Below are 118,577 nucleotides of genomic sequence, written 5' to 3'. Positions count from 1 at the left end.
GGTTATATGGGCAGATAAATAGATTTTATGTGTGAGCTTATGCTGACCAGTGTGTTAAAAATGGAGCACTAGAACAGCAATTTGTCAGGTGAAGTGGCATATTAACCTGCCCCTTTACACATATGCACACAGTTATACATGCACACACACACACACATATGTAATGTCTCCGTGTGCGTCCTGCTATTTAGTGGTTGAGTAAATGAACATGATATTTAAGTGACTGCTATTTCCTGAGTGCAGGCTTTTCTTTCCTCCTCCTCCTCCCGGCTTTTCTCTAAATTTCCCCGGGGAGCTTCAGCCCCCTGGGTTTGGCTCGGTGTCAGAGTCCCAGCAGCCATAATACTTCATCAGGCTTTTGCACCATTATTGGCAAGAGCACTCCATATCCTCTTAGCAGTTATAGCTTTTCAATTTTCCTTTGAAATGCTGAGCCCAGCAGAACATATGGCAATATCTCGGGCTTTAAGTCTTGGATGAGAGTGAAAGCCTGTAAAACGGCCTTGCATCCTGAACATGCAGCTACAGGCTACACACTCTTTGACCTTTTAGGAGTTTCAGAGCGCTGCTTTTGGCGCTGCTGCAACCACTGTTAAAGACATTTATAATAGGCACAATTACAAGTCGCTGTTGGACGGTTTGACACAGTAATGTTATGGTGTGAGCTGTCCTATAAAGCTTTATTCCATCACCAGCCCCCTCCTCCACCTGTCTCTGGGGAGCTGTTCAGCATGATGGCTGATCAAACCTCTGTCAGATTATTCTGTCACAAAGTCTCCCCCCTTTAACACACACTCTTGCGAGCTCAGGTACTAACAGTTGTACAATTGCACAGTGCACAGAAGCCCACACACACATCCGTGGAAGCTGTGTTTCCTCACCCAGCTCCCACTCCATCCTCAGACAAAGAGAGGCTGTGGCAGGTTGAATCCCCTTCCACCCACACCTGCTTTCCCTTAAAACAAAGGCAGCAAATCAGCAGCACCTTTATGCTGCTTAAAGACTTCACGACTTAACTGGAAATGCCTGAAGCTCTCTCCTCTGGAAGCAAAGCACACAGTCTGTGCTTCTGGGAAAGAGAGAGAGAGAGAACTATCAAATATGTTCAGCAGCTATTGTATCATTTTCATCTCCTCAACAGACTATGGATTTTTAGTCCATTCCATTACTAATTCATGCTGGTGGAGGGGCTGGATATGGGGACAGAGGGGGGCAGGAGGAGGGTCGGCCCTCCTGGAAACCTAATCTGGATCGATAGGGTTGACCTTGGGCAGGGCTCTGACTAATCACTGAGGGGTGCGGGCAGGACCTTTCTTCATATAATCATATGATGTAGTGTGGTTTAAAGGAATAGTTTGACATTTTGGGAAATAAGCTTATTCACTTTATTGCCAAGGGTGAGGTAAGAAGATTGATGCTTCTCATGTCTGTGTGTTAAATGTAAGGCAGACGCTTAGCTTAGCTTAGCTTAGCATGAAGAGTTAAAACAAAGGAAACCACAACCTGTTGTGTTGTGTGGACATAACCAAGCTAGCTGTTTTGCCCTGTTTCTAATATTTCTAGTTTCCTTCCTGAATAAGTCTATGTCCAAAAATGCAGTTTCTTTACATATTAGTTTCAGATTTTTGAGTGCAGGCATTAACTTATAATATTACATGATTCTTTTTTTCCCAACTCTCAATAACAGTATCATCACAAACCCAGCAGCTTGTAATTGATGTATTTTATTGTGAGATGGGGAGTCATAAAAAACAAAACAAAAAAAAAGAAAACAAACAAAAACAATCACTATAAAAAAAAGATGAGGGTGTTAAAGGAGGGGAGGGGGGGAGGCATATAAAAGTGGGCGTGGTCTTGACACTGACATATAAAGTAACAAATTGGCACAAATAAAAACATAAGAACATACATCAATATTATTTTGGCTTGGCAAAAAGGACAGTTTGTGTGGTTAAGGATCATCCTTCAATAAACAGCACACTCATGCTATTAGACATACAATTATTTTTCAAAAAGTTCAGTAGCTTCATATTAGAGAGGGGGAAAGAAAACTAAACTAACATGAGAATGGATGCAGAGAGGTCACAGGTTCCAATTTTTCAGGCTTGCAGGGTGCGAATTTTTTCCCCCCAGGAGGAAAAACTTCATTTATTTGTTCGAAAAACATACTTCAGTACGCCGGAGTCTCATTTTTCCAGGCTTGTAGTTATTTGCCTTTGAATCGTTTTTTTTTCCATACTAAAATATATTATCGTATTAATACAAACTACAGTATTGTACACTACATAGTGTAATAAATAACCATAAAGAAATATAAAAAATAAGACACATAAATATAAAAGTTCTCTATGACTAAACAGACATACCCATCTCATTGGGGGAGGGGATAATACTGCAACTGTTGAAAACATACAGTACACACACTGAAACAGAACATAAAACAACAGAAGAGACAAAAAACAAAAAAATAATACTGACAGGTAAAAACATTGTTGAATTAAAACTCATGGGATTCATATTTACCTACATTTTGTTACCTGAAGAGACATCTGAGCGTTTCGTGGTGTGTTAAACAAGTGCACAGAATAAGCGTTTGAAAAAAAAAAAAAGGCAGGACACAGTTAACGATTAGAAATCCATCATCATCATCATCATCTTCATCATCATCATCTGTTTGAAAACGTTTGCATTGTAAAATTGTTTTAGTCGCTCAGATTTAGAAATAAAAAGCAACTTATATCTAAACTCTATGATACATGAACTATGCGGTAGGCTAGATTCTACTCTCTCAGGTGTTGTGGCGAGCCAAAGTCAACAGTATTTCCGGCTTATTGGTTTGATCTGGGACCCGGCAATACCTGATCATAGCTGCTAAGCTTCAACAGCAGTATTCAATGGCACTTTTGATATGCATGTCTCTCTTTATGTTTGATTTTTTTTTTTTGCATAAGGCTCGGAGTGGGGGTGGGGGGTAGGGAAGGGATAGGGTTGGGTATAGTGTGGGTCAAAATGTTTTCTACATCCCCTTTCTGCTCGCTCTGAACATAGATTTAAAAACAGTTTGACATTTTGTGGAAATATGTTGAGTCACCCACTTCTCATCTTACTCTCTTATTTCTCAAAATGTCAAACTGTTCCTTTAATAACACTGATTTGTAAAGGAAACACTGACAAAAAAAAAAAAAAAAAAGAATCTCAAAAGAAAGTCAATGGCTGAAAAGACCCGTCCGCTCTCTGTTGTTTTTCTTCTTAAGGCTCACAATCCATGGAAACAACAGCAAAAACAAAACTAATGTGATGGCGTGGTATCTCTAGTGCGGGTAATACTGAAGGGTAGACAACACAACTCAACTGCTCGATCCATAGGTAAACCAAGCCACTTGTAGTGCACAGGATTTTTTTTCTTATTTTCCTTCCAACTTAATAAAATACTGACTTTTTTTTTTGTTCATTGGCAATAAAAAGGTATAGAAATATCTCCCAACTGTACAGCTTTTAAAGGTTAAAATATGAGTGATAAAATTAGTAACACTGATAAAAAGAAATGACCCAAGGTGTTTTAGTAATAAAACATTATCTAAAACGTGTCGGCTCTAGCTTCCAAAGTCTGTATAATGCATTTCCTTCGTTTGTTAAAATTCATGTTCGTCTTCATCTTTTTTTCTTTACAAATGGATTTTTCTAACAGTGAGAAATGGTTCTCCTGTAGGGAAAAGTCACTAGTATTTTTTTTTCAGGCACACCTGGATTTCTACACAGTAGTGAACTGAAACAAACTGTCAAAAGGAAGCAGACGTCGTCTCCAGCGTTCGTCCTCTGTGCGGGGAGAGAGAGGAGGAATCTGATTGCGGTGGAGGAGTCTGATTCCTCTGTTAGTCAGTATCTCCTTTCTCCTGCTGCGTCTGCTTCTCGTCTTCAGAGACCGTGTTCCTGTTTGTTTCGCCTCCGCTCTCCTCCGTGACCTCCTCCTCCTCCTCCTCTGCTCTTCCCTCTTCTGTCAACCCTTCTTCTGTAGCCATCGCCTCTTCACCTTCCACCTTGACTTCCTCCTCCTCCCCCTCCTCCTCTTTATCACCCCCGTGCACCACCTGCTCCTCCTCCTCCGCCTCCTGCCTTGTGTCAGCCTCCTCTTCCTCCTCTATCTCTGTCTTCTCCGCCGCTACAGTCTCCATCTCTTCCTCATTCCTCTCTTCCTCCTCCTCCTCATCCCCTCCTTCATCTCCTATCTGCACCACCTGGATGTCATCCATGTCAATTGCGCCCTCTTCCTCCTCCTCCTCGTACTCCTCGCTCTCCTCATCCTCTCTGGTGCTGCTCCCTCGCTCGTCCGAGTCCAGCTGGGACGGAGCCAGGCGCAGAGGCAGCGTCTGGCTCAAGGCCTCCAGCTCGGCCCGGGCCTCGCCGTCCACCTCGGGGCTCTCGCTGCCCTCTCCTTGGCTCTGCGTCTCCTTCTTGCAGTAGGAGTAGCGGTGGTTCATGTGCTGGGAGTAGGAGCCCGAATGGGAGAAGCGCTTGCCGCACTTGTCGCACTGGTACGGCTTCTCCCCCGAGTGGAGTCGCATGTGTTCGATCAAGTGGTGTTTGTGTTTGAAGGCCTTGGTGCAGATGCCGCACTCGTGAGGTCTCTTCCCTGCGGAGGAAAAAAAAGAAAAACAAATATGCGTCAGCACACTTCAGAAAAATGAAAATGACGTAGAGTAAAAAAGAGCAGGAAAACAATAAACACGTGAACAATCCCACTGAATCTCCCACATTGTGCCAAAGCTCGAGAAGGCAGAACATTATCTATCATCAATGTATCCAAGGAGTTTTGAAACAAAACAACAAAATCTAAAACAATTGAGCTTGAAAAAAAAAACCTTCAAGGAAACTTTATCCAGGCAGGGAATAGCTAGTTTCACCTAGGATGAGGTCATTTGGAGCTGAGAACGATGGTTGCTAGCCAGGTATCAGAGTAATAAAGAAAAAACTGAAACGCCTCTGAGAGAGTTGACCTGCGCTTGGCCGCGGCATCATCATCTCTGAGCGATCCAAATCATTACCAGAGCTCGCCTGTTGTTGCAACATTTGGTGCTTCACATGAGAAGCTGGCAGTGCAGAGGTGGGGAGTTGGCGGAAAGAAATTCTCAGACCTCTTCTGTGCATGTTGAGTAATACCTGCTGGAATGGAGGTGTCCACCCTTCTTTACACTATAGCTCAAAATCCCCCTTTACTCTCAGTCTGACTCATCTTTCCCAGGACCCAACAGTGACTGATGGTGAGACATGTTCCGGTTCTGCTCTTTTTTGAGTCCATCTGTGATTATTGGCTGGGTTCTGCGTGTGTGTAAGTCTGGGAAACACATGAGAATGTGAATTTACCTGTGTGTTCGTATTTGTGTCTGAGCAGCGAGCTGCTCTTCTGGAAGATCTTGTCGCACAGGTCGCAGGCGTACATGCCGCTGTCCGTCTTCTTCATCTTCTTCCTTGCGGGGCCCGAGTCGGAGTCGTTGTGCTCCTCTAAAGTGGACACACCTTCTGAGCCTGTGTCAAGCTTCTCCTCCTGGAGAATATGACAAATCATGTATTAACACACTGGTGGGAGTTAAAAACGAAAATGTTCTGTTTGTCTTTCACCAAGAAGACAATGAATGAGTGGGAAATGATACGATTAGCCAAACAGTGTCATTTCCTACTCACAGCTCTCTATGGACAATTAAAGAAAAAAAATTTGACTAATCTTTTCCATGATTTCCCAGATAACCACACTGTGTACTTATGAGCATACCTACAGCTTTCATATGTCCCTGAGTCACTCAAATTCATCCACTGATGCAGTGGAAGAGGATGTGAAGCATTATTAAGGAGCAGATATATACACACGGCTCTTTTTTACAAGGCAGGTCTATGCCAATCCACTTAACACGAAAGTATAATACAACAACAATAAATCAATGCGGCAGGCAGAGGTGCGGCGTTTAAACAGATTCCAGCAGATCAATATGGGTCTCTGCAGTAAAGTGCAGCCTCATGTCCTCTGGGTGACAGCCCAGGAAGATCACTCACATACCCACAGAGATCTACATCCATCATTACGGCCCCATTAGGTGTCTGCACAATGAAGAACTATTAAGGGCTATCATTTTTACAAAGAGCTGAATTCTGACATTTCTATATATGACTTATTGATTAGATTTTTGGATGGTTCCACACTATCTATCATGTTCTAGTGCTTTTGAACAATAAGGAGCAATAATCTCGACTGGGGCGTTTTGACTGATCACTTCAAAAAGAGAAAAGTCAACTTGATTCTGATGCACTTTCTTTTCAAAATGACTACTAGGCTGAACGACTGAGTTCTTTCTTTCTCTATCTGTAAATCAGTTGCTTTACACAGAATGGCTTTAACTTTTACCTGGAGGCTGACCCCCAGAATAAAAAACTGAGGAAAAGTAGAGAAAGCTAACAGAGCTGTGAGAAATTAAAGTATCTAAGGGGAACCAACGTTTAATTAAATAATGGTTTAACATTTTAGGAATTGTGCTCATTATCTTTCTAGCCCAGAGTTACATTAAAAGATTGATACCACACTCATATCTGTAGAGGAAAGATAAAGCTACTGCCAGCAGCCACTTAGCTTAGCTTAGCTAAGCACAAAGACTGTAAACAGTGGGAAACAGCTAGCCTGGGTCTCAGTTTGTTGCCTGGCAAACTCACAGTGACAACTATTGAACATCATTGTCTAAACTGCAAAATTATACCAGGACTCTTAGATTTTAAAACAAGCAAAGATATTATATAATACTTTCAGGCCAAAACAAGGCCAACTACTATTTCCCTGTTTACAGTGTTTCTACTAAGCTAAACAAAGCAGCTCCTGCACTGAGTGGCATCAATCATCTCATTATTCTCTCTACAGGAAAATGATGGGAAATGGGAATTTCACAAAATGATTCTAACAAAGGCAGGAAAGCTCAACTGCTGCTAAACTGAAAGCCTGAACATTGCGCACCTTGATGCCGTTGAGGTGGATGGTTTCGTGTGTCTCTGTCCCAGCAGGGCTGTTAGCTGTAGTGGTATAAGTGTAAGCCAGCTGAGGGATCAGGATAGTCTGTTTGTTGTTGGTGGTTAGGGCCCTTAGGCATTGCATGTGGCCCTGTTCGCCGATAGTCACCAGAGTGGGGAGCTGAGTGGTCACTATGTTGAGGGGGTTGGCACTTGGCTGGCTGGCGTACATTGCAATATGGCGGCTGCTCATGGCTGAGAGTGGCGATGCCTCTTTCTTTGTGCAAGTTAGATTGAGAGGTTCATCCTGATTGGTAGAGCCAGAGGAAGGGGAGGGGTAAACACAGGCTTTAGTCAACGCTCTCTCTGTTTCTTCTCTGTCGGGCTTTGGCAGCGACAAGTCTAGGGGTCCCTCAGTGCTCTGGGGGGGCTGGGCTGGGACGGGACCGTCAGCTGTCAGGTTTAGTGGCGAGGGGGAGGCGGGGGAGCTGTGGGAGCCGTTAACCTCGGCTGGGGTTGCTTCTGTAGGGCTGTCCTGGGTCACAGAAGGACCCATAGTGGCCATGTCCTTCCCTGGGACCAGAGACACCACACTGTTAGCATCACAGGTATCCTCTTCCTCTGAAGGAGGGGTTGGGGCACCTAGTGATATCTGACCTTCCTGCATTTTGTCAAACCACTTCTTGACCACATGGATTGGCAGGCTGACAGAGTCTGAGATCTTGGCCAGCTCATCCTTGGTGGGCTCAGCGTTCAAGGCAAAGTAAGCCTTGAGCAGGGACAAGAGGTTCTTGGGCTGGTTGCAAAGTCCTCCCTCTGACAGCAGAGCAGCAACAGCAGACTCAGACTTATCCAGGCCTGCTCCGTTCAGCTTGAGACCATCCTTCTTGCAGTGCTTGAGGGCATGCAGTGCTTCCAGCCCCCCGGGACAGTTATCACACAGGAGACAAGTTTTAGTGGTCATTTCCTCTTCTTTAGTCTCAGTGGGCCTGGTGCCCTTGATGGTAAGATCTTCTGGGAGTTTCTGGGACTTGTAGGTCTCAGTGAGCTGAGCTGCTGATATCGGCTCAGGCTCTTTCTTCAGGTTTTGGGCTGTGAGCTGGCCCTGGTTGGGGTCCAAGCTGTAGTTTATAATGATTTTTGCATTTCCATCCTGACCCACAATAGGCAGACTGATGGCTGAGATGAGTTGCTGCTGCGTTGGGTGGAGCGTTCCAGTGGTTAACCCAGAGTTCATCTGCCCCTGGCCTTTGGCGTTGCTTTCCAGCACCTGGCGAATGACGTTACCGTCCACAGCCACTTTGAGAGCGTTCTGCAGGTCTGCTAGGTTGATGCTGATTGGCGACACCAGACCCACAGTGGGCAGGACCACGGCCTGCACTGTGCCATGCAGGGGAGCTGCGGCGCCTCCGTTGAAAACCCCGCCGTTCATGCCAGCCACAGTCGGAGACGTCATCACCGTCGGCTTGTACTCGAAGTCCACAGGCTCGCTCTTGATCTGGTTGAGGGGCAGCTGCTCCTGTAGGGGCTTGCTGTGCTCCAGCTTCTCCCTGATCTGGGTGCGGAGGACAGAGGGTGACGTGGGGAGGATTGGTGTTGGACCCTGGGTCTGGGTTTTGCTGTTGGCCAAGCGTGGTTTGCCGTTGACTGAGATGAGGCTGATGCACTTCTTACTGCTGATGTGGGAGCTGTACGAGCCCGAGTGGGAGAACCGCTTCTTGCAGTTGGAACACTCGTAGGGTTTCTCTCCTGGATAAAAACACAGTGTGTACAACAGGGAGAGAAAGAAAAAGGTGGTGGGAGAGAGAGAGAGAGAAACAAGATTTCCATTAGTGAATGAAGCTAAATGAGCGAGCCACGCTATGAGCAGTAAGGCAGGAAAAAGCTCTAATGCATTTCAATGATGCTTAAATGCTGATGTAATGACACCACTGGGAAATGCCCCTCTCTAATTCCTGTCCCATAATGCCAAAAGAAACACAATTAGGGCACATTAAGGAAGAGCACACAATGGACTGAAACACGATCAAGGATATCTAAATACAGGGAATTGGCTTAAATATAAATAAAACACAAACATCTGTGGCCAACAGAGATTGATGGCACAGACATATACCCTCGACCTGCATATACACACACACACACACACACACACACACACACACACACACACACATATATACACACACATAGATTGCTGCCATGGTGACAGGGGTTGACCACTCACCGCTGTGGATGCGTAGGTGCTCCTTCAGATGGTGCTTGTATTTAAATGCTTTGCCACATTCAGTGCACTTGAATTTGCGATTGCCTCCCGACTGTGTGATGTGTCTCTGTCGGATGAGGGGAGAGGGGTCATTTAGTGAGACGCACAATGAAAACACCACCTTTGAACTGCTACTAATTCATGTCACAATGTCATTAATCAATGGGGGGCAAAAGTTCATGTTTATTTATCGTGTTTGGAGGTGAGTTTGCTAAACAAACAGCCGAGCTGTAAGGGTTGTGTTATTTAAAATCACTTTGTCAGTACGTACAGTATTACAGCATTACACAAGTAGAATGCTACTGAAACAGCTGCACTGAGTATTTGAAAATGAAAATGACATACAGTATAAATGTTAGAACTATAAACTAAAGCAGAGAATATATTTAATAAGATATAAAAATATATACATGCTGATTGACTGATCTCTACTACACTGAATATATTTCATGACTATAGATGACTAATGATAGTATTATGTTCTTAAAATACGATTTAAGGATTCACAAAGCATCCAGCTGCATTAAGTATTTCAATCCAATAAAGAGATGTTTATTAAAAGTGTTCACTAACTAAAACACATGTATAAATCATTAGAACATTAAGACATATTAGACTTTTCTGACTATGCTGTTTGTCACTTCTTACCTGATCCCGTCCGGGTTTGTGGGCCGTCATGTGTCTCTCCAGTTGAGAGCGGTGTGCAAAGGTGTAGCTGCACTCGGGGCAGCTGAAGCATTCCTCGGTCTTCTCGTGCCGATATTTGATGTGTTCCTTCAGGGAGCTGTAACGCTTGTAGCCGCGCGCGCAGTACGGACAGGTGAGCAGCTGAGAGAAGGAGTCTGGAGTTCCTGGATGGGAAAAAAGAGAGAGAGAGAGAAGAGAGTGTTGTAATGACATATGTGAGAGTGGAGGGGAGGGTTAAAAACACATGGTCAACAGAGAGAGCTCTTTGATGTTACACATGGTCTGCCACAGTAACACTCCTCTGCTATTTCACCAATCACTGATAAATCCTCCCCCACAGGTAACAGCACCCAGGTAACCAAATGGATAAAAGCTGATTACTGAACCGTAGTAACACCTCCCTGTCTCTGGGTTGCCATGAAAGGCCTGGATTTTATTTCTGCTTTTGTCCTTCTTGTTGAAACAAAAGCCCGGCGATTACAGCTTTCACAAGCCATTTTAATTGCCTATTATGCATTAGAAGCATTTCAAAAAACGCCCACGCACGTAAGGTAAAGTGAGCTCGATAAACAAAAGCCGCCTGCCACGATCCAGCCTGCTTAACAGAGGGAATCGGTCGTCCAGCTCCCACACAGGTAAAGCATTACCTTGTTAACAGGTGATGTATTAAGTTCCCCTGCGGGACAGGTGAGGGCCTTGGGATGGGAATGCACACACATTATCGTGCAGGTAGGTGTGAGTCAGAGCTCCCACAGACGTGACAAATTTACTCAGGTGTTGCTGTTTCTCTTCTTCCCCTCCCTCCCTCTCTTTTTTCCCCTCTGTGGTAGCAGGTAAAAGCCAAAAGCCCAGGAGCCATAAAAGCCCCAGTGTGCTGCACTTAACAAATAGCGATGTGTGTAATGATGTTGGAGAGTGGCGTTAATGGGGTGGAGTTAACACCTGAGGTGAGACAGGGAGCAGGTAAAACCCATCCCAGGGGGGCGAGTAATTACTGGGTAGGTGCAGTAATAGTGTGAAAGAGAGCTCTCGGCTAGAAATACTGGTGGGTGTTTTAGTGTGTGTGTGTGTGTGTGTGTGTGTGTGTGTGTGTGTGTGTGTGTGTGTGTGAGCCTACACCTTGCTTTATATGATATGAATAAACTTTGAAATGGACATGTGTTAATAGGTTGAGGGTGTTCTGTACCGTTCTCGTCATGGATGCTGGCGTCTGGGGTGCCGTGGCGTTGGGGCTCGTCCTCCGGGGCTTCTGGGTAGATGACTGCCGTGTCTCCTTGCTGGAGCATCTCCTCCACCAAGGCGTCTGTGCTGTCATCCTCGCCGTCTGACGCACAGTCCTCCTTCACTGTGAGGAGACACACACACACACGCGCACTGATTATTGGATTTGAACATGAAAATAAAACCATATAAATAAAGACAACAAGTGATTCATGCCTGCTCAAGGTGCTATTGATTATCCTGTATTTCAAGACTTGCAGGTTTTTATTATTGATGTACGCTGTGCATATGAAACCATAACCTTTGTATATGAAATGTGATAATCCAATAATGCCACAGTGAGTGTCATTATAGTTAAACCAGATCTTACAGCCCGAGCCCTTGATCATGACATGTTCACCAGCATGGAATGAGGTGCGCGGCGCCGGAGGGGAAAAAAAAAACAAACATCCTGAATGCTTTTGTTCGCAATAGGATGAGAAAACTAATTAGCATCAAAGGCCACAGGCTACTGTATGAGCATCAAGCTCTTTGTAAGAACTGAATGGCGAGCCTCTATTCACAGTGTTAGGTAAGGTACTTGATGAGACTGAGACTGATAATTAGGTGATGAATCTCGTCCTGATGTATTGCGGTGGATGGATACCGTGCTGGATGAACACACACAAAAACTCACACACACACACACACACACACACACACTCACATATCACGGTGTGTTCTCTAGAGAGGCTTGGCCTTCAGACTGTGCTTAATATCCCAGCAAATGAGAATCTGCATGTGGGAGCCAAGCGCATTCTTCCTCCACATCACATGAGCCCCGGCTAGGCTAACCTAACAAGCACTAATTACCAAGCTGTGGCTTATAGGAAGTGTAACCTGAGGATGGAGTTTAAGATGCACCAAAGCTTCCTTCCTTTTTTCCATCTCTGCTCTCTCACAGCTTCCTGAAGCGGATACCGGAACCAAGTATAGAGTGTCCACGATTAAACCTGGCATCATTCCTCTATGGATATGTCAGTGAGCTTATGTGTTTCACTGCAGAGTAATAACAAGGCTGAGCTATTAGCTAAAAGAAAAGTTACTGTAGACAGCGTGGCGGTGTTCGCGGGGCAGATGTTTCGAGGAGAGATTTAAGCACTCCCCTGCTTAGTGGAGATTTGAGTATTGTGTTTTGTGAATTGTGTGCTCGCTGAAAGACGGGGCCAGCTGTGTTCTCCTCGGAGACGGGAACAGGTGTAGCGCTTCATGACTCACCGACGCACAGTGAATACCAGTACTCTTACACGCAGCGGCGCTTCCTCTGGTGCACCTTAACAAAGCCGTGAAACAATACGAGCGCAGACATTTGTTGCTATGGTTATTAAAGACCCCTCCCCGGGCCCGTAACAAAAACCCATGAGACACGATCCAGAGAAGAGAGAGCTTGTCTGTTGGTGAACATGTGTGTGGGTATGTAAAGCAGGAGCCAACAGCAGGTGCTGAGAAAGCCGAGTCAAGGAATTCTCATCCCACAGTGGAGGTTCATGAACACATCATAGAACACAGCTTTTCTCCCATGACCTCATCAGCATTAATAACACTATTAGACATGTTTTTGGGTATTTTTTACATTATGGGAAAAACGCTTATTCATTTTCTTTTCATGACTCAGATGAGAATGTGAAAGCATTCTTTTAAACTGATTTCAACCTGAAAATGAATCTGCATCAATTTTGACCATTTCCAATTCATTGTTTCAATACTTGAGGATTTGCTGCTTGTTCCAATCATATGTGGCAGTAAATTTAAAAAAAAAGATTTGGACTTGTTGGACTGTGAATGCCAAGTTTGAAACACTTTACACACTCACCAATTACTTGATTATTTAAAAAATACTTAACAGATTGATCTATAATAAAAATAATAGTTTGTTGCAGCTCTGAATAAGTTCTTCTGTGTTTTCAAAGTTGTGCAGGCTGTTGATAAGACAGTGAAAACCATGTGCTGCATGTGTGTGTAAAGTGCTGATGTGACACTGTTTAGCTCCCATCCCCTGCTCAAAGGCAGCATGCAAACATTCAAACACACCTCTGGGCTACTAAATTTTGAGCATGTGTGTGAAATACAGTCCCAGCTGGGGGTCTGTGGTGCAAAGGTATGACAAGCTGTTGTTTTCATTCCTTGTGTGTGTGTGTGTGTGTGTGTGTGTGTGTGTGTGTGTGAGAGAGGCCAGAAGGGTTCACAGCCAGGCTGAGGCGGCTCCGTGTTATCAGGCTGCTCCCCTGACATGAAACATCACACAGGCCATTTATGTGCTGACGCAGGGATGTGAACGCACCGCTGCACAAGTGGAAAATCACTTTAAAAAAAAAAAGCCCCAGAACACACACGTAAACACACACACACACCCTATGAGGTTGTAGCTGGAAGTTGTGTTGCTGTCGCGATCTAAAGCAGTAGTCTGTTCTGTATTTATTTCAACATAACTGTCTTAAAACAAAATCCCCCAGACCACCCACTCTCTTCTCTTCCCTTTTTTCCCTCGCTCTTCTCATCCTTCTCTGCCCACATCTCTGCAACATGATACAATGGTATCCCGTGATGCACTTCCTGGATGACCTTTGCCCCCGCAGCTTCCTGTGGTCGTGCATCCCGAGCCATTTTGCAGATTTATATCGTCTACTCTGTGATAAGGATTTGCACAAACAGCTCAAAATATTCCACCATCACTCATAAGGACGTTCCGCTTTATCTCTCATCAGCGGGAGGTAAATCAGAGTACAACTATAGCATACATTTCCAAATCGAGGATAGTTTGCTTATCCTTGGCTTGGCGCTATCAAACTGTTGCTCTGTGTGTCTTCCCAGCTCTCTGGAGATTCTTCCTTTCCTGTGCAGAAGGGTGGCTCGGTTTTTAACATCGCATCATGACATCATGCATGCAGGAATGTAGGTGTTCCTGTGTGTCCGCACAGTCCCTGCTGCACAAAGGAGCCAAACGGATTTGAGACCAATTCTGAGGAACATCACATATCATCACTGCATGTCAAGCCAGCAGTGAAGAAACACTGTGTGTGTACGATGAGTGTTATTGTAGTGCTTATCAAACACACACGTCATACAACCAGCTCATCTTCTTAAGGTCTCAGGTCTTATATTTCCATGCAGTTAAACCCAGACTTTTGCTGTCATGAAGTGCCTTTGCAGCCTCACGATATCAAAGCTCTCCAGCTCCACCCTGCCCCATTCTCTGAGATGTAATCATACTCTACAACTCATCAAACAGAAAGCAGAGAGTCCTCCCAGGTCAACACTCACTCTACCTTTTTCCTGCCCTGGTGTTAGTCAGCCTGTTCTTAAGAGGAGAGCAGGCTGCAGTTTGCTGCACAGACACTGGGCTGCTCCACCACTACATAATCATTTAGGAGTGTGCATGAGTAATGACAGCGAGCAGGGAGCCCATGATACCATATAATCAAGAGGAATGATTCAGAACAAGAGAAACAGTGAGTGTAAAAAAAAAAAAAAATAGGGAAGGAGAGATGGCAATGTGCTGAAAAACCCGCCTCTCGGTTTTGGAGCGCGGCAGTCCCAGGAGAAGGGGTGTCAAGGCTTTAATTTGAAGCAAACTGGGCTAGGTTGAAGAGAAGATTAGTAGGTGGTGGTCACTTTTCAAGGCTGCACCGGAGACTTCTCTGTTCTCAGGAGTAAAAGCAACACAAGGAAGGATGGAGGGATGAGAGACGAGAGAGAGAGAGAGAGAGAGAGAGAGGGAGAGAGAGAGAGAGAGAGAGAGAGAGGTGTGTGTGTTTGTTTAAAGAGCTGCAGCTTTCCCCGTGTTTCATCAGTCCGATCCAGAGCGACAGAGAAAGATGCTGCTTGATGTATGAGACGAGGCTGCAGAGAGTGAGAGAGTAAGAAACAGAGGTGTGCGTGTATGTGTGTGTGTGTGTGTGTGTGTGCGCACATGAGTGAAAGCCAAAGAAAATATGCCTGATCAGGCATAACTGTGGAGCGCAGCCAGCTCGCTGAGCTGTTTCAGTCTAACTCATGCTTTTGAAGTATTTAATGTTCACGGGTCCTGGCCAAAACCGATGACATTATTCTTCCTCCAACTTTCCCCTTTTATGCAAGGAGGTACAGCTGGAGTGTGGTGATGAAAATGACAGCATGGTCTGGGGAATAGGTGGCTACACTGTTAGTAAAAGCTCTGTGGTGTGAGCGTATACATGTATGAGTGCATGTGCGACCGAAAACTGACTGAACTGAAACTAAGGTCAACTCACTGGAGAGGATTTTTGAAAAATTCCTCCCTAAACTGAAAGTGATAGGTCACTGGACATTCTCACATGTGCTAACTTGACCTGTTGCTAAATAAAAGCCCCATCCCTCCTCCTCCTCCTCCTCCTCCTCCTCCCCCTCCCTTAGTCTCACACATCTCTCACTACGGAAAAATCTAGCCAAAATCTGCTCGGAGCAACACCCTAAAATAAATACTCACATGGCTCAATATCAAATCAAAGTGTCTAATTACAGAACATACAGGCTTGTCACAGTGTTACACGTTCTGCATTTGGCCCAAACCCAGATCCAAAAACATCACAAATACACACACATAGATGTATATGTGCGTGTAGCGTGAGGTCAGGAGCGCAGCATCGAGAGGTCTTAAGGGCTCAGGTTGAAACAGCAACATCCTTCAGCACCTGCAATTGTTGTTTTGAAAAGAGGGGAGGGAGGAGGCGTGACGTCAGCCCTTCCTGTGGGGACGGGGGCTGCCTCTGATGTCACTTCCACACGGTTCGAGGTAAAGAGAAGTTCACGGCGGCCCCCATCCAATGCCCACCAGTGCTGTAAACCTCTCGGCTGGCTCGTTTGGGTTTGCGAGGCTATTTTCTGTGCTTGAAGGTCTCTCTCTCTCTCTGTTGGCATTGTCTTTGTTTAATATCGTGCTTCCTGCCTTAGTTGGAAAGCCACGGTGTGTAGTACCTGTTTCCTTGCCCTCTGTTTCACAATGAGACAAAGCCTGGTACTTAACTGTGCGCAGATGTCGAGCAAGTCTTTTCTTTACTTAGCCTGCATTATGTCAGCTGAGGTCAAAAAGAGACAGCAGCAGTCCAACAATTGATGTCATAACAAAAAATAGAGACTGCGTGACACTTGGGCAGGTAAGAATAAGTTTCATGTTTAGAGACAATTGGCTGTTTGGAGTCTGGCCAGCTATGGCAGAACTGAAAGTGAAAGAGACACACGCTGTAAAAACATATATATCTTAAGCGGTCGGATTCTTGGGCAACAAAACTTGCTGTTTTTTAAATAAGTAAAAATTTTCCAGTGTAATTCTGATGATGGCATGAAAGACCTCGCTCTGCCTTGTTTCAAGATGCTGGCACTTGTCTAAAGACAATTCTGGCACGCAGTGAATAAAAGAGCTGTTATCCCCACCGGCAATATTTTTCACATTTTAGGTAAATAAGATTTTAAAGCAGAAAATGAGATTAAACAAGATCCTGTGCTCAACTTTGATTTTTTTTCTGCGGCACACAGAAAGTGGAACATGTCACAAAACACTCCGAGGTAGGACGACGAGGTGTGTGTGTGTGTGTGTGTGTGTGTGTGTGTTTTTGCTTTTGTATGATTCACTGCTGATAATAATAATAACGCGCGTCTGTGTCTCACCTCGGTCCCAGCAGCGCTCCCTGGGGTGCTCCTCGTCTGGCAGGGTGCTGTCGCAGTCGGCCCCGTCCGCCAGGCTGCCTTCCTCCTCCACGATGTGCAGCTTGTCCTCGTCATCTGACTCCGAGCCGGCCTCCACCACATTGTTGTAGTTGGTCACTGTGTTGAGGACACAAAAGATAAGAATAATCAGATTGAGTATTTTTATCCTTTATAAAGATAACGGGAGGAAGCTGTTCAGTATGCGCCTCTTGATCATGAGCACTAAATGTGAGAGGCCATGAGTCAGAGAGGTTAAATATATGTACTGTCATTTAAATGTCAAAACTATTAAAGGGGATAGTTGATGGAGGAAGAGGAGGAGGAGGAGGAGGGTGGTGGTGGGGGGGGGATATGGAGCTGGAAACACCAATTAACAGACCGTAGCCTAACTTCAATAGATTAGATGAAACTTTTAAATGATCCCCATGGGGGGAAAGTGGGTTGTTAAAGCAGTAGAGAATAAAACCACTGGGGCACTTAGAACAGAGTGGATGAGAGCTATTAAAAACAATACAACTCATTTTAAAACCTCAATGTAGTAAAAGTAAGAATGGAAATTTGAAAAAAAAAAAGAAAAAGAGAGAGAGATTTGAATCAGTGAAAACAAACAGGCTCCATGTTGAGAAAAATAGAGAAAAATCACACTTGCACACACACACACAAACACACAGATAGAGTACCGGTGTGTGTGAGATCATTATATTGCTACGGCTGAAGTGGCGTGTGTGTGTGGGAGTCAGTGTGACCTGGTTGGTTGTGTTATGGGCTGAAGGAGCCAGGAGATGCAGAGACAGCCGGCCTACAGAGAGGGTTATTAAGGGGAGTAAATTTTCCTGACCGGCTGTCTGCTTCGGATGTGAATGTGTGTGTGTGTGTGTGTGTGTGTGTGTTCGTGTGTGTGTTCCTGTGTCTTCTTTTCATTTCCACCTTGTTCCTCCATCTCTCAATTCCACCTGTGTTACTTCCACCCACTCTCCTTCCATTTCTGCCCCCCCCCACCTGCCCCTCCCTCTCTCCCTCCTCCATTCCTGTGTTTTCCACTGAGAGAGCTACAGATCCTCTCGGAGGCCAAATCAATTCTCCAGTGAGAGCAGCTCAGTCAGCAGAGGGCCCAGGCTGCAGCACTGAAACTACCTCTCCGGCTACTTTATCTCACATCACTCACACACACACACACACACACACACACACACACACACACACACACACACACACACACACACACACACACACACACACACATCACCTGCATTCACTTGCTGAATATGCACTGCCGCTACAAAGCACCTGAACATTTTTTTTCCCTCTCTCTATATCTTCACTCTCCCCAACCCCACTCGCCCACCTCTTTCTGAAGTGGCTGCTAATGTTTTTTTTTTTTTTTCATATCTGGGAGAATCATGATCCACGGTTTCAATCAATGAGAATTGTTTCGACGAGTTCTCTCTCTTCTTCTTCTTCTTCTTTTCTCTTTCAGCATCGCGCGGGTCATTACAACCCCGGTTGGCTTATCTGCGCAGGCTCGGTTAGACGTGCAAGGGTTCAGGCTGAGGGAGGAGGTGGGAGGACGGACGGAGGCTGTGGGGGCGGAGGGATGAAAAGGTGGCGGAGGAAGAGGAGGAGGAGGAGGGGAGAGGAGAGGAGAAGCAGGCGCTGTTATTTGGCGAGTTGTTCGCGGGGTCAACACTGCTGCGCCGCAGCTGCGAAATCCTATCGGGGGGGTTCATCAGGAGAGCTATTTCATTTTCAACCTCTTTCCTCTCTTTCACTCCTCAATACTATCTGTTTTTTCTTCTTCTTTACCGTGATGTGATTGCAAGCACGTTGTAGTTTTCAAGAGATACATTCAGTTCAGTCTTTGTACCTGGATTGCTATACAGGCTCCATACTATCGCTGAGCTTCCATTCAAATAAACTGATAATTAATGACATTTATATAGCATCATGTGACTATATTAAGTAGTTTTCTATTAACGAGCCTCTTCTGTTCCCTTGTCTGCCTCCACCACCTCCCACACCCTTTCCCTCCCTCTCTACTCTGTGTCAGAGTGACTCTACCAGGTGATGTATTGTCCGTTCAGCGGCCCAAACAGGGAGCAACACTTCATGCTGAAACAGAAGGTACTTTAGGACGAGTCTGAGAGGCTGTTTAGGGCCACAGCCGCTCAGGTGTGGAGCTGAGGTCAGCGATTACAAAGGCAACACTCTCTGTCGGCGCTGTCGAGAGAAAATGATCAACTATAAAGCTGTGTGGGAGAAAAATCAATGTGCTGGTGTGTGTGCAGACGGGAGGTGGCAACAGCAGCCGGACAATAAAAAGAGGGAGCTGCTGCAGGGTAAAGCGAAAGGGGGTGAGAGAGGTAAAGGTTTGGAGGGTGGGTGGTGTTGGGTGTTTGTCTGTGTGTGTGTGGGGGGGTGAACAGAGATGATCTTCCTGTGCCAAATGGTTTGGCGGTGTTGAAACAAAAGTGTGTGTTCCAACAGGAGATGTAACACCTAGCATCAACAAAGGCTGCGGTCCCTTCTGGCTGACCGGCTGAGCGTTTGGACAGCTGGCCTCATTAGTGCTAGCATGCTAGCACACAACAGGAGGACGACTCCTACGCATCTGAGAGACAGAAAGAAAGCTTTGGTAGGTGGAGGAGGTGAAGAACTTACTTCAAAAAAGTTTGCTTTCTTAAATGAGTTGTAGTGTGTTGAACACCTGAGAAAATAATAGCCTGTAACCATGGCTTCAGCTTAAAGTTAGTGAGTAACCCCAGACCATAGATCACACCCTTACAATACCTTCCCACACAGAAACATTATATGGATCTGGGTAATAAGACACAATCAATCTAAGCCTTGTCTTGATTACAGCTATCTTTACCTTGGCAGACGTAAAGCCTCCTGGTCCCAACTGTTTCTATTCCTGACATAGTGAGCAGACAAGCTGCTGCTCTCATTATGTTATTTACTCTTTAACTGACACATGTTTTCACATGGTGTAAATAGCTGGCGATGGTCAGAGTTCCAGAGTTGTTCATTAGGTAAAATGACTGAAGCCAAGGCAGGTTGTATTTCTCCACCTTCACCATCACTCGTCACCCCCCTGCCACCCCCCAAAAAAGTTCCCGGAGTCTACTGAAAGACAGTGCCAGGCTGTCCGTGTCAGCCACACTTAAAAACGCCTGCTGGAGAGAGGCCTGTGTTGTTATGACACCTGCCAGGCGGTATCAATTCCTAGCAAAGGAATGGGCGACTGGGTGGGTAACTCCCAAAACAGCCCCGACATTACCCCTATTGGAGGGGGATCTCCTTGTCAGAGGTATTGTCACTGATCTGAACAGTTGTAGATTCAGTGTTTTTTTGACTTATCTCAATGTAAACAGTAATACAGAGTACTTACTTCCCTGTGGTTTTCCTTGCTGGCACTTCTTTTAGCCTCATGTTATTTGATCTTGGCCTGATTTATGAATAAGAGACCTTTCAGGAACTTCAAATCACTGTAGAGGAGTATTTGTATGACACCAGATTGCTTGCTTTGTGCTTTCATACGCTAACGCCTGCCAGATAGCAATGGCAGTATCTCAACCTTTTGTGGGAGTGAGCTATCTTTGTGCCGTGGGGCCCTCAAGGTGTGACTGACGGAATTAATAACTGAGCTTTAGACGGGGACACACAGAAACATGTATAGCCAATGAACAAACACATTACCGTCTGAAGGAAGCCTTTATCTTGATTGATTACCTATAAGGACATCTGTAAGGAACCCAAAACCTATACGTCTTATGTGAGGGCCAGCAGCCCCATACCAGAACGTGTAGGAGGTATGTCTGGAATGTCCAACCAAAACACTTTTCCCTGAGTTTTTGCTCTTAAAGAGACAGATCAAAGGGTGTGTTCTCTCCCTGCTGCTAATTTGAGTCTAGTGCCTGACACATATTTTGAGGTCTTCTGTTGTTCTGCTTGTGATTAGACAGATTGACTCATCACGGGCAGCAGTGGCAGCAACCTTTTCGTCTGCCCTTCTACCTCTCCTCTGTCTCTATATTTAGCCTTGATACAGGCTCCCTCATCGAGGTAACGCCACTTATCTCATTGGGAGCTCAGGGCCAGGCAGGCTGCGGCGGAGGCTACCACAGGCATCCTCAAAGAGTACAGAGTCTGCCGTCACACAGTCTGCCCTTGCGGCTCTGCGATGCCTTTTTTTTTTTTTCTCAGGAAAGCCAACCACTACAAAAAAAAAAAAGAAAGAAAAAACCCCAGCTCGAACCGAAGTAAAACAAAGCTGTGCCATTCAAAACCTCAAGTATGCCGTCTCAAGGTGAGGCGCCTCATTCAGCGCTGAGGTAAACTCTGCTGGTTTTTGTTAAAACAACAGCCTTCCTCCGACAGAGTCAGGAAGGTCAACTCAAGTGCCGATAACAAAACAAAAGAATTGGGGATTTTTTCACGGTTAGCTCTCTCACAGTTCTTGTAAATTGATTGCTGTTTGGTTCCAGTAGTTGAGAGATGTTACTGTGAATAGAGAACAGTATCCCTCACCAAAGCCAGTAAGCTATACAGGGCACTAGGGGTCCCAAGAGACTGTTTCCTCATGGGTTTAGCAGCTAGAAGCTAATACTAATTCACTTCACCACCAAGTGTCTGCCAACCATTCCACAGGAGGCAAGTCACACCTAGAACCAGTCATATCCTGGGTAGTGTTTCTCTACAGATACGCAGCACGACATTCAGCTCCAAAAAAATCCCCCAAAACAACATCAAATGTCTCTTACTCATTGTTCTTAGTCGGTCTGTGGAGGGCATAAAAAGAGGAAGCACGAGTATGAATTCGAGTTAAAAATAGAACCAAGAAGTTTCGAAAATGAGTCACTTTTTTTTATTTACTTGTGCCACAACTGCTGGAAATGTTCAGTGTTTCCAATGATGGATTCAGACATTTCATTCAGCCCAGGAACAATACAAGACTAACACAGACAATTGCTTTAAGCTTCTTCCATCATAATCCGAAGCCCTGTGACAACCTGTGGAGCGGAGTTGGTCTTGGGAATCACTTCAGAGGTGAACTAGAAGACAATGGGCTCTTGTCTTACTAATGATGCTGATCAAGGTTTTAGCACGTGAGATAATGGGCCTCCGCGGGTCACTCATCTCTCATCTGATGAGCACTTTCCATGATAACGCTAATGCTAATGGACGCTATTGTTCTCTTAATCTGCATGATGACACTTAGAAGTGTAAAGGAAGTCAGTGGGTGTTAATGAGTGTTAGGAAAAGCACAAAAAAAGGAGAAAAAGAAAGACTTAACTGCACCTCAGAGATTGTTGAATGCTTTTCAAAAGACAAAAATAAAAGAGAGAAAATGACTTGGTCTTGCCTATTATGCACTCTGCTTATTGGGCCACATGCTTTTATTACTCAAGGTTAGTCCTAATAGTGTTGCTATGACACCCAGTGTTCACTAAATGACACCCAGGTAATAGACTGTATTTCTACTGAGAGGAGGGGAAGTCACAGGCTGTTCTGGGTACGAGTCATCGTGGCGAGCGCTGGTATTTCTCTCTGAGGCTAATGAGCATGGTGATGAGCCACACACACACACACACACACACACACACACGCACACACACACACACACACTGGGCGTCCTCAGAGAGTTGCTGCTTCTGGCTCCTCTCAGCTCTTCTAAATAAGGCCAGGTGGGCTGGTAGGGACCAGAGGGTGTGATCACACACACACACACACACACACACACACACACACACACACAATCCACAGCAATGCCCTGGCCACCGAGTTTACACTAGACTTGTTTATGTTGGAGGTGAGACAGCCCCATCCACGGTAATAACAGTGGTACACCTAAGTGAGAGTGAAGAGAGTGTGTGTGTGTTCTGTATGTTAAGCCGTTAAAAGGCACGCTTGGCATGTAGGAGGCTTTAGGTCAGTATGGGTGGTCACATGATTGTCGCTGCTAATCCATCATCAAACGCTATAATTAAGTATAAAAATGTGTCAAATTCACACAAAAAGCTCCTGAAAAGCTGATGACGTCCCACAAACTTTGCACCAACACATGAACCTAAACTCTGTGCTACCCACTTACAGTATCTCTGTACCATCCCTCCCTCCCTTTGTCCATCAGTGGAGAGGCCTGCTCCTGTTCTCCAACACTTCAGCAGGTCTGTGGTGAGAGAATGCCCCGACCTGCCTACCAGCCCGGCTATATATACAGCACAAGCAGGTGACTGAGAGAGCAGTGATGTAGAAGGTGGGTGAGCAGGGAGAAGAAGAAGAAAGGACAAAAAAAAAAGAAAAGAGAGAGAGAGAAAGGTGAGGAGAGGAGAGGAAACATCTGCTGTAGATTCTAGTAAGCCCAGAAAAACCTGCAGCCACGCTTCCGGCAACCACCTTCCTTCTGCTCTCTCATCTACCTCTCTCTGCTCATTCTCTACGCCTTTTTCTTTTTTTTTCTTCCTACGGTTGATCTGTCATTGTTCCTTCCCCTTTATCTCAGCATGTCACATAATAGCAAATTGTATTACCTGAGCTACTATATTTTTTTTTCATAGATATTTCTCTCTGATGGCTGCACTGGGATACAGAGAGACAACACCAATAAACAGCAACACAAATATTTAGCCGGTGCAGGAAAGCATCAGCGCACACCTGGGTAAACAGTTGTTTCCCCTCCTGTTAACGGCTGCTTCAAGTTAAGCACAACACCTTCTGTGGCGCCAGGCGGGAAAACCCAACACGAACCTGGCTAATGTTGAGTAAGCCTCCGTCAAAACCTATTGGAGTGTCACAGGCGAAAAAATCAAAGCCCCCCTCCTCTCCCTGTCACCTCTGCTGTCAGGTCCTATTCAGGCTGCAGTTACAGACTGATAGCTTTTGAAAGCTGCGCACTAGTATAATGCTCTTCTTCCCCTTTGATTTTGCCAGTTTGTGTCTAGGCTTGACATTTTGAGCGGAGGCTCTGTGGAGGATATTATTAGAGTTGCCGCCTAAAGGTATTCAGCCCCGTTTTAAATGCAGTCGCTTACATCAGTCGCATCAAACTTCATCACGTAGCTCACTTTTTCTTTTTCATTTCTGCGCTAATGGCCCCGACATGACTTGGTCAGCAAGATAGCGCGTGAGCCCGGGCCGTGTGTGAAAATCATTTACTCGCGCCCCCCATGAAGGCTTTGGACAGCGGTCACGTGTATCGAGAGGTGTGATAATCATTTGTCATCAACAAGTGGCAGGCCAAACTGTTGAGCCTCTTCTATGTGTTGTCGGACAACAGAATCCAATTTCACGGCTTGATCCAAAGCTCTGTCATAGATACTCACGGGTCAGACGGCTCAGCTATGGCCAACATACTAGAAATGCTACCAGTCTGTCTTTGTGCCTGTAAGCTCTGCATTGGTTTAACATTTAGAATGAATGTACCTCTACTCGGGGACTGCAAATACGTTCTCTCCCTCTGCACTCATGCATTTAATCTTTATATTGAAAAGCATACAGTAATCCATCACTTTTTGATTGGAAGTAATCTTAAATCAATCAGAATTGTAAGTTTAGTTTCTACATTGTAGCAGAACAGCTGAGCCAGGGTGTGTTGAGGTGTGTGTTTAAATATATGCAATGAGCAATAACGGTGTTATCCAACCTGCATGTGTGGCGCAGGTCTATATTAGGTTAGTGTAGCACAGGGCTGTTGCATTTTAGGAGCAGGTGACTGGACATTCCTGCCTGTATTAGGCCTGACAGTTTACTGTGGGGGAGTACAGAGCAGGGAGAATTACACTAGACTATGAAGGAGGGTGGGGGAGGTAGAAGGGTGGGGAGGTGGACTGCCAAACAATTCTCCAACTGGAAAGTCTCATTAAATCTTGTTTACCTGTAAGTATACCTTACCCTTCAGATTTATCACGGGGCATCGGTGAATTCAAACCAACACCTCGGTTCATTAAGGAGACTGAGCGCCACCGTCGCCGGCGTTGTCACATATTTACACTCGTCAATTCACTCGCAGGCTGTGTTTTGTTATGTAGATTAATACAAAGATTCCTCACAGTCAGCGCTCAGAGAGGATGTACGCTCGCACACACACATGCTAAAACACAAAAAGAGGGCATAAAAGGTAAACGGAGGGGGGAATGATGGCAAGGTGGGAGGAGAGGAACTGCTAATGGCTTAAAAAGACAAAGCTGGCCTGTCACATACGATGCTCATCTGAACTGATGGCTGCCCCAGGGAGGGAGTGTCACAAAATGTCAAAGAGAGAGAGACGGAGAGGAGGAAAGAAGGACGGGGAGAGAGCGTAGAGGAGAGAGAGACGGAGGCTGGGGAAGGAGACGTAAAAAGGTTGAAACAAGGGGTGGTTTTGAGAGAGGAAGATGAATGAATATTAAGAAAAATGAAGGTAAGAGACAACGAGGGAGTGACAGATGAAGGCAGCAGAGGAGGAGAAGAAAGATAGGAAGTATGAAGGCGATGGACGACACTAATTCTGGTGTGCGTGCGTTTTCTGGTCGTCTGCGCCCTAGTAAAGGTCAGGTGTTGACGACGTGGCTCTGCCTGACAGATGTCTCATTGAAGGGACAGGCCATAGGGCGACAGGCACACACACACACACACACACACACACACACACACATTTATACACGCTCACGCACACATTAGCAGACAGGTGGAAGGTGCAGAAATAACCCAGAAGTGCTTTTTTTGTTTATTGGTTACATCTAATTTTACAACCGTTGTGAGTCGCCCGTTTATAGCGATCAGCAGGTCGGCACACCTCAGCTGAGCCGCGGGCCAATCGAGATCCGCGATGACAACCTACCGCCGCTTCACTAATTCTGACACTGACGCGCAAAAAGTGCAGCGAGAGCTCTTCGTTTTTGTAGAGAATCCTCTCCTTTGTGGCATTTTTGACAACAGCTGACCGCTGCTCTCATTTCTCCAGAATGTCAGCACTGTCACAAGACTCCCGGGGCCAAACATCCTGGACAACCCCTGACACACACGCTCACACACACACACACACACACACAGAGAGAGAGAAAGAGGCCGCATAATCAAACACACTGCCTCAGGCTATTGCTCAGTTGTCACAGTGGTTTCTTGTTATTCGTGTGAAGCGGGGGAGAGAAAGGGGTTAACGCCGTAAACGTACATCTACAAAAGCTCTTTTGTCACCTCAGCAGCGCCCCCCCCCCCTTCCCTTGTAATGTCCTTTCCTTTCTCCCCAGGCAAAGTGGCCTTTCCTTGTGTGATCGGGAAGGTTAGCCCCCCCCTTTCTCCTCCTGACACCAGCCTCCGGGGCGACTACAGCTGAAGAGCAGTCAACCAGTAGCGCTCACACCATTACCCTTCTGTTAAATGACCATGAGGGTGGACTACAGACAGCCTGTCGGATGGACAGTCGCAAGAATCCGTCGTGCTAAACCAGGCGATAAAAGACAACGTACGTGTGTAGACCTCACCGCAAAGCGTCCCGAGTCGACTCTTTCTCGCTGTGACTAACACATGAGCCACAGTTTGTAGAACGGGAGCGGGCGAATGACAGAGTGCCAGCTGAGCGAGCGCTGCCATTGTTAACGCTGTCTTCTCAACGCGGCCTCGAACGGCAAAATGGCTGAGACAGCAGGTGAACGAGGGTCGTCGTGTATTGATGTATTGACGGCATCCCTCTTTTGTCCATTACGCCCGCAGGTGCTGGGAGGGTGCGTGGGCGTGTGTCTGCTTGCCACCGGCTCGGAGAAGCCATTAGTCGGCCGTGTCAAAATTCGAAGGGAGAGTATCGACAGTCCAGCTGGGTCGGTCGATAGGCGCGGATCTCTCACTCCCCTCTGCCATTCGTGGTAATGGGCCTTACAGTGAGTCAAACACTGCTGCTGAGGGACTCTGTTATATCACCTTACTTAGTGGATCCCTGCATTGTAAACAAGAGGGAAAAAATGAACTGAGCTGCTTGTGAGCTTCAAAGGTAGAGCACAAGTGACTCAGCCAGACTCCAAACGTGGAATTGATTAATTATGTTTGAATACTGGGACAAACACTACTACCAAACTGTTTCTGCTTGTATCCAGGTAGCATTTAGCTGTTTTGCTTTAAGCTTAGTCATGATGTTTCCTCTACAGGCCAGACCTCTGCTCTCTACAAGCTGAAAGATGGAGGCCAGATCATATAATAGTTTCTAGTACGGGACAGCCAGCAGGGTGGGTCGCATATTACCCAAGCTCGCTGCAATCATTGGAGTGAACTCTCGGGACTATCCCATGTGATGTCACCCATAATGTGATGTCATTCAACAGGGAACGGCCAGATGTTTTCTGGGATGGAGCCTCCTCCTCTTTTTCATGTCAAGTACCACATGCAGACACACTTGAGAGCCGTATCTGATAGCGGTTTCATCCCGGGGGCAAAAACCTACATCTGTGAACATCGTGGCTATTTATCTTTAATGTGAGGAGAGAAAGAAGCGTTTGATCAGAACAACCTTTCTTCTTCTGTCCAGTGAATCTTTTCTGCTTAACAAGTCACTTCTACTTGTGGTCCCAATTTTAGCATCTTATATTACATCATACTACACCCTGAGTTTCACATGAGGACACCGTGTACCCCTGTTAACAATTTTCCTTACTTGTGTTCCTATATGAACTCATCACAGCTGTACAGTATAAGGGGGTATAATTCTGCTTGAGTGAAGGCAGGGTTTTTTGGAAAGCAAAGCGGAGGTTGCCTTTTTGTTTCTCTGGCGGTATGGTGGCTGAACTGGGTCAAACAGAGCTGTGTTTTGGCCTGTGTGAGCTCCCTGTGGTTCGGAGGGGGAATTCCACTGGGCAGTGCGTGACCCTGAACACTGGCCTTCCTGTATGACTGTGGTGATGTGCTCCGTAGCCCAGAGGAAGAGAAAAGAAAGACAGTTCTGTCCAAGGACTAACTCTTCTAGTCACACCACACAACATGAGTGTGACCTGTAATGATGGTTGCGGCACATATATATCTCTCTGTATCTATCTATCTATGTATATATATATATGTGTATGTGTGTGTGTGTATGTGTGTGTGCAGCTGTTGTCAGACAGATCAGTGATAACACTCTGGCTTTTAATAAACTCAGTAGGTGTGTGTGTGTGTCTATGTGTGTGTGTGTGAGTATGTGCAGCTTGCTGAAAGGTTCTGGGCGTGTGATTGATGGGAGCTTTAGCACAGTAAACATACGCACACACATACATACACACATACACACACACACACACACTGGAGGTGGGTGGAGAGAGAGGGTGGTCATACGCAGCGATGCTCAGCTAACATTATTCATCCTGTGTTCATCTGTTTGAGCTGAGCCCACCGTTCCCCATATTGATGAGCCAGGCGGTGTGTATTAGTCACTTTATTTACATGGCTAACCCCCCCACCCGTCCCTCCACACACGCACATACACACACACACACACACACACACACACACACACACACACACACACACACATTACTTCTGCTCCCTGTGAGACTGAGAGCAGAGAATGGAGACAAATTGCACTTTGGCTCTTTTTTATGTCTTACATTCAGCACTTCTTACTTCTTTTTTTTTTGTTTTGTTATTTGGATGATGGGATGAATCAGAGAAAAGGAGGCTGGGAGAGGGCATCTGAGAGGGAGAGAATGGAAAGAGAGAGAGCAAGCGGGGAGGAGGAGAGGTTATTTTGGAGTCTCTGAACTGTAATCACCACCTACAGCTGCTTCCTCCCAGGTGCTCCAACTGGACATCAACAGAAAGAGAGAGAGAGAGAGAGGGAGGGAGAAGTAAGAACAGAGGGAGAAGCTGCTCCTCCAGAGGAACCACAAATACTTGTGTAGTCGAGCCGCTCGTGTTTGTCTTGCTCATAATCATGCCCGAGTTTCCATTTATCACTACATAACTATAAGCTATCCGCCGCAGACACAGTGTGTTTCCACAACTCTTCTCCTGCTGTGTCCCTGCAGCAGACAGGGGGAAGGGAAGGGGGGGGGGGTTATCTTAGCAGTAGAAGGAAGTCGAGGAGGCTATCAGAGAGCTGACACCGCACTTCCACTACCTGCCAGAAGAGACAGGATGGTGACTATGTTCAGAGGAAGCTAGTCTGGCCTCTTAATTCTGCCAGACAGCTTGTGACTCGCACAAAGACTGCCTCATGACCAACAGGTGAGAGAGCAGCTAAGCAGCTGAGTTTGATCTATGTGGAAACTCTAATGCCTTAGATACATATACAGTGCTTAACATACAGTTCGTTAAATTCTCTACTTAACTCCACAGTGTGCTAATGCTGTGTAGGTGCTTGTCTCGGTTAAGCTGATAACTTAATAGTGTTAACTCATTAGCTGGCTCACTTCATCCCTAAAACCACCTAATGAACTGATGACTTCTTCTGTGTTCAACATTCAGTCTAGTCCTGATAGGGTGGAACTAATACCAGAGCAGCCTGTCCACCCAAGTTTACGCAAGTGTACTGTGTGACACTCCAGTTACACAAGAACTGGGGCTTTTAAAGCATCATTAAGCAGCTGTTGATGGCTCGATGGTTTGTGACAAGTACTTTTGCCATAACCGAGGCTTACAGGGTGTGACTCACAAGCAAGCACGCACACACTCATGCATAAACACACTCGCAAACACACACACACACACACACAATTATGTGCACAAACTCTTAAAACACAACAACAAATGCATTACTGCTTATGTTCCATAGTGTTTCACCTACGAGGTATGTTTCAAAAAAATCTTCCACCATGAGGCACAAATGCAATCAATCATACGCCCGACAGCCGCCGCACCCACACACGCAGTTATAGGTGTTACTGTGTGAAGCCTTGCAGGCCAGGAAATACATCATGTGGCGGTTCACGTGCGCTACAGTGAAAAACCATCCACACTCAAGCATCCTGTGTTCAAATAAAAAAAACCTCCATTTGGAAGATTGCGGGTGCGTCCCTCTAAGTCATCCATGGCAGCCTCCCATTATTGTCCTATAAAAGCGGTTGGCGCCATGTGAGCCATACGTGTCACCACCAACAAGCACCACTGTCTGCTGCGTTTCCAGTCTGCGCACAGTTAAAGCTGGATTTATATTTAAGGGGGTTACACCATACCATCTGCAGCCACATACATATGTTCCGAACATGTGCCCCTCCACAATAATAGTTTCTGCTTTCTAGAGGTTGTTGAGAATGAGGCTTTGTTATACTCTCCTTTTCAGTGACACACACCTCTAGCAACCCAAACCTCTGAAATGACACAACCTATACATGGCGACTGCCCAGGATTTCCTATTATTTAATAATGAAGCAAGCAGGACCTTCCTTTGCAGAAACCTCACATCATGCATATACCAAAAAAAAACAGTGTTGTGCAGAAAAACCACCAAAGGTTAACATTTCAACATGGTTATCCTGTTAAAACCAGCGTTGTGGGCCTTTGATGCGGTGCCATCAAAGCCCTACATATTATAGATGACCATCAAATCAGCCCTTGCGCTTCTGCGGTGGACAGGCACCTGCTACTTTTCTGTAATGGCCCATATCTAATTCTAGGAGCTGACCTATCTGATGGTTCTTTATGTTTATTTTTACAATATTAGTTGTACTATTTGTGCAGAATGTTGGATGACAACAGTATGACTATGAGGCACGCATCAGGATAAGGAAATGGTCACTCACCATGTAATCTTTCCTTCTGTCAACTGTACTACCTGTTTCAGATGTCAACACTGGAGTAAACACCATATCACCAACACCATAGTTCCCTCGGGGCTCATCACAAAGCGTAAGGATATGGGATTAAACACCTAACCCTAACCCAATTCTAACAGGTAGACCCCAGGTGAAGAGGGTAGGTGGACACGCCTCTTCTACCCTCATCCTTAACATCGGCTACGTGTTGGACCCCCTGTTTTACTCCCCATTTCCCAAGACCGTGTAGCCACTTTCGATTCCAATGCAATCATCGAAATGTGCTGACGAACAGCTGTGGTGGGCCTGATAACAATGAAAAGGTCTACCTGAAGGAAACAGAGCATTTGACCCGCTGGTGTCAGGACAATAACCTCCTGAACTCCTAAACTCCTGAACTCCTGAACGTCAGCACGACTAATGAGCTGATAGCAGAGTTTTTGGGAAGAAGCAGAAAAGGAACCACGCCCAGCCTAATATCAACGAGTCTTCGGTGGAGAGGGTGGACAACTTCAAATACTTTGGTGTCCCTTGAGTAAAAATCCAGGTATCTCCTCAAAAACCAAAGAATTTCTACTCTTATAGCCCCTCAAATCATACACGTATATTTATTGAAGCTCTTTTAATGCACAAATTGAAGGAACTGGCAGGATTACATGTGACAAACAGACTTGATTGAATGACTGATTGATTATCCATGGGGATGGAGATCAGGGCAGGAAATGTGTGTGTTTGTGTTGGAGGGATGATCTGGACCTCTACACACAATAACCTTTCATTAGTGAGAGAGGTCTCCATGAAACAATGGGATGGCAGGTGATATCTACACAAGATGGACTGTTTTTTTAAAACCGTGTGCAGTTTGCATGCGTGTGTGTGTGAATGTGTGCCAACATATTTCTGCAGATGCCGGTTTTCGCACACATCAGAGCGTTCATGGCTGAGTGTCCATCTGGTCTGTGCTTAATGTGACTCTGTGTTCAAATCTGAGAAGATATGTATAACATGTAACCTCCTGTCATGCTTACTGATAGTAATTAGTGTCCGATGAGAGAAGAGGAGATCTCTCATGCTAGTGTGACAGTGGCACGATGCCAACCGCGCCCCTCCTCAAAACATACAGTCGCAGTGGTGTAGTTTTCTGCCTCTCTGCCCCCATCACTCTGCTCTGCCAGCAGCAGTGTGAGGATTAAAAAGGAAAATCCTGACCTCCTCATCCACCTCTCTTTAAAGCCTCTGCTCATTTTAAATGGCTTCTCCAAAACTAACTGGCTGGATTACTGCTCAGGTGGCTCACCTCTGCTGAACATAACAGAACATACACACACACACACACACACACATGCACACAATGACAAACACACCCCACACCAGATCTTTGTTCCCAGAGGTTTACGACCCATTTTACCATTTGAGATACTAGACAGAGATGCTGCCTGTGCAGTAAAGAGAGGGTTAAGAGGGAGAAAGAGAGGGACACAGCCAGAGGATGACAGTCAGTGCGATATGCTGATATTCAATTTACCTGCCCTCCCTTCCTCTGAACACACACACACACATTCACACACACACACCTCCCCGCTCTCAAAAAATTCGACCAGCGGGGCAGAAATGCTCACTCCTGTCCATCTCCCAGCCGGAGTCGCTGGCGTAGCACTTTTCTCCATTTTCATCGCCGTTCTTAACCTTTATCTCACTCCTCTCCTCCCTCCTCCCCGTCTGCTGTCCTCTTCTCTTTATCTCTCCTTTTTTTTTTTTTTTTTTTTTTTAAACAGGCTCCTCACAGCGAAACAAGGTTGTAAAGGTGGGAGATGCTGATATTGTTTTGCCGTGTATGTGTGTAAGAGAGTGTGTGTGTGTGTGTACTCTACATAAAGTACTATATAAGAGAGCCCAGGGGCTTCTATCTTAGGGGAGACTTCGGCACTGAGTCTCATACAGTAGATGGCACTGCTGGAGGCATTTGTGTGTACACTCCATGCATACTGCTGTATTTGTGCCTCTGTTTTACAGTATAAATATTTCAAGATGATTGCAAGCTCTCTCCGTCAAAGCTATTTACTGTCTATTTAAACCAATTTGAAAGCAACATGAGGTTAAATTTAATAAACAAGAAAACAATTACTGCAGGACTGAATTCTTACTAATGTTTTGAAGATCTACAGAGCAGATGGAGACATTTAAAAGTACTACTCACCCTGCACTGCATTTGAGTCTTCCTATAGCCTCATATATCTGTCTTGTCATAAACAGGACTGACAGGTATCTGGATATACCCAGCATGTATATTTCATTCACACCCACCCCATTAGTAATGTGCGGAAGACCAGCTATGTACACTCACTCTGCGGCCGTTTGTCTTTCTAATGGAGAGGTGGCGTGGTGGGGGGGGGGGGCAGCAGCGACTACAGGAGGGGGAACAACTCTCATGCTCCTTTAATGGGGATGAATAAAGGATGAGTCGAGGCTCAGACACCGGGTTAAGACGCCGCTTAGCACCTCTGGCTCCACGCCAGGTGTTGGAGGCAAGGGATGGAAGGAGAAGGATGGCAGCAAGGAGGACAAAGAGAGGGATGAGAGGGAGACATCAGCAAAAGCAGGTGTGATATTAAGATGGATTTGATGAGTTGGCGAATGATAGAATGGATATATGGTTTGGAATAATTTAAGAAGAGATGCACCGGTCTTCAGTGACTGCTGTAACTAAATATAGTCTTTAGAAGTTGTAAAGGGATTTTTTTTTTTTTACAATCAACTGTAGCTATGTAGAAAGCAAGAGAAGCAAATGGCCTGCAGAGCTAGAGAAAAGCTACTTGTTGACACTGAGGCTGCTTCCATACGCCTCCACAGACCTTTTTTCTTTGATCCACCTTGGGAGAAAATGAAAGGCACTGGAAGAGAGAGAGAGGGAGAGAGAGAGAGAGAAAAAAAGAAAGAACTGGGACCTTGGAAGAAGGATCTAAAGCAGTGCCTTTGAGAAAGTACTGGTGATGTTGGGAGTGGGGGGAAGGCAAAGGGAGGGTTAGGGGGAGACAGGTGGTAGTGGGGCTTTGCCAGGGTAGCTCAGCTTAGTCAGCTATGTCAATAGTCATCCAGTCGGTAGCCGTTGTGAGCTGGGGGAGCAGGCCGGGAACAGGCTCTCTGATGATGGGTGATGGGCGATGGCTAAACCTTCCATTCTGCTACCTCAGACGGAGCAGTAATGGTTTCCACCTGCCACCCGGCGTTACGGTGACTAGAAAGACCTCGCAGGAGCAGCAGCGGCAGCCGGCAGCACCTGTGCTCAACAGTCAGATCACCACATCAAAACGAGCCTGAAGGATTAGTGCGTGGTGGGGGCGGAGTCGAAAAAGGCGCCTGAAAAAGCCACAGACTGGCTCTTTTAGACACTTTTTCTCCCTGCGCTGAACGAGTGGAAAGAAACCTGTACATTTAAAAAGTTAATTGTCTTCATGACGGCCAAATAAGTGTAGATATATAGCTTCCGAAGTAGAGGCAAGGTTTAACAGGTCATAGGCACCTTACAAGTTTTCAATACTAGTATGAAATTGGAACAGAAAAGTATCTGTACAATTACTGCTCCTATCATAAAATGTCTTATGTACAGAGACCTCACAAAAAAAAATCCAGAACAGAACAGTGCCTCCTGCACTTTGAAGCTTTCAAAGTCCAGTAGGGAGTATTTGAGGAGCTGCGGGTGATTGCTGGTGCCATGTGACATGGTGTGAGTGCATCTTATTTTAGAGTGAGAGGTTGAGATAAGGTGTTAAAAGGAGGGGAGGGAGAGAGGAATGCCGAGCTGTCCTTGTGAGCCTCGATACACGGAGGATGTCGCCTCCCCTCTCCCAGGTTAAATTCTTTGATTACAGCCACTGCCAGCTAATAATTTGTCCTCATACAGAGACGACACTTACTCTCAGATATATATTCCACCTTCAAACTGCTAACACTTACTCTGGGTAATAGTGAGTCCTTTTTCTTTGACTGATCCTGACATGCGCTCTGTCTCTTTCTCTTTCTCTCCTCCCTCTCTGTCTTCTTCTCTGTCTCTCTTTCTGTGTGCCCCACGCAGCAGTTTATTTAGCTGTCATGTTTACATTCCTGTTCAGTCAGCCTCTCCCAGGGGAGGATGACTGGATCTGAGCGCTGTGGTTGAGCCTTTCTCTCTCTCTCTCCCTCTCTCTCTCTCTCTCTCCCTCTCTCTCTCTCTCTCTCTCTCTCTCTCTCTCTTCCTCTCTCTCTCTCAAGGCTCAAGTCAGTTCCACCACATTTACTACAGATACACTTAAGAGCATACACTCAAGAATATGGGTATTTGTGGTGTCCGTCTCTCTGCTATCCTGCGTGGACTGAGTAGCCGTGACAATGGGCGGGGGCCTGGAGGGAGAGGAGGGAGGAGGCTAATTGGATGGAGCTATAGGACGTCCTGATCGCTCAGGACCCTGGCACTTCACTGGCCTCATCATTAGACTGACTGGCTCCTGTGGCCTCCGGCAGAGTGCTGTCTGCACACCCTAATGACCGCTGACTCACTCAGCGCGCAGCACCGTCGCCACATTAGCCCAGCCCAGAATAGCCCCAAATAAAGAGAGATGAGAGTGGAGCTGGGATGTTAGGCGCCCGTGTGCAATCTTATGAGACGTTACTCCAGGCCACAGTATGCAATATGTCTGCGTTCACTTCACTTCTGTTGTACTGCAACCTGTTGTTGAGCTGAGCTGTTTGGATCAATGCTGCTGTATTAGTATAACCTCACTGTTGCAATGGACTTCTTGTGACTTATTAGTGAGTCTTGATATTACTGGTTAATACTGAGAGCACATGTTCGGGTGCATTTAGAGACAGTTGTTTTCTGTTTATTTCAATGCTGTGATGATGCACTGTAGCTAATAGCGTTCAAAACAGGCTAATCGAGGTTGGATGTTAGTGAACTGTGACGAGGACATTTTCCAGCATGAATAAGTGTCGATTTTTCAGTGGCAATTATTCAGAGTTGAAAAGTGTCGACTGGGAGAGTTGTTTACAGAGATGAGTTGATGCCGCTCTGAGTTGGCTGCATAGAATCTGCCTACCGACGCCTCTAAAGCATGCTGATTAACACGTGATTGGCCAAGGCGTCCGGGTCTCGGACTTGTCGCTGTGAGGTTACCAGGCAACCGGCTGAGACACCAGAAGGTCACTGCAACCAACAGGAAAAAGTACTTGTAAAACTACACATTTTTCTACACACATGAGATATAACATGTTCAATTATTGAGCTTTAGAGGTGCTAGTAGACTGATTTTCCAAACTGGCTGCTGACTGTAGCTTCATACCTAGCATACACACATAAGAGAGCCCTTCTCATGTAACTACCAGCAAGTAAGCACATGCACACACTCCCTAAAATGTATGTCAACTATTTATCGAAGTGCGCTGAGAATACTAAGCTCGCAGAATGAAATGCTGTTGGGAACAATATAGAGCCTGGCTCAGCAGATAGCTATGGGTTAACCAGGCTGATAGAGTGACAGAGGGCTGCTCTGTGTTCAGCTGACCACAGGGGGTGGGAGGGAGGGAGAGAAAAAGGGGAGGGAGAGAGAGGGAGGGAGGGACAGAGACAGGGAGAGTTTTGTACTGTTGTCTTTCCAGTAGGAAGATAGATCTCCTTTATCTGTGCAGCTTCCCTACTTCACAAGTGCTGAGTTCATAGGTGGCAGAATAGTTTAGGTGGATGGAAAGATGATGGTAGAACAGGCGAAAATGTAATGTCTTTGAATGTCCACCTGTGTGTGAATGTGTGTGTGTGTGTGCGTGTGTGTGTGTGTGACTAACAGAAAGAAAGAAAGAGAGAGAAAGAGAGAGAGAGAGAAAGAGAGGACGCATCTGCTTGGGATTTGGGAGCGGGGTGATTTCACCTTCTGTCAGGAGAGAGAAAGAAAGAGAAATATAAAGGAAGATAGGAGGGGTGCAAGTGTGAAAGAGACATGGCCCGTCTAAAAAACACAGAGTGCAGTATCAGCCAAAAATACTCCTCCTAACAAGTCAATACAGTGTATTGATTACCTCTGTGCAGGGGCTTATGCAACATCACCACCTCAGTGTACAATTATGGTGAAATCGCTGTGTGCAGGCAGGGGTTTGCACAGCAACCTGCTCTGCCCGGTGGAGACAGGAAAGTAAACTCTTCATGTGTGCCACAGGGTCCTTAAATCAAACTGCACAATGTGAACTAATGGCCTGGAAACACTGAGAGAAACTGTGCTTGCGTACAGCCATATATAGAGACAGATGCAGCTGAGAGGAGCACAAAGAGGAGGCAGGAGGAGACGCAGCCGTGTTAAATGTTTGCAGGCTCCTGAGCCGTGGAAATGACTATTCTGCATACATAAATCTACAAGAGGTTCAGACCAGAGTGGAGCTGGAGCTGTAGAGCCAGTTATGGTGGATGGAGCGGTAGAGTAGAGTCAAAGCGCCTATACCCCACCTGCTCCTCCCTTTTTTTGCTCCTACTCTCTGTACACCTCCTCCTCCACCTACTCCCCTTTCTCCTGGAACCTAACGCAGCACCAGTTCCACCGGGACTGTGATGCGAGCTTGGAGACGGCCGCGCTTAATCGATAGTGCCAGGTTGCCAAGACAACCTTGATTTCCTGTCGCCGTTTTTGCCGAGCGCCGGTGATTGCGCCGGGTGTCCGTTGCACCTGCCGCCCTCTCCTCCTCCTCCTCCTCCTCCTCTTCCACTGTCTCATCAAACGCTCCTTATCCTTCACCTCCCTCCCCTCCCTCCCTTATGCCACCATAGACAAAAGAAGGAGACAGATATACAAAGGCAAAACGGATTAGACCCAAGAGGTTGGGTTTGAACAATCACAACACAGAACTGAATGTGAGGCCACATGTATACACACACACACGCACACACATACACACACACACAAACATACACACACGCACCCTGTCATCCCTAACAAAAGCAAGCTGTGACAGCTATCATATCTACCTTGGAGGGTGATGTCATTGCACCTGGGGAACGTTTACTATCAGGCCCTCTGTCACACACACACGCACACGCCCTCCCCACTCCTGCCCCTCTCTCTCCTCCAGGAGGGGCTGGCACCTCGTGTTTTTTTTTTTTTTTTCATTAATGGAGAGCTCATTAATCGTGGCTGATAACGAGGATGTGGGACAGGGACATGATTAAGGGGCTCTCTCTCCTTTAGCTGGGCGCCCTTGGGGATAAACAGCCTAGGCTGCATCTGTGTGTGAGTGTGTGTGTGTGTGTTCTAGTGTGTGTGTGGGCCCGCATCTTAAAACAGGTAAAAGAACACACACCCGGTGCTATCTCTAGGACATCTGTGGGATAGGATGCTACACGTGTTTTCACTTTTTTTTAACTATTGTAGCTGCGGTTGACTCGGTGGCTCACACACATCGCGCCCTGACTCTGGCCTGTGTATTAAGCCATCTTCTCTTTAAAAAATCTAACTGTCTTTCTCCGAATTCCCTTCAGGCCGTAGTTTAAAGCTAAAGGAGATGGAGCAGAGACTCAGAGAGAGGAAGTTGCAACTTAAAACAAATCTCTGGAGTTTTTCCTCCTGACTCCTGAGCTTCCCAGCCTCCAACAGTTACTCTCTCCTAACTGGGGGAACAAAGAGAGGAACATCTTGAGGGAAATATTTACTTAGATAGAAATGATTAGGAGCCTTATTTGTGTGTGTTATCTTGTAACAGGTCAATTCAATAGTGCGTCAGGATGAAATGGAGTCACGTCAGTCGCCACAGTCAACGATATGTATGCCAGACTGGGCCTAATTTCTCAGTGCCAAGCATGCTGCAGACTATGAAATTGTTGATTGTGAGTTAAGAGACTATTTTCTTTCATTTGTGTGTGTCTGCATCTTTCTGTCATGTTTTCAAAGTGATCAGTTTCAAACTTTAATGCCACATGTTGAAGCTTGATGGTATAGTAAGAGACCAGTGTCATGCTTTCATAAAGACTGTGGACCCTTCTGCTACAAAGGTCAAGGGTCAAATGTGACCCAGTGCAAAAACAGGTAGAGTTCAGGTTCGTGCCATGTGATGAGGCTTGGCAAACACATACTTGCACATTTAGGAACATCACCTGATCACCACCCATCCACAAAATGTGTTTCATGATAAAAATGTGACGCAAATGTGCACTGTGGGTCAAAGCCAACAAATGTTATATAATGCAAAACATTTGTGACGTGCACCAAAAAAATGAGAGTGTTAGCTGAGTAACTGAGTGGGGCGGTAATAACCGAGATGATGACGGTGTCACACGCTGCGTTGCACGTCAAAAGCTGACCCACAAATGTAATGAATGAAAGCGATCCAGAAAGGCGACAGGATGTTATGACGTGTCGGGGAGGGGTGAGGGGGGGTGAGGGAGGGCACGCGGAGAGCAGAGATCAGCCTGTACATACATGAGGGCTTTTGTAGTACAGCAATCGTTTAGTCTTACACACACATTAAATCCAATCTGTCTGGACCAGGACTCTAATCCCCCTTCTCCACGGCCATAGAGACAAGCAGACAGTAATCCTCCATATTTGTATATTAATAGCCGGAGTCTCAGGAGGAGGGGGAGGATAGGTGGTGAGGGGGGGGGGGGTTATGGGGGGGGCCTCTCTATATATCGTGATGTATGTTTTATTAGTTGCTTAATCTGCTTGTCGATCGGAGGAGCTGCTCCATTTAAACCCGGGGGTTTTAATAAAAAAAAAAACATACCAGTCTGCTCTGCCTGAAGGATAAGCTCCCCCAAGGACAAAAGGAAAGAGCATGCCTGGATTCAATAGACTCATCATCAACAATAACCAGCTTTACATCAATGTTATCTGTCACGAGGCAATACAATTATTAGGTGGAATCCAGCTCCAGGCCTCTGCCCTTTCCTAAGAAGAGGGGCTAGATAAAGCCTGACCCAAATATAAACCTGCTACCTTGTTACCATAATGCACGCTTCAATCAACTCTAATGTTATTTCTGAGGATGTGCTTTATGATCATTGTGTGTGTGTGTGTGTGTGTGTGTGTGTGTGTGTGTGTGTGTGTGTGTGTGTGTGTGTATGGCCCCCGAGAAAACTCTTCCTGTCCTCCTTCTTGAGGACTTGACCCCCGGATGCTCAGGTGGAACGGATATGGTTAAAATACTGTTCCACGTCAGTAGAGGAGGAGAGACGTGAGAGGTGAGATTCCTTCACATCTGAATTACGTCGGGGGGGGGGGGTCTCGTCTGCTCGCCTCTCAACCTGGTCTAGACATTGTGTCACTGCCACACACACACACACACACCCCCACACACACTCCCACACACACAGACAGACACACACACCGCCATGCCAGAACATCTATCCTGATTCAATAGATTTATCAGACAGCCATTCGATTAGAAGGGCGCTGCTTTAAATTAGCTGGCATGTCTGGGGGTGGATGGGGTGGTGGTGATGGAGGTACACTGGACTGGACAGGAAGGGCCATTACAGTGTAAGGGGACATTGTCCTTCTTGCTCACTGTTGGTCTTCAGTCGCCAGTGATTACCGTGACGTCTGTAGTCATCTCGACTACAAAGGCTGATGCACTGATGTAATTAAACTGGTAAATTTATACATGATAATCTCTTTAAAATATTTAAACTCTAATACAGAGGCATGTGGCACAAGGGTGCAGGCGCAGTTTTTACGGTAGGCATCAATCAAAGTGACTTCCAGTGGGTAAACAAACAGCTTTTAAACATCTGGCTGGGAGAGATAGAGAGGGAACGAGCTGGGCACCCTGGGGAGGTGTGTGGTTTTTCCTCTGGAGATCTGTAGATTAGGAGGAAGGATGGAGGGAAGGGCAGAATATGAAAAAAAAGAAAAAAAAAAGAAAACGAAAGAATAGGGAAAGGAGAGCCTCCGAAACAGTTCACGCTCAGGTCAGGATTCAGGTGGAGGTCAGGAATGCACTCACACACACACAAAAAACCCCACTCTTACACACACTTAGCCAAACACACACACACACACAGAGAAAGATACAAAAAGCATGGCCTTTAAATGCATTGCAGCCAGACCATGTGACTCTCACGGGGTAATCTCATGGGAGCATCCCCCCCCTCCACCCCTGATCTCCCTGATGGACTATAACAACAGGAAGTCAGCTTGGCCTGCAACTAACACCACGCCACACCTACAGATAACTCACTCTCTCTCTCTCTCTCACACACACACACATATTAACACAGAAACATTCACACACACACGCACATTACGCCACTCCAGCCTTCCTAATCACTCGTACGTTACGTTGACGGCAGCCATTTATCAGTCATCGTGGTTTTTTGAGTCGAACTTTAATCCTTTTTAAAAGTGTGCTTGTGTGTGTGTGTGTGAGGGGGGGGCGTGGGGGGGCAGAAGAATCGATGGCGCTCTGCCCGCCGCTGCTGGCGTCGGTGGCGAGCGAGACGCGCTGCAGCCTGGCACCGAAACAAGGAGAGACCCAGGCTGGCAGGAGAGGGGGAGAGGAGGAGGGAGGGAAAGGGGGGGGGGGTGCTTTTCAGTGGCTGAATAGCCCTTGTTTATCTAGGTCCCTCTGGGAAGTCAGGACACTGCAGTGAATAGGAGCCAGTTAGCAGCGATGGCATAATAAGACCAAGGGGGGGGAGAGAGGATAGAAGAGGAGATGGGGGGTTTGAAAGGGGGGGGGGGGGGGGGGGGGGGGGTCATTGAAATTCAACGCAGGCTACTGTCAAGACAAACCACTCTTTGCCAGCTGTGGCAGCGACTCAAAAAAAAGAAGTGAGTGAGTGCTTTCTAAAGACTGAGGTTTTGGGTTAACAACACAACACTAGGCGACGGAGGCAAGCTTTGATCGGAGCAATGCTTACTCATCAAAAAATCCCAGATGAGACATGGAATCCGATGTTGTTGTTGAAGAGGAGGAGGAGGAGGAAGCTGAGTGAGACAGGCACATATAAATGTGGCTAATTTAAGTCATGAACCCTTTGAGAGTGGCACTGACATGACAGGGCTATTTTCTCTTTAAGCCTGTGTGTGTGTGTGTGTGTGTGTGTGTGTCTGTGTGTGTCATACTGTGGCCAGGTCAGTAAGTAGTGACCGGAGGTACTGGGATTCACTGGGAAGACTTCTTGCTTCCAAGTCTCAGCTGGATAGATAGGTGCTCTTTCATTCCTGGGGCTGACCCTTCCATTTACACAGCCAAATCTTTTTTCTTTTTCTTTTTTTAATGTGTCTGAAAAGAAATGCAGCACAACAACAGTCTTGATTCTTTTTCCAGGCTTTCATTGGTGTTTCTTTTTTTTCTTGCCTGGTTTGTGGTCTGCGCAGCCCCTGGATGAGGAGCCTTAAATAGGCTTGCCACAGGTGCTGGGGGGCTGGGGCGGGTGAAGGAGCAGCAGGAGGAGGAGGAGGAGGGGTGGGGGTGTAGGGGGCCTGGATGGGAGCAGGGCCGCAGGAAGCCTCTTGTTTTCACAGAGATAAAGGGCTTTCAGGTTGCATCCTGGGCCGTAATCTCTCGCACACTTCCTGGTTTTGTTCACGGCGAGGCCGAGAGAAAATGACAACCTAACCTTGGCCCTGAGAGGCTGATCGATAGCTTCTGATGAGACAGGATGTGTATCTGGTGTTGGTGGATTTGAATAGAAAATGACAAAGAGACAACCTAGGTTTGATTTTGAGCGGCGTTCATTAACGACCCCTCGATAAGGAGAAAGGGTCGGGGGGGGTTCTGATTTATGGGTTCATTTATTCCGAGTGCTGGTTCATTACTGGTGATGATTATAAAAGTGTGTGTATAATTCCTTTCCTGACCTCTTCATTTGCTTTTAGAGCCCGATTATCATTGTTCTGAGCTCTTACATGTTAATTACAGGAAAGATAACGCTGCCTTCCTTCAAATTCAAGTTCCTCCTTAACTAGTCACTTAGTGCCAGCCTTGTGTTTTCAAAAAAGATCCATTTAGTAGAAATTTGCATGAAAGGGGTTTATTGAAAAGTTGGCATTGAGGAGAGGCACACAACTTCATAAGAACACTTATAAAAGCTCACATTCCTCCTCTTTCTCTCTCTCTCTATTCTGAACATGTCCTTCTGTAGAAGGCCGGTGTTTGACCGTGAGCCACACCCTGTTCTCCTGCCAGAGGAAACTTTCAATCTCTGCCTCCCTCCCTCACTCTGTAGCTCGGGCTCCCTCATACTTTTTGTCAGGTGTTATTTATGAGCGCTGTATAGCTGACTTGCTGCATGCCTACAAGCACCTGCTGGTGTTGGGAGAATCAGAGCCAAGGCAGCTGCCCCGGAGAGAGAGAGAGAGAGAGAGAGAAAGAAAGAGAGAGAGAGGAATGACAGAAAGAGAGAGAGAGGGGGGGGGGGTACATACTGCAGGATAGTTTAAGAGGGGGGAAAGGAAGCGGAGGCGAGTGGTGCAACAGCGTGTGGTGATGCTAACAGATCATACAGCTAATGATGGGTGCTATGATGGAGACAGTGGGACAAAACAAACAAACAAACAACAGATGAGTGAGCTGTAATTAATAGTGTTGTACAGCTCCATACATGATCAATTAAAGGCCGTGTTTCATTGACTCGGAGGCAAACGTGCCGGCTCCAGCGAAACGGGAGAGAGGGAGGGGGGTTGGGGGGGGTGCTGTCAGTCTGAGTAAGAAGACAGATGTACAATGGCCTGGCCCGCGGAGATTCGAGGGTATCTACTCCTTTTTTCCCCTTTCTCTACCCCCCCCCCCCACACACACACACACACACACCCACCTACGTATTTATGGAACGTGCTCAGGGAGGCCCCCGCTGTGTTTTCACTGTAAACACCTGAACATTGGTAGCGGCGAGCTGAGCTGGGACAGGTGGGCCGAGAAAAGGTCAAGGGTTGCTGGCTGGATTCCAGTTCCCAGAGTTGACAGAGTCATAAAAAAAGAGAAAAAAAGGTATGCACTATGTACTTTGCTTTTTGGAAGGTCTTTGATGGTGTATCACTGGTGCTTGTGGGTTACAGTGCCTGTAAGCCTAACCCTACCTCAAATCCAAAAGCTTAAAAGTAGCATTAACTACAGTATGAGTATGAACAACACTTTGGGAATAGCAGAAAGAACAATGATATCAAGGTAGTTGAAGTGAGAAACTATGGGGTGACGTAACAAGGAAATAAACGTATGAATAATTTAGGTATTATATATATATATATATATATTAGGTAATATGAGAGCAGGAACTTCAGGGCAGACATTACTGTAAAAAACAAAACACTACCATCTTTAATAAATACATTAATTCCCAATAATTTACTAGTATTATCTAGGCTGCATAAAACCTTATTCCTGTGTTGCTTGCCCCTGTTTTTCTCTGTCACTCACAAAGACATACTGTAGCTCCTTTCTTAAGCAGTCAGTGAGTGTGTCCGGGCTTGGCTGCCTCTTTAGGTTAGGTCACACTAGTGGGGTCATGGGGAGCTCAACAAAATGCTCATGGGTTAAATGGGGCGACGCGGATGCTCCGTGCCTCCCTCTATTCCGCCCTCCCTCTGTTTTCAGCCTGGCCATTCTCCTCTCATTAATCCTGTGTGGATGTTTATCCATGTTGACATTCAGCATAGCAGCCAGCCCTCTCTCTGACTAACAAACAGGGTGACTAAGGTTTTTTTTTTTTTTTTTGTGCCTGAGCTGTCACAGTGTTAGCTTAGCCCCGGCTAGTTCCATATACACACACACACACACACACACACACACACACACACGCACACACACACAGGGTTTGGGAGACAGAGGGGCGCTCGATTTGTTAGTCACCGCGGCCCTCGGGACATAACAGCCAGGCTGCTCGACTACAATCAGTGTGTGAATATGAATGCGTACCCCCCACCCTCAGGAGGGCCATTATCAGTTCTGTGTGCTCCGGAGAGGAAAATCAATATGGTCATCATAACGGGCTGGCAAAGAGCCAGCCACTAGGCTTGTGTGTTCAAAGCACAATACATGGCAGCGGATTACTCCTCGTCTGATGTCATCTAATTTCATCCTTGTAGACAGAGACACTGAGGGACTATTATAAGGTCAAGCACATTTGAAAAGGGACTCGCCATCTAACATCTATGTCAAAGAAAAGACAATAAAAGAAGTCAACAAAGTGACAGTCAGGTGGTGTGAAGTGAAGCAGCAGCAGAGGTTTGTCCTGATGAGTTTTCGCCACAAACACAAGCTGGCGTAAGAGCCCCTCGCCGGGCCCGCCTTCTGCCTATTGTGTCAGCCCAATCTTTTTCATTAACCGCTCCACTGAGGACCACAAGGAGGGGAGGGGATGGATGGACAGGCGGGAAGAGAAAAGAAGGAGGTGGTGGTGGTGATGATGATGGGGGGGGGGGGGGACAAGGAGGGGCCTGAAGGGACTCGCTCGCCGTTGGCCTGAAGAGTAGCTACCAAACACATGATTAAAAACACACATCAACAGGCAGCGCCATGCCACACCGTACACAATATTTACTTCTGCTCTGAGGACGGCAATTTAGAGGTAATCGCTCCCTCAAGTATACACACTACTAGAGAATATTACTTCTCACTCCCCCCCCCCCCCCCCCCCCCAACACACACACACCTGTGAGGAGGGGCTGAGGAGGAACAAGGGACTGTTAAGGTGAAAGGAAAGAAGAAAAAACATAGTTGGGAAGTTGATGAGGTTGAAATGATCCTGCAAACACACCTGTCTGCACATGACTCACTGCTCTGGAGTCTGGGAAGTAGAGGAGAGGAGGGCAGAGGAGGCTTTTCTGCTCAGTTAGCTTACATGATACACTTAACTGAGCTCTCCTCCCTACGCTGCACTGCTACAAATACCTGCCTACACCACGTTTCTGTGTCAGTATCAGTGTTTTAGGTTCAAGGCTGTCTACAATGCTGCTTATGCTTGTTTAGGTGATTATTACAATACATAAATGAAGCTCAGGCCTGTTATTCCTGGAGGGGGGGGGGGGGGCATGTTTGTGTGCAGCAACGGTTGTGTTTTTGTACAGTTCACTGAGCTGACGCGTCGCTACAAGCTCGCGCCACCTCATCCTTGTGTTACCCCCCAAGTACCCCCCCCCCCCCTTACCTCCCCTCCCCTACTCAGCAACTCCAGGATGTTTCTGTCCTTTTTGGGGACAGTGTTGCCCGATCTGCGGATGGTTGCGTCACCGTCAGTTAGGGAGCCTCCGAGGCGTGCGTCCCCCCCCCTTCCACCTCCATCATCATATTGTCCTGTCAAGCATGGACCCCCTTGCAGACCACGCTGCAGGATTCAGAGGGGAAACTCCTGCCTGCTGTGCCAAATTAAGCCTTCGCCCTGACATTAAAAAAACACACATCTGCACTTTAAAAATACACACACAGGGATGCGGCGGCGTTAACGTAAAGGCGAGCGAAAGCGAGACGTGGACCCGAGCTACATATTCCGAGACAAAAAATGTCAAACGGAGCGCTGCGACGCAGGCCCTCGAGGACCCGAGGGCCGTGTGAGAGAGTGATTTGATGAATTCTGTGAGCGTTCCACAGATTCCACCCTCGCGGGGACCTTTGGGAAAAGAATGGGTCATATGCAAATGGCATGCACAGTATGGAGGAGAAGTTTCCCACAAGCCGAGTGTGAAAAGGGCTCTCCCTCCCCATGCCGGGGCCCGCTGAATGGGCCTTTTCTTCTGCCACTGAAAGTGTATGAGGTAGAGCAGGCAAACTGCAAAGGTAACTAGGCTCTTTCTCCTCGGGCTTTCTCACTAAAGCCTCGACACACAATGGTTCATTTAAGCATTCAGCCACACAAACCCCAATAAAGCACATCCAAGCGCAGTTAAGGGGGTTACTGAAACTGACTCTGGGTTTAAAACTCCTTCCTTACTGAGAGAGAGAGAGCACCTTTTTATAGGCTAATGCGCTCAGCCTCCATGGGAGCGGCTAATCATTAAGCTGCCTTAACAGAGGTGGGAGTGTGGTCGTACATCACATAATTTTAATTCCACCCCCCCACCCCCCCCCCACCCCTCTTTTGGAATGGTTAGATGAGGACAGGCCTTTTCACATCTTGATGGACATATTGAGGGATGAGGCTAAGCAGGAAGTAAAACTTTTTCTTTCTGGAATTCATTAAACTTTACCTGTATGGGATCAAATAATTATTTTTGGGGTAGGGGGGTGGGTTCTGGTGTATGTCTCGAGCAAGTTTTGGCCCTTACAGTCTATATACGTCCACAAGATAGCTGCCATGTGTGTCATGCTGTTTATCTGCCAGCACCAGTGCTTCAGCTGTCACCTGTTGTAAAAATCTTTGGTCACCTCGGCCACTTCTCACCAACTCTCTCCACCACCGCCACCGCCACCACCCCTCCCTCCTTTCCACTCCGCAGGGAACATATAGTCCACAGTTTAAGGGGTCAGCGAGGGATGGACAGAGAGAAGGAGGGAGTGGAGGAAAAAGCTGAGGGCTCCGACACCCCCCTCCCTCCCCTTCCACCCCTCTCTTCCCCCTTTTCATTGAACAGACTTTAAACACAAACACAATTGGACATGCTGGAAGCCTCACAATGGCACAGGGGGGGGAAAGTGAAGTCATACTCTAGGCACGCATGGGTGCCTAGGTCAGGGGGCAATCAACAGCACCCCTGGCTACTGTGTCTTAACCCACCACCCCCCCCTTTGCAGAATAAAAGACGAGCACTGGAGGGAGGAGTGGGAGAAGAGAAGAAGAGACACAGAGAGAAAGAGAGGGAGAGAGAGAGCGAGAGAGCGGAGGCGGGGCGGGGGTGGTGGTGATGGTAGGGGGGATTTTCTTCTTACTTGGCACTTTCTAATGAAGCTGCTGAGGAAGTTGGTGAAAAGCAGTGAGATAAATGAAAAATTTCCTGCTCTGCTAAACTCTTCACACAACAGGGGTTGGACCTTTTAAATGTAAACAGATGTCTTTTAAAACAGTGAAGTGGCATGAGGAGCTACGGAGCCAATCCCCCACCTCCTCTGAATCCTTTACTATAGCCCCAAACATCGCTTGTTTCACTAGGAGAAATAACTACAACAATGGGGTTTTTTATTGTTCTCCATCAAACTTATAGCATGTTGTTGCATTCAATAGTTTCTGGACGGGGGGAGCGTGAGTTCGGGGACAGTAAGTATAGTTTAAGTATAGTTTTACCAGGCCAATAAACATGGTCTTCAACATCACGAGTCCCTGCCAAGTACCAAGCCCACAACCTCATTTTCCTTATTTGAAGGATGATTCATCAAGGTGCAAGTGTGTGTGTGTGTGTGTGAGTGTCAGAAAAGGAGAGAAGAGGAAAAGAGAGAGAGAGACAGAGTAGGGGGAATGAGACAAATGATCCTGGCGATACTGTCAAATAAATAGAAATCCTAGCTACCTGTGTGAGCGCTCATTTCAAAAGCGTTTTCGTAACACTGTTCTCAAAACATGAGGCGGGCTCTTGAGAGCGGGTACAAAGCTGTCCCAGCACAGCCCCTGTTTATTTTTGCAAAGAATGTTAATACCGGGCGCATTCCTCTATTCCCAAATTGCTGTGTTAAATTACCATCGCGGGGAACGGCTGCTATTCCTGAGGGTGAGCTGACATGGGGAGAAGCGACAAAGGAAGCTGTAGTATCCCACCGATTGCAAACACCTGTCGTCCTGCCGGCTGTTAACACCTCTGTTTACAGCGGGGAATGGAGCTCACCTTGATCTCACCCCCCCCCTCCCTGTTAGCTGGGGACCTGGCAGAGCCGCTGACCATAACAAGCTGGGCAACACTTGATGGCTTGCTTAATTATAAGAGTGCGTACGATGGCTGTTCAAAGTTGTTTCATTATGTGGGGATGCCTATGCACAGAGATAGAGATGGATTTCTGCAGAGATAGAAGCGTGTATAAAAATGCCAAAGTGTTACATGGAAATGTGACAAACCCAAGGCTATGACAACATGCCACACCAGCCTCCTTTTAAAAAAAAAACAGAGATGTTAATTTACATGACAGATCAGAAGCCTTGTCACAAGGTGGGAGGAAGTGAGGACTTAAAAGCAGACCTTGATGCCTTTTTGAAGCAAATGCAAATGAGGCAAAGTAGCAAGCAACACATCTGTTTGGTTACGGGATGTGACTTTAAATACCAATAGGCCTGTGTCATTACTGAGAAATGTTAAATAAAACTCTGTTAAGTAAAAAAAAAAAAAAAAAGAGGGGGGGGGGGGGGGGCACATGACAAGTACACTAAGTAAATGAGCCTCCCTTTCTCACACAGGCAGAAGAAGTATCCACACCTTGAGGGACAGCTATCTAAGGTGTGTCCACATATTTACACACAAGTTCCATGGACGAAATACATAGCTGAACACGCCCCATAACAAACGAGCTGACAGTGGGAAAACATCGATAGCAGCCATAAAAAAAAACAAAAACAAAAAAAACCCCACGCCACTCTTCCTAACACTCATCGGGGTATATCCACAGAAAATTCACAAGATAGCACAGCCGCATAGATAAAATTAAAAAAAAAAAAACACCGTGTGGTTGCATATTTAGCACGACTGTAACTATCGTTGTCTTTCTCCATCCCATATCTGATGATGCAGGTTCGCTCTGACTACATACAATAAGCCTACATTTCCTTCATCACCCTACACTGACTGGCACAATAAAAACACATGTTGACACACCCGCGACTAAAAAGAGAAATCAGCTATAGCTTTCTTAATTAAAAGAATTAAAAAATAATGGTGGAGGAAAAAAAGTCATGTTAAACAGTCGCTCTCCGGTTTTCAATACAGCCCACGACGTAAAAACAAAGAAAATGCAGCAAGCACTCGAAAAAAGTACAATTAAGCCAAACTGACATTTACACTTGTTCTACAAAACAGGAATGATAAATAAAAGTATCCAGAGGAGCACCGTACACGCTACTTTCAGACCGTTTAAACACTATACTCGCACCACAATAATAAGGTGGCTGGAAAACCCGTCGAGTTCAACATACCGAAACTATAAAACGCACATTATGTAGCAGTTCTTCACTTGTATCAGCGCACCGACTGTGTGGAAATAAGCGATAACGGAATAATACAAAAAAACTGTCTGGTTTAAAAGGCTCGCTCGCGACGCGTCCACGGGTCCTGTAGAATCAAGATTCCCAGCGCGCGACTAGGAGAGGATCCGCTGTCCTTATATGGGCTGCTCACACAAACAGCGCGTGAGATATATCCCTCGTTCTCCGGAACCTCAGTTACCCCATCCATGTTTCTACTGACTATGTGTGTGTTACTTCACCATGAAAAGACCGCTATTAAACATGAGCCATGTATGCAGCGTACAAGTACAACAATGTCATAAGTTATAGGAGGATGAGAAGAGGAAAGGAGCTGCTGAAAACATAACCTATAGCTCAACAAGGCGAATTTCTCATATTTTCTTCTTCAAAACAGTATGAATGATTAGTCGGTAACACAAACCTAATATAAAGAATATAGCAGGTAGCATTAAAATAGGTTAAAAATGCGTTTTGTCCGCCCCGTAGTGCAGCAACAGTGTCCTGCCGCTACCTGCTATGAGTCCGCAAAAGAAAGAAAGAACAAACAAAACAGTTGTGTTTTCCTCGTATAAGCAACGAAGACGACGTTAACGACGTTTTCGATAAAACATAGTTATATTTAATGTTTTTTTTTCAGAGAAAATGGTCAAAGACTAGTCTACCGAGGGCTGCAATAACAACCAGGTAGCTTGTTTTCCCACTGAAACAGGTTCAAAACTCGACATAATGTTTCTAAATCAATGAATGGAGAGTCTATAAAGAAGGTTAAAGTATGTTCAAATGAATAAAGAGGTGTAAAGTGGAGACAAAAAGCTGGTCCGCTCATAACAGGGTGAGGTGCGAGTAACGGTGTCCGGTGCAGCGGACCGCTAGGCGGAGGGAGAGACGCTACCCAGGTATAACGGTACACACATAGGGCTGTAATACAACGCTCACTTGCTACTTCCCAACACTTTCTCTTACTGAAAAGCGGACTTCTGCGCTGCCAAAGTTTTCGGCGAAATTACCGGGACACAGAACAACCTTTCTACCCTTTCCCCCGAAAGAATATCCCCGCGTCGGAAGTAGTTTTACTCACCGTTGTTCCTCCTCGGGTTCGCCTGCTTTCTGCGCTTACACCTGGGGCCATCCGCCATGATCCTTTCGTTGTGTCTAAATGCTGCCGGAGAGTCACCTCCTCTCTCACCCCTCTCCCCCCCCCTCCTCCTCCTCCTCTCTCCCTCCCTCCCCTTCACCTCCCCTTACCCGCACCTGGTTTACGACACTCTTTTACGACATCACCTTCCCGCACCTCCCCGACCCACGCTGCCAGCAGCACCATTCATACTAAGTACTGGAAGTGAGAGAGATGACTGTGGATGAGCTGTAGTAGTGTGTACCTGCCCAGTCTGTTACACTGTGGCATATAGTGAGAACATATCAAACAGCCATGTCTTCCTGTCCTAGTAATAATTCAAAGGTAAAGGTGATAGTAGTTTGGGGGTTTTGTCAGGTTTTTTACATTATTTATAACATCTCAAACTACTTATCTCACGCACTATGTTTATCTTAACACAATGCAGGTTGGCAGTTTTACTTTTTTGTATTATTATTTCTTTTGTCCATTTTTTTTTTACTTCATCAGAGCATATTATTATCATATGCCATGCACCTTGAAATATGTATATAATGTCACCTATATTATTGCTTCCCATCTTTAACCTACCGACCTGTTTATGTGTGTGTGTGTGTACATGTGCCTGTGTGTGTGAGGCACAGTGGGGTAGAAATGCAGCAGACAGAGCGTGTGTGTGTTACAGAGAGGAAGAGGTCATGAGACTGTCATCACTGATTCAATCCTCCACCTAAAGAAAGACCCTGCTGTTCTCCTGAGCAGAGCTCACTGCTGCGGTGATGAAGAGGACTCAGACATGCCAGCACAATCAGCAGGTTCAGACTGCGTCCAATCAGACCTAAACCTCAGCGCACAAACACACACAGCGCATATCACACTAGGCTCTCTGTAAATTGAAAAAACAAAAAATCAAGGATCACATGTTGAGGTGAATTCTTTTGGAACCTTGTAGTGACAGGAACGTTGAAGTTTATAAACTCAGCACAGAATGAAATGATGCTTGAGGTCCCATGACATGCAATTATAGGTCAGAGGAGCAGCAGTTGCTGCAAGGCTGTGGCTATTCTTGAAGCAGATGACTATAAGGTTTCTGGAGCCTGGACCTCTGGTATGTGAGATTGTGTCATCATTCAGTCTATTGTGGCAGCTCGACTGTGTAACCCAGTTTAGCCTTATATTGGGTGTCCTGTATTGTCAAGACAGAGTGTTTAATGAGGCTTTGACATTTTGTAATCATTGAAAATGATTTAAGAAGCAAGCAGAAGTTATCACTTTGACTTCTGTCACTCTGCAAGTATATTTGGATTGCACGTCCAAGATTTTACTATATAACCATACACTGATTTTAATATCAAAAGCTTACAGCCTTGATATAAATCTACTTATCAAGTATTTACAGACGCTATGTAACAGTCTCCTCATTATTGGACAGTCAGCTTATCATTCAGCTACATGTGACAGTTTGTATACATAGGATGGCAGATCTCTGGGCTGAATAATTCAGTAGCAGCAGAGCAGTCCAGCTCTGAGGGCAGGCTGCCCAGACAGAGAGTAATAGCTTTAGCATAAACAACACCTCCAAACTTGCTCCAGGTGGCCTCTTCCACCAATAGACAGCCTGGCTGCTGGGTGAGGGGAGGGGAAGGGTGCCCAGACTCTCTGCCTTCCCTGATGAAAAAAGGCCCCAGAAACAGTCTGCATCAGCAAAGATCAATGATGAGACGCTCAACTAACCGTGCGGTCGTAGCGGTGTTCCCTGCACACCGAGCCTGGAAAAATAGGATGCTTGTTATCCAATGGAAAGTCAGATCTTTTCCCATTTTCCTTGGATCGCTCCGCTATTAGCATGAAGTCATTTTTCAGCGTCTGTGGAAAACAAAGAATAACAATTATACGACTACTACTAATACGAAATAGTCTGACACATCTCTGATGTGTTTCAGAGCAACTGGAGTGAAAAAGGGTGATTTATTTTCTCTGGCAAATCTTACACCGGAGCAAATTCATACAGCGGCAAATGGGAAATACACAGAGATGGTTATGTTGTTAGGTACATGGAGGATTCCTGATGACCCCTCTGTGGTTTGGATGAATGCAGGGTCAGAGAAGTCAACTGATTTAATATCCTAAAACCTCACACTTCACATGAGCACTAATACATCTGCTAATAAAGGTCATGCAAATCCCCCCCCTGAAGAGGACATCCAGGTAATATCCACCTGAATAATGACATCAGTGATAAAACCCAGATATTGTCTTAACTAAAGTGGGCCATGAAATAAAATGAAAGGCTGACTCTCACTCTTCCTATGGGGAGTTGAAACTGAGGAGAGGAGGCAGGGAGAGGGAGGGGGGAGTGAGGGATAAGCAGCCATCCTCCACTACATTAAGGGATCATGCTGCTCCCTGAAAATGAGTATTGATCCTCTTAGGTCCAGGATCGTTTAGGAGATTAATGCGAGTAGTGGTTGAGCTCCGTGGTGCTCCATGCAGGACCAGGGGGATCAGCTCAGTGGGACAGCCGAGCCAGAGCAGCCTATCGGTGAGAGGGGACAGAGGGGGCCGATGTGCAGTTGTGTTTAAAAAAAAAAGGGGGGTGGCGAGAGAGGGGGGCAGTTGTGTCCTCCTACATCCAGCCACAGCCCCAGCTAAAGGAGCGCCATCTGGGCTGTCAGCTAAGAGCATCAGCTGGACGTCTGAGGGGTCGGAGGGGTTGGGCCGGTGGAGGTAAGAGAGGAAAAAAGAAAAAGGGAGAGAGGGCAAGCGAAATAGAGACAGTCTCGGGGAAAAGCGAAAGAGAGAGTGTCAGAGACAAGCAGGATGGATGGAAAGAAAGCACGTGAAGGAAGGGACAGAGGAAACGAGAGTAGAAAGAGAGGAACAGAAAGTGCAAAAGGAGGACGACGGAAAAAGGTACACCCTGCCCTGCTCCAAATAGAGAGGAGAAGCAGGAGGCAGTGGCAGTGATAGAGAGAGACACAGCAAAGACTAAACTGCTTAATCTCTCCCAAGAGACAGCAGCTAAATGTGAGGTCCTCCTCCTCCTCCTTCTCCACCCCCCTTTTTTTTTTCTACAGACCACCAACCCCCCACACAACACTATCACCACCATGGCACTCTGCTCAGTTGCAGTCAAGGCTGTTATCCAGCTAAAAGACACACACACACACACACACACACACACATTTAAAGTGCTCAGGTGGAGCCTACTTTGCAATTGATACTGTAGAGAAGAGAAAAGATCAATTTGAGCCTTCAAGTGAAGTGCCACGCTGCGCAAAATGATCTGTGAGAATGAACAGAGTTGGAAGTGAAAAAGTATAAATTCCGCCGCTTTTAACAATCTGTCTCGCAGGCGAATAAACACGTCTTGTTGCGAAGCCTGAGAATGTTCTCGTGTCTCTCTCTCTTGGGGTCGCGCCGGCCCTTGGGGGGAAACTCCTAAAACAAATATCAGCTTGAGTATTCAGCAGCAGTTGAATGCACGCTGTCAGAATCTGAAACCCAACAATACAATGTTTTGAGGCCTAGATGTCAATCTCTAGGTTTTTTTTCCGCCGAGCCGGAGTATTCCCAAGTCACGTCCGCCTCTCTCTATGGATTTCTTCTCAGGACAGGAAGTAGCGGACATGCTGGTTGGTCTAAGCCTCACCCTAAACATCTTAGCGAGGGGGGAAAGGTGAATATATTAATGCTGTTAGAACAATAAAAATCTTCCTTTCTTTCTTCACTTGATGACACAAAAAGCTGCAGGGTTAGATAATAATACTCATGGAGAATTGGCATACGTAACCCCCTTCTGACACCCAGAGTTACAGAAACAAACACCCACCCTCCCACCCCCCCTCACTCCCATAATTCCACAGGGGTGGGTGGCCACGGGGCTGAGAGCTCCTGACCTGCGGGTGAACGTAACGCTGCCTGTCTAAAACGGCAGGCCAAGATATATACTTGTTTTGGCTAGGAGGACGTGTGTGTGAACTTATCCTCGCACATGCACGCACGCACGCACACACACACACGCACGCACACACACACGCTCAACCTCAGTGCCCCAGACGAGGCTTGCCCCAGTCTTCCCCCTCTCTTTTGTGACTGTCAGGAGGAGACAGCCATCCTCTGGAAAGCCCAGTTTAAATTTATACTGTATTTATTGGAGCGCCTGTTGCATTTTACTGTTCATTTGTCCTTGCGGCTGGAACAGCGTTTGTGAGCTCTGCGGAGACGTCAAGCTCAGTCTATCAAGGCGTTATTTTTGGAGGCATCACTTCTCACAGTTGAAACCAGTGTGTGCTGAAATAATACGTGTGAACTGAGGTGTGCTGCAGTGACAAGATGACGTTATTAAGACACGTTTTTCAGACTATTTTCCACTTCTTCCTCTTAATCTTTATCTTAACCTACGACAATGAAAACATTCATCCCATTTGTATGGAATTTATATTACACGTGGGATTCACCCTAAGTTTAAAAATACATATTTTGTCACTCGCCACTGGTATTATCTTTCTATGCAGATCATTTCTCTTTTATGTGGCCAGTGTTTGAGATATCTGTCTCTGAAGTGGAGGTGGATGGAATTTCATGTTTGATGCTGAACACATGATAAATTGACGTCATTGTCAACAAATCACTGGAAGTACTTTCTTCAGAAGAAATCAAAACAGTTCACATCAGGTTCTCTGGATTCTCAAAGTAATGGAAACACTGTTTCTGCAAAAGAGTAAGCACAGCGGGTACATCATAGCTTTTATGCATCAAACAGCTGTCTGCTGCTGCTGGAAATGAGGCGATGAGAGAAGCGTGGAAGTTTACAGCCAGAAAAAATACAAATAATGAACTGAAAGAGATTATAATGCTCGATATAGATAAGGCACAGAGGAAGGTCAGGTGACTTCCTGTGAGGTGATAATTTAGTCATTTGATCAATTGTTAATAAACACATTTTTATTGCTAGAGCTTTAAATTTCAATGCTGTGAACATTAAAAACAAAATTCCATTCACACCTGTTTTATTATGGTGTCAGACCAGCATGTATACCTTCCAATTTAGGCAATTTAAACCAAAACTACGCAAGAGAGCGCAATAGGGTGATAAAATGTGTTTGTGTAATTTGGTTGAAGTGACCCTTTAAAATGCTGTTAATAAGATTTTTATTCAAACAGGAGAGACAATTTAATTTTCCTCCTCTCCACTTGACAAAAATTGGACACGGCAGCTCGCAAAATATGTCGGGGCTCACTTTTCATTTATGAATATTATGTGACCTTTTAATATGCAATTAATACGTGCCTGTCCCCTGCGTGAGGATATGAATCTATACATCAGCCTTTCCATCAGAGGGAAACACATCTGAGGCCGTGTGGTTGTATAGGTACAATGGTGAGGCTCTATGAGTGAACAGTGCGTGGGCGGTTGTGTATGATTGTGTATGTGCTTATGTTTCAATCTTTGATAGGCTGCTGCTGTTTTCACTGGATGAATATGAATACCGCACACCTACTCTTTTCCCACACACACTCGCAGAGCATCAGAACATTTTTCTCTACACATGAATAGAGGCGGAGCACTATAAATGAACATCCAAATGCCAGCCAATTACTATGGTGTCCCTTTACTCAACCTCTCCATATTAAGCTCTGCTTGTCAAACAGATTGTCTCCGGTGCTGCGAGCAGCTTGCGCTGTGAAACAGTTTTTCAATAAGGGAGGATTGCCATGGGCCTTAGGCTGGCGGCTTAATGTAATTTCATAGCTCAGCGTCCGTGCGGCCACTTCAGGGTCCAACCATGGCCACCCACACCTTTACAAGAGCCAGCGAGAGGTGCTGAAAGGGTGACAGGCCGCTAGTAAGTTTTAGGAGCGAAAAGGGAGCCCCAAAATGAAATTCCAGCACAGGAAATGACTGCAATAATAACATAACAGCCAGTTAGGCTTTGGAAATAAACATGTACAGAGATAGTTCTCATTTAGTCTTTGTAATGAAGTGTTCAGCAAGGGGAAACTTACTCAGCAGTGGGTACATTCCATAATCTGATGTGGAAAGGTTTTTAAAAAATCAAGGGGGATTCTTGTATTTATGTTATGGAAATAGTCAGTGATGCTTTGGAAGATTTGGTCCTCTAAAGCTTTTCCTGGCACTATTTAAAAGGATAGTATTATGTATAGAAAATGGCACAAATCCCATACTTGTAGGCCCCAAAATTCTATTTGTGTGCATCTTCGTTGATGAACATGACATTGAGATGATTAGAAAGATGTTTAAGAAGGACAGGACTCTCTCACTGAGTCATACCTAGAAGAGAATAATGTGCTTGTGTGCATGCATAAGAGCGTTTTCTCGTCTGCAGGTGTGCACATGTGTAGAGATTTGTACACGTGTATTGTAACCTAACTATTCAAACCTGATCACCCCTTGAGTATTCACCCCGAAGGTGTAAGCCAAGCATGCACCAAAAGTCCCTATTAGAAACATGTGGAGAGCATCACACATCAAACTCAATGTGACATCTGGACAAAACTGAAAGTGAGATAGAGTAGTGTTTCATTTTCATGTTTTACAACTTTGGAGAGCACAGCCTCATGGCTTGGAAGGGAGAAGAGGTCCGAAGCCAGGCGGAGGTTAGGCTGTTGGAAACCTCAGCTAAATCTTGTTCGTACCTTGCTTCAGCGTGCAGATATTTCAAGCTACTCTCTTTCCATCTTTCTCTGTCTGCACAGAGCAAACCTTTTTGACAAATGATTATTGGATTTCCTTTAGGGAGTGAGATCAGAAGAAGAATATAAATCTCATATCTGTGATTTAAGTATGGAGCTGGATGAGGATGATATTAGCCTAGCCTAGCATGAAGACTGAGTTAACTAGCTCAATGCGCCTGCTAATGAAGCTCACTAATGAACATGTATGCTTTGTTTAACCATACACAAACATAAATGAGAATTGTGATTTTAGGGGCTGTTACATGTTGAAGCTAGTTCTCCACTATAACAGTTTATCCATCTGCCTAGTCGGTCTGTGTAGCATCTTTGGCTATATAGTGTTACCTGAGTGTTAGCTTATTAATGCAGCTGGCTGTTCTCGAGGAGCCAAAACTATTTGCCATTTTTATATTTCTCTGTGTATTTTGTGTTTAAAGAAGATAGTTGTAATTAATGAGTTTGTAGTTTTAGCAGAGTGGTACAGTATCGTTTTTTATTGTTTTCTTCAGTTTGGACAGAGCCCAAATGGAAGCTAGTTTTTGTGCACACTAGGTTAAAAAACATTTCACTTTGGATGGAGCCAAAATGGAAGCTAGTTTTCATGCTAAGCTAGGTTTAAAAACATTTCACTATGAACAGAGCCAAAGCAAAGCAAGTTTTTGTGCAAAGCTATGTTTAAAATAGTCATGAGTCCAGCTCCCCTTTGACAGTTTGGGAAATATGCTTATTCCTTTTCTTTCCAAGAGTTACGTGAGAAGATCTGAAACAATTTCATATTTGTCCTTGCAGTGTCAAGCTGGAGCTATCAGGTATTAGCAAAGCTTAACATAAAGACTGGAAACGGGGCTGCCCTGATTCTGTCCAGAGATAACAAAATGTGCTTACAAGCTCACAAACTAACATAACAAACATCAGATTGTGTTAAGATAACCGACTTCTAACTGTAGCTAGTATTGACTGCACAGACATAACTGGCGTTTACCTCATTCTCTTTTTGGGTATTTCCATCACTCCATTACTTCCATTACATAATTGAAAACACCTCCAGCCTAACTTATCGGACACATCTCCCTTGATTTGACGTGGGAAAGGTGGGTATGTGTGTGTGTGTGTGTGTTGGGGGGGTGGATCAAAGGCCAAGGACTTCTGATGGAGTATACTGGCCGCCTTAACATGACCACAAGACCACACGCACACAGAGATGTGACTTTCATAAAGTCAAGCAAATTACACCTAAGGCTCCTCTACTATCTACTTATATTTCAGAGCACTATCTCATTATGTCACTATTGGAATATGGTTGTAATAAATAAGAGAACAAACAGCGCAGGTATACTCTCTGTCTATATGACAAGAACAAAGTCTCAGCTGAAACAATGGTTGACGCAGTAAATAAGTCAAAAAACGACAATCAGCCTAACCTTCACATTATGAGTCAGGGAACAAGAGACGCTCATGCTTATTCAGTGTGTCCACTGAGGTGTGCAGCCTCTTCATTTAATATTTCCATAAGGTTGCATATGAGTGTGCGCCATGAATCCCTGTAATAAGGAGGTAATGTATTCTGTGCCAATGGCAAAAAGGTACGCTTGAAACATCCCTCACAGGAGCAGCAGTTTTCAACTTGACAGTGGACACATACATAATTAAGCCAACTAAAAAAATGAATATTTCATCTCAAAGCATTTTCATCTCCAAACATCAAAACACCTCAACGTCTCACATAATGAGCAAGGTAAATTACTTTTATTCACAGAGGGAATACGCAAAAAAGGAAGGCTTGCTCAAGGTACATTGCTTAAAAAATATATCAGCATAGGAAAAAAAGGGGACAAGCGGCAACCACATGCACCACAGAATAAAGGCTTACTTTGAAGCCATTGCGAATTCTGCCATAATTCCTTGTGTCCTCAGAGGAACTGGTAGTTTTAACATGCGAAAAGAGCTAATTCTTTCCTATCCTTGTTTGCCTAACCTTTTTTTTATAAACTGTAATTGTGTTATTATGTTATATTATAGTGTCAGCCTTAATGCTTTGTAGCCCGATCTGGCTGTAACTCATACTGACCTGTAATTCATGACATGTCATCCACGAGTCTCCTGAGGACTTTTGGGTTTGCAGATATGTAGGCACATGCCAATGGAGAGGATAAATTATTCCATAACCTTGCAGGAGTTGATTTTAATAGTGTGGTCTATGTGAGTGTCGCTTCTGCCAAATTTTCTCCTTTTCAGTGATGGCATAGAGGCACTCCAGTGTCTTAGTTTCCAAAGAATATATCATAAATTGTATTGCAGTAGCTTCAAATGGCTGTGTGGTAAAGGAGGGGGAGGAAAGTAGATGCTGCGTATAGCTGGAGAGAATTACTTTGACCGTCAAACCTGACTCAGACCGGCTCCCTGTACACCTTCATAGATGGGAATTAACCTGCCACAGCTTGAAACGCTTTACTGAGCGCTGGTCGATACTGTCATTATCCTAAAGCAATTCGTAATTCTATTTGGCCCTGAGCTAAAGATCCCCATATTGATCACAAAGTAGTAGGGATACACAACTACTTTTTTCTATAGTTAAGATCTCTATGTGTTGTTCAAAAAAAGGCTCTTAGCTCATATAGTCCAAAGGCTCAGCCATACACACACCACTGAAGGCTTAGACTAGCAGTTCTAATGTTTAAACATATGTTTCAGTGCGATACCTGAGGATTTAATCAAGTGTTACAGTCATAAGACAGGCATGCTGGTGAGTGGTACCTCAGTGTTTCATCAATGGTTACTGAGAAAGACAGCTCTCTTTCATATCCTGTTTTGGGAGATGAAAAATATTGATATTACTCGCCGAGCACTATCAGCATGAAACAGAGGCTTTCAGAGAAGCAGCAGTGACAACACCTGTACTGAAGTTCCTGATTACACGTCTTTGTTCTCAGGCCTTCTGTCTCTGCCGCTGCTACCGCTCAGTGTGTCCGCGAGCGAGGGTGTTAAAGAGAGAGAGAGAGAGAGAGAGAGAGAGAGAGAGAGAGAGAGAGAGAGAGAGAGAGAGAGAAAGATGGAAAATGACGCACAGAAAAGCAGCAAGTGAATGCATCTTTTTCTGTCTCCATCAGTCTGTCTGTCATCCATGCATGCAAACAAACACATGCAGTCAGAGAGCATCGCCACCTGACACAAACTATACACGGTGGCCTGTGACAGTGGTTAACAGAACAGGACACATGTAGCCCCAGGTGACTCAAATTGCAAAACTAACAACACCATGCTTCATTGCACCAAGAACGCGGTGTGAAACACCAGCAGAAAAGGGCGTGTGTGTTTATCTGTGTCGATTCACATGCATGTCTAAAATGTGTGTTTATGGTTATGTATTTATGTCATAACTAATTCATCCCAAAATGTATTACAATACTTAATATGGACTTCATTAGGATTTACTAAGGCTGCCTAAAGCATAAACAAACACACAAACAGATGCATAAAAGTGCACAAAAATATTATCATTAACTCTGGACGTGGTTTACTTTATACTTCAATTATTTATTTATTATTATTTATTATTTATTTGATTATTGCAGTAGCAAAAGTATATCTGTGGGAGCAGTTGGCTGTAGCCACAATAGCCATTACACCAGTTATAGAAAGTGGTAATAATAGATGTAGTAGCAGTGTGAGTATTGTATAATGTATTATAGTTAGAGTTCTCTACTGCACAGTACAATTCTGAGGTATGTATTTCAATTTTACAATTCTTTATACTTCTAATTCATTGTATTTAATAGAGAAATATTACTTTATAGCTATAGTTAATAGTCACTTGTAGGTTAAGATTCTGAAAACCTCTAATAAGTATATAATACTATTTGTTGTAGTCTACTGGATTAACCCTAAATATGTGGATTGGGGCCCTTCTACTCGCACATTTTAGTATTGCTTTGTAGTATTAGTGAGAGATATATTAAAAATAGTGCTCAAAATTGAAGCTGCAGAGATCACAACCTCTTGTCTTTTAACACTGGATCCTACACTCCCCACAATGCAGCTTCATGTCACATAACCCTGATTGATAAAGCTCCTCTAGAGCCACAGACGACTTTATAAAAATGGTTTCACACTTGGACTCCCCATGATGTGATAATTGATCCTCATGTGTAATGCAGTACATCCAGTGCAACTAATACTCCTATAGTGCTTTTTGTGTTAGGTCATGGTAATTAGATTAAACACATCATTATTCTGGTATTGGTATAGGTATTGAGTATAAATGCTCAAATATAGTATAAACTAAAATACCAAAGCTGTTAAAACTATTTTGACACAGGGAGCCTCTGCAAGAAAAGCCACATATTTATGCAAATACTATATTATTAGTGAACTTATAGTGACCTTTGGGGTGCAAACTGACTTAGTCACAGATGTTACTAATATCAGTAAGCCAAGCCAGTGTGACAGTGAGCAGACATGCACAAAACCAGGACCCTGAAACCTCAGTGCCTAAATAGAACACATTCATTTGATTATCTGCACAGTGCTCACCCCACTGTGACTATGAACTCACTATAAAAAGCTCTACATTGTTCAGCTAAAACATGGTAAAAGCAGCTTCCAACAATTATATACAGTAATATAAACAGCTACTGAATAACATTCTGTTCTGCCATTCTGTCTGTATAATGATTCTTTTTCATTTTAACACTGTTAAACTTTGGATTTTTAATTTTAATGACATGTTTTCGTGTGTGTGTGTGTGTGTGTGTGTGTGTGTGTGTGTGTTACTACTTTTACTGAAATAGAAGTGTGACAGTGTAGTACTGCTACAGGTTACTACACAACTGCTCATTGGCTGTATTTACAGTTGGTCCCACAATTTTACGAGCTGTACCATTTCTACCTCCGCGGGGGTGTTGTAGTAAACATCCCACAACAAAATGCTGCTTTCTCACATGTAGAAACGCTCATTGTCCGATTATAAAAACAAAACAGACAATAATTATACTTACTAAGAATTAAATTCGCCTATATACCCAGAGGGAAGCGATTTATACATACTTTGCTCCTTTTCGCCACCCCCCGCCGGATCAAGTTGAAGGTTTGGCTTAAAATGGCTGGAGAGAAACAGTTATGAGGATCGACGGTTTTGCAAGGCATTTACGAAAAATGAGCGTGTCTGTAGTGTGAAGGCGCTCCCTCCACATAACTGGGGAACCAGGTGAGCCATGTTTAAAGTTAATCCAACATTTCCACTGAGCCCGCCGCTTTTACACGGAGAAAAACGGAGCCAAACAGGAGCCCGGTTGCAGTGTTATCACGGTAGCCTTTCCATGCAGCAGGAAGGATATGTGCCTTTAGTGTGTATTTACAGTCTGAATAACAGCTGCAAAGTCCAAAAACAGTGTTCGTAAAGGCGGGATTTTGCGTGAACATGCACGTGCAACGAGCAGCGGGTTGCTAGTGGTAAACACAGTGTCATACAGTGTGTGTGTGTGGATAATGCAAAGCAGGCCTGTGGCTAACCCTGCAGCTGTGCACGGCTCTAATACGTCATCGTGCTAGGATTCCCCCGCAGTAAGCTTGTGTGTGCACACACTCAGCAACACCTGAGAGGTGTGCACACATACACATACATACACAAACCACTGGCTGTAGCTGCACAGAAACACCCACTTCTATCCTCAGCTCGTGTCCCGGCTGTCAGCTGGGCACCTGTTTCATGCACAGGTGTAGTTGTTGTTGTTGTTGTTGTTGTTTGGATCCCAGAGGAGGGAGTTGGTTAAGTTGGTCGACTGTTGTTTTTAAGAAGGCATTTTTGTTGTTTTGAAATGTTTTTGAGAAATGCTGCTAATTCACTTGTCTTAAGTTGTGTGTGTGTGTGTGTGTGTGTGTGTTTGAATAGAAACCAACTATGAAGGTAGATGCAGTCAAACACCTGTTGCCCTGTTACAGTGGAAATGTAAATGTTGGGGTCCAGTAAGTGTTTGCATTGATGTAATGAAGTGCTTTAATCTTTTTTTAAGTATTTATTTGATAGGATTGGCCAAAACTGTCTTTCCGATGTTATTAGTTTTCTACATATAGTTTTCCTAATTGAAGTTTCAGATTATTTTACTACATCAGATTTTATCAGTATTAAAAAACACTAATATGTCCTCATCACTAGCTTGCTCTGAACAGAATTCATCTTATTCACTGTATGACATCAAAGTGTTTATGTATTATCCTTTTGACAAAATATAGAAAACTGTCTCATCCTCCAGTCCGATGTGTTTGATAAGTCTCAGCATGAACACACAGACCCTATAAAATAGACTTGTTATCACCATGTCACATCTAAGGCTGTGACTAATGATTATTTTCATTAACAATTCATCTGTCGACTATTTTCTTGATAAATTGGTTCACTGATTTGTCCATAAAACTTTAGAAAATGGTGAGAATTGTTGATCAATATTTCATAAAGGTTACATCTTCAAATGTATTGTTTTGTCCACAATCCAAAGATCTTCAGTTTACTGTCAGGTTAGAAATGAACTGATAATAAAAAATAGCTGGCAATTCATTTAACAGTTGGCAACTAATGGATTAGTCATTATCACTTTCTCGCTTTCTGTACTGTTTCTTAGTCACCGTCAATCTGAAATTATACCAATAGTATTTTACAAGTCTTAAAAATAATATAAATGATCACATGGTGTCTTCCCAGGGAGATGCTGCCATGGGTGCTGCATTTAAAAGCAATAAAAACACTAGTATCAGATCAGTGTCAGCTCATACCTTCGGTTTTTAAGTTTCACAAATAGTATCAGTAGAAAAGAGTGAGATCAGTGCACAGGAGTGTTTGTGTTGCTCATTAAAGCATGTTGCATTCATGGCTTATTGACTCTGCCTCAACATGAACAACTGTGGAAGTGTTGATGGAAAAAGCATTGAGTTGTTGGAGCATTGTATTCAGTCTTACTGTACCGTAGAAAAACTCTTCTTATGGCTTTTTAGAATTGGTGGCACTGATCCAGTCTCAGTTGTCAGGTCTCATGACTAGTGTTGCTGGGAAAGCAAACGGTCACAACCCCCCCCCCCCCCCCCCCCCCCGAGGTGTTTTCACCAAAAGATCATAGCGAAGATTTTTCGATGAAGCACGTCTAAGATGTTAAAAATGAAGGATGTGATCAGCTGCAGTGAAGTGCAGGATTCAGGAGTGAAGCGAAGGCAAAAATTCCCCTCCGCTCAGAGCCATCCCAACAAAACTGGAAATAGCTCTCTCTCTCTGTCTCTCTGAGGTACATGTTCCAGAGAGTGTTCTTGCTTTTCCTTTCCAGATACAACAATTTATTATTTTCACTATCGCCGGCAGCCCAGTTTTTTTGTCACATAAAAGATGCCGTAAAGGTCAGCAAACCCCACACGCGTCAGGTTTTTACACGCAGGCAAAGTTGATTGAGAGCAGTATTTTTCTTTTTCCGCACTCCTGGGAGACACCCAGTTCAAACAGGATTCTCTATTTCCCCTGAGCACTAGAAGAGTCAGTGCCTTGCTCAAGAGCAGTATTTTTAAGAGAGGAGCGCCTTACTCCTCTGCTTAACCCCCCCCCCACACACACACACACACACACACACACACACTCATCTCCCTCCCCTGCTAATCTGCTGAGCTTTGTCTGATTCTTCAGCTTTTCCAGCGTCAGATCAGTCCAACTGAGGTCAAATGATGTGTCGAGTCATGTGAAGTCAACATTATCAAGACGTGGAGACAGAATTTTGTCTTCTTTCTGTAGAGAAAGTGCCGTATCACCAAATAATTTTGCGCTGATGCCGAAAAGCAAGTCACGCCACATGAGTCACTCAACACTTAAGTCATCGCAGACACAGATCCTAGGACATAGCCAACAACACCCGCTCCATACCGGTCATTGATTATCACATTAAATAAGGGTTCTACCACCGCCCCCAGCCCCCCCTCTGTCAAGTTTCCTTTTTTTTTTTTTTTTTTAAACTCCTAAGAAGTTCCAGGGTCAGTTCAGCAGCATGTCTTTTCCCCTGGTGTAAAGATATGTGGCATTGAGATTTCAGTCTTTGTGACACATGAAAAATGACATGCAGAATTCAATATTAAAATGTCTTTTAACAGTGTCCAGTCCAAGGCTGTACCTACTATTGAGGTCACTAAGGTCATGTTTTATACATTTTTTTAAAAGTCGGGTATTTTATAAGGAATGTCCCAATCAGGTGTTTTTGGCCTTCAGTCCTATGTCCTTCAGTATTGGGCATCTGCCAATAATGAGTCAAATCTGGTGCTTTCTCTTTCATTTTTGGGGTTTTTTTGTACTCTCCACAAGGATATGGAGTAGTCAGCAAGGGGTGTCCCTGAGCCACCTCACCCAGAGGAACAGTTTTAAAGTTGGTCTCCTCTGACACATTCTAAGGCCACTATTTCATCATATGCACTGATATGAGTTATTGTATATTTTAATCAGTTATTTTTGGGTTTGTATGATTTAAAAATGAACATTCACTTTATTACAAACAAAGCAGGAGAAATGACTGAATGATTTGGGGCATCTGACATTAGTTTGCATAATTGGTCAAAGCCCTTTGAAGTCTGCGTGGTGAATATATGGCCTTTCAGTTGGACTTTTTAACACTTACTGTGCAGTTGTCATGTCGATGCCGTTGGTGTTTTCAGGTGTTTTCCGCAGAAGCCCGTCTGTCTGTGCAATGACTCGGCAGGACTCAACTTCTCAGCTTTCTTACAGAGCATGTGGGGGCGGTACTGAAACTAACAAACAGGCACAATTCCCTATCATGATACTCTCATTGTTTTGAATGTACGGGCATAGCAGAGTATTGATAAATGTAAGGCCACAACTAACAATTATTTAAATTATTGGTTAATCTGCTGAAACTTTTCTGGATTAATTGGCCTGGTCTATAAAACTACTACTACAGAAAACTGTGAAAAATGCCTCAATTTCCTACAGCCTGACCTTATCAAATGTCTTATTTTCTCCCAACAAATGTCTAAATCTCAAAGATATTCAATTTGCTACAATGATAAGCAGTAGACTCTCATTTAAGAAGCTGAAACCATCAAATATTCAATCAGCTCATTTGAGAGAATGTAACCCCTGAAAGTGACACGATAGAGAAGATGTATCACTCTGTTGCAGTTGTTGGAACTAAATAAACAAACCTCCCCTTGTTTTAGCGCAGCAGTGTAGCAGAGTGGAGGTTCCTCCCTCGCAAACCATCTTTGACCAACACAGACAAACAGCCAATTTAAGTTTTGGCCCGTCATCAATTTACTCACAGAAAATTAACATGAATTAACAACAGCTGACTGAAATGAGAAGCCACTAGCCGAATGTTTTTTTTTCTGTTCTTCTCCAATGCTTTTTTTTCTTTTCCAACCTCAGTGTCTTGAACTAAGAGTCAGTCGCCTCTGCGTGCGCCCAAATTACATTTGACATCCACACAATCTAATTTCCACTCGCTTATGCTGAGGTGGACAAACCACAGCAGACTACAGTAAAGAAAGAAAGGGTCGCCGCTGTTGGTTTTTTTTGCCAATTCTGATCCATTAAAATATGCTGCCATCAGGCGCCCGATACATCTCCAATTACAGGTTTAATGCAGTTAAAGTTGACTGCTTTTAATAATTTTTCTCTTAGAATATAGACTTTTGACTCCACTGTCACATGGAGTTCAAAATAAAATACACAATACATGCACAACAGAGCAGTGGCAGCTACGTAAATGATAATAACAAAGGCAGAGGTGTTTTTGAGGTGTATTTTTGGTTTATTAATTTAGGTGAACTGACCCTTTAAAAAAAAAAAAAAAGCAGGCCCACTCTGCTTTCTGCTTGCTGCCTGAGATGTCAGCTCTCAGCAGTGGGGGCGGACAGGTCATTTCAGGTGAAGCAGAGCAGCATTAACAAACCACACAGTTAATTTAAGGTATTTGACAAGCTGATCACACACTCATGAATCAGCTTCCATTTGATTCTGGCTGCGCTTGCGTAACACTCAGATTTGCTGTGTTGTTCAACCCCGTTGCTCACTTCGCCTTACACATTTCGTTAAGTGTTTTTTCTCTCTCTCTCTCTCTCTCTCTCTCTCTCTCTCTCTCTCTCACTCTCTCTCTCTCTCTCTCTCTCTCTCTCTCTCTCTCTCTCTCTCTCTCTCTCTCTCTCTCTCTCTCTCTCTCTGCCCCAAAATGCCGATGAGTCAAGTTTAATGTGAGGAACTCCCTTCCCATGGTTTCCCACCGGCCTCCTTTTTATCTCCCCCTTCTCGCCGTGGGAAACATCTTTTTTAAAAGGTTCGTCACATACAAACCATTACTAGAGAATGGGGAAAGAAAAAAAAAACAATCCCCCCTCCCCCCAACCGATATCATTTATCACCAGAATAGGGAGTTAAGGGGCCTGGCATGCAGAAACCCTGGCATCCAGTGTAAACACATGCCACGCGATGGAGCGCGGCGTTTACTTTGGCCTGGCGAGCAGCTCCAGTGTGGTTTCACATGTGGCTAAGATGAGGAGGGTGGAAGGCAAGGCAGAGGAAACTTAGATGCTTGTCTAACATTTCCGCTCAATCATAACCAAGATCATGTTACCATAACACTCACACACACACACACATACACACCAGATTTTTCTCAGGCGCCACTCATCGCCAGGCTTTGAATTAACAGTCTAAGTAGAAGATAATAACAAAAAAAAACACGGCGACTGCTGAGAAACGTTGTTGTCATTTTAACAGGAGGTGCACGCTTACAGGTTGGACACTTTAAAAACTCAGCCTACTTTTTCAATTACAGCCTCTCTACATTAATGGGCCCCAATATACACACACATGCAAAAGCTAAATTGAAACACAGCTCTACCCCTTAAAAAAACATTAATACATCGGATAATTTAGGGATGCAATCAAATCCTCTTATGCAAAGTTTTGGAAGTTCGGCAAGAAAAATTAGGAAGTCCATCAGCCTGTTTAGCCTAATTGATTAAAACAGTTAAAGTTGCCATTTGAAAGGTGCTTTTTTTTTTCTTCTTCTTCTTCTACCTGAATTATAAGCAGCGTCCTATCTGTTAAAGTGCTGGCCCCGAAGACGTCACGAAGTGGCGAGTCGAAGAACAAGGAAAGTGCATCTCCAGCCTGAATAATGAATGGAGACCATATTGTGGATGGAAAAAAGAAGGGAAGGATGTGGTTCAGTAAATAGTCTGGCGAACGTTAATTCTCTCCGCTTAAATTGTTGGTCTTGCTTAGACTTTTTTTTTTTTTTTTTTCCAAGAACCAGGTTGATGAAAATGACATGTGAAGCCTAATGACTGACTTTTACAGGATTTGCAGGGCTGCGAGGGAGCGAAGGCATATTATTATATTAGGCTGCTCCTTGGAGCATTAGCATAGTTCCTGGCTGTGTTCCACTTCTAACAAAAGTGTTCATGGTAAGAGTTTGTCGTGTGGTGTGGTAACATCATGAGAGGAGACTCGCTCGCTTGCTTTGGAGCCTGTGGTGGTGACCATGTGATTGGCTGCCGGTGTTTTGCATCTGTCACAGCGCTTACTGTAATGATGCACTCATGAAACATCATTCATCTCTTTTTAATGAAGGCAAGTCAGTTTCTCAAATAGAGTTCAGTAAATGATGGCTTTTTATTTAATCCCTAGACCAGCAGGATTCCCCTTCTTCCTCATTACCCTCGCTCAGGAGCCCTTCAGCAAGGCCCTAAACCCCCACCCCCATCCCCACCCCACACACACACACACACACACTCAACTGTTAAAGGGCCGTAAAACTGTGGTATCAAGGATCTGATGGTGTGTGTGCATGTGATGTGGTGTCGCTTTTGACACAAGGAAGTCATCTTGAAAAAAAAAAAGTGGTTGAGCGGCTCCACCCAGCTGCTAGACTCATTTCATCACAGTTTTCTATTTTTATATGGTTTTAAAATGTATTTGTTAAAGTATTTAGAGTGTTTTAGGGCAGGGTATTTCTATAAAATAAGCCTTTAAAAGAGATTCTCAGGTGTAATGCATGCATACTACAAATAGTACAAATAGTTGACTGGTAACAGAAGAAACTTAAGTCGTTTGTCCTGTGTCAACTTTTCAGTAAAAATTTGCTATAAAGTCAGTTTTATGTTTTTTTAAAGGGAAAATGCTCGTCATATGTGAAGATTTGCTGATTCTTTTTCACTATAATGATAGACTGAATGTATTTGAGTTTTCAGCTGCTGCTCAAACTAAATAAGCCAAAATTGAAGAGCATTTTAAACTATTTTATTCTTACCATATAGTAAAACCAGATGATTCATTTTGAAAGTTACTGTCAGATTAATTGAAATAGTAGTTTCAACTACAGATGACACAAGTGTACATTAAATACACAAAGAGGTTGTCCTTTTTTTTTAATATTACATTTGTTTTAGTCAACTTGATAGTTTACCAGAGCCGGATTAACCAGGTAGGAGGCCGAGGGCAAAAATGAATTGCTGGCCCCCCGAGTAATCCCACCTCCCCCCACATACACACACACCACCACACTCCTACAGAATGCTACCTGTCCTAAAAACGAAGGGAATTTTCTCTGTGTGACATTTAAGTTAATTTGACTCATAGCATCGGTGCAGTTGGTGTTGTTAGGTAGCTGACGGTGTCTGTGGGAGTTTGCTTTGGTGTGTTTGTGTCACAAATCAGCTTCTGACTGATCTCAGAACTCATCAGAAACTTTTGTTTTTGCTTCTTTCTGTTGTCCTCCTCCCTCACGTCTTTTTAACACTTACTAAGCAGAATTTGTCGCTCTAGTCTCACATGTTTCAAGTCTCAAATATTTTAATTTGAAATGAACCAACAAAGGCCTTAAAACTAGACTCTGACACTTGACTCATTCATGTTGTGCTTTCATGTTGCATTTTCAGTCAAATTTCAGTCAAATAGCTTAAATCTGTTGACACACAGCAGGCCTGGAGCTGACTTACTCTGCTTCTTTAATAGTCTTACTTTTATTTAACTTTTTACAGCACCCTCGGCTCCGGCATAACCTAGAAACCAAAATAAAAGTGGAATGAAAACAATGCATATAAATACAATGTAGCCTCTAGATGTACAGTGACTCTACTTTATCCTATGGAGCAGGTTAACTCCTGGTTAAATGTTTTGGCCTATGTGGAGATAGGATACATATGTCTACCATCCTAAATTTCTTAATTAACTCTAGACAGCGGGTGGGGGGGTGGGGGGGGTATAGAACTCATTCGGGCCTTGGTGCATGTTTATTCTGTCTGAGACAGGCTGGTGAATTTGAAACCGGAGCCCACGCCTTGTCATTCCTCCGGGGTCCCTAGTGGTGGGTGCGGCACGTGCATGAAAGGCAGAAGCAGCAGAGAGAGAGAGGCGTTCACTTTCATCCCCTGTCATTTGGCCGCTTCCCAAATATACCATCTCACACACCCCACCACCACCACCTTCCCCTTCCCCTGTTGCTCGTATCTCTCCCCGTCCCACCCACTGTCTCCTCAGCCTTCTCATCTCCCCTCGTATCTTTCTTGCAAACACATTTTGCGTGTCTTCCCTCCTCTCCATCCCACAGCTATGATTTAGGCGTCAGGGTTGCTCCCACTCCTTCCCCACCAGCCACCCCTCCTTCCTCCCCCATGGATCATGTTACCCTGCCATTACTCAGTCGTTCCCCCTGCGAGGGTGCTCCATGTCAGGCGTAGTGGAGCCCGCCCTGCATGCATGCCTGCCTTGCCTGCCTCCTTGCCGCCTGCCTGCCTGCCTCTCCGGACCTGTTGACTAGCACAGTTCAACCACAGACGCCCCTGGTCAGTGGAGTCGCTCCAAGCTATGGCACAGACTCTCTGGAAAAATCACACAGGCGAGCGAGCGAGCGAGGGAGCAGGTTTGGAGCCTGCATTTCCAATTTCGAGTATGCTTGGAAGGAAAAGAAAGAGTACAGTCTGCTTTCATGTGGTTGCAGGACCAGCAGAGTGTGTTACAAATCTGTTAAACATCTTGATTTGCCATCGTCACCGTTGTTGTTGTTGTTGACACTCACAAACATTGTTTTTTTTCCCCCCCCCTCACCACCCAGCCCTCCCGTGCGTCACAAGCTGGACCGGTTGATTTGTGGTCCTCATCGTTTTACGGTTATGTAATGTCGGTTCCCTTGATGAGTAAAACGTCTTGTTAAACCCCACGCCGCCCTATTCCTATAAAAGTGAGTGATGCAGGCAGCGGTATGAGGTATGAGGTATGAGACCGTCCCGCCGTCCCGTTAAGGTCGGTCTCCCCTCCCCTACGTTTCGTGTCATAGCAGAGGGGGACGGGATGGGATCCGTCCGGTCCGCTTAGCCAAAAACATGACGCTGCAGAAATTTCACCGGCTCGGGCTTTATCGCTTGATTAATGCACGCTGAGTAAAGCTACTAAATCTACCGAAGAACCAGCGGGGATCCTATAGGTTTAATTTATGAGAGTCAGCGAGGGGGAAGGTATATACCTGTGTCTCCGCCCGTGCCCTTTCATAGGGTGTAAAGTTTTATAGAGGCTACAGCATCCCTCCTGCTATTAAGGCCGTTGTGCACTCTAGCGGAGCCGTAACTCCCTTTCTTGTTCTCTCAGCTCCCCCGTAATTTATTTAAGTTTGACATATGGCTGTCCGGCGCCACGCAAGGTAGCGTATCGCAGGCGCAAGGAAGCCCCCTCCCCTACGCAGACTAAGGCTAATCCTCTCTAATTGGAAGGGAGGCAGCGTCGTGGGCCAGTGGCTTGTACGTCGCTCATCCCTCCGCTTGTTTTACAGTAATGAGACATCTGGGGGGGGGGGGTTTCTGCTGCAGAACAGAACAGAGCTGTTTGCAGAGGGGGAGAAACGGCTGCCCGAGCCAGAGGGCCTGCAGGGCTGTCACACACAAAAACAACAGAGTCCACTGCTTGTTTACATCTGCCTCCATGCGGGCATTTCTGTCTCATTTGCCGTGCTAATGTTAGATTAGATTATGTTATTGGAAAGAACAATAAATGTGCAATATTTAGGACAGGGAGAAGGCTATGTAAGGGTAAAACAGGACTTTTCTTTGCCAAAAAGAGTGAGTCTACTAATATAATACTTACATTCTCTGCATTTTACAGCTTTTTTTTTCTTCTCCTTGATATGACATCATCAGGCCACAAAGACTATTATTATCACAAGTGTTAGACTTAGTGTGTGACTTAAAGTTGTTTGCAGCACTGTTACAATTACAAATGGAGGGTTCGTTTATTTTGGCAGTTAGATTCTCAGTAGTTCCTACATTCTCTGGCCACACTCAGGCCACATTAACACTAATACTGTTTCATTTTAAAAGGCATAGCTTTTACTGTTTAGACCCAGCATCCACACTAACTGCATTGTTCTCAAACCTCTAAAATGGAAACAATGACGCACACGCCAATGTCAACCTCCTGATTGAGTCCAACCGGTCTCATCGTGTCCATCCCTGATTCATCACCCTCCTATCACATGAGAAAACTAACGACATCAGCCTGTCAATCACACCAGTGATTAATTCAGCATGGATAATGGATTACCAGCCGTTGTGCCGTTAAATCTCTGGTCTCCATTTTTGTCATTGTTTTCTGCAACTAGCCAACCAACCGCAGAGTAGACAATCTGCTTCCTGTTTACACCGGCAGATGCATTCCCTGTTTATGTGAACGGTCATGTGATTGTACATGTTAGCATGGATGGAGATAGAATAGAAAGCCTTTATTGTCATTGTACAAGAATATACAACAAGATAAGAAGTGCTCAGAAACAGTGTTTGTTGGTTAACTATAAAAACCAACCAATAAGACAACATAAATGAACATACAATGGAGAAATAAATAAGCAGTGTAAGGAAATGGCATAAACGGCCCACGGGTAAAAGCTGTTTTTTGAGTCAGTAGAGATCTGTAAAAATGTATTACCGTGGATGTAGTTTCAGTGTTAATAGCCATGCAAGTGTAGCGGTCACACACACACACACACACACCGACAGTTTGGGAGTCAGAGGTCAAGAGCTCACACACTCTGTCATATGTCCAGGTCACTGTAAAGCAGGGTCTCACGGTTGCTGTTCTTGCAAAAAGAACACAATAGTCATATTCCTCCTCTTACCCAACGTGTCGCCCTATCTGCCAATAGTTTAGTTGGCTGAGGATTGCCTCAACATGACACTCAGTTTGTGGTTTGTGACCGCTGACCTCATTGTGATTTCACATTGAGAACTATTTTAAGTTCATCCATAGACTGAAGATGCTGTTCACAACTTGGATTATTTTACCAACAACTCAGGAAATCACATCAGAGTCTATCTGAGTTGAGATGTTGGAACTTTGGTAAGAAGAAAAACAGATGAGTCATGTGTTTTGAGGTGAGCTGCTCTTCAGTCGCCTTAGCTGTTAGATTAACTAGTACTTTTTAACTGTTCCGCTGCAATTTAGAGCTAAAAAGCACAAATTGGACAATGGGGAAAATCTAGGGTTAAGAGTTAGAAAGAAGTGACATTAACAGCAGCTGGGGGCTCGAGTAGCTGCCGATACTAGACTAAAACACCCACATCTCTGACTTTTTGCATTTGAGTTGCATTGTGAGTAATGGAGGCGCTTGATTTTTGAGAAAGAATACAAATGTGTGGGATAAAAGAGAAGATATCTCTGGTTCTGCTGCCTCAGTTTTAATCCTTGAGAGAGAAAAAAAACTAGCTACATAAGTTAAATTACTTCAGTAATTAAATTGAACATTTAATCCTCAATGCAGTGCTTATTTTAGGAGCTCCTGCCAAAGTATGTTGCTCAGTAACACTTTGGCAGATATGGCTACTCACTCACTGACTCACTCACTCACTGATCACAACCTTTGTTACCCATAAATTACACCAGAACCTTTCATTCAGTGCTCTTTTGCACAGTTCCACAGTTACTTACAGTACCACAGTGTATTATTTCAAAAGGCAGACAACCTGAATGAACTGTAACTTGAAAACAGTCTCTGCTTTTAGTCAACTTTTTACACATGTGCAGTAATACTCCCCAAGACATATAAACACACTTTGATGTGTCCCTTTAAGGAGAATACAGTTATATTCGGCTGCATTGCTTGATAATTAACATTAATTAGCACCAATAGCAAAACATGTGCCTGCATAACAAAATTGATTTAAGTGCATTGGCCGTGATATATACACCAATATATATATATATATGTGTGTGTGTGTGTGTATGTAAATGATGAAGCAACATAAATGACTTTTGTTGTTTGGTGCCAATAAGAGCTAATTTGCATAAAAGGAGAATTACACTAAAAAATGAATCAGTAAATGACTTTTGACATAGTTCCATACCTCTCATGTATAGAGAAGTGTTTTCTGGTTGGTTGGTTGAATATAAAGGTTAGTGACACTCAGTATATAGTGGATTTTCTTAACTTTTTTTGCTTCTACCGCCACCTTGTTTACTTGCCTCTAGCTGCAAGCAGCCAGACTGGCCTCGAGTTGCCATTTTCACACAGTAACAGTGACCTGGCAGTGCATTAAGGCCAGTCTGCAGCTACACTCCAGATCCAGTTGGACACGCTAAGCCCTCTACAGCTCACCAGAGACCTCTAAATTACTGCTTTTCACGACCAGAAAAGCACCTCACATGTTTCGAGGAGGATTTGAGGAAAGGTTTTTCTTTGTTTGCCTGCTCTGCTTCTTTTTTTCTTTCTTGTCTCAGAGGCAACTTACACTCACACACACACACACAGAAATGGCCTGTGATATCTCTGCCTGTGGAAGATAATACTCTCTTTTGCTGTCAAAAGTCCAAGTAAGATCTCCCTCACGTTATACTCACGTGTAAAGGGGGCCCGCACCGTTATTACTTCATGTTTTATCCCACTCAGGAAAAATATACACTCACACTGTGAAAGGTATGAATCGGACTAACCTTGGCGGAGATATTTGAGAGGCTTAAGGTTAATACTAAACTGCTGTAATCCATTATTTGGTTGGTTTCAGAGCAGAGATAGCAATGGTTCAGCATGTACCTGTCAGTACTAAATGATTGCTCATTTCCTGCCAGAGGAGGGATGAAGGAAAGAGGGGGTGAGGTAGAGTAATAGCAAGCAGCTGCCTCAGCCGGACCTTACCTTTCCTCTCTCTGAGTCTCTCATGCTAGCCATCATGCCAACACACCTACTTTTTAGCTCAACTTCTTACCCACAGCTGTAGGTGGTAATCACAAGAAAAAAGGCTTGATCCACCTTGATAAGGCGAGGCGTCACGAACAAATGAGAAGCATCGCTGTTTGCCCCGAGAGTTCACTCAACACCCACTGCTTTATAACAATCTTTATTTTTATTCTTCTCTACAGAGGCTTTCTGTCCGTGATTAGCTAAATGCTGCCATCGATCCGCCGAGTTGAGGGCACCCGCAGCGAGGGAGCCGTATTTATCAGAGCGAGGGGAGCGTTGCGGGATGTTGCACCCCCCCCTTCCTTTCATTGGAAAACGATAAACATAAATCTGGGGAATGCATCCGTGTGATATAAGTCTACGACGGAGCGAGGGAGGAAGAGGGGGAGAAGGGAGAGAAAAGAACCCCTAGATCCTCTCCACTTTCCTCGGGCAGTAGAATCAAGAGAACTTGGAGCTCTGTGGGGTTTGCTGACATTTGAAAAGTCTTCACCACCTTCAGCAAAGGCACATTTGCAAATCAGTGTCACACAAGTGCACGATTGGTGCTTTTAAAGATGGGAGAGAAGGATGCAAGCACTTCTGAGGAGCCCCCCCCCCCCCCCCTTCCCCTTCACTCTTCAGCAATGCAGAGGGACTTCGGATAGGGCAAGGCTTCTCCCTGTGAATCACAGCTAATTAACGAAGTAATTAAGATCAGAATCTCCTCACAGTGAAGGACTCTAAATTGTCTATACATTCAAATAGGCCATCAAAAGGAAAATCCCTTCCATTCATGAAAAGGAGGGGGTAAATTAAAGCCTTCAAGACCCTTTTCCTTTCTATTATCCCTGCCGCGTGTCACACAAGGGACATCTGTTGAAAAGAGCGAGCCAATGTTACGGCGAGTTAAAGCCAAACGCCGCTCCATCAGAAGCACTGTTCATAATGCATTCGCTATACATATTTCAGCCCGAGTGAATTTATTTCAATAAATGTCACTCCAAGGACACGCTTCGATCTTTCCAGGGGCGTCCAACGCCGACTGTAAGCCACACCGTATTGTTATCTCGTTCTTCTGGCGGCGAATGATAGATTAACAAACAGTTTATAAACAGGCCAGCGAGCATGTCAGCAGTTTTATCATCGCCACACGCTGCCAAAATAACCTCTCTCTTTATGATGGATGTATTTTCCAGTTTGTTTTTTTTTTTATTCCGCCCGCTACAAGCTGCAAGGATATCTACGGGTGCAGTCGTAATGTTACAGGGCTTACAGGGAGTTTCATAGAGTGGGTACATAGTGGATTCAGATTTATGACCGGGATTAAGTCCAGTGGTCTTTTTCTGGTAGGCAGTATTTAGGTTGTGCTGTCATCTCGACTGCGTTGACTTTTTCAACTCTCCATCTCTTTTCCCCGCTGAACCGCTTCTTGAAGTAGACCGTTTGATGTGCTCTCTCATGTCTTGTAAACTGTCTCGGTCAGTGGTTGTTTTCCACAAAGAGGACACGATATTTGATTTAAATTTGTCTATCGGAGTAATTTAGAACAAGAAACATGTCTTCGCAGCCACGTGTCTTTTTTTCAGAAGGTCCACAGTTAAATATCTCAACAATTATTTGTTGGATTGTCGTGAAATTATTAACAGACGGTCACGGTTCCCTGATGATGTGTTTCAATTGCTTTGGTGGTCCCCTCACTGTCATCTATCATGACTAATGGGTTGAGATGTTCTATCATCTGGTGGATGGATTGCTGTGAAATTTAGTTCAGACTTTCATGTTCCCCAGAAGATGAATAATAATACCTTTGGTGATGATATAATTTGTGATAAGCCTGGCATCGTAAAGAGGTGAGAGATGCCATAGTTGTTTACATGGAGTTAAATGGTGCACACTTAGAGTCACTCCATCTCTTCAAAGGTGTACATTATTTTGTACTTGGTTGTACAAAATACAACAGCACAGTCCAGGGTTAAATATTTCAACAACTATTTGTTGGATTGTCGTGAAATGATCAACATATGTTCTTGGTTCCCTGATGATGTGTTTCAATTACTTTGTTGGTCTCCTGACTGTCATCTATCATGAGTAATGGGTTGAAATGTTCTATCATCTGTTGGATGGATTACTGGTTCAGACTGTCATGTTCCTCAGAGGATTAATAATAATACCTTTGGTGATGATATAATTTGAAGGCAGTTTGATTAGCCTGCTGTCGTAAAGAGGTGTGATATCCTGTAGTTGTTTAAATGGAGTTAAAGCATGTACACTGAGAGTCGCTATCTCCTCGATTATGAACATTATGTTGTACTACTTTGTAGAAAAAGTAGTTGTGTAAAGAATAAAGAGAGCTCAAGAGAACAGTTATTGACTACATTCTCAACTCCGGCCTTTCTTGGTGTGTAGTGGGCGTGCTTGTTTGTTTTGGAAAGAAACCAAAATTGCTGGTGCAGCCCCCCACCTCTGATGGAAAGGTATGAGGGGAGGGGGATTGAGACACTTTGTCAGTCTGACAAGCACCTAGTTTGCAGCACACTCCAAATTCTAAAGGTGTGTTCAAACTAGGGCCCAACAAATACTAGATTTTTGTATCTAATACCGATCAGTGGTGAAAAAAGATAATGTTACAGCTACAGAAGAAATACAGACACACATCACACACATTTTATTGTGATGATCCCTCAGATGTGGTTATCATTTATGTGGTTAACACTTGTGAAAAAGATACATCACAGGGGCATGATATTTTACATTAGACTGTATCAGATGACAGCAATGCACTGAAACACTAAACTTCAATGGTAATGTAATAATTATAAATAACTATAAATAATATAAAAACACAAAAGTGTAAATATTAAGAAAAAGGGTAAAATTTACATAAAATGCTGTTTATATACACCGGTACCGATATACCTGATTGGCCGATAATATTGTCTTTCAACGTGCAATTCTCACATAAATTTGACAGCTGGATTGTTTCTAAAGCTTCAGGACACTTTAAGTCATACAGAGGTGTAAATGATGTCATTGCATTGACTTTATGCAGTTGTGTTGCCTCTAAAATTCATGTTGCATTCTTTCCTTACATGCCATAACTCCATTTTCTGGTCAGGTTCAACTTGTACTAACTAAAGGCCAAAAACAAACTTTTCATCTCCAACTTTTATCCATTTTAGTTTGCTTTAGCCTCACAGATCCGCTCGCGTAGCTGTTGACTTTTTGTCTTGGTCACTTGGACTTACTGGTGATAAGTGTTCTCTGCTCAGGGTACAAAGCAAACCCGTTTCCTGAGCTGTCTTTTGCAATTTGTGCTGAGCTCAGTATAGCGCCAGAACATTTCCACTTAGGTTTCACCTCAGTCTATATACTTTACTGAAAAACACTCTGGGTCAAGTCACCAACGGGGGAAATTCAAGTGAAGTCTATGTTGAGTTGGAAGCCAATACCTTTTTTTTCCTGTACTGCATTTAAACTGTGGGTCTTCACACCTCACCTCTCAGAGTGCTGTTGTAGGTTGAGATCAGGCAGGTCACAGAGTGTTACAGAGAAATGAAACTGGTTCTTTTCAGGTTCTTTTTAAAAGTCTTCATGTGAAATGGCTAATTATAGCGCTTGTAATAGAAAAATCCTCGTTTACCTACTAACGCCAAGAGGCTCACTTTCAGGTTACAGTAAAAAAAATAAAAAAATTCGTCACACAACCCAAATCACTTCCTCTTTTCTTTCCTCTCAGGCAGGAAGGGGTTACTCTCCATGTTTCCTGTCCAATTCCCAGGGCTCCAGCTCCGTTCTGATTGCTTTCTTGATGTTAAACATTCCCAGGCTCCTATAACCTTCTAGCTTGCCTCCGTCGTCCAAGAGCCGTCCCAGGTGAACGAGTGGGCGAACCTCCTGTTTTTTAAGGATAAAATCTCTCTCCATTTTTTTTGTTGTTTTTTTTCTCACAGAGGGGGGTGGATGGGTGGGAGATACGGGGACTGGTGGGGCAGGGAGCAGCACGATGGGAAAGCATTCTTTCTTTGCATTCCGTTTAGTTGGCGTAAGGCTGTGGGAAAGCATGTTTCCCAAACCGTGCTACGTTCAAGATGGTGTTTCTTGTTAAAGAGGGCAGCGTTCAGAGTGGAGGTGGGATTGTGAGAAAGCAAGGGCACAGCCTAGAGACTAATTATAAAGTGATGGAATAAATAAATATGACATAGCCAGCTTCAGATGTCATCGGAACAAGCTTCTCAAACTCAAAACGCGTGCTTCCTTTCTTCAGTCCGTCACGCCTTTTTTATTTTTCCTTCCACGGCTCCTTCACACACTCCCTTTTCCTTTCCTCTCCTCCCGGGACACCTGATCGACGGCTGAGTTATGTTATCTCATCTGACTCAGCCGAGCCTTTTGCATCAGTCATAAAACAATTCGGATTGAGCTAACATGCCTGCGTGGAGGCTACGGTGTGTGTCTGTGTCTGTGTGTGTGTGTGTGTGTGTGTGTGTGGATGTGACCCAGGAGCAGAGCCGGGCCAAGCCGGACTATATTTAGCCCAGCGATGCTCAGGCTAATTGCCCTCCCAGGCCTAATCATTTCCAGGCTCTGCAGCTCACAAACGACTGGAGGGGAGGCCAAACACCCACTAACCTCATGTTAAAGAGATGTCAGCATCAATGGGGCTGTCAGTGCGCTCCACAGACAAGACAAATTAGCACAATATGCTTCCTCCTCGTATGCTATTAAGTGTTCTGTAAGCGGATTGCAGGGTCCAGTATTACTGTCTGCTGTAGTGTATTAATTGAATATGTTTCTCTGCCACTGGATCAGTAATGTGAGGAGGTTTGGCAGCATCCTCTACAGGCGACGTCGCTGGGTTGTCTTCAGTTCATCCCCGCTTTTTTTTTTTTTTTTTTTTCCTGAGCAGTCCCTGGTGAATGGTAAATCCCTCCACGGCTGCATCCCACAGCCAGCTTAGCTGCTCTATGTGGGCCTAACCTGGGCTGAGAAAGAAAAAAACGCACCAGAGCTAAACTCGCCTTAGCTGTAACGTGGCGTTGGCGGGAGAGAAAAAAAAAGTTTACTTTGTGCTCTGCGGTATTTGGTTCTCACCACCCTCCTCCAGTGTGTGTTTGCGTGTGTGTGTGTGTGTGTGTGTGTGTGTGTATGTGAGCTCTGCGTGTGTTGCTGTTCTTGTACAGTTGTTGCAGTTTCCTGTGTGGTTCCTGTCCCGAGATTTGCCCCTCGGTTAAACAGAGGGCACATGATGGCACAGGTCACGGAGGTGAGGGTTTCATGGCGAGGGGGGGGTGGTAGGGACGAGCAGGTTGGGCTCTTTGAGAGGTTTGTCTGTCTGCCTGATAAGCAGCCCACAAGCTTCCTTCCTGATCTAGTTCCCAAAGGCATGCTGAGAAACTTGGTGTTTCCAAGGCCTTTTCCATTATGTACACCTGGACTGAGAGCAGTCAGTGACATATGTGAAAATGACAACATGTAATGTATTATTAGGAGCACATTACAGTGAGTGCTGTACACTAGTATAACAGGAAATAACACTTACTGGTATTATGTATGCAGCGTTCATATTTCTTCTACAGAAGCTGGTTGATGTGGGAAACATTACCGTCAAGGCCTCACTATGCTTCAAAAGAAGTGCTTTTTAGATCTTCCTACAGCAACCGAAACCCATTTTCTGAATCACAATCAATGAGGCTGCATCCAATCATTTTTCCGTACCTTCTCCGGAAACAGACAATCTGACAATCAGGCCCATTTCAAACAGTGATAGTCCAGGTGTGTCGTGGCAGTGGTTTGACTCTTTATAAAGCATAAGGTATAAATTATCACCCAACAGACCCTTTTAGCCAACTTCATTCCACCTATTCCCACAGGTTTTACACATATTTTTGGAAATTATGGTCAATAGGCCTCATTTAAATGAAATTATAGCTCATTTTTGAGTTAACGCCTTCAGTCCTCCTGGGTCAAAATTGACCCGAGGACAACAGGAGGGTTAAAACATGTTGTATAATTACATAAGTCACTTCTCTTTTGCACATCTTGAGACAGTTTGTATGTTCAACATCATCCATATTTGTCTGATTAATGAACACAAGCCACTAAGTTTGTTTCAAGCATACTGTAGCCTTAACATCCACCGGCAGCAATTCTGTAACTAAAAAAGTTTTTTAATGAGAAAGCATGTAAACTCAGACATTCAGTATAATAAGTACAATGTACATTTCATATTAAGGATTACCAGTGAATTGTATTAACTAAAGTGGTGTTCACATTTATCCCAAAACACATGCACCATCCTTTTGCTGTAAATCAGTTCTAAAGAGTTATTAAATATACTTAATTTTAAAGAGGTGTGGAAGTGAAGTTGTTGCCACCTGTGTGGCATGTTCAACCCTGACTGATCTTATGAATTTTAAAGTGTTTTCTCACGCCAAACAGATCCAGCAGCCCTTCCCAGCATTCAGCACTCTAAACTTAGGTAACAGTGTGAATCGTGTCACAGATGTTGAGCAGTGATGATGACAGACTTTCCGGGAATGTCTGGCTGTGTGATTGTTAAGCTCTTTGGTAAACTTTAACTTGATCAAAGAACTCACTATCATGTACAAACTATTGCTCAGTTTAGAAGGAAACTGGTCATGGTCAGATATAGATGAGTTATCTTGAAAGCTTGCCTCGTCAAAAAAACCCCACTCACCTCCATATCTTGTAGGTCGTAGACTGCGCTTTTAAAAGGTGAGCTCAGACGCAGAGAGAGAGAGGGGGGAGAGAAAGAATAAGCAAAGTGTGTTTGTCAGCTTTTTAAAACCCCTGAAAATGATTCTTCTTTATTCTAATGACAAGCTAATCCCCCCCCCCTCTCTCTATCCTGTTTCCCCTCCATTATAAACACAGCCTCTTATTTCCCCCCCGCCTGCTCCGCTTCTGAAAATTAGCACTCATGATGAGTCTGCGCTCTCAGCAATCAATTTGCCACACTAAGTCCCTCCAAAAAGGTTACCTGTGGCAACTGAGCCCCGGTCACGTAACTCTGAATTCGCCTCTCCTGCCAATTTTTATTCAGCTAATTAAATAAATGGCTCCGTCTGGAGAGTCAGCTGAATGAAATGTCAAAATATCGATGTGGAATAGTTACGTGATTTCAGGGTATTTGTCATAAGGGAGAGGAGGGTGGCTTGCCGGAGGTGGGTGCACATGGATAAGGGGGGGGGGGTGTCTGCCCCCGAGGCCACTTTAATGATATTAGTAGAGATCTGCTTATTTATGAGGCTGCAAGTTATTCATGAGCAGCATTGGCTATCAATCAAAGCTATGTTGGTTTACTGTAGCCTGTAAGCGTCACAGAGCTAAGTAATACGCTACTGAGATATAAGATAATCAAATATTGGAGAACATTTGAAAAAAGTTTGTGTATTTTCAATTAGATTGAATGCAGGAAAAAAATGCTTATTTATCTGCTGCTCTTCTTTCTTTTTTCTTTTTGTGTTCCTCCTCTCCCCCCCTGCCTCTGACCTGCCTTTCACTATCTGACGTGTGGAGGAATGCTGCCTGCTGCAGGCAGAGAGATGAGATGTTTTTTGGGTGCTGCAGCTCTCCCTCTCACTTCACCTCCAACCCGCCTCCTCTCCTCTCTCCTTTCTAAAAGACTTCAGTACGCTTCAAACAAACTAGATGGTATCGATCGAGTCGTCCGACTACGTCTACAGGCAAAAGTTACAGCCTCCTCCTGGCTGCGTCCCAGCGTCTCCCCAGTTGTTCTCCGGGAACTTTTGTCTTCTTTAACCTTCATTTACTCCGGGAAGTTTCACTGAGAGGCGGATTCTCTTCTGAATGCCGTGATCTCACACAGTGGGGTTCCCGCCAGAAAAGTTGTTAGGCCCGGCAGCCAAGTATCTTTTTTTTTTTTTCTTCCCTTTTCTCCATCTTCTTATTTTTTTGGGCAGGTGAGCTGAGCAAAATTTGGAAAGAACTGCTGAGACTGTCACTAAAACAACGTTAGCTAAACCACTAATTGCTAAGCCTGGATTGAAGCTGTTGCTAACTTTGGGGCTAACGTCCTTCTTCCTAGGTTGGCAAGCAAGAAATGGGAAGTCGTCTTAGGTATTGAGTAATTGTAGCATTTATTGACAGACAAATAGCCTCAACTGTACACAAAATGTAATGCTACGTTTAAAGCTATATCGCTAACGTAATACTCTCTGCTCCGGTTGCTAGCCTCACTGTCTGTCGCTCTCTCTCTCTCAAATTCAGATATCTATACTTCCAAAGCAGTACAGAACATAACTAACATTGATTGAACGTTGGTGTTTTCAATAAATATACAATATCCAAATATCAACACGCATATCAAATACAATATAGTAAAATGCTTTTTAAAAAAGATATAATCCCGTAGAAACATGTATTGCAGACCTTGTTTCTCTTAGTGTGTCTCTCACTACGCACACAACCTACACACTGAGCTATTCCACTGCTTGTATAACACATTTTAGTTTAGTAAAGATCTTAAACACTATATAAAGAAAAGAAAAAATCCCCATAATGCTTAAGCCAGATGGGGAGTCAGTTTAGGCTTACACTACACAGTCACACCTCTAGTCTTTAAGGTGTTGGGCCGACTTTAGTCTCTCTTTGAAAAGTGATGGAAGCAGTTGTGCGAAGAATGGGGGTTGAAATTGGATTTTTCCAGAATGTTACAAAAGTTGTTAGATATGATTTTTAAAGCTGGGCTCTTTTTTTTTTTAAGCCAAAATGTCCACTGAAGAGATCCAGCTTCAAAAGACAAACTAAAGACAATCTCTCATGTTTTTACCAGCAAAGGTCTGAACAGCATTACAGCTTCCAAAGATGATGGCATGACAGGCCGTTCTCTCCCTGTGAGGAGTAGTATGAAAGCTGGATGTTAAACAGTCAAAAGGGAAAAATATGAGTAAAATATGAGTCTGTTTTTGTTATTTGAGTAATTAAGTTTTATTCTAGTCAGAAAAATCACAAAATGTTCATAATATCTAAGCTTTTTTATACAAACGCCCTCTTTAAGAAATACAAGATGTACTTTTTGGATTAGATGATGTTATTCTACCATTTTTTCCTACATTCTTTTTTCTGCCACATCCCAGCTGATGGGGAAACCTTGCTTTTTTTTTTTGCTTGCTTCAGACGTTATCAGCTGACAAACAGCATTAACAAACCAGGAAAAAATCAACTTTTACTGAAACGTCACAGGAAATAAATGTGATTATCAGGTCATTTCTTCGTGTGGTTTTGGTCGTGATGTTGTTAGATTCTCCTCCTTTGATGATAGGAGGATGAAACTGACATAAACATAATGAAATAAATCTGTGGAATCGACACTCACACACACCACCGTGTCGAGTGTTTGTGTGCTCCCGTTGGCGAGCGCGCAGGTCGGCGGTGTGTCTGGCAGGCTGCGGGGTCTCTGGGTTGCTCTGATAGCGGCCGTTCCTTTGAGGCCCCCCAACACGCCGCGGATAACGACACCGGTCTCGTCCAGAGTCTGATCTCAGGCCAGCGCGAAAACGATCCAGAGTCTCGGCTGCCAAGACCAGGGCACAGAATAAAGATACACCCGCGGTTGATTGGTTGAGCACATCATCAGACATATAACATGGGGGGTGGTGGGTGGTGGGGGGGGGGGGGGGGGGGGGGGTTTGATAGCTGATAGCACCGGTCCTCCCCTGCTCTGCCTCCGCTGCTGGCACACAACGACGCCTGGATGCGCCCTCAGAGAACGAGCCCACCCTTCTTGTCTCCCTCGTCTCCCTTGATCTACCTCGACTAGCTACCTCTCCCCCTGCAGTTCCTCTCTGTTCTTTCTGTGTCTCAACCCCCCTCCACCTCCACCGCCCGCCCCCCCTCTACCCCCTCGACACCGTCTTTCTTCTTCTCCTCTCCCCTCCCAGTTCCTCGTCAGATCCACAGGGCCAGATTTTTATCGCTTTTCTGCGAGTCCTGCGAGGGGAACCTTGAGGGTCTCAGTGGGATCAATTTAAAAGGGAAGCGCTTGTCTCTCCTCCTCTCCTTGGCCCTCTCGGCTGATTGGGTCCGCTCGCCAGGAACTCACAGGCTTTTGATCTCAACCCACACCTCCCCACCAACCCACCCCTGCTCGAAGTTTTTGTCGGAGCTTGGCTCCGGAAAAAAAAAGGGAAAAAAATCTGTTCCACTTTCTGAGAAATGTGGGCCCCATCCCCTCTTTCTCTGCACCTGTGAGAGACGGAGAGGAAAAGTTTTGTGAACCCACTGGGTGGTACTAACAAATCTATGGCGTGATTGACTTCTCTTTGAAGATGGGAGAGCCGATCCGTCTCTTCAGGTGGAGGTGCACCGGCGAGGACTCTCGGTCCTCGGGCGACTCGCTCGTACGGCTGGTTAGAAGTCGCTGGGAGCCGCGATGCATAATTCACACGGTGTGGTGAAGCGCTCTCCCTCTCTCTGTTACAAAGAGCAGAAAGGTACACGGCGGTGCCCGCAAGCGTTCCCATGCTGAGCTGTGTAAAAGTCACTCCCCCCTCTTTGTACGATATGAAGGAACAAGCGGCCCTGCAGCAACAGGGACTACATTAGACTACAGTAACCAACCAGGGAGGGCTTTGTCCAGGGTTTCATGTTTTTGTTTGAAACCAGGAGCATTGATCATGGATAACTCTGAATTATTACAACGTGGGTCTTATTTTAGCAGTTTTGGCCATCATATCTGTTACATCACTACACCAAACAGGGAAAGAAACATAAGCATTCATATAATAAGACAGGTAGCAAACAAGCTAGGTTAAGCATAATTATCATTACTGGTTCTGATTCAAGTTCCTAATGATTCTTCTTTTTGATACTCCCTTGCAATACTCCCAATTTTATTTAGTTTTACAATCACCATAGTGATTATTATTGTTACAGATGCTGTTTAATCTTCTGGTGTTTTATTGGTTCTTTTTAATTTAGGTGCCTGAAAACAGTAGAGTTAATATTTATGTGAAGGGATTCACTGCTTAGCAGGTAGTGCTGTAGGGGCTGACGGCTCTCAAATTCTACAAGTTTTTACTGAATCTTTTGGGGGAGATTTTTGGCATTTTAGGTAATAAACGTATTCACTTTGTTGCCAAGAGTTATATAATAAGATTAATACAAGATATTGAATTAATCTTCTCATCTGTCAGCAAAAAAGTGAGTATGCGTATTCCCCCAAATGTCAAATGATTCCATATACATGCCTTATTGGTACAGTTTGTTCAAACAGGTCTTTTCATAGATTGCTTGCACTTTCTTTATTACTGACTCATTATGTTGCACCTATTGTGGTAAGATTGTGTTATGTTGAGTTGCACAACCAGGTTTTCCACTACACTAATCTCACTCTCACCTGGTTATTTCACTACAATCAGTTAGTTTAGAATAGCGTCATTCAGAAAAGGTGTCAATCAGAACCAGATTTGGGGGCTTCCCTAATCTGATAAGGTTGCCTACGTGTTGATGACAGTGCATTTTCCCATACTCTGTATTACTGAGTGTTGACCACATTTATGATAATAAACACCAAGCAATAGTGAAACTTAGCTTCCTGTAAAGTCCCATGAAAGTGAAAAGTGAAATCTTCTCAGCATTATGTGTGTGTGTTGTGTAATAGAGGTTTGATGAGGAATGAGTTGTAGAGACACGGTCAGTGTTTGGACAGCAGCCAGGCCCTCTCAGCCTCCTCCTCCTCCTCCTCCTCTTCTGTCTCCTGTCAGGTCACTAGAGGTCAAACAGGAGTTTTTCTTATCCTACCTTGCTGACCTCTCCTCTCCTCTCTTGGGAAAAAACTCCAGTCACGACTCAGGATTAAAATTCCTGGTAAATTTAGCCAAACCAGGCCACCGATTCTCGTGTTTTTGCTTTTTTCAGGCCAAACGAACATCACCTCACTTCTTACCAGTCGGATGGACTCGACAGCTGAAAGTTTGAGTTGACACCCCTTATTTTCAGGGCTCTCAGGTCGCCTCGGTGATGACATCACCAGTGAAGTTGCGCACTAATTGAGGTTTAATGCTAGAGTAGAGTGAGCCAGGGCTGTAATTTTCCCGCCCCGGCCTGGAATAGAGACGACAGCTTTTCATGTGGTCCGGGGCTAATTTAGGTTGCAGAGCTGCAGCTGTGGGACACCTCACACTTTTGCCCTTCTCATTCTGCCCCGAAATATACCAAAAATACATAAAAAAGCAGTTTGTTTATGAAGTTATGTAAAGGACTTTGCCCTTTGCCCACATTCAGACCTACAGTAGGGCTGATACACTGAAGCATAAGTCAATAAACAATCGAGAGAGACGTTAAAAGAGTCCGAACGTTGGGGGCCCCCCCCATAAAACCTCCAACTGGAAATGAAACAAGCACAGTCCTAAAGCAACCCCTTGAAGAAACAAATCTACTCTTCCCACTAAAGAGCTCCACTAAACAATATACGTCAGAGCAGCACAATGCTGTTTATATAGGCTTATGTAGGTGGAGGAGGAGTATGAGCAGGAGGAAGCTGTAATATGCAGAAAGGCATTCAGTGCATGTCATTATGATTGTATGTCCACAGAGCCTGGGCGTAATGACATTCATCCTCCCCATCTAGACAAACACACATAACACACACACACACACACACACACACACACCGGCACAAACACAGAGCTCTACCTGCTCTTTATCCCATCCGCCATATCAGGCTCTGTATAAACATCAGGCCCGTTTGAAGTGGAAAGCCTTAATCACATGTGTAATCATTGACATAGCTAGGTTGAGAGAGAGAGAGAGGAGGGGGGTGTACCAGCAGCTCGGTGGGGTTCGGCCTGCAGAGACGCCTCATAACTGAAAGGCTCTCGAAAGACTGCAACCGTCATGTTCCGTCTCTAAACTCCAAACAGCTCAAAAACCCTGCTTTCTAATTCCTACTATCCACTAACACTAAAAAGCAATCTCACACATCTTTTATTTGCCTCCTCTTGAATATCTACAAGCTTTTTTTTAACCCATTGTCAAATATTTAAATCCCATAAGTGTAAATATAGTGAATAATTCACACACACACACACACACACACATACATACACACACAAAGAGGCAGGCACACTCCTGATCCACACGCCGTTACGGATAATGCGTGTTTGCACTGAGCGCATGGTTTACACACTCCAAACGGCCAGTTTATTTTTTCATGTTACACCACCACACAACAAAGTAGGTTATGTTTCAAGCAATGTGTTTTCCATGTGTTGCTGTTCTTATCCCAGACCGAGTACCTCATCATGCTTTTATTGTAAAGAAGTGGGAAGCTTGTCCTTTTTATATTTTAGCCATATTTTTACATAGCTGAATGGAGTAGAAGACCTATATGTGCATTCAGTTAAATATATCTCTACACCTTCACTTCTACCCTTTGGAGTATATGAGTAGTGGCAATGCCGGCTTGTTTTTTTGAGTTTCAAGTGAAAAACATTTGGTCAACATATTTCAGAGAGGTTGTTCAGCTTCACCCAGCAGTGCGCTTTGTTAGCCACTTAAATATGAGCAAAGCACACCTTTCTGCTAGATGACTTAGTAACATGAACGGGATATTTCCACCGTTCACCTCACGATCACGATGGAGACTCGTTTCAACCACAGTTGTAAAACGCTCTCATGTACTGTAAAAGGCTCTGCAGCGCTAAGCCTTCAAACGCCAACACTTGGCAATCCCCTTTTGTAAGATTGTGTGTGTGTGTGTGTTTTTTTTTGTTTTTTTTAAATCAAATGCTAATATTTAGTCTGAATGCCTACTAACAGACAAAATCATCAAATGAATAAATAAATAGGCATCAACATGTCTACATCTGGAGGTCTTAACTGCTGCCATTAAACAGCATTTAGCCCTCTCTTTCATTTGAATTGGGGCAGTGTGTTGATGCAGATGCAGGGGGTTCTGGAAAAACAACGCAGGGTCATCAAGTAAAAAAGTAACATCAATCATTTGCAAAATGATGAATGAAAGCACCGACGCATTTACAAGAATGAGACCGTAATGACCTGTTGTTAAAAAAAAAAAAAAGAGTATTTCCTGTGAGAAATTGACGCCTTTTCGATGAGAGTCATTTGGAGCATTGAGAGGCCGTCTGTGGTTGTTGTTGTTGTTGCTTGATCTGAATGCATCCGTCTTCTATAGATCTGGTGCTGTAATAACTTAAGAGTCCCCCTTGTGTTAAATCTGCAGCCTGTAAAATTTAAGTGTTTTTTCAGAAGTTGCAAAGCTCCACGAGATGCTTCACATTATAATAAATGATATAAACGGACAAATTATGGCTGCACTAAAGTGTCAGTTTGTGTTGGAGCTTTAAGTGTTTGGGTTTTATCATTTAGACCAGAGGCTTTTCTAATGTGCTAACTGTGAGAAATGCTCACTGATAAAACAAAAATGCTGCCTAGCAGCGGCGCTTCGTGTACAAACTCAAACACAAGCTTTTTGGCAGCAGGATGGTGTGATCAGCTCTCATATGGAGGTGTGTGTGTGTGTGTGTGTGTGTGTGTGTGTGTGTGTGTGTGTGTGTGTGTGTGTGTGTGTGTGTGTGTGTGTGTGTGTGTGTGAGAAAATGAAAATAAGCTGTAGATATTACTGCACGTTGTGTATCAGTGCTTCTGTAATGTACAGTGGCCTCGGGGTGTGAATTCGAAATGAAAGTGTTTCATGATTAACTCTAAGCATGCACACACACACACACACACACACACACACACACACACACACACACACACACACACACACACACACTCTGATCCCATTGTACCAGTCGGGTCTAGCTGGCCTCTGCCTGGGCCAAAGCCTGTTAACTCCAATTCAGAGCGTAGAGGCTGGTAATGAGCACTGTCAGAGTTGACATAACAACCTCCCACTCTGGGGCTGCACACTGGAGTCAGACACACACACACACACACACACACACACACCGAGCAGGTTCGGTCTGTGCCGGTTGATCCAGGGTGATCCCAGGACTATCTGTAAATTCACCATTGAAATTCCCGCTCAGACTCTGCTGTGTTTTGCCCATCCGCCTGGTATTCGGAAATTTCAGCCGACTGGCAGTCTGAGCTCGCCTAAATCAGCAGAGCGCCAGGCTGTAATGTGCAGTAATAGAAAAAATGGGAGTCTAATTTCTCTCGCTCTCTCTCTTTTTTTTTAAAATAACTCCAATTTCCTTTTTCTCCAAACTGCCTTCACTGTGATACGTGATCACAGGGCTCGACGGAGCTTCAGGTAACTCAGACTTACAGTATGAAAGACTGCTTCTGCATTTAATTCCCCTCTCATACTTGGAATGAATTACAATGCACTGTGAGCTTTGACAGTTTGGTATCATCAGTAGACGAGTATTATAAATTCAGTTTTATTTGAAGGCGCTTTGGTTTCTGGGACCCTACACTGAGGATGATACCTAGAGTGTCACACAAGGATAAAAACAGTGAAATGTGCAGCTACAGGCCAGTTTTAGTGGAAGTCACTTTAAATAAATGTTTTCTCAGCGGTGGTATGAATACAAGCATGCCAGCTTCCTCAAGGTTAATATCCAGAACAGCGGTTTTGTTCGAGATAAGCATTTTTCTATCCGTCCCCATCCCGGATCATTAGAATCAGCTTGTTTAGAGCCGGGCGACTCGCTGTGTTGTGTGATTTTGAGTTCAGGCGGCACAGATGGGGGAAAAAAAACAAAAAAACAGCCTCTGCAAATTCCAGCATTGCGTGTCCTGGACTCCCATCGCTCAATAATTTATCCAGACAAGTAGAATGATTATTCTATGAATATGCACTAAAATTCCTTTCTTGTGTTCTTTCTCTCGAAGTTTGTGCGTGTGCGGCGTGTGCTCAAGTGTGTATGTGTGTATGTGTATGTGTGTGTGCGGCTCTTTTCCGCCTGAAACAAAGGAGGTGTCAGGGCGAATTAGCCCCCCTACGACTGAACGCCCAGAGAGCTTAGAGATGCACCACAGGTTCTGCTGAGTCGCACATGAGCCGCAGTGTCTACCTCTTCCCCTCTGCTATCCCCTCCTTCACCCACCCTACCCCCCTCCCCCCTTACCTCCATTCCCTTCTCCACTCCTGAGTTGCTCTAACAAGGTTGTTGGAAGAGGATAAAGCGTGTTAAATGAATAATTTACACAGAAGAGCGCTCCTTATTTATTTAATACGGCTGGATCTGACTGAGTGGGCAGTCGGCGTCCCCAACTGCCGAGGTACTGTTGGCTAAACGAGAGCTCGCTCGGCTTAATGGAGGGCCAAAGCGACAGGCGTTTAGAGAGAGGAAGGGGGTGCACATGAGAGAAAGTGTTTGTAGATTGTGTGTGTGTGTGCGCTTGTGAAACAGGCCATGCAGAGCTGGCGAAAGTGTGTGAATCATGTCTCTGCAGAATGTACTCTGTCGTCGCACCATGTTACTCTTTATACCTTGATGCAGACAGATGACATGAGAGGACCCCAACCACCCCCACCCCCACCCCTCGCCTATTTAAAGAATGCTTCCTGGAAATTTATGGAATAAATCAACCCTTATTTTAGGGATAGGGTCATGTGATGAATGCAACATTTAGGTGCTAATTGTTTGTCACTGTTTTTATCGAATCAGTGTTGGGATTTTTGTTTTTTTCTTTTCTCAGTACAACGTCAGTTTAATATTTGATGTTTTTACAGGGGGAGTGCGGAGAGGGGGGGACAGGACCATCACCCAGAAAGAGGAGGAGCGAGGGAGCAGCTAAGGAGGAAGGAATCATCCCATAGGTAAATGTTGTTTGTATGTCAAACTTGTAAGAATGACACTTTAAAGGAGAAGTGTGTCAAATTTAGTGGCATCTTGCGGTGAGGTTGCAGATTGCACCCAATTGAATACCCCTCCCTCTTCCCTTGACATGTCCTCTCTAGAGTCAGCATTTGGTTTGTCCATTCTGGGCTACTGTAGAAATATGGCGGGCTCTGTTGAAGAGGGACCCGTGCCCTATGTAGATATAAAGAACTCATTCAAAGGTAATGAAAACACAGCAGTTCTTATTTTCAGGTGATTATACACTAATTGAAACATAGTGCCTTAGCATACAAACGTTCTGCTAGATGCCACTAAATTCTACACACTGCACCTTTAATCATGCTCTAAAGAACTGACTGAGTGAGACAGTGATCAGTTGAGTGTGAGCAATAAGACACATTCATCATCATCATCAAGTGACTTACTCCTACTTACAGTCAAGTGTCAAAGTAACCTTTAAGAGCAACTTAGGGATCACATGATCGATCGACCAATAAGAGATATGGATCATGTTGCAGCCATGTTTGACAGTCTTACTGTTTATTCTGCAAGAACATATTTAATCATCATTTTATAAGAAGTTCATTTCTCCAGGAATAAATAACATGTAAAATGAATATTGATACATAATAATAAATGTAATTATAAATACATACTGTACATTTAGGTAGTAATAATAGTAAATTGGCTGAAAGGGAAACAGAATTGTGCTGCTGTGGGTAGATGAGCTACGCAAGTGAAATCATATTCTATAGAGACTTGAGTAGCACACCAAGAGCAGAACATTTGGTTATAAAGTGATTGCAAACAAAAAAGAAGGCCAGACTTATTCATGCTCTGGGTTTGTATAAATATGAAGAAAAAGGGGAATAGGGAGTTCCAGCTGTGTCAAAACTACTTTATTCTTAATTATACAACTCTAGCGATGTATTATTCACCATAACCACAATATTTAGTACCATGAGCAGGGAAAAACGGAGTCATGCTCGGCTCTGTATCTACACTGCACTCGTCCAGGGTCTACTCTGAACTAACACAACTGACCTCTGCTGCTCTCTTAGACATTTTTCGGGTCACGTTTATGAGAAGCGGTACAAGTAAAGGATGTTTAGTTTCATCTGTCTTTGAAGTCCAAAAATGTAAAATGTAACTTGAAGTACAGCTGGTGGGGGTGGGGGTGGGGGGGATAGGGGGAGGGGCTGGGCAAAATTCACGTGACTCAGCAGTTCAGCACCTCTCAGTTTAGAAGCAGCTGAGATTAACACTAACATAAGAATAGTTTGTCCACCTTAAGTAAGGCTCAAGTTAAGCTAACCCATGTGCTAACTTGAATAGCACTACTAATATTATATGAGTGTGGAAGTAACTGCTACCTAACTGGTTGACATCGTGCTGTATTCAAATGAAGCCTGAAAAACTATATACACAAAAATAGACACAAAAAATGAAATGTCATCTTTTATGACAGCGTCACCTTTCATAAATTGTCCTTGAGGGAATGATTTGGGGTGTTTGTGCTGCAGATAGCAGTGTTAGCAGTGCTTGCTGTCATTATGCTTGCAAAAAGTTAGAGGATTAGAGATAAAGTCGTGGGAGCTGCTGTATCTATTAGTTTCATCTCGCCTTTCTTTTAGAAGATGAATCGTCCGTCATATTCAATAATTAACCATCAGTCTTCATGTTCTAGTCCTAGAAGCAGAAAAATAAGAAGATCTTTCCTCTCCTTTCCAGTCTGGTTATGATCAAAATCCTTTAAAACCTCCATGTGACATCTGGCTTTGTCCATATCTCCTCTCCCTATCCTCCTCCACCATCTCTTCTTCTTCTTCTTCTTCTTCTTGAGTGAGGCAGCCCCACTCATCATGAGCACTACATCGCCACAGTTCCTCTGTGTGCGTGTGTGTGTGTGTGTGCATGCCCGTGTGTGCGCGTGTGTCTCCCAGGAGAATGAAATCCCACAGCTCACACTGACCTCATTATAAAAATAGCTCATCTATCCAGCCATCACATTTCCCTCCATTTCCCCTCTCCTCCGCAATCTCTTATAGACCGTGATCCTCTCTACCTTCCACTTTCGCCTCCGTGTCTCTCCATCAGTGTTTGCTCCGGACTTAACGTGAGATTAAAAGCTTACGCAAGTCTTTGTAACGGCAAGCCCCCCCCCCCCACCCCCTTTGCACCTGTCATTACCAATCTAGCCATAATCTGGGATCATAAGACGTCTTTTAATCAAGGAACTGGATAACATTAAAGACTGCTGTTTACGTGACCTGTTAACAGTGGCTCTCGGTAAAGGTAGTTGTTACAAGTATCTCCAGCTCTTTTTTTTTTTTTTTTTTCCTCTTCTCTTTTACCTGGTCCACTGCATCTCTTCACCTCCTCCGTCAGTGGAGCGAAATCTCCCCATTAAGAGTGAACAGCGCTCACGTCTGGTTAATTTAACAGCAGCATCAGTGATCATTACGGTCCAAGGCCGGCTTTGATCCTGCCAGACAGTGTTTCCTCAGGTTTTAATAACCCAACAAAGACACCTTAGCAGATGCTCAATTTATGAACTTTATTTATTTATTTATTTATTTATTTAAATAGAGAGGCCAACATATATGAAGGCTTCACCTCATCCGAATCTTCAGGAATGACTGCTTTTTAAAAGGGGAGAAAAATGGCCATTGAGCCACTCCACTGGAGCAGCTGAAGGTACTGAAGCAACAGTAATTACAATATAAATAATGATAAATAACTGTAACTATGTGCAACCTTTTTTTTTTCAAACACACTGAAGCATAGTGTTTAAATGTACAGTAGTGATTGGGAGGTTGAGGGAGTGTGTAGAATGTAATTTTGAGGGCATGGAATACAAAGTCATCGATTTTTCATTTGTTTTGGTCTAAAGGACAGAATTACTGGTTCTACTCTGAAAGGCAGCTAACCTATGTTTAGGTGCACCCCAGTAGCCTACTGGTTAAGACGCATACCATGTAACCACAACATCTGGGGTTCGATTCCAGCTGCAGACCTTTGTTTCATGTCAACCTCCATAACTTTCCCTTCAGTTCCTGTCATCTCTACACTGACCCTATAATAAAATGCCCTCAAAAATGTACATATATATAAATAACCTATGTTTTTAAGAAGATTATAGACAAGGGACCAGGATCAAATGAAGGTGTAGTAAAGTGATTGTATGCAGAAAAGAAGTCGATTTTGAGTCAAGTTACACTTTCAGAGCGAGTTCAAGTCAAGTTCCATGTCGTTTTCTACATATGCAAATTAAGTCTTTTCAATCTTTTGAGGGCAAGTTCACATCAATTCACACATCTTAGCAAGAAACGTACAAGCCAATTATAGGTGCATTCAACTCTTTGACTACTAAAGGACATGGTTTTCAAACATCATCTCTAAGAGCTGTCTTAATAATGCTGTTAGTTGATAGTTGACTGTGTCCTCTCAATGCATAGGCCTTGTAATGAAATACTCAAGGAATGTGGCTGTTTGAGGGTTTCTCCAGGTCGAACTTGACTGTTTTCACTTCACTGCTTTTTGCTTTCCAATCTGAAGTCTAAAGATATAACTCTCATGGCAGTCGATCCCAGGGTTTGACAGAAGTGTGGTCAGTCGCAATAGGTCAAGCGAAGGTCTCGACGACTACTACATACACAACAGAACAAATCAGAGCTAAAGTGTGCATGTTAAGTGAAATTAAAATGAAGCAAGGAAATATATTTCTTATATTTCTATATTTATTATATAAGCCTGTTAACATCCTCCTGCAAGTGATACCCAAGTCAACTCGCTGCCTAGCTGATACTGTGATACTCTGCTTTGACAGTGTAGAGTTACTACAAAGTGCAAAGCATACTTGTTTGTGTTCATCTCTCCTTTTGTAACATCACTTTCTCACCTGCCTACCCAGCAGCTTATTCCCTCCAGAAAGGCCATCTTATGTTAAATAAGTACACGCTGCCTTGCATTGACCTGCTTTGAGAAGCCCAGGCTCACCTCAACAGGAGAACTGTTGGGATCATCTGCATATTCTTTTGATCTCGCACCGTGTCTCTAGGAGCAGCCGTCATTAAGGAAGTTTTTCTACGACGTTTCCCCTCTTCCTCTTCATCATGGCTGAAGCTCCTACCGCATATGCCCCCTTCCTTGCTAGTGCCCTTCACTCCATCGCAGCACCCTTCAAAGTCCTCTACCTTGCTACCGCCCCTTCGTTTCACAGCCACCCAATGTTGGGTTGAAAGCCAAAACCACTCTTGTCTGTCCTTCACCGCAAAAGCCTGACGTGTTTGTGTCTGTGTTGTGTTGCCCTTGGGGTGGGTTACCTCCAACCCCCCCCCCCCCCCCCCCCCCCCCCCCCCCCTCCTCCCCCGCCCCCTCACCCCTCCATCTCATCTCTTCTCCTCCCCACCTTGCTGTTTATCTGTCTCTGGGCCCCATCACGTCCCTGAACCTGCTCTAATTAGCATCCCACACAACACTGTTTATTTACTCAGGTACCGACAGAAGGGGAGGGAGGGGAGAATGAAAGAGAGAGTCTGAAAAAAGGGCAGAAAGAGACAGAGAAAGCCAGGAAGAGGAAGAGGGAGCGGGAGGGCTGGGAACAGGAAGAGAGGGAGAAATGATTCAGAGAATCAAAGGGCTATGAGACTCTCTCTCATAGCGGATGCAGGGGGTAATGATAGTTAAGAAGACGTGATGCAGAAAGTCGAGAAAGTGAGAGACAGAGAACTTTCCTGCCTCTCCACGCCTCCTCTCTGCCTTTTCCAGCGTTTCATCTGAGATGCAGAGTGCCTAAAATTAGCAAGCTGGCAGCTTCCTTCCTTCCTTCCTTCCTTCCAGGGTCCCCATTAAAGTTCTCCCATTGCGTTGAGTGATCATTAAGGTGGGACTGGGAATGCAGGTGTTATCTTAGCGTCCCAGTCGAGGTTGTCTGTGGCATCACTTTTCCTCGACAGAGATAACATGAACAGAAATTCTTCACAGTCTTCATCCTTGGGAGTGTTTGAGTGTTTATTTTAAAAGTTGGATGTGTACTAGTGCGTTACGTCATGTACTGCACGTCTTTCGGTAAGGGTGGGGGACCAGATTAATGAATGAAGGACAAATGAAGAGGACAGAAGATTAAGGTAGATAGAAATGTACAGTATACCTTTGCAGATAGTATACCTCCTGTTGTGTTGTGGTCTCACTACCTAATGCAGCCATGTCTTCTATTACATTCTGTCATACATCTGTTGATTCCAAACTATCACACTTTAGGGCTCAGTATGTTTTTAACATAGCGATCAGATGGCAGCTGTAGTGCTCATAACAGTTCACAATGGCCACAGCAAAGGGTGGAAGAGTGAAAAAGTGTTTGTAAGACATGTTTGAATCCTTGAGTCTACGTTCACACCTGACCAATTTCAGATTAAAGTGGCACGATTGTCGGATTATCTGTTTCGGAACGTTGCAAAAATTGTCAAAAGGACCCTACCTCTAACCTCCTCATTCTGACATTGGGGAAAAAAAGGTTTGTGATGTTGTGTTTCATGATATGACAAGAAGAATGAACAAGTCTATTCATTCGTTAAGATCGGCTGCCAACTCTGTTTTTACTGCCACAGTAATCCCTTGCCTCATGTTAAATGATCCCACTGAGATCCACACAATGTGGTATAGATTTTGTGTTTGGTCAAAAAAATAAAGGACTGGTATCGGATCTTGAATCTGTGTTTGCAGGTACCCTGAGATGAGGTATCAGATTCTGTATCAGGAGAGAAAAGTCAATACCTAGTGACAAGCACTTTGTTTGAAGCCTGCTGAGGCCTTTAGGGTCATTGGATGCCTTCATTTGGTCTATGCTTTCTTGTACATGCCAATAAAAAACCCTTTTCCACAGACCTAGCACATGACTCAAAATTTCAAACACTAAAGACCAGCTGCATGGGGCTTCTTGGTCTGTGTGATCAGCTGACGGTCCACTAGAATATTGTCTTGTCTGTATTCTTAGTGTTGCTTGGTTGAGAACATAATCTTGATATTTAGTGTATCTATTTCTCAGTGGGTGACCAATTGGTTCAAGTCTACTTTAGGAAATCAGCTATTCTATTTGTTCCATCTCTGGGAATTCCATGCAAGCAATGGTTGAACAGGGGTTACCTCGTTTTACATCGTACACCTGACTGGCTTTCTGGTTTGATAGATGTGTCCTCAGGGTAAACCACAGTGGACAGTGGGCATGGTGTGGTACAGGCAGACTCCAATAGCTTTCGGAGATAGCGAGGCATGTTTATTACTTGTGCATTAGAACTCTGCAACAAACCGGTTTTATCCTATATCCTGCATCCGATGGTGTCCTCCTGTTTGAGTAACCCCAACCCTTTTTCTTATGTCTTATCTACTTTTCTAGCAATCTTCCAAGCGTGTCGTCATTTCCTGCCTTGTATCTGACGGTCAGTTAGCAAATTGAACTCGCAGCAACCCCCTAACCTCAGTGACTCTGCACATTTATGAAACAAAACATCTAACACCACCAGTACTTTTTCACAGACTTGAATTCAGCAAAGTGGCATTTTACATTGCCCATCCTCACATGTTGTCGTACTGAATGAAGGCCTGCTGCTGTTAACAACCAAAAATTGTACCCACCAAATGACAAAATTTTCTCTAGGATGGCAAAATCATGACTAAAATTGCGTCTCTTTGGATTCTTCTATCTGCAGGCAGGTTCAGTCACGCGAAAATCGTGAAATTTTGAAACTTCCGAGTCATCGCTGTTTCTTTTAGACATTCCCAAACACTCTCGCTGTCATCTCCATGCACCGACTTCTCAAAGATCTCGTCCCTCTCCTCTTTTATTCTTTCTCCCCTCTAGCTCCCCTCCATTTTTCCACCACACTCTTTAGTGCTGTTTGACCTATTCAGAAGGGTCCAAATGTCACGGCAGAGGGAAAGGTCAGGTAAAGGTTTAATGTTGAGCAAAGTCTGGACGGCTAACACAGTGCTGACTGCCTGAGGAGAAGGAGCGCATTAACACTTGAGACCTTGAACACACACCTCTACACACATAACGCGCGCTTGGACACACTGCTGTCACCTCCGCTCCACGTCGACGCCACTCAGCAATGAGCCGGCAGCCATGTCATCTGTTTGCATGTGTGTGTGTGTGTGTGTGTGTGTATGTGTGTGTGTGTAGCTCGCGTTCATATGCTCATTTGGTTCATCTGCGAGCACGGATGATTGAAGATGTTACAACTTCCAGGGGATGACACATGGCCTTGCTGGACATCGGGTCAGAGGTCGTTGGTTGTTAGGGGTTTACAGCATCCTGCCTTCAAAAGCCAGCACCTGTTTTTTTTGCTTTTTATTGAGGGCCCACTGAAATCCTTCAAGCATTGAGGTAATGCTTTCCTCCTTACCTTTTAATATATACCTGGAAAAAACAGGTTAGCTGCAAATGAATGTGTTAATTTATTTCCTTATTTCTAAGATTTAAGACCATAAAAGCAAAACAAGCAGTGTCTCAGGTATTCTTTGTGAAGAATGGCGGGTTAGCAGTGGGATTTCTCTATCGATTAATCTACATCCTCATGCAGGGCAGAACGGCGGGGTCCTAATTGGAATGGATTTCTGCCTTGCATTGATTTTCTCAGGTGACAGTGGATGACATACGGTTGCGTGAGTGTGTGTGTTTGTGCGCATGCCATGCATACCATATGGTGCTGTAATGCTCTCCTTTTTGCAACACCTTTCACTGCTTGTTATCTGATGAAAAGGCAAAAGGAGCAGCTGGACACTACCAAATCGCCAGTCATTGTGCATGCGTGCACGTGCGCGTGTGTGCGTGTTTGCCAGCTCTCCCACTCCTTTGCCCTTCCATTCAGCACGAGCTGTGGGATGAAGCTAGGACCTCTGCAAACACTGATTTCATTTTCCCCATGACCGCCCTTGCTCCAGACACAGAGATCCTAGCCCCCCTGCGCACACACACTCTCTCACACACACACACACACACACACTCACACACACACGTACACACAATTATATGCACATACACACATGTACACCTTAGGCTGGAGAGTGTTTTCCCCTACAGAGCAAAGATGAGCAGTTAGCATGCATGCAGGAAGAAGCAATCGAGCACAGATAACACTTAAGTTCACTCAGGTGGAAAAAAAATGGAATGATCTGATTTCCTCTGGACAGCAGCATCCATTGAGTGCTCTTTTATTATGTTTTTATGTTGCCTTTTTTTTCATTTTTTACTACCTCTCTCTCTCACATTTCACATGCTGTTTGTGTGTGTTTGTGTGTAAGAGAGGAAGAGGGAGAGAAAGAGAGAGGGAGGAGGTTAGTTAAAAATGGCCGCTGGACATGGCTTCTCACAGCCGGCTGGCCCCGACCCCCCATGAGCTACCCTCTTATCTAGCCCAGATCTTGGCCTTTCATCTGGGCTAAAACCTGGGGGAGCTTGGCCTCTGCTGGGTTTTTAGCCCTCCCTCCCATGAACACGCGCACACACAGACACACAGACACACACACACACACAGACACACACACACACACACACACACACTTCATTCCAGACCCCCTCCATCTCCAGCCTCTATCTTTGAGTCCCAGATGAGCATTGCTCTCACCTACACGAGAGATAACAAACCTCACACTACTCCGCTCTCTGCTCTGCTTTCCTCACAACACTTCAGATTTGATTTTTTTCAAAAACTCACCACAAGAGAAAAGGAAACTTCCTTTTTTTCTATTGTCTGCTGTCAAACAAACACTGTCCAGAGGCCGACGTTTTCACTTGAGAACGTGTTTTTAAAATAGTCAAACTTTTTTGACTCGTTGTTGGACCGAGGCCACAGAGTCTGCACCGTCTGGGGAGCAAAAATGCTGGACTGCGATTTCAACAGTAGTTGGCCAAAAGCGAGACAAAGCTGGAATCAGAGAATGCATGAGGGATGCTACCTAAACACAGCGCTCTCCATGTTTTGACATTTCACTGAGCGGCGCTTTCACCTCTCGCAAAATTATATTAGCGGCTAACAATAGACTGGTTGTGTTGGCTGGACTGGATCAGTTTGTGACCCAGGTCTGTTTTTTAGGGGTGTGAGCTGAAGTTTTTTTGTGCATATGTTGTGCAGTTCACTTCATACATTCTGCCCTCCTGCTCAACCCTGACCTGTTTCCAGCATAAACATCAGATCCTCACCTCTCACCCTCTGGCTTTACCTGATAATCTGTCTCTGTGGATCACCCCCCACCTTTTTTTTTCTTTTCTCTCTCTCTCTCTCCTTCTCTCGCATTCTCTTCAGAAACCAGGTTTTTTTTTTTTTGGGGTCAACCTAGCCCTGACCTCTGACCACAGTCAGATTAGAGTGGTTGGCGTTTCAAATCCAGCGGCAGATTGAGTAGCATCTGTGACCTCCATGTGCTTTTCTCTCCTAGCCCTAATGTGTCATTCCCCTCAGAATCAAGACAAGGCCGGTTAGATGACTGTAAGGTTAAAGTAAGACATTCCTCTAACACAGAACTGAAACACCACCTGGCTGAATGTTATGTAGGTTGTACAGTGCCTTTGGATGGTTTTCGAAACATTTCTCTTTTACCCACTTTTACTTATTTTTGATACATCTCTCGAATTTGATTTAGTCCACCTATTATATTGATATTGTGATGAGTCTAGATATTGTCTTAGATGTTGGATATCTTAACGTCTTGATATGAGTGTTATCTTTTACTGATTTTAAAGGCTTTATTACAGTATAGTGATGTCATTTTATGAATTTACAGGCTTTTCTATCTAGCATTTTTTATTATTTGCTGTTACCCACTAAGTCATTATATTCACAAATCGTCATCCCTCCAGTATTTTTACTATATAATATCGATATCGAGGTATTCCGTCAAAATCTTTTGATATTTGATATTGTCCATATTTCCCAGCACTACTCCACCTGTGGCAAATTCTGTTGTAGTATACTCCTTTGTACCTCAGTACTTATCAAACGAAATGCCAAGACATGAACTTCAAAGTACTTCTTTAGAAACAACTGCAATCACATTGTGTGCAGATAGAGATCAGGGCAATGGTGTAAAACCATTTCTAAAGCTGTGACTACCCCTAGTAGCACTGTGATTTCCATAATTGTGAAATGGAAGAAGTGTGGAACCCCCAGGACTTGCTAGAGTTGGCCAACCAGCCAAACTCATTAACAGGGCAAGAAGGTTCTTTGTCAGGGAGGTGACCAAGAGCCCAACGGCCAGTCTAACAGAGCCTCAGAGCCTGAGAAAAAGGCATATGACAGCATGCCTGGAGTTTACCAAAAGACATTAAAAAGGCTGGTGAGTGTGAGGGAATAGATTCCCTCCACACCATGACGTGCTAGTCAAGCACAGGAGAGCATTCAGTGCAAGACTCATTTAACCACAGAGCAACACAGGAAGTCATTCCTGCCTGTGGCCATCAAACTTTTCAACTCCTCCTTCAGTGTGTCAAATGCTCTGAGTCAGTAGACTGGCCCTTTGGACATATTTCACCCCTGTCAGCAGCTTCATGACCCCATAATTTATCATTCATATTTTCAACTGTGCAATACTGACTTAACAGTGCAATAAATGTGTGCTGCAATTCAACTGTGCAATACTCTGGCATATATTCATACTTATTCATAGTTACACTGCAATAATATTGCATTTATACTGTATATTCTAATTAATGTTTCTTACTTAGTTATGCTATTTTTGCTTTTACCAGAGAGAGAGAGATCTCTTGTAGAATGAGAGCACTGTAACATGACCCAGAGTATTTGTGATTTTGTTTCTTTCCTCCTTGTCTCTCTGTGGCTGAATGTCACAAGAACCACCACAGGAGAATAGAGAATGATGGCAGGTCAAGTTGACCGCCACTGGTACATTAACAAGTGAACAACCCCCTGCTCCGTCATTCTCTCTTCCTCTATCTTCTTCCCCTTTTTTCTGCCTTGATGTGGACAGACTGTAGGTGGTAGGGAGCTGTTAACATGCTCATTAAGCAGATGTACGTACAAACTGAGAGAAGGGAAGAATGAAAGGAAAGGACTCGCATAGAGGGGAAAAATGGAAAGACAGGATGGAGGTAGGATAGAAAAACTGAGTGATGTGAAGAGTGTGTATTTGGTAGCTTACAGCGCTTTATCAAATATTAATATTCGTCGACCTACACCAGCAAAGTACACTTTGTCATTGCCCATTCTGTATAGTGAATAACCAGATGTGGCCTGAGGCAGTTTCATCACCACTGACACTCAGCAGTATGCTGATGCAACCACTTCCTGTTGTAGAGCTAAGAGTCTATCTGAAAGATCTGGTATTATAGTCTTTTTTGACTCATTTTTATAAGTACTAAGTCTGTTTTAAACATTTTATTTACCAAAAGTTGTTTGGATTTCTCTAAATCCATCTTACCTTACAGCCCAGATTCCCCTCTGTCCTCTAGAAAGCAGTTTTGCAAGCTATTTGTAAAATTGGCATTATTGATGACCACCTACTCCAATTGGCTGAAGGTGAGGCCCCCCACACTGACAACTGCCCAGATTGTAAAAACATAATTTTGTGTAAAAATTCACATAATGTTGCTGTGTTTCTGAAATGTGAAAGGACATGAACCCTCAGAGCTGCCTTATATACTCATTATACCACGGCTATCAACCAATTAAATTGTAAGATTTTAACAGCCCATTTTATTGTGTATTTTAGCCACACTCTAATGGTCTATGGATGGCGTTATCAGTTGTTGGTCAGTTCCAACACGTTTATCTCAAACATTGTATTGATTGACCTGAAATTTCATACAGATATTCATTGGCCACTGACTAAGGTGATCCACTGACTTCTTACCTACTGTAACAGGTAGGTACTGAGAGACTGTCATCATTTTGGATTTTTGGAGCCAGAAGTGAACTCATGAACAAGACTTTTTTTTAGGTGACGAAAATGTTACAATTAACTTTCACAAACTGAAAACAGACTGAAATAGCGACAGCTAGTCCAATACTGGGGTTAGTGGGGTGAGTTTTATAAAAAATTCAACCCCCATATTGGTGTCATGAATAGGGAACCAGGTTGTAAACATGTTCATTTCTGCTGTAAAGTCGGGCATTGACTCGCTTTCGGAGCCAGCCTCAAGTGGCCATTTGAGGCCTTCTTTTTTTGGCACGTCTGCATCTGCTCCAATTTTGAACCCTGGGGGTTTCCACTTGGGTTGATTCCCTGACATTTCATGTAGCACCACCAGTACGTCAATTGTCCAGTGAAATATCCCAACATCTATTATTTGGATTGGCAGAAAATTTTGTACAGGCATTCATGGTTCCTAGATGACGAATCCTACTGACGTCCATGATCATTATCGAGTGCCACCACAAGGTTTATGGTTTATGGTTTTAAATGAATGAACAAATTGGCATATTAATGAAAAAAATGTTCAGACAGGCTTGATGAGTGACGAATACCTTCAAATTTGGTGATGCATTATTGTTCCATATCAAATTCATGGAGATTGTTAAGATTTCAGGCGAAGCTTAAATGTAACATCCTCCTACACTGACCACACTGCTCTTTTACTGCCCTTACTTTTCCATTTGGAATGAGACAAGCGGATATAGTAAAGCTAAACTTGTTATTGTGTGGAGTGACTTGGTGTCAGGTGACGTCGCTGCTGAATCATCTGTGACAAAAGGGTTAAAGGCCTACTGCCTACTTCTCCAGCTGTCGATACACACCTTGTTTTTTCCCCCTCATGTCCAACTGTAAACTTTCACATGGTGGAATGAATCGTCAAGTGTTGCCCGTACCACATTCTCTCCCTGTCTATAGCCACATAAAATGCCCGGAGGAACACGCATCCCACGGTTTTATTCCACTGGATGTTCAGCCAAAGTCACACTCAAACTGGAATCAACTATCCACACAGAGAAGGAATATCTCCAGTTTTATAGAGTCGTAATGCGGTAGGGGTACTGTATAAATAATCTCTCCGCACAGAAACACTTCCAGCTGTTAAACAATATGCCCTTTGCAGTTTCTTTCTTCTCCTTTTGAATGTATAAAGCTTCTTTCCCAGACTCCTTTGAAAACCAGTATTTTTTTTTCGTACTGAGAAATTATGTTGTTGAATATTTGCCTTTTGTGACACCTCCAGATTGTTGTACTTCATGCTGATTAGTATTATAGAATGGCATTGGAACAATGCCTGTATCTAATGCCGCTATTGAAATCAGGTCATAATGTGAAATTCAAACCTCAGAGTCTGTTTACAATTAGGCCCTTTGAAGCATTCCCCTGTAATCTCTCCCTCCTTGTGATATAAAGATACAGTATTGATATAAATGGAGGGAATTTTGCCTTTGTTTTTAAAGCCATACCTGTGGCTTTTGATTGATGGATGGAAACTGTACAGTAGATTGAGATAATAAAGACTTGTTTAAAACCTCACTCTGAGGTTATAGCTTTCTCATAGAGTTCAGCTGTATTTTGTATCAACACAGCCAGAATGGTGGGACACAGTGTGGAAAAGCCTCATCCCTGTGGATAACCATGAAATGTTATTTGTGAACAGGGGGATGATAAAGTAAATCCATGGCTTTTTTTCAGGGGCATCCTCATTGCCTTGGGCCAGGTTGAAGTGCTGGTCAGTGGAGAGGGAGATGAGAGGGGAGCCCCTCTTCATCTGGTAAAGATCCTGCCGTTGGGCAGCTTTCACGGTTGGCTGGCTGATCCTTCCAGGAAGTGAGGGGGGGTACAAGGAGCCCCCCGCAGAGCCCCAGCATGAACCACGACTACATGCTGGGCCCAAATCAAAGGGGACAGTGTGTCCTTAGCCTGGGGGAGAGAGTCTGCTGTGTGTCACCAGAGAGACATGGGTAATAGGACAGCTTGTCACACTAGTGCAGATGCCTGTATTTTTGACAGTGTATATTTAACTCTCTCCTGCTTGGGTTGCACACTAATGACACCGTCAAATAAACGCCTTGTGCAGTGAGGTCATATTTATATTAATGATCTTGGCAACTTTCAGAGGAGACCAGGAAGTCATGTAGCCATCTCAATTATTCCTGTTAAGTATGTTAGATCAAACAGATTTAAGGATTACAATCATAGAATGTTGCAATGTTGGCAGTTATTGTTCATGTGGAAAATTGGGGTTTAAGGGTTACAATTTTACGGGTAATTTAAGGCTGGAAAGGTAATCTAGTTTCGAAGTAACTAATACAACTCTTTTTTTTTGTGTGTGTTTCAGTTGGTAGCCAGTGAGTCAATCTGAGCCCTTCAGATGAAGAGCCTTCAGTTCCGGAGCATTGCCCCAAAGGCCCCAGCCGTGGTGCCCTCCCCCTCCCCTGCGGTCCTGTCCTGCCAGCCTCCCTCTGCCCTCCCTGAGGCTACCACCGCCTCCAGCCCCAAGTCCATCATTGTACCCACCCAAAACTATGCACTGATGCAAATAGCAGGTCAGGATGGCACTTTCTCTCTGGTGGCCCTGCCCCCTTCTGTATCCTCTCAGACACCACAGCAACAACCACAACAAACCCAGTCAATCCAAAAGAACCTCAAGTTACCCATTCCCAGATACCAGCCAGTCAGGAGCAAGGGGACCACAGATAAAGTCAGATCACCACCACTAGCTACCAGGGTGAAAACTCCCTCCAAGGTTCCTTTGACAACACAAACAAAGGTGAGCAAGGCAGCATCAGTGATGAAGAAAAATCAACAGGAGTCCAAGAACACAAAAGAAGCCCTAGTGCCCAAAGAGGAACCTTCAGATCAGGTAATTCTCATTGACCCAGCCTCCTCTGACATCTCTGTAACCGCTTTGCTACCGGACAACGCTGTCCTGTATCCAGGCTCTCAGTTGGAGCGAGTGCCAGATGGCTCTGAACGACCTGCTACAACTGGCCTTATTAAGAATCTCCAGTACCCCCCTGCTGCTGTCAAAACCTCCCCAGGCAAAACCCAGGAGCAAAGTAAGACTGCAGTGAGGCTGTGCCAATCCAAGCCCGCTGCAGCCCAACCATCAGGCAGCATCACTGTCCTGTCCCCTGCCATCTTCAGCAAAGCAGTCCAGATTATCCCGTCCCCACCTAAGGGTAAACTGCCCATTCTGCCCTACTCTAAAATGAAGAGCACCCTCATCCCAGCTGCCAAGCTCAGTTTGTCCCCAGAAAAGAAAGGTTTCTCAAGCCAGACAGGACTCACCAGCCCCTTAGATCCTGCATCCAAGACCCTGGAGACAACTGAGGCTTTGGGTCATAACCAGGTGCCAAACTCCACTCTACAGCCCCCGGCCAAGACCACACTCATGCCTGTGTTGGGACCTGTCCAGAAACCACCTGGCAAGAAGAGAGGGAGGAAGCGAAAAACAATGGAGGACATCTTGGCATTTGAGGCCCGAAAGAAAAGGTCCTTGTCTTTCTTCTGTAGGAGGGTCCCTGAGAAACCGCCCGCAGTTGCTCCAGGCTCGAAACAGAAGGAAGTTGATATTTCAAAAAAGTACCGCAGCATTCGACCCAAGCCCATGCTGGTTATGGAGACAGTTCCCCAGCTGGTTAGCTTGCCTGCCATTACCCCAGATGGCCAAGAACAGGAGCTTGTACTCGGTCATCACCTTTCCACACCCACCACAACCAAGACCCTGGACAGTCCACCCCAACCAGCCCCGGTAACCCTCCACCTGAGAGGTGCCTCCCATCCCAGAGTGTTTATAGGGAGTCGACCACTCCACCGTTGCCCAACCTGCAGCCGCTGTTTCCAGTTCAAGCATCACCTCCAGAGCCACATGAACAGTCACACCAACAGTCAGCCATACGTCTGCCCGGTCTGCCGCAAAGCGTACGCTCACTCAGGCAGCCTGAGCACCCATATGAAGCTTCACCACTCCGATGTACGCCCACGTCGGTCCCTGAGCTGCGAGTTCTGCGAGAAGTCTTTCGGATATGTCGGGGTGTACTTCAGTCATCTGAGAGAGGTACACAAGGTGGTGCTGACTGTGGAGCCGTCCATTAGCCATCATGAGGATGACATGTCTGTTGAGGGGTAAGATTATTATTGATTGAGATAATGCCTACTTAACCGTCACTTACCTTGTCACAGGCAACTTTTTCCAAACAGTCAACAAAATGTCAAATTATTTAAATAGATGAATCAATCCTTTTCTCCACCAGGGCCAACTCCCCAGAGACATCTGACGAGCAGGATCGTGAAGACCCCGTGGAACTGCAGATCAAATGTGGCCGCTGCCAGGCAATCACTCCCACCTTTGCTGACATGAAGATGCACTTGCTTTACGTGCACGGGGAGGAGGTCCAGGTTCGACTCCGCGAGGGCCAGCAACCTCGGGGTGGTCGCGAAGCCGAGAACGAGCTGGTAAAGCACGCCGCCCACTACTGGCGGCAGCTCAACGAGAAGCGCAACCTGGTAAAGTGTGGCAGCTGCGACGAGGAGTTCTTCTCCTTCTCTAAGCTCAAGAGGCACATCATGTCCCACCACAGAGGCAGGGAAGGGGAGGACAGTGGGACCTTTTCATCACCAGAGAGCAGCGTGGGCCTCGGCGTCCTCGCAGCAGGTTCAGCCTTTAACTGTGTGCTGTGCAGAGAGGTGTTGGACACTAAAGAGAGGGTTATGGAGCACTGGAGGAGTCACCACCACTGTGAGCAGCCCAGCTTGCTATGGGCTGCCTTTAGCTCCTACTCTGGCCAGGAAGAGGGTGAAGCAGACGGGGATCTGGACACTCCAGCTCCAAGTCCACACTAGCCAGCCTAGCCCTTTGCATGGGCATGGAGCCCTTCACTGTGGCTCATCCTCATACTTCACATACTCAGTCTTTACAATCAGCAGCACAGGGATGTAGAGTTTCTCTTATGTATTCAACACTAGTTTCATCTTTCACCAGTTGAAATTGGTCCAAGAAAAAGAAAAGAGAGTATCGAGTCAATGGTGAAAATTGATCTTCGTGTTACAATTCATAAGGGATATTCTCTATAGAGTCAGAGAATCCAATTTTATAAACAATTTTTTTCATGTTGTTACTTTGATTGCACTGTTTTTTCTTTTGGAGTTCATTTTGTTTTGAGGTATGTATTTAATATCCTGTTGGAAATTAGATGACTATTTTTTTCTACTGCTTATTTAAATGTTATTAAAGGGTAATTTATATCCTGAACTGTTAAAGGATCAGTCCATCCAAATCACACACAAAAAACCCCATTGTATTCCCACTGAATTCTAGTGGTATCTAGCCATGCAGTTAGTTTAGATTTTGAGATATTGTTTCAAAGATTTTTGCAATGCTGTGGAATCTCACAACTTAGATTTTTTTAAATTTATGACGAGATCCAGAAAGACTTTTTTTTTCTGAAAAGACCAATTCTTGTTAAGTTTTTCAAATGTAATTTTTAAATGCTCTGAGCACCACGAACACAACTCTATTCACCTCCACTGTATTGGGGTGAGACTCTCAGCATGGCTAGAGACCACTGTGGGAATGTGTTAGGGTTTTTTTTTTAATTTGGGTGAAATGAGAAGTGTAAATCTCATAACAAGGGCACACTGTCAACTGTCATACTGGCAGACAATTGAATCTATTGGCCTTGGATTATTACAGGTTAAAAGACATGAGTATCTGTACAATCCTTTTATGTAATATTGGTATTGTAATGGAAAAATCAAAAATGTCTGATTAAGGGCAGTATTAGGGTCCTCTGTCACTCTTGAACCCACGAAGGAACACTTTCCTAACCAGCACCCAAGTGACATCTTTGTGGCCTTCTGAGAAGAAAAAAAAAGAAAAGAAGCGGTGTTCATGCGTAATGTGGCTTATCATCAGTACGGCCCTCTCTAGGCCAAGTTCTATCTTCTTGACTTGTTGATTAATGCCTATATGTGTATTCTGTGACATGCCAAGGGTCTATTCACACTAGTGATTGTAGAAGTGAGTTCTGCATTTAAGCTTTTTAACCACTGACAGAATACTGTTTGTTGAGTTAGTAAATACGTTGTTGCCAGCTCGTGTACGCACCTGTGGAATTGTGTGCACCCAGACTCTATGATTAGAGTTAATATAAACTGTTGTCAAGTCCAGAAAAATATGCTATTTTATACTCTAGATTAATAAAGAGGTCTTTTAGTATATTTATGCTTGTGGTTGGTCCGTAAAGAGCCAGCACTGAGACATTTGTTATGTTTGCTTCTTCTGATTTTAGGGGATGCTTAATGTCTTGATTCTTGCTTGGGAGGCCATTACTTACATGGCAAGTAGCTCTGTTAACATTTGTCTGTGTTCATCTTTCATATGAAGAAAAAAAAAAATCACAGGGTCAAGTGAATGTACCTGAATGTTTTAAAAACCCTACCAAAAGTGTATATATATGCTATATAGACTTATTATATAGATAGAATATATAGATATATGGAGAAAAATATATATATTTACATAGAGTAACTAGTGAATCAGCTGCTTTGTTCTGTCACAGTGGAGGGGGGAAACAAGAGATGAATATATCATTGCCGAAACTGGCAACAAAAGCCATGCAGAGCTGTCCTTATGTGTCTGACACAAAACGCAGGACTGTGAATGAAGGGCAAAGCACTGATGCGTATACTATATACGTCGCACTGAGTGGTTCAAATACAGTCAAGCTACTGTTAGAATGCCATGTTTGAGAGTTCATCAGTGAGCTGTCCTTTATTTTCAAGCCTCAACACAAACCAGGAAGTGACAGAATTAAGGGTCAGACTCTTCTCTCCTCAGTTAGATAAGAAACATACATGACTGTCAGCACAAGTCAGAGAGTGAAAATCTGATGTGTTTGTTTCACTTATTATGTTGACTCTGTCCAAAAAAAAGAACTAAAACAAACAAAAAAAAGACTGAAAGTGTTTGTGCTCGTGACTGTTTGTGTACCTGAAGAACCTGATGTTTATGAGATTAAAGATATGCTTTGTTGATGACACTGTGATTCTGGTCTTTACTTATAAGATTATAAATACATTGAATACATTTCTGTAACTATTTATGGAATTATTAGACAGTTACAAAACAGGTGTTGAAGGGGTATTCTCAGTAGCGTGCGTCCCCCGCCCCAAAAGAAAGTATTGTATGCCGATACAGCCAACAGAGCAGCCGCACACACATAGGCCTATGTCCTACAATACATACACATTGTGAATCCAATGTAAGGCCACTATTATGCAACAGTACTTAATCGACACCAACATGACAGCTGATCAACATCCGCAAAATCAAGACACCACTGTGCAGCATCTCCATTAGATCATCTTCCCTTAGGTCACTGCCCACTTTACAATGCACATACCACGTGACACAACATCAAAAACAGCACATACTGCCCTGCACCCTTAGAGCAAACTTCTAAATCACTTCAAAAATAAAATCAATTTCTATAACAGACACAAACATGCTCCAAAAACGGTTCTAAATTTACTTCACAAAGACAGAGAAAGAGATAATAGCCCAACAGCAGCGCCAATCTGCTCCAGAGAAAGTAAAAAAAAAAAAAAATAGCTCTATGACGTCCTCGTGCAGTTGTCCCTGCTGCTTGAGATGAACGAGTAGCTCCTTCCTTTAGCTTCTCTAAAATGCCGCACAAAGCCATTGTTGGATTGAGTGAGTGAGTGAGTGAGTTCATTTTAGGCACTGGTCTTCCTCTACCAATAATTTCCATTTTTTCTGCAAACTGGCGCCTTGAAAAGGGCCTGAAGCAGGTCCGCAATCATATCTTTATCTACTGATCTAGCTGTTATATAAACCGCCATCACCTTTCCAGAATAACAGACAGTACGTCATCACGCACCTGCCCATGGGCCAATCAGCCATCAGCCAAGCTCATTTGAATGACGACGCCCAGACCAGCACTAGAAAGGGCGTTCTGTCAATAACACATCAACATTTGATTGGCTGATGATACGGTCACTCAACGTTACGCACCCAATAGCAGCGTCCAGCTCGATCAGAGGCTAGCAATGCAACTACTGCTGACCCCAGCAGATGAAAGGAGCTGTGATGCGTTTATAGGACATAGGAAATTTGAGCTCCACAAAATATAACCATTCGTTTTCTGGATAAAGTTGCATACTGAACAAGTAATTGACTCCAGATACGTTTCAGAATTAGCTTTTAATTATGGAAAAAACAGAAAAAAAACAGTTTTGACAGGACTAGCTTTGTTGCCCCTGACTGCACACCACTGGGTATTCTACTGATTTCTACACATGAAACTCAGTTTATCCTTGGAGCGTGGATTACAAACAGTTTTAAATATGTGGCTGTTTTCCAGGGAAAAGATCCTATGGGATGGGTTGCATTATGAGAAATGTAGGATCAAGTGTTTTTTGAAGTTTGACAAATGCCAGTAGCCAGGATTTTATAAATGTTGCCATGAGTCTAAACACGAAACACATGGTTATCTGCCAAAAATGTTTTTAAATATTAAAAAATCCATATTTTATTTATTATTAATTTAAATAGAAAAACAGTATATCTGGATACTTTCCTTCCTTATGTTACAACAACTAAATGTTGTTTCCGGACAGTAGTAAAATAAAAATCTCTCTGGCTTAGGTTAAGGCACAAAACATGAACATCAATGTCCCCTCTCTTTATTACATCAGGATATCTTGGCCTGCTACTGCTCCAATTTTGACCATTCTCCTTAACATCTGTCTCTTAAATCTTAAATCCGCCCCTTCACCTTAATTTAGTAAACCGTTGGGAAATGTCAAAAGCGGAAATGCGGAACAAAGTCATCCAAACACACACACACACACACACACACACACATACACTTCATATGCTGCACACGTGAACATCTCATCTATCAGTTAAGATGGATAGAGTGTATGTCTGAGTCAGTCAGAAGGCTGAACTCTTGTGTGTATTCATCAGAGGAGATTCAGAGAATGGGATTAATTGATATCTCAGTGTAGAAAGGTGAGTACATGTGTGTGCAGGATGTGAGGGTCAAGCAAAGTGGGTTAGCCAAAGGGCTTTTAGGAGCGTACATATGCCGTACCTCTGTGCTCCTCCCCTCCCAACAGACCCTCCATCTGTCTGCTTTAACATCATAATGTAATCAAACCTACAGATAAGATACATGTGCTACCTTTTGGCTTCACAGTGTTTTTCTTTTACTAGGTAGACTTCATGTGATCCACGGTGCAATAACTGGCTTTAAAAAAACACAACATGATTCTGAAAGACTGCTGAGGTTCAGAAAAAGGTGAAGTTGCCATGTTCTGAGAGGAGCGTTAAAGAAATAGCTGGATGCCTTGTGATGGCTTCATATTTAATGAATGGAAATGACATTAGTACTGATCTCCCGTCTTTTGTTTCCCATCTGCCTGCTTGTCTTTCTTTCTTTTTTTTTTTTTTTTGCTTTTGCTTTTGCAAGATGCATTTAGAGTGAAAAGAAACACTCAACTGCTTTTATTCAACTTCTCAAACACAACAGAGAGGAGCAAATAAGTTCAAAAGAAGAAACTAATGCTGCTTGTTTTGTTGGTAGTCATTGCCACACCGGTGTGGAATGCAGGTCCTCTACTCTAATTGTTTTGGAGGCACATGACCCTGTATCAAAGGTCAAAGGTCACTTGTGGTGCCATTTCTACTGCTAGTCTAGTAAGCTTGCTAAACTCTCCCCGACACAAGTCAACCTCAGCTCGGGGCTTTTTTTCCAACGCAGACTCCTCAACTTCTTCAAACTACTTTATGAGGGCTCAAAAGGTTTCCAAATGAGAATGAGTCAACTTCAGGTGGCTTTTTCAGCGGCGGTGAAACACAGATAAAGCTGCGACATCAGTACATATTGGGACCCAATCTAGCGTCGCCATCGCACCACATCGCAGGCGCAGATAAAAAGGAAAGCGCTATTCGTTGATGCATATTTCCTTTTAATCAGAGCTAACGTGTACCGCAGCCGTCACACCGCACTCCCACCTCACTGTGGCTCTCAGGGGGGACAGGGGAGATCAAAGCCGCCCCCCACTTTACCCCCCCCCCCCCACTCCCCCACTTGTACATGATCAGTGAGAAAAGAAGGAGAACTGGGGGCTGCTCTCTTTCTTTCTTTTTTTCCCCCCCTTTTCTTTGGGTCTTTGTGCTACACCCACTTCAACTATGTAACCCTGGAAGTGTTTAGATTGAGGTAATCTGCGAGGAAGGTGAGGGACAAACAGTTGCAATGCTTACTCAGAGAGAAATGTTGGACTATTCCAAGAGAAAAGTGCTTATTTGGTGTGTGTCAAACATGCTTTCTCTCTTACTTTCTCTTGACCCTGACGTACAGAGCTAGCAGGGCGGAAAGAAGACCACTAAACAACACACATGGAGACTTGGAATAACAAAACTGGCGTCACTGGGAGAATGCCGGGGGAGATTTATAGGACAGTAAAAATGTGACCCGCGCTGACCACAGATGTTCTCCAACAACTTAGGTGGGGTGTAATGCGAGTGCAACATGCAATCGTTTGGCTAGTGCGAGCTCCACTCCTACGTTCTCACTTCTCCGTGTTGATGCACGCTCTGTTGCCGGTCCGTCTTGATACACTAACATCCGTGACGCTTCTGTCGGCACATGCTATACGTCGCCAATACGTAGACGTAATTCATCAAAGTGATTCTATGGTTTCATCAAAGATTTATAAACTCTCCTGGATGTCAGGATTTAAATGTCCAAGTCACTAATCCCCCCACATCTATGAACTCGCCCTTCCATCTCTCGATCTAGAGATGTGATCCGCCCTTCCCTTCCGCCTCTCGGGTCTCAGGTTTCAAAGAGGGCCCTTCTCTCCTCACCCTCCCCAGATTAGTCATCTAATGAGCAGCAGGGCTGATCAGGTGAATAATTGATGATGGGCGGCTGGAGAAAGGCATCGATCCCAGCCGGGGCTTGTGGCTCTAAATGGAGCAGAGAAGCAGACACCTCGGGAGGATAAGCAGGCACAGGTACATCACTGCTGTAACACTCTGTGCTGTGATGACTGATAGAGATTCAGATTCAATGCTTGTGCCAGTTTCACGATGAGGACAAGGATAAAGACTGGAATATTTTTGTTGCACATACATACATAAAATCAACATGCATCAGGTTCCCCACATGATAAATCTTTGTTCCAGGAAACAATGATGGAACAATGTTTGAATTACCTCTGTATTGTGCTTGTGCAGATTACTGTGTTTTGAAGAACCTTCCAGATCTCAGTTTGACATCCATTAGACTTGTATTTGCTTTGTTACCAATGTATAAATCAATTAAAAAAGCAAATCCACTAAAGATCAGATTAGGGCCTAAAAAAAGAGTAACGTTGAACAAATATAAACACATTTTATATATTCATTTAACATACTATCCCTTTTATTATGACCTCAATATTGTTTCGAAACAGTGGTATGAGTGTTTGGTAGAAGATCATAAATCACTTTTATTGTAATGCGTTTAGCCCAAAAACAATCACATTTTAAGAGATTAAGAAATATGTTGAGATTTCAGAATCAGCCTTTTAAAAAGCAATATATGTGTAACTGTAATAAACCACTATTCATATCCTCTAAAGGGCCATATCATATCAAAGCAGCAGAGGCAGAGATATGTTGACTTTTATGCCCTGGCATAGGTCGAGCTCTTAAAACACTAAATCCTCCAATTCCCAGAATGCAATACAATATGTCATCTATAATAGCGCTGCAAAGGAACGCAGCATACGCCAATTTTAAACACGTACTTAAAAGCAAGTATGTCACGAACCTTAGACAAAAGAAAAGGATGCAGCCTCAGTGACCTCTTTGGTGTGGCATTGTACGATTGAACTGAATCAGATGTACGTGTTTCCTTTCATTGGTTTAATAATACAAATTTGCCATTTTAATATAATGGAACTTGCCCAATTTTACATATCAAACTGTGTTGCCAGGTTTTGAGGAGTTCTACTACGTGTGTGAAAAAAATGTTCCTAAAAATCTTTTCTGACTACAATCTTCACAGGAAGATCGGATTGCTGACAGCAGCGTACTCACTGGTTCACATCAAGTACCTTAACTAAACACATACCCCTCTCTCCTGTTCCAATTCCAGTCTGGATCCAATAGTCTGCTGCTCTTCAGCATGAGAGATGACTGCACAGCTAATGGAGCCAAATCAAAAAATATGTTTTGGATTTGTTAGAGACATTATTTGTTGCCAAAGGAGCAAGTTTTGCCAGTCGGCTCCACCTTCGTGCATTCCAGCAAGTGCATTACTGGTGTTTCAGATATACGGGATAGATGTAGCTCAACAACAATGAGCATGTTACAACTGAGGCTAGAGTATGTCAGGAATAGTTGAATGGTAGACATGAGTGTAATCTCAATCTACGACATACCATGCGCTTCATTCACTCATGCACAGGACCTAGACCTGATCAGTCGACCCTACAGCATGGTATGTGGGACACTTTATCCTCACATGGAGCTGATGGACAGTCTGTTGGTGACATTGCTCCGAGTGAGGCCGTCTCTCCCCTTTCCATGTCGCTTTGATGGGGAATCCACCACGGGATGCTGCTCATTGCCTTTCGGTCCAGATGGTCAAGAGCTCCCAGTGTTCAGTGGGGTAGGCGCTGTTTGCCCAGAGGGACTCATGCCATCTGTTCCAATTCTCCCCTCACTTCTCATATAACTCAAAGTCTCTGAGCCTCGATCCCCGTGTTGCAAAGGCTCGGATCTGTCAGGATAAAGGTCCAATCCTCTCTTGTCCTAGCGCTTTAAGTGTAACTCACCTTCATGTCTGAAACATCTGCAAAGAACCTTCAAGAGCTGATACAAAAGCGCATCAAGTTGCCTTTATTCTGTCAAGATGGGCCTATTTTACCCCTGTCCTGTCCTCATTCCACGCTCTCACATCAGCTTCTATTTCTGCTACCTGTGTGTGAGTAGAATTCAAACGAGACAGAGAGCATCTTTCTAGAGTCATTTTAGCTCTGGGGAATGTGACGAGATAACTGGATGCTAATGCCGCTCTTTGCCTTTGGGGAATTACGTCTGCCTGAGCAGTAACCTACATTTACCGAGCAGTCTTACACATAAGGTTAATGAATCAGGCCTGCTGGAGGACGAACGGACCCCTTCGCATGAGCATACACAGACGAGATATCGCCATCATCAATACAATTATTCCAGACAGCCACGCACAAACAAGGAGGTTTCTGTTTGCTGTAGTGCAAAAGCTAACAAGGTTAGCAAGTAAGCAGGCATCTGAATCTGTAATTTATTTATTTAGTCTGGCTCCAAGGAGTCGTGGGCGTGGACTAATAAGAGGAAGAGTGTTCCTCTGCATGGAATTGTGTGCAAGTGTGTGTGCGTGAGAGACGGAGAAAGACAGGTTTTGATTTAAGACTTGGGGCCCCATCATGCTCCCATTGTTTCTTCTCACTCCCACCTGCAATTAAGACAAGAAAGAGACAAGTGTGGGAATTCTCATCTCTGATTTGATAGGTTAATTAGCTCGTGCATAGGTAATGGCTTATGCTGTTAAGTAAAGATTGAGTAGATGAAGGAGGTATGTGTCTGGATTGAGGGGTTTTTTGTCTAAAGTATGATGGAAAGGGATGTGTTGGATTATATGGTGAGTTATGAGTGTGTGTGAGTGTGTGTGTGTGTGTGCGCGGGAGAGAGAGAGAGTGAGAGAGAGAGACACCTCCACCTCCAACCCCATCTCGTCCCATGTCCCTTCCCCCCACGACGGTGACTCTGGCTGGGATCCGCTCACCCCCCACCCCCCGGGGAAGACCGCCATCCGACTCAGGTCGTCAGAATCAATTATACTCACCCCCCCACCCCCCCTTCTCTTTGGCAGCGTTTACATGAGTCACATTTTTCAGACCCCGTCTAATTCCCTTGTTCCCTCCTTCCTTCCTTTACAGCAGAGCACACCTTTTCCTCTCCATCTCAACCCCCCCCCCCCCCTCCCTCTTTCCCCAGCCACCCTGAGGCCCCCCTGTCAGGACCAAGGAATAATTCCCCTCCTTTTCCGACGCTTTCGGGTGAAAAACAGCGCTAGGTGATAAATCTGTGGCGATGTACTGTGGAAAAAAAATTAAATGAATTAGAAGAGAAGGGAAGCCGGGAGCACTGTTGCCTGCTCAGCACAGCAAAAAAAAAAAAAGAACAGTCCGTC

At 44.4% G+C, this 118,577-nt stretch overlaps 2 protein-coding genes across 3 annotated transcripts; one reads left to right on the top strand and one right to left on the bottom strand.

Annotated features, from left to right (window-relative positions):
- Positions 1-1,638: 1,638 nt before the first annotated feature.
- Positions 1,639-50,771, bottom strand: zeb1b (zinc finger E-box binding homeobox 1b). Its single transcript, XM_053342238.1, has 8 exons — positions 50,676-50,771; positions 16,820-16,975; positions 11,124-11,282; positions 9,899-10,101; positions 9,212-9,317; positions 6,992-8,733; positions 5,362-5,542; positions 1,639-4,630 (listed from the first exon to the last, which is right to left on the bottom strand). Exons 1-8 carry the CDS (start codon positions 50,731-50,733, stop codon positions 3,873-3,875), a joined length of 3,363 nt encoding a protein of 1,120 aa, XP_053198213.1. The 5' UTR covers positions 50,734-50,771; the 3' UTR covers positions 1,639-3,872.
- Positions 50,772-62,524: 11,753 nt separating this feature from the next.
- znf438 (zinc finger protein 438) lies at positions 62,525-111,362 on the top strand. 2 transcript variants are annotated; one of them, XM_053342596.1, is made up of 4 exons: positions 62,525-62,613; positions 92,283-92,369; positions 106,658-108,447; positions 108,576-111,362. In XM_053342596.1, exons 3-4 carry the CDS (start codon positions 106,691-106,693, stop codon positions 109,162-109,164), a joined length of 2,346 nt encoding a protein of 781 aa, XP_053198571.1. In that variant the 5' UTR covers positions 62,525-62,613; positions 92,283-92,369; positions 106,658-106,690; the 3' UTR covers positions 109,165-111,362. The 2 variants fall into 2 exon arrangements, with proteins under 2 accessions (XP_053198571.1, XP_053198572.1); XM_053342597.1 differs by lacking the exons at positions 62,525-62,613; positions 92,283-92,369 and adding an exon at positions 106,097-106,280.
- Positions 111,363-118,577: the final 7,215 nt, after the last annotated feature.

This window comes from Scomber japonicus, chromosome 21, assembly GCF_027409825.1.
Source record: "Scomber japonicus isolate fScoJap1 chromosome 21, fScoJap1.pri, whole genome shotgun sequence".
NCBI classification, from domain to species: domain Eukaryota; kingdom Metazoa; phylum Chordata; class Actinopteri; order Scombriformes; family Scombridae; genus Scomber; species Scomber japonicus.
Note: the sequence above shows the minus strand (reverse complement) of the source record. Positions and strands in the feature narration are given on the sequence as shown.

What these genes read in the sequence shown, in the direction of transcription:
- zeb1b (XM_053342238.1), bottom strand. Translation starts at nt 50,733, where the DNA reads ATGGCGGATGGCCCCAGGTGTAAGCGCAGAAAGCAGGCGAACCCGAGG. An exon ending in GCACCTACGCATCCACAGCG is followed by an intron (nt 8,734 to 9,211) that starts GTGAGTGGTCAA and finishes GTTTTTATCCAG; the next exon opens with GAGAGAAACCCTACGAGTGT. An exon ending in ACACAAATACGAACACACAG is followed by an intron (nt 4,631 to 5,361) that starts GTAAATTCACAT and finishes TTTCCTCCGCAG; the next exon opens with GGAAGAGACCTCACGAGTGC.
- znf438 (XM_053342596.1), top strand. Translation starts at nt 106,691, where the DNA reads ATGAAGAGCCTTCAGTTCCGGAGCATTGCCCCAAAGGCCCCAGCCGTG. An exon ending in GATGACATGTCTGTTGAGGG is followed by an intron (nt 108,448 to 108,575) that starts GTAAGATTATTA and finishes TTTCTCCACCAG; the next exon opens with GGCCAACTCCCCAGAGACAT.